This window comes from Passer montanus, unplaced genomic scaffold (assembly GCF_014805655.1).
Source record: "Passer montanus isolate IOZ18808 unplaced genomic scaffold, ASM1480565v1 scaffold15, whole genome shotgun sequence".
NCBI classification, from domain to species: Eukaryota; Metazoa; Chordata; class Aves; order Passeriformes; family Passeridae; genus Passer; species Passer montanus.
Window position 1 is genome coordinate 2078902 of NW_024362051.1, and position 144179 is coordinate 2223080.

The 144179-nt window shown below is 37.4% G+C and overlaps 1 long non-coding RNA gene across 1 annotated transcript; it reads right to left on the minus strand.

The window, feature by feature from the left end:
• Positions 1-18785: 18785 nt before the first annotated feature.
• LOC120498710 lies at positions 18786-78453 on the minus strand. Its single transcript, XR_005626714.1, has 4 exons — positions 78399-78453; positions 78277-78284; positions 19674-19728; positions 18786-19089 (listed from the first exon to the last, which is right to left on the minus strand). It is a non-coding gene; the product is annotated as an uncharacterized LOC120498710 (long non-coding RNA).
• Positions 78454-144179: the final 65726 nt, after the last annotated feature.

A 144179-nucleotide genomic window follows, 5' to 3' on the forward strand; every position in this document is an offset into this window, starting at 1 on the left:
CTGGTAAAGGAGACCTGTCCACGGTGTGAAGTGCTCAGAATGGAGCACAGTTCTCTGAGGAAATTCTTCATTTTCTCAAAGAATGATGGATGTGTACAAAGGTACTTGAAGAGTTAATACAAGCAGCCCTAACTGCACCTGGTAGATGACTATGAGGAGGTGGTTAATATGAGGTTTTTGTTTCTTTTTAAAATTCCTTTTTCTTGGCAAGAGATTTCTTAAACAGCTGTTTTTTAGCATTTTAAAACCAATAATTTCTATATATTTGTTTTAAAATTAATATAGTTTTAGCTGAACAAAATATTTCTTACAAGATAATTTCTGGCTCAATCATTGTTCAAGTATTTTCTGCCTTTCTAGACTCCCTATCCCTGCCTGTGCTGCAGAGTGACAGTGTGGGAACCAGCTTAATCTCAGCTCCATGGAGGGGAAGCAAAGCAGAGTTGGAAATAAATGAAATTTCTAGCTGTGCAAGAGGTATGTTGGCCTACTCATGCTTATCATACAAATAAAATTTTGCTTGGACAAAAAGACAGACAGCTAAGAGAAAAGTAGGGAGAGATTAAAAAAAAAAAAGTCCATTAAGAGGAATGTGCTGAGATCCTGGGCGTGGAGCCAAACCCAAAGCATCCTGCAGCACGGAGCCCAGCTCACCTAGGAACAGTGAGAAAGGGAATAATCTCCACAAATGCAGTCACTGGCAAAAGATCAAACTCCTGTGTGAAGAAACTCTGCCTTCAAGGTACAGAACTGGAATGGTGTAAGAAACCAAAACTACAGGTCATCTGAAATATCATAGGAGCTCTTCCCAAGAATAATGACAGGATCATTTTCCATGCATCTCACAGGAGCTCAGCTTGCACTGAATGAGCTGTCATAGCCAAACATCATCATTTCAGTTGCAGTTTCATGTCTAAAAACGGTGTTTGTACAACCTTTGTGGAAGATCTGAGCCTTCACAAATGATAGAGGGAAAGGGACAGGTGAGACATCCATGGATGTCTGCCTCCTGCTCCCCTGCTGCCCTCCTGCTGAAGGGATCCCAGAGCCTGAGAGCAGAGGAACAACCCCTGGGTGAGGAGCAGCCTCTGCCTGCCCAGGCACCCACAGGGACATGTGGCCTGACCTAATCCCACCCACCAGCACATGGCTGCTTCAGTCCCCTGCACCTTCAAGTTTACACCAAAATCACTGGAAAACATTGCCATAAGCAGAAGGTACTAGAGGAAAGAGATGCTAAGTCCTGGATTTTAGTCTCAAGAGAATGTGCTCATCCTAACAGCCAAACCACCCAGCTTCACATGAGTGTCCCGACTATTTTACCTATTTTACATTTGTATGTCAATGTATGGGATAGAAATAAATATTTTTTCCCCAGACCACTGATTTGACTGTTGGAAAATAAGTAACTACTAATATGACATAAACCTGATTCATTAAACCTTTTTATGAGTCGATTTCAAGAATCCCTTTCCAAGTGATTTGAAAGTAAGTAAACATTTCTTTGGCAAAGTTTGTTTCCATAAGTCCAAAACACCAAAAAAAAGGAAAAAAAAAATAAAAAAAAAAGTGTTCAGAGACCTTAAGGAGAGTTTTCCAACTGTGAAGTCAAGTACTTTTCATTAAAATAGTATCTGGAGCAAAGTTAAATAATACTTCTGGGGTTAAATGCTGCAGTTACTAAGCAGAGCAACCAGGAAAAAAGCCAAGTTTGGCTGATTTCCCCAAATGCATCACTCTGACCATCTGTGAGAGAGGTAATGTTCTCTTAAGAGAAGAAACAATTATCGAAAAATAGGTTGTGAGATTGTCTTGATACTTATTTTGTTGTTGTTCAATTAACTCTTCATTTATAGTCTTCCCAAAGCACAAAACCCCCTCTGATGAACACTGCTGGTTCTGTTAAAACATGGATTTTTGTTTTCTGATGGGAGCACATATGCAATGCAATAGGTGAAGCTCCTCTAACAGATTATGGTTATATGTTGTGCATCTTTTTACCCCACAGTGTTTTGTCAGCTTTGTAACCAGAGCCCTGCAAGTTTTTAACAAGCAGAGAAGTGCACACCCTTCCATATTATCCATGTCTGTGTGCAGAGCCATGCGTGCCTGCAGCTGCCTCATTTGTGCAAACTGCAAAAGGAAATTCTCCTTCAGAAAAAACCCTCAAAACCCAAGGAGCTGCTGATTGTCCATCTGTAAACCTGGGCTTGCATCTCCTGGAAGCTGTTGCAGAAACCAGAAGCACACCTACTGATGTCAAGCAAAATGTCCATTGTGTTGTTATTATGGCATCTAGAAAGGCTGATTTCAGTGACTCTTTGCATTATTTCTAGGGTCATAAATCACTGATCCTGAATGGCAGAGCCTTATTACTTCCCAACTGCTCTCATCTGCTGGGGAGCCCACAGGGACGCGTCACATCCCTCAAGCAGCCCTAATTTGCAAGGATCACTGAATAGACTCCTAGTTGGCCTTGCTATTGAGCACAGAGCTGCAGAAATTCACCACTGAGGCTCCATCCTCTCACAAGTCATTCAATCATTAACACAAAAAAGATGTTAAAAGAATTTTGAGCAAATCATACAATCTTTTTGGCTTCTCAGCTCAGGTCTGAGATTCTTGCTGCATGTGATCTCATTAATGCAGATAGCATTTTCAGGGGCAAGCCAGAAATAATTTTCTAACATTTTTTCAAAAAAAGTCCAAAACACGGTGGCTTTAAAAATTCTCAAAGCTGCACAAGCTTATCTGTCTCCACTCAGGCACACTTCTGTTGCCCTTTAGCACCACACACAATGTTATGATTAGTTTATCTCTCTACACATACTACAGCATAGTTACTCTAAAATAACTTCAGAAAAAAAGAAAATACTTATTCAAATATATTTTTGCTATGATGCAGAATGCTACAAAGAGAGCAAGGACTAGAGAAATAAGCACATGAATCTAAGCGTTATTTCTAATACAGACAGCAGAAGATACAATTGCACGGCCTGAGGCTCAAATATTATTATCCTCTGAGATACAGACATTAAAAGTAATTGCCAGGAAAATTGTTCTTCATCAATTACTTAAAATACATTGGAGTTGAACAGTCCTTGCTATTTCTTCTAGGGAAACTACAAAGGGAAAAGATATTTGTAAAGCATCTTTTCTTTTTCCTGCTCTTGTTCAGGATTAGGGGTTTTTTGGATACTCATCGATAAATTACAATTTGAACCCCGACATTTTTTTAGATTGTTTTCAAACACATTCTTTGCTTTCCCTTTAGCTTTATCCCTGTGTTGTACTACAAATGATCAGAAATAACCAACCTTATTCATATTTTAGGTGCAAAAATATAATTTAAATGATAGTACATAATTACAAAAAAATTACTATGTGTTGAAGTTTTGATATGTATCATATTTGAATTCCACCAGGTGAATTCTGAGCCGTGAATTCCAAAAATTTACATTATTGTGCATGGAAAGGCTTGTCAGACGTGATGTAGTCACTAATCACTGAATTCATTGATAGAAGTTAGTTATAATGACTGCAGGGAAATGAGATTAACTTGTTGGATGTATATAAAAGTACTCTAAAAACTCTGGTTAAGTATCTCCTTTATGATGTATTCCCTGAATGAAATGGGAAGATATTTAATTCCCTTTACCCACTGCAATCTTTTCCTTTTATTACCAATTATTTACACATATCTCTAACTGCCAAGAAATCTGAGAAAATAATTTGGACATTAAAACCAATACAGAGTTTGGGAATAACAAATAGCTTCCAACTAGGGATAGGTCAATTAATTTGTTTTGAGGAAAAAAAAAACAACCTCCCACTGAAATTTGAAATCAAATCATGTAATGTCCAGGATTCAAAATTTATATTAAGTCAGGAAAAAATAAAGAAAAAAAGGTTTTTATTCATATTAGAAAAAACCACTTTCTTTCTTTTTTTGGGCACACTTGAACTGCAGTCTCTTGAGACACTTGCCTGACCCAATGCCGAACAACTGCCAAGACAGTGACACAGAACTGCGTGGATAAAAGGGATTGAACATAAAAAGACTGACTCAAAACAACCATGAAATGGAAGCATTTTGGCTTTTACTGTCATAAAATAACTCTTATTTCATAGAGCACCTCAAGAGATGGTGACAGGGAGGGAAGCAGGGCAGCAGCTAACATGGATTTGTGCCCCCACCTCCCCAGCAGTGAGGAGCAGCACAGGTGGTGGCAGTGCCCGACACAGCAGTTATAACTTGGGCAGTTATAAATGCCAAGGCTTCAGCAAAACCAAAGTAAAAGGAATTAAGGGGAACTTCCAGGTCAAAAAAACCCCCCTGGACCTCCCCTTTCCCTCCCCTGCCAGGTTCCTGTAGAATTATTGTTGGGGTTTTTTCTGCCTTCCTTCCCTCCTCTGTTATTCAGGGTATTCTGCAGATAAAAATTTAATATTCATTATATTTTTACTTTACCATTATATAAATTGTGAGGAAGCTGTTAGAGAAAGCTTCACTGTAACTTGAAATGCATTTTCCCAGAAAGCTTTGCTCACATGTACAGATTCCTTTATTACTTCCAGTTTGTGCTACCTCTGATTTTGCCTACTGCATCTCAATTTCTTTCCTATTCTACTAGATTATGATATTCCATACATTACACCCATAATGAGGCTATGTAGGACTGTATAAAGCTCTTTTGATGAGAACTGGTCTATAACCAACACAATAGATGACTTGATCTTCTCACAGTTTTTACCCATTTCTTTATTTGCATAGTTTTACACAGAAAATTTCAGCTGTTATCAATATTTTTATTATAAACTTATAATAAAAATCTGTCAGTCTCCTTGAACACATTTTGTAATATTTTCTTCTTGTATTTATTCTGCAAATTCATAAGCTGCATGTTTCCCTCTGCAGTGGCATGAAGCTGGCATTTTTAACCAGAGTGGGATTAAATTTTCTGTGTGATCATAAAGCATGAAAGCTTTACCACACAAGACAGTCCCCTGTGACCTCAGCTACAGAAATGGAATAACTTTAAGCATGCTCTTCCCAAGAATCCTCTCTCTGTTCCCCTTCAGGTCCCTTCTCTTTTAGTTTTATTAATAATGCCAACTACTTTAAACATTGCTGGATCATTATTTGGTTCTCTGAATGTTGATGATGTTGCAAAGGTAACAGAAAAAAAATCAAAGCAACCCTAAAAATTCAGAAGTTTGATTTGAACCACTGTAGGCACAAGAAAAGGAGCTTTAAAGTCAAATCACAGCGAAGAAGAGTTTCTTTAGAAAAAGAGAAACATTAACCTTGTATTATTTCTCACACCACTCAACTCATACAAAAAGTATGGAAAAAGTATAAATATTTTCTCATCTACATTGCTATCACTATTTCTCTGTGCCTAGCATTTCAGTTTTATTTTATCTTTGAAATCAGAGGTACTAAACCACCTTTTCCATCTTCTGAATCCCAGACCTAGAATTTATGCCCCAACTTATCATCTCATTTCATTTATTACAAGCTAAACTATGGTCCCCATTCTCTCGCAACACCCACTGTGCTCCAGACATCCATTTCTCTTGGAACTCTCCCATCTTCCCTAATTATTTTGCTGAAGGAAGGTAACATTTCATTGCTTCTCAAACTCTAAAATAATAATCTCAGAGGATACAGCCCAGCATTAGAGAAAAAAAAGAGTAAGTGGCTGACTTTTTTTTTTGCAAAAACCTGGAATTCCACTTACTGTAAAATAATAACTAATTCTGGTTTGTAAGAGAAAAAATACAAGCAGCATCTCCTACCTGCAGCTCTTTCAGTCTCACCACTCTAAAAAGGTGAAGAATCTCAGCATGTGGTGTGGGCATAAATATGAGACCACAAACCAGCAAAGTCCTGTCTTTTCCACAGCCACCCTCCTCTCCACAATCATCTGTCACCTACTCCCATAATTAAATTCTTAGACAAGGAACAGAAGTGGATGGGATTGCACACCACAGTCTTGGTATGCTGCACTTAACACTTGCTACTAAAAACACAGCTGAGCAGCACAAAGGGAACCAACTTCTTTTTGGGTGAAACACAAATATTCAGTTTTTAAAAGTGGAGGGAAGGAAGGAAGGAGGGATGGGAAATGCTATTGAGTGTTTCTGTGGCTCTTCAACAATTAAAAGCTTACCACAGGAACTTACACATGTGTTAAGTAATAATAGACTAAGCATGTCCAATATTCTCAGCAGAGCAGATTTTGATCATATGCAAAACTTGGAGGAAAATGTGCTATGAACACATGACTCCTTCCATGCAGAGTGTGTGATGATGAGCTGTGGTTTGTGTGGATTCCCGGGTTATTTTTGCTTCATATTTTCCCCATGTGAGAAAGTGCTATTTAAAATTACTACCTGCTTGTATGGAGTTCGTGGCTCTACGACAGAAAAAAAATAATTAAAAAGTAGAAAGAATTAGGCTCCAAATGGGGATCTATTGGTAAAATTATGTCTATTGGTAAGGATCTCAATAAGCAATCTACCAATCAAACCAAGTAACAGAAGTATTAGGGGTGCTAAGTAATTAGGCATGAGAGTGCAATAATTTTTTTATTGTTTGTAATGTCCCAGGTGTGTCCTCTGGGTGCCTGTAGAACATTCCAGCAGTGTTCTCCTGAAAGCAGCAGAGCCCTACCCATGCAGGCAGTTTCAGGTGCCCAGCTGCCCCCCTCCTGCAGTGGGACAAGCACTGCCCCACCAGAACCCAGTGGGCAGGCACAGACCAAGTCACAAACGAGCACAAGAGAAGTTAAAGGAGTGAGAGCTATCAAAAGATAAACATGTGATAATTATTTTATTGCTTCCATCCTGTCAGAACACATTTGGTTTTATATATCCATAAAGCAGGCTTCTGCCCTCAGAACAGCTCTGTTGTGAGAGATTAGTATCTGTCAACTAAATTTTAAAGCGTGCTGTGGTTTAAGCTGGCAGGCAGACAGAGCACCACAGAGCCTTTCACTCCCTCCCCGCAGTGAGAAGGGAGAGAGAACCAGAAAAAAGGCAAAATTTGTGGGTCAAGATAAAGACAGTTTAATAGGACAGAAAAGAAAGGGAAAACAGCAACAATGATAAAAGAAAATACAATCCAAATGATGCACAATGGGATTGCTCATCACCCTCTGAACATGCCCTGATCAGTGGGCCACCACCCCTGGCCAGCTCTCCCCAGTTTTACTGCTCAGCAGGACACTGTGGAAGATGTGTGGAACATCCCTGGGGTGAGCTGAGGTCAGCTGCCTCAGCTGTGTCCCCTCCCAGCTCCCTGTGCTGCTCCCTGGCAGGGCAGCAGGAGAAGCAGAGGAATCCCTGACTGCCCAGCAGCAGCTCCAGCACCCCTGTGTTATCAGTGATTCTCACAGAAACCCAGAGCACAGCCCTGCACCAGCTACCAGCAGGGAAACTGACCCTATCCAGGCTGAGCAGAGCAATGAATAGCCAATAAACCTTGTTTTGAAATAATTACAAATCAATTACTATCATTTTGAAACTATCAGATACAAACAATGGCAAGCACAAAGGCTTTTAGCAACTTGTTTACCACAGTCAAAAGATCTCAGAGAAGCAAGTCCAACATCTCTGTAAGAACATGACAAGAGATAAGAACATGCATTGTGCATTACTTTTCCCCTTGTTTTAATTGTCACTTTAATGCAAATACTCCACATATCAACCAGTGTGCTGAATTATCGGTGTGATAATATATTCAAATATTTGACATTTACATTAATTGGAGATAATGAAGAAAATATTTTTTGTTGTTCATTGGATGAGACTAAATGGGCTGGAAATTCAAATGAATAAAACATCATTACAACATCCACTGTACACCTGTTCACAGCTCTATTAACAGCTTGATATTTTTATTACGTGCATGCACAGCAATACAAGGACAAATGACCATTTTCACACTCACAGCATAGAAGTAAGCACCCAGAGGTTTAAGTGTGAGGTCACTTAAACCACAGAGCTCTGACAAGTGCTTAACTCGACCCAAAATGCTTCCACTTAGTCTTGACTTCTAATTTTATAAATTATTTACAGTTTAGTAGGTGCAAAGCTAGTGGAAAATGCCTTCTCTGGCAGCTTGATTGACAGGATAATTATACTGTGGTTTTGTTTTTAGCACTGTTATGCAGAATCATAATGCTATAAAAAAAAATATGAATGTTATGAGCTTTTAACTTTGACAAGGTCATGCTGAAGCCTACCAAACAGATGTCATGAAAAGCCACTGCTGTCATTAGCCAGGTCCTGTAAGTACTTCCGCACCTCCCCAGTTGTATTTTAGTATGACTAAATATTTTTTTGGGTATAAATTTTAAGATTGAACTGTTAAAACCAAAACAATCAGAAAAAGCAATACAGATTTTATTTTTTCTCATTAGTATTATTTCTTTTGAGGACATGCCTAGAAAACACTAGCAACAGGTTACATCCCTCTGTGAGGCTCTGTATTTCAGTCAGTTAATGCCTAGCAGGAATTTCTATAGACTTTCAGCTGCAAAACAGCACAATTTAATAGAAATGAGACAGCCCTACAGAATTTACCTTTTAAAATACATTTGCTCTATGGTTTATGAGGATTCCTGATTACTACAGACTTTAGTGAGAGAAATGAATGAGTGCATTTGGATGAGTTAAATCACACTGCAGCCTTGTGTCCATGTCTTTTTTCATCCCTGTTGCTATTCACCCCTGCCAGCAACAACCTTGATTAGCATTTAAACACTCAGATGATTGGTTAAAATATTGAATAAGAAGTTGTAACAAACCTGGCAGAAATTAACATCACCTGAGGCCCAAACCACCCTGAACTGTGAAGAAATAGTGTATACCTAACACTCTGGGAGCCAACTAATCTTTTGAAGAACAGGTTGAACTTAGTCTTTAAGGTATTAAGAAGTGAACAGATTGAAATTCCATGTCTATAAAGAGAGAATTCCAATAGTGGAATGAAGATGTTATAAAGACATAAAGAACAAGGTCTCAGAGCATGGTAAAGAAAAATGGCTGCAGGTATTAGGTGACAATGCACATTTCCTTGCTTTTTTTGATATTGCAACTTCGACTCATGCTGCAGTTCAGGAGAGGACAGCAATGATGCCCATACACTGTTGCCCTTTTTGTATGGTTCTGGATGTATGCTCACAAACAACTGCAGTAACATCTGAGTAAAACCAAATATTCTGCACAGAAACTCACTGCTTTAATGAACAACCAAAAGAGCAGGAGCCTCACAAAGATGCAACACAAAACTGTGCTGAGGCAACCAGGGTCACTCTTTATTTGTCCATGGCCATTTGTGCTCAGATATTTCTCTTTGTTACACAAGATTATAATTTCCTATCTTGACTGGTGCTTTCACAGAAGCTTGGTATCTATTCTGAGGCTGTTAGTTTTCTTCTCTTTATTTATTCCTTCCCTTCCCTTGCTCCTTTACATATCTGCCCACATGCATTATAGATAAAACCATGCTCATAACAAAGCCTCTAAAAGAATATCATGTCAGGAGTGTTAGTGAAAAAGAGAAACAAATAGATTCTACTTTAAGATATGTTATTTCTCATTATGTCCAAACAGTTCTTCCTATCCTCTCCTCCTCATCAGCCTAAGCACTATTTTATCTTCCAGAAACACTGCAGGCAAAGTACATGAATGAATACACAAGTGATATGGGTAGAACTCAGTTATCAATTTGGGCTTCACTCTTGTCTTGTTACAGACAAGGAGCTGTCTATAGCAGGCTCACATGAACAATGGCTCACTGGTGCTTCTCTTAAACCATTTACTGTAAGGTAAGGTGTTCTAAAAAGTGACCTCTTCTGTATCAGGCACACAGAAGAGCCCTATTTCTACTCTGCTGTGACGGGAGATCCCATGTTTCAGTCTCATACTGCAGCCTGTTAAAGGTAAATATGACCAATCACATGGAGGCTTCCAAAACTGCTCCATGACTGTTTGGCTTCATCTGCTTTGACAAAGAAGCCAACTCCAGCAGTAAACATAAAAGAGGTCTCAGACAGCAGATATACAGTGCCTATATGTAGTATTTTCAGGAAGAAAATATTTTTTAAAATAGTTGTGATAAATTCAGAAGGCACAATAATGGGCAGAAATATTACTTCTCATCTTGAAAGAAAACATGGAAGACAATGAGGCTAATACATGAAAATAAATGTTACTTGCTACAGTAAATAAATTATTGTAAATATTTTGATAATCATGAAGAAGAAAGGTGCATACTATGTTGTTGTTATTAAATATTGTATTTAAGGCAGTCTTGAATAAAACCCTTGCTCAGCCCTTTTTCTTTGCTAGTTGTCAAGAAAAGATCAAAGTGAGGCAGTCACCTTTACTTGGAATAGTATACACGTTCCTTCATTTGAAATACACAGTTTAGTGATTAATTTAATGCAGTTATGGAAGGATATGTTTTCTCCCAACATAGTTCGTTCTTTAGAAGCCTTTCCAGCAAATGCCAGAAAAATGCAAAACTGCAATGATTTTATCCTTGATCCCAGGTTTAACCTCAAAGAGAGTTTGAACAAGCTCTTCTTCCTTTATTGGTGCACCTACATTACATTACTAGTAGTATCTCTATGAACGAAACCTGATGAAAAATAAAGGATGCTTTTGCTTTCTTGTGTAGGCAGATATTGTACAGAAACCATGTGTGGCCTACAGGCTTTACAAAAGATGCATACAAGTCAGTTTAGGGGGCTGTGTTCTGTGTTCCATAGCAGCAGACGCCATATGACTCAAACCACATTTATATATGCCCATAAGCTATGTCTCTGTTCCTGCTGGAATAAGCTGCATCCCAAATGCTCTCCCTGGCTGAAACCAGGGAAGCATATAGGCACAATTTATGTCTTGGCAGTACCAATCCTGATAACTCAAATAACTACAGTTACAATGATAAATTCAGGAGTTTGTAAATCAATATATTTTCATTTACGTCTATGACCTTCCTGCTCCTACCAACAGGGATGATTATAATGGAGTTTTTTCCCCAAACTGATTAGATCACCCCTTATCTGAGAACATCAAGCTGCTTTGCCAAGGCACACTCAGACTAACATAGACCAGTCTGAAGCTGAAAAGACTTCAACCAAATGGCTTCAGCCTATGCAACAAAACTCCAGATCCAATGCAAGATAAGCTTTGCATTAAGATGGAAATATAGCACTCATGGACAGAGAAAACAACTCCTGCCTAGCATTGCTATAGTGACTGATGGATTCTAAAACTGTTTTATATATTATTTAAATTTGAAGGAATTTGGTGTAAATGTTCAGAATCATAAGTGCTGCTCTGGCTGTCCATATGTAGACCATGCTTTGCTGACAAAGGCTTTAAGCAGAATGGGAATGCAAAGATGAATGCAGAAAACTTAAAACTATTTCTTTGCTTTCCTTCATTATTTCTCATATAATAAGATGCCTTTATTTTTTTTCTCCATGCAAGATGTAGGTCAATATAACGGTACCAAAAAAAACCCTCAACTTTTAAATTTGCCACATTTTATACAGTGGAAGAAACCCCTACCATTTCCATCTGCCTGACTGTTGATGCAATGCCTTAAATCTTGTCCAAACTGAGAAACAGGCCTTATTTTCCTTCAGTATGAGTTGCTTTTAACTGAGAGAAAATGAACCCTGTGTATCACAATAGAACTGAAGGTCAGGAGGTTATTCAGCTTGCTGTGGCAGGTTGATCTAAATCACAACTGCCTGCTCAGCACTGCTCACACAACAGGAAGAAGTGGAAGGGAGGTTGCACAAAGCCAGTATCAGGTTACTTCTGTCTCTGTCTTTGAAATAATTTTCCTACCCCTACAGCTTTATTTCCTTTATGGTTTTAACAAACTGAACTGCCAAGGGAAGAACGAAATAAAAAAATGCTAAGGAAGGGCTTAGGTGTTTGCCAGTAGGTGTATGGAGGACATTCCCTTATTCCAAATAATAGTCTAATTGAAAATGGCTTCCTGAGGCATTCTAATTTTCTAGCTAACATAACATTTTAGCCCACAATCATTTTAATCTGGTAAGCATCATTAGGGAGGGGAGTGACTGTGCTCTCCTCCTCCCACAAAGCCACAGGGTTCTGTTTTCCCTTGAGGTGGAAGGGCTCTTGTAGCCACACAGCGAGGTAGGAAACGTATCCAGCCAAAAATCACAGCAGCAGCAAGCAGTTCTGTTTGGGCTGGATCAGTTCACAGACTTGGGTTGTCATGTGGCTGCGTGTGAATTCCTGTAGCACAAACACAGGTTGGGAACATATGGCCTGCAGTGGATGCTGCTGAACTGAGCTGATAATGGAATGGTGTGAGGTACCTCTCCTGAGACAGGCACAGGTTGGAAACTGAGCATCCTTTCACTGGCCTGGACTGAAGGCATGGAGGCAAGGGCAACAGAATCACTCTACTAGTTAACTCATTTTAACAAAATGAATGATTCCCATCCCATTCCCAAGTCGTCAAACAAGTAAGTATGACTACATTAAAAACATAAATTGGAGTGGTGAGGATTGCTCTGGTTTGAAAAGTGAAAGGTCCCGTGGTCACGGCTGCACTGAAGGACAGCAGCGTGTCCTAATGCTGCTCCTAAAGGCCACACCATCAACCACCCACCAGGTAGGAAATGGTGTTTTTACAGCACATTTCCTATCAATGGCTGCTCTGAAGTTTCACCTCTAAGGTAAGATGGTGTAATTTACATGTGGAGTAGCAGACAGATCCAGAGCCATCTATTTGCAGTATTTTACAGAGCAATAGTAGAACAATTTTTAATGAACTATGGCCTAAATTGAGAAAGGGGGAAAAAGGTCAATAAACAGAATGAAAATCTCCTAATTTGATCCATTTGCTGACAACAAACACAGATTGGGCAAAGTACCAGACAACTCTAACAGAGCTAGCAAGGTTAATGGAGCTGCTGCTGTAACATATTGTAGATCTCGTAGTGTCAGTGGCGATAGTGGTAATGTTGTAAACACAGTTTGTTTTCCATCTGGTGCGTGGTACATGCCCTTGATAAAAGGGTGCTGCATTATGCATTTCTGTTCTCCTAAATTTATTTACTCCAAAAAATGTATAATGATATTAATAGCCATATACAAAGACAGAACTTCTGCTTAAAAAAAAAATTGTTGTAAAAAATTTCCCTAATGAGGTTAAGGACAACATCAAATCAAAAATGTTGTCATAATAAGTATGGGATTCCTTTCCTCCCTTCAAAAAAAACCCAGTTCAAATATTTCTCCAGTTGAATGCCTTCAAAGTAGTTGATGTGAATGCTGCATAGGACTGGAATGAAATATAATAATATTTTATATTTGAATTAATCACCAACACTTTAGAAAATATAATACACAATTTTGAAGCTATTAATTAAAACTATAAAATATCTATGTTCCAAAGCAAATTAAAATCAATGGAAAGTCTTATTTTCATTGCAAGTGATACATGATCAAACCTTGAGAGATCACTAATATGAAAATAAAGTGCCTTTCAGTAGCAGTTCATGCTAACATGCAATAGTTGTGAATCTCAGATTGAACTTCATCCTGTAGTCTTCTGGATACACATTGTTGAGCACATACTTTTACTTCTCTTAATCAATGTTTTTTACTAATATCCTTGTTGAAGTCTTGATCTGAAATATAATCACCTGTTCATCAAAATATTTACAAGAGCAAATGTGGAGCCTTGAAGGCTCCTGTTTGAATTGTGCAGGGTATCTATGGTTACAATTTGTTGTGGATGGTGAGAAGCAGGAACATGTTCTGTGCAGGAGAGAGAAGTGCAACCAGACAGAATGTAAGGCAGCCTCAAGGAGGCAATACATTGTCTAGAGAAATTCTGTGTATTGGGGGAGCAAGCTGATTAGAGGGAATAAACCAAAAGGGAGGGAAATGGCATGTAAATGTTCCTGTGCTGGAATTAAGTAGATATCAAATATCTATTGATATTTGATATCTGGCCAAGGAGATATTTGAACTGGCCAAGGAGATAAGCACGGCACGGTGCTTTGCCATTCCCCCATGATCCAGTCTGTGACCCTGGGTGTCTGAAATGACATCTTGTCATTTCATGACATCTTGTCCAGCCTTGGCCCCTGGTGCCAGCACTGACACTGGATCAGGTGCTGCTGCAGAGGAATGTTTGTCACTGGAGGAACAGCTCAGTGAGTTACTCATGGCTGCTGTGCATCACCAACAACGAACAAAAAGGGCTGAAATTTGCTGTACAAGTGTTTGCTTGAAGCCTACCCTGTACAGCAGCATTGAGTATACAACTCATGTAAACACCTGCTCAGCCACCAAGCTCCAAGAATTAGTTTGGATCTTACTTTCCAGAGCAAACAATGAGATTAACAGTGTGAAGATTAATTCAATATAAACAAGGTGCTGCAGCCTATGTTACCTCAAAGGCTGCAGTACAGAATCAAAATGGATGTAGTTTCATTGCCGAGGTATAAATTGAGTTTTAAGAGTTGATTTTTCACACTGAAAGAATAACAACACAAGTCCATCCACTGGCATCATGGAGAAAAACAGTTTGTATCATTAAATATTCTCTTCTAAGAATGACAGTTGTTTGTTTTTGCCAAAATAGAGATTTGGTGACAACTTGCTTTGTTTCAGAAAAATGGAACCTGAAATTCCCCCATCCCTTCCATGCATTTTGTTATGTAATAGCAGTAAAATCCTAAATTTTCCAATTCAGCATTTTACATTTCGCTTATTTTAAGCACCCTTAGGGAAACAGAACTGAAAGAAAAACTAGTTTCAGAAAGTGAACATCAGTCTTACTAGCCTACTTTTCCCAGTGGAGTAGAAGAAAAATATAAGTGTGAAATGACATATATACAAAAAAGTGAGCACAGTTGGAAAGAAAGGGAGAGTTAGAAAAGAAAGAACTGACGTTAAGTTCTCAAATATACCCATATTGAATTGTCAAAAAAGTGAAAACAGATTGAATGAAACTGGAGATGAAACATGTTTGTATTCTCTCAGACTTTCTGAGATTGCACTAACAGAACTAGAAAAAAGTTTTTAAAAATTCAGTTCCATTGGACTGTATTTCCTTTGTTTTGTTCACGTTTGGAGGAGAAAATTTCAAATACAGCCTAGCTGGCTGTTCACTACATTTCTTGCCAGACACAAAGTATTAGCACTGTTTTGAAAATGCTTGTGAGAGAAGAATTCTTTTGAGAGAAACCATGTCCTTAACAGGAGAATCTGGATCTCAAGACCAAACTCTAAAAGTAACATTTACATTTTTAAGGACTATGCTACATAGGCTTATTTAGCTGACAGACTGAGTTTACCAGTATTTGTTACTCATTAAAAAAAAAAGAAAATATTCCATTTTGACTGTTAGACCTAATGTAAAAAGTGATTTTCTAATAAGAGGCTGGAATAGGAAGAGAATTTCTTAAGAGTAGGCTACTCAGTGTTGCTGAAAACAAGCACCCCACATCCCCTTTCTATAAAAATTATTTAGATTATAGAAAATAATATGGATGCAAATACAGTGTCCAAATGATAGCATAGTTTCAATCAAACTATTTCCAAGGAAATCACACTATTAATCTCCCAGAGCTATCAGATGTACAGAAGACATGGTTGGGTTATACAGGCACCAAATTCTGTGGCTGTTGTTATGCAGTGATTACACTACAAGAGCCAGAAGTCACCAGTGATGATTAGGAGGATATGGCACTGGAGCTATTTAAGCAACTAAGATAAATACCCTCATTGGAATAGGTTACTGTTCACACACACAATATGCATTAGCTTTTGACCTGATGAGTGTGTAGTTTCAAATAGTTAAGACAGAAGGCATAAAGGAGAAGATGTATTATTATCACATAGCAAAATGACACTTACTCAGTTACAGGACCCCGACAAGCACAGGAGACAAACCCATGTTACCTGAATTCATTAGTCCTTTTACTTATTATGTTTCTCTAAACACATGATTACACTAAATTACTCCACTTTTCTCCAGCTCCTTGTCATGATGAGCTATCATGCCCTTGTCATGCAGGATGTGGTTGGCTAGGATACCATCCTTTTTCCTTAAAGCCAATTTTCCTTTCTGTCCTCCATTCCCCACTCTGGCTTTTACACAGAAAAACTAACTTCTAGCAGTTTTTGTGTTTACAGCTATTGAAAAAAAAATTCATGATATGACAGAATTATTTTTTTAAGTTGAGAATGCATGGTAAGTTGTTTAAATTAGAACTGTCAAATATTCCTGTGCACTTGAAGTCTCTAAATCTGAAGTTTATAAGCTTGACCATTAGTTGAAAACTGGAAATTATTTTTCCATGCATTTATTACTGTGATGCAGGACACCACACAATCTAACCATTCCACCCACATTCATCACAAGAGTTACCTGGGATGTGGGTTGCACATTTAATTTCAATTTAGGTTTAATTTTAATTAAGGTTTAATTTTATACCTTGTTCAGGTTACTCTAATACATATTTTAACCTGCAATATTCTTTGCTTTCTGTATACAATTTTATCACCACCATTTATAAAAACTTTACTGATCTACATTGGGAATAATTCAGCTGTAAACATCTGGGAATCTTGTATTTAAAAATCCTTGATGACAGGACGCCTCAGGAGTTTGGTGGATCTTACCAACTAATTATTAAAAGAAATAAATTGTAGATTAGTAATAGATGCATTTTGCCATTGAATATACTGAAAAAATCTGCAACACAATAAGAGCTGTTTACAAAATAAGATTTATATTTATATAAGTTATTGTATTACTTTTTCTTCCTTTAATTTTAAATGAAGTCTTTGACTGTTCCTTTAGACTACAGTAACTTTTAAGGCAGATAATTGCTAGAAACTTAGATAATTCCCAGAATGTTTCTTTTTTAGGTTTCTACTTTTCAGAAAATAAAGTGATAGCAAGTATTTTTTATTATACATGTATATACATTTCTTTTTCCCATGTTAATCTTTGATTCATGGATCAACAGAAGAGTTACTTAATGAAAAAACTATTTCAAATAAGAGCTGTCACAAACCTGTTTGACTCATATTAACCTTATTTATTCCTGACATAGATAATGTCAGGGCTTGATTTTCCAGCAGTCCTAATAATCTTAAAGATAACTCTGAAATTTACTTGCTATCTTTCCTGTGATGACCTTGAATAGTATAAATGGTTCTGCACATTTTCTGGATTACAAGCTTTTCCCTGCTAGGCACCAATGTGTAGTTTGTAATCATTGCCTTATGTATTTCTTTTTAGGTTCACAGTTCTCGAAGCTTTGTGCTGCTCATGGATTTCTTCAGACAAAGAATTTATAGCAACATCAGAAAGACAACACTAAATCCCTTTTTATGCAAATGTAATAAAATATAATATCAGACATTCAAACATATTTAAACAAAAATATCAGACATACAAATGTATTTAAACATAAATATCAGGCATACAAATGTCCAAAGTGCAAGTAAAATTCAAAGGGCTAAAGTAGTATCTGAACTGTACCTTTTTATTCCTGCTTACAAACAGTAAATGCAAGGATTCCTAGAAACCTCAAGCCACCCTTATGACACTGACTTACTTTAAGAGATGACTGATTGGGTGAAATTGCACCTAATGACATCTGCAGTGGCACTTAGTGCCACTCACTAAAGGAAAATCACCCTTTATAACCATATGCACTGCTGGTTAAAGATAAAACTAAAATTTTATCTTACAGGAAGGTGAATCATAGAAGCTTGTGAACTAACATTTATACCATAATTTTAAATTTATTCTAAGTCATGGGTAAGTTCTCTGGATTTTGCTGCCTTGAGCATTTTCAGAAGCAGCTCCCCCGCAGGCTCAAAAAAGTACCCAAAAAGTACCCAAAAATGTACCTAAGGCTGCTGTTCCTGTGCCATTCCTCCTTGCTTTACCAATTCCAGCTGCAGAACTGCACAGCAACATCACACTCAAACCTGCTCCTTCAGCAAAAATGTTCTCATGCTTTCTGAAGGACAGGGTTGTCTTGGCAAGAGACGGGGGAGCCATTTGGGGTTTTAGTGGTGTTTTGTTTCCTTCCTCTGACTGGGTTACTGCACACTTGCAATTGCCAGTGTAAGTAGGAAGGAGGAGTATGGGGTCAGAGGTGAGGAAATCAAAGCTGACACTCTGGCTGCAGCACAGACCCAGAATGGTCCAAGCTGACCTTGAAACTGCACCTTATACCATCTTGGAGAAGATATTAATGCATTCCTTTCCATAGTAATTTGTGCAGGTTGTCCTTTTAATTAATTTCTGGATATGATAGATTGTGCTTTCAAGAGCTATCACACTACCATATTAAATTTTAGAATCATTAGAAAAAGAAATTTGAAAAAAAAAAAGAGCAAAAATATGAACTTCAAAGGTTAGGCATAGAATAAGAACCATAGGAAATAACAGTCCCACACACCTTGGAGTTTCAAACAAGCTGTTTTCCAAAGGTAAAGAAAGGTCATCATGTTCTGACCTGATTAGAACCATAGGAAATAATAGTCCCACACACCTTGGAGTTTCGAGTTTCAAACAAGCTGTTTTCCAAAGGTAAAGAAAGGTCATCATGTTCTGACCTCAACAGTTATTTATCTGTTTCCTCATATTCCAGAAGTATATGTTCTAACCATCAGAGTGTAAAGTGGCCCATTAATTTACTTTTTTCTTATTAACAAATATTACATATTTTGTACAAACAGCAATCTATCAAACACTAGGGTGCACCCATCTCACCTTGTAACAAAGGGTCAAAAAGCTGCTTCTAGATGATAGGAGAATAACTTTTTAAAGCTTATTCTGCCTACCTGAAGTAAGGATTTAAAGCCAAATCTGTCATAACTCAGCATTCCCAGAATATTCTGCAATAGAACTGCTTCTTCCATCTGTTGTGGGAATTCAGAGGGGTTGCATCTGCTCTGCTTTGTCCAAAGCATTTCATTTGGAACAGAAATGAGCAACACTCCTCCAGTCTGTGTGCTGACTTCAGAGCAATTAGGCAGCACCTAAAGGGAGGTGCAAGAGGTAGGGATTTGCCCAGCAGCCTGGATGTCCACTCTCAATCCGGTTACTGAGAAATACTCTTAAATGAGTGACATTTACAAACAAGGAGCTACTGGATCTCTTGGCTGGCAAGGATGTCTTTTGTGCCAGAGGAACATTCATAGTCTCATCCAATAAATTTAAATTGAAAGTGCCCTTAAATTCCATTATTTTATTTTTTTAATTAGGTTTCACCCAATATTTGGAAAAAATCAATAGTGCTACATCCTTATACTTGTTGATCCCCTTCTAAACCCATGTGTCAGACTGTTATTACTGAGTGCAAGTGCCCCCTTCTGCAAAGGCTGAACCTCATAATCCATTTTGCATTTAAATCCAATCTCCACACAGAGGAAAAAAAATGTCCCAACAAAACGCACCAAGAATCCTCATGTCTTTATGGGCACTGAGGCATCCCAGAGGTTTTATGCTGAGCAGCTGAAATAACTTTTATGGAACTGTTTAGATCAAACCAAGGAAGTATAACCATTCCAAACATGTTTTCCTTCACTACTCTGTGTTGAAAAGTAAATTACTTACTACTTACCAGTGTCTCCATCTGCTCTTCTCAAGACTGGTGACTATTCACTCATTCAGTAATCCTAAAAAGAAGAAAGCAGGAATGCTTATTTTAGGTGCCAATGTCAGGTTTAGGTTGATGCATCCCAAATTCAGCATTTTCCACAAGCATTTAAATATGACATAGTAAAAAAAAAATAAAATAAAAAAAATTGAACAATACTTTACAACTTGATAAAGGTTTTCCCAAAATCAAGATCATTGCAATATATTTGAACATTTCTATGTGAGACAATATCTGTTTCTGCCATCCTCTTCATTATCTCTTCAGTCTCTAAGCATGGATTGACCTGGATGCCTTTTCTTATGGTGCCAATGCTTCACAAATTACAAACATTCAAAGTGTTTTGTTTCCAAAACTCCTAACAAGGGAAATAAGAGTTCTGGGAATTCAACAATCAAAGGATAATGACTGTATGGAATCAAAATATTCTTATCCTGGTTTCCTCTGGTGTTTTCTTCACCAATCTGGAAGATTCAGCTCCTGCCTATATCAGAGTCTTTGACATTTACAGCCAAAAAACCTTAATTTGAAGAAAAAAAATCTTCTCAGAATGCATCCTACAATGAAAAAAAATATTTATGCAACTTTGTAGAACAGTCCAAAACACTTTGTTTGCACCAAAATCTTAAATATATATATAAGATACTCTCTTATATGATTATTTTGCGAGTCATTAATTTAAAAACATATTTTCCTTCATCATAACATTTTGTTGGAGATTTAAAGCCTAGGTTCATTTACAGAAGCATCATAAGGATCTTAATCTAGCTGGGACATAGTCTGTGCTGAGTGCTGTCTCTTCTAGCTATGATGAGAGAACATCTTGGGTGAGTTGTGGATGATCTCAGTGATCCCCACAAGTGGAAAGCTGTCAGGAACTTCTTTCAGTATAACAAGGATTTGACAAAGCCACTTTTACTTCCTACAGAAATGTAACATAGCAATAACAAAGACCAGCACTTAAGGAGTAACATGAATTTGTACACAATACTGTGTTCAGAGGCAATTAAGAGTTTCATTTACAGCAGCTTGTTACCAAAGTAGTGCCAGCAGTGTTTATTAATTAAAGGTGTTTTTTCATCCTTGGCTCCTTTGTGAAGAAAGTGAGAATTAGTCTACTGTTTCTGGGGAATTACAGTTTTCTAATCATTTAAAAAATGAGGGTGACTAGTTGTGCCACCTATTTGCCCTGCAAACATTCTGTCTCTTATACATGCCAGGAATTATGACAGCTCTGTTTCACACTGCCTATACATTACTTTAAATATTGCTGCTGCACAGAATCGAAGTGATTTTGTCCATCAACCAAAATCTGTGCTGGCGTTCTTTTAAAAAAGCTCTGCTCTTGGCTTTCAGAAGAACATGTTGTTTCATTCCCCTAAAGAAGCTCAGAACATCAAGGAAAATAACATCAAGTGATAGTGGGTTCAAACATATTTCTAATCTTTACAACCCTTCAGTACTTACATTAAAAAAGTGAGGCATAATTTATTTCTGATGAAACAGAGTTGCTCAGCTTTCTGCTAATAGGATCCTCAGGGCAAAAGGGGTAGGGAAAGCCTGATAAAAGTAGAGAGCTTCATTTTACTGTTTTGGTTTTTTTTTTCCCTCGTCTGGAAACAATAAATTAATAATAGTGTTTACTCTGATTATCGTTGATTTAGGATAAATTGTTCTCATTTAGAAAATGGGGAAATGAAATTCAGTGCCCAAGGGACAGAGAATGTAAATCTATGCCAAAGGCTACAACTGAAGACACATTTAGAGATCCATTCTGAGTTCCTGGATTCATTCCAATCATTGCTGATAGTAGGGAGGTTGATGTTCCAGTGCCGTTTACCAGTTTAATGATGCAAGCTGCCACTCCTTTCTCCTCCTCTCTCTTTTCTTCCCTTTCTGCTCTCCTCCTGTCCCTCATAAAACTTATTTACTTTTTTATTAATCCTTGAAGGGCCAGTAGCTTTCAGGCTTTTGGAAAAGCCAGTACAATTTTTCTCAGAGATACACACCTATGTTTTAATACTTTTAATTGATCCAAAATTATTCTTCTGCCAGCCAACCCTTATCCAATGTAGGAATTGAGCAGGAAAATGTGAGAACCTTTCAGTGGCATACCGTAGTACTAAAGAAGTACTTCTCAGGAAAAGCATCATGAAAGCAACAGAAACACCATTATACATCCAAAAAGACAGCTTGGACAAAGTGTGCTGTTAAAGGTATTTTCATTTCCTTTAAGTGCTGTGGTATCATCATACTTCTCATACCTAAAAACAAGGAAAAAGGGTCCATAACACAGTACTGGAGGTGATGACAGACAGCAAAAGCTTCAGGCTAGTGCTGCATTTCCTGCTATGGAAAGCATCACTGTTTATTGCCACTCATTAAAATTTAATTTTATAGAGCATCTATAAAAGGTCATTTTAAAAATGGGAGTATTATAGCTGATATTACTGACTTGTTAGAACTTTCAGAACACAAATCCTCAGTCTTGTTGCTTTCAATTATTAAAGATAAGGCATAAATCTGATTAATTCAGCTCTTTTTAATAAAAAGTAGTTTATTATTTTGCTATGTATCTAGCCCAATCATTTGCTTTGAGTTCTCCTGATAAATACCTTTGTCTTGAAAATTGTATCACTACACTGATGCATTCATTACCTCATATTGAATTTACCATATTCTAGGATGGCATACCCCTTAATGTTTTAGTCACTTATCCTAGGTGCTGCTTTTAATATTTACACACCATGCATGGAAGCAACAATATCTGCAAATATCAAACTAATTTAGAAAACAAAAACTGCATACCTAGAATAGTACCCAAAGTATTCAGTAAGAATATCCCAATGGCATATTCATTATTTTCATCTTTATTCAGTGCAATTTGATGCTGCTTAAAATCCATTCCAACAAATCTTGGTGCCAAAATGGGCTTAGCACAAGTGTGCAGGCTACCACTACTTCCCTCACAGGCTGTCAATGGAACTTCGAGATACAGCTGACCCATTTCTTTCAAGGAAAACTGAATTAAAAGTGCATAGGTGGCCAGTTTTAACCTTTAAAACCATGAGTTTAAACCTGAAACTCAATTTCTGTACTGCTAGTTTAAAGACACATTTGTAACCTGTTCTGACACTTTCTCCTTGTTGGGACAAAGACTGTGCTGACTTTGAATGTTATCCATGGCTTTTGTTGTCCTTGATTAGGGGTTTCAAATGATCTAATAATGACACAGGGATGAGCTTGATGTACTTTTTAATAGCTCTGTTTCTACTCATAGCACTGCTCTTTTGAATGATTTTTGTTTTCAAATTTGGATGTAACACAATTATGCAGGTACTGGCTGCTACCTTACCCAAATAAGTACTTCTAGCTATGCTGCTGGACTGGAGAGTGGCAGCCAGGAAACACTTGGTTTTCACAGTGGGAAAAATGGAAAAAAGCCAGAGCAAGCAAGACATACCAGTGTCAAAGACTAGCCCCAAAGACTGTAGAACCTAACCTATACCTCCTATTTCTTGTCCCCTCAGTTGCATACACTGCCACAGGAATGTTCTTTGAAATATTTAAAGATCAGTTTCTCAACATTTCTGGATGAATTTGCAAATACACAAATAAAAGTTTACTCTTTAGTGTCTTACTGGTACTAGATTCCATCAGGTAGATTGAAGATCACTTTCCAAAACTAAATGGCTTAAGATGTGACTTCATCTCTTTCTCAGCCTCACCATCATTTACATTTCAGAAGGAAACAGTAATATTACAAAGATTAAAAGAAAAACAAAGAAAACTGCAAAGAGACAAGCCCTACTGTCAAATGAAGACTTCTTTCTAGGATATTTAAGTTGGACATTTACAAACAAATAATAAATCAACACCATACATGGAAACTAAAGAATGTAAGGATTGCAGGGCATAGATTTCATCTTCTCTTTACTATTATGAATATATTTACAGAACACTGTTTAAACACATCTTGAAGCAGAGATATCTATAACAGATGTGTGTTCCCAACTACTAGTCTCAGACAGACCTGCTTACTCTCATCTCCATCCACCCTTTCTTTTTAAGCTTTCCCAAAGTTTTAGACACATACTTCTGCATTATTCATTGTTGAGCTTTAGGCAGGACCTCAGAGTTTCAAGTCTTGTACAGGTCTAAATCCAGCAGAAATTAAGGATTCATCTATCCTAGACCTCTTGGAATACCAATCCAATCAACATGGAATATCAATCCCTTCAACATGGGCTCAGCCAGAGCCCAAACAAGTGGGTGTTTTAACCACACAAGCCCAGTGTTTTAACAGTCAACTCTTTCTTTTAATGCACAACCGGAGAGAATTAAAGCCTAGTTGCAATTGGCACATGGATACAGGGCACGTGATGCCTTGACTGAATGATTTGTTTAGACTGACCAGATTCAAACTCCAGATGTCAAACTGCACTCAGAGAATGAGCTAATAGATAGAGAACACCTTCAATCCTTGGTTAGAAAGGTTTTCCAGACTGCTAGATATAATGCAAGATTCAGTGAGATGTGTGATTGCACTTCTGCTCCTTGGACTGCTTCTATATTTGATACTGAAATTACAATGGACTTGTTCTGAAGGGAATGCTTGAATCAGGCATATCAAATATAGCCACCTGCTACTATTAAATAGCATTTGTAGTTTGCCCACTGTGATATCATCTTGTAAGTAAAGTTCAAAACCTATGAGAAAACCTGCTCTAATAAGAAATCCATTTCAACAGAAACACCAGGTTACATTAAAAAAAGGATTGGGTTCTTAATACCTTTTTAAGTAGCTTCAGCTAAACTGCAGGGAAACATCCACATACCTTTAGCTATCCAACTGCACCGGAAAAAGAGTAAACTTTAAAAATCACAAACATTTTCCAGTATACTTGATTGGATTTTGTCATTCCGGTAACAAGCAACAGCCCCTTCATGTAATCCATCACCAAAATTAGAAACGACCCCTAAAATTTGTAGCAGAAACAGATGTAAACCTTAATTCTAGAAACAACTGAGAAACAACACTTTCCCTGAAACATTCTGGTTTTTAGTCTGTCATTCTAAACAAAAATCAGGAGAGTGTAACTCAGAGAATCAGACGTTTTTGATTTGCTCCAGAGTGAGATCTCTATCTGCACAGTGCCATCAGCACATTCACACAGCAGCATGATCAATGTATTTGACTCTAAACCCATGGCCTCTATAAGGCCTCCAATGTTCTTTAATGGCACTTGCTTTCTGCTGGTAATAATTCCTTGACAGGATCAGCTTCATGGTAAGATGTGCAAAGCTTCAAAAGGCTCTGAAAAAACAATTTCCACAATAGCTTCTCTACTCAAGGAGGAAGTAGTAAAGCTGCCTGCAAGCTGACATTCCTGGAGTTTTTGTTCACACCATTTTCTGATGACCTTACATATTATTTTTGTAAAAGCTTTTACATAAGTATTTTAAAAAGACTTTTTTAACCAGGGCAGCTGGTTAGGGAGAGCACAGGAATAGGAAGCAATAACATAACAGGAAAGAAAATATCCTTTCAAATGCAGTTTGCAAACTCAACCTTGTTTGCTATATACTGCCTATTTTTTAAATAATGCACAAATCATCTCCAGTACCATGGAAATAATCAACACAGAATCAAAACCTGGAGCTTTGACTAGAGCACAAATCAAAAGCTGTTGGAATCCAACAGCTGGAGCCTGTCTCATTATTTCACTGCACTTTGATGTGCTTTTCAGCCAAGTATCTTAGAGATTTACTTACAGATATGTCTATCTACAAATTCTACATTGCTTACACATTATAGTTTCCAACAGAGATAAATACTCTGAGTTCTCATTTGAGAAAAAAAAAAGTCTTCTATTAAGCTCAAAATCCTGTAAATAGAGGAATTGAAAATCAGCTGCATCTAATAAAAAAATCAAGTTTGTTATTGACTTTGAGCTGGTAGTTTCCATTAGATTATCCATCATACTTTTATTATGTGATCAACTGCCTAATTAATTTCATACTCATGCATTTAGGCAGAAAGCTGTATGTTTCAATGGGCTTTGCTATAATCCTGCACCTGCGGCCTCAGAGATTTAGACAGCTCTCTATCATAAGTTTATACTGTGCCTGTAATCATGTCAGCTGGAGTATGGTTCCAACTATCCAGGCTGTTGAAATATAACAGTATTTAATTTTTGAGGCACTAGAAAATTTGCATCTGTGGTTATGTATCTTTGGACTTTAATCAGATGAAAGTCACTGAGAGATATTAAGAGAGTTAAATACAATATTTTGCTCAGACAATTTTAGTGGATGTATCAGACAGTGTTTTGATTTTCCTTGCTTATCTAGTAATATGAACAGATGCAATCTATGCTATTGTATAATGAATGTTGATTGCCGACAGTATTTGATTTTGCAACCATTCTGTAGTGATAATTAAAGATAACTTGATATCCTATACAGTGATAGTTAAAGATTGCTTTGTATGCATTATTGCATAAATAAATGTCACAGAGAGAATGAACAACTCTCTACAACTTTTTTATCTGGAATATATTTCAGGACAAAAAAAGGTCACAAATCTTAATAACACAGTAATCTTCATTGCTAAATTGGTGTTATTTATCCTTTATTTTCTTCTGGCTTATGGAATTTACACTATGCAAAGTTTTAGTGATTTAGGTTTCATTAGCTGTACCTTCCCCAAAAAGGACAAGAAATTCAATCTGATGTAAGCTATGCTATCACCCACTGATCACACCAGGCTTGCTGGATCACTGTGATTACAGTGAGCTTCTGATAGGGCCCACATGTAGTTGAGATTTAGATGTCTATTGCACCATTGGAAACCTGAGGAAGCAAAAATTTAAATGTACTACTTTCCTCTTATAAACTTCACCAAAATTCAGATATTTGTACCATTATAGTTCTGGCCAAAACTGCATGGACTTGGATGTTCAAACTAAACAATATAAAAAATGTGGTATAGGAGCCAAGTTGGAGTTGTCCTTTTCACATGAGTAGCTCAAGGAAAGCATGGATAGACCCAGCCAAAGAGACTAGTAATTGTATTTTATTTTATTTTCAGATTAGGAATAATGACTCTGTGGTTCTCCTGGGTTGTGGAAGGAATCTGCCCCAGCCCTGCAACCACTGTTCTGCTCACATCCAGCATGTTCAGGTTAGAGCATGTGTGAGATGATACAGAAATGCATCTTTATTCACTCAGGCATGCACAGGACCGGCACTGCATCCTCTGCACTCTGTGCCCAGGAAGGCAGAGAAGCAGAAACACTTTCCTTTTTACTGCCACAACCAAGCCCATCCTGAGCTTGTACAGCCTATTGCAGTAGCAGACACAGCCTCAGCCCCACGGACAACAAAATTATGCCTCCAACCCTGCAAACTGTGATGCCATATGGGTGAGTTTGCTTTGGAGCAAGGCAAGTCTGTGTATGAAAGCAGTGTTTGACTGCCATGGATTCTATATCCAGCACTAAGCAACTGATGTGCATCTCCAGTGTCAATATTACTTGATGATTTTTATCTCTAGTGTTTTATGTTTCACTTTTAATCATAATTCAACAGAGAAGACAGCAAGCTCCTTAGTTCACTGGTCAATATAGTTAGCAGGTGAACGCCTTATAAATGACAGATGTGCTTTCACTGCAGCAGCTCTTCCTGGCTTAGAAAGGATGTGTCAGGTGTTGAAACTTGCCAATTAAATGATCTTCATTCTTGATGTGAGCTGTAGTCATTGAGTACCTTGTGAGCTGAAATCTCCCTCCTCTCCTGCTCAGAATAACACCTATACATTCCCTTCTGGATCACTGATAATTTGAAGCTAATAATTATTTCTGGTTTTTGCTGAAGGATACCCGTGCCTCTGATGTATTTCCAGTGTGTCTTTGTGTATGTCAGAAAGCTATCAGCTCCCTGCGATCTAAGAAAGCATTTCTGCTGACATTTTTCTTACGACATTTCATTCCAATTTATAAAGTCACCTGTTGAGGAATTTTTATGATACCACCTACTTCCCATAGAGGCTACCACCTAAGCCTTGATTAGTTCACAGGAGATCAAACTCCCTAACAAGTTACTGTCAGTTGCAGTTTTTAAGACTAGAACTAGGTCAGGTTTATTACCTACATCAATTCTTTCATGTAGCACAGCTAAGACAAAAAAAGGATTTTAGAAAAAAAAATAAAGGAAAATAGGACTGAAAATCTAACTAAGAGATATAGAAATGCTTCTCATCTCAAAAGTGAAATGCCACAAATGATTTTTAAATTAGCAAACCCCCGAGGCTGAAGCCATATAGTCTCCAGCTTTGACTAAGAGACCTTACAATAGTGCAGGAGGTTTTGTTACAAACATAGCATATGAGCAGAATCATTTGCAATATGGAATCCCTTAGATATTCATTCAGCAAAGGCTGTGGAAATGATTTTTGTTCTGATGAAGATAGAAATAGATTTACACAATATTGATCTTCTCCAAGTCTTGGGATTGCTCTGTGTAGTTTTGGAAGAGGTACACTACAATAGAGGTAATAGAAAATGTAATTAAATATGATACAAACCAGCTTTTTATAAAGCTTTGACTTTCTCTTTACACTTCATGATAACCCATCTCTCTATGGAATCCCAGACACCTTTCTACAACTAACATCCATTTAGTGTTAAAACTCTATTTTGATGTTTTGGCGTTTCAGGTTCTGATCAAGAAATTCAAACAAACTGAGGGATAACATGTTAAAAAATCCAGGGCTTGTGATTAAGTTCCAAGGGTTTTTGTGGTTTTTATTTGTACTGCCCAAACAACCTATATTTGACCACTGTGTCCATGGCTAGGCATAGAAGCAATCAGACACAAAGAACCACACTTATTCTGCTTGTTTTAAATTTTGTTTCTTTTAGTAGCAGCATGAGTGGTGCTCACATTTTCAGACCATCAGCTATGCAGTGCTTAAGCAGAGAGCAGCTGAAAGCAGACAGATAAAACCTGCTTTTCCAAAAGCACTGACAAAATTATGGCTACAACATTTGTGGTTGTAAGGGAGAATTCTAACAAACAAAACACATACTACAATACAAAGTTGAAGTGAATTAATAAAGGAAGTTAAAGTTCTTAAGTAACCAGAAATTCCTGTTGTGGTGGTATAATAATCGTTATTAATCCTCTTGTTTGAGCCCAGTGACTTTGGGGTTAAGCCGTGGAACTAGATACAGATGGCTTTAAGATATACTTTGCAAGAACAGACATCCCAGGAGACAATATGACTTAAACACATTTTTGGGTCATGTCTCCTCTCCTGTACACTCCTTATTCCTGCCAGTACTAATTAATGTACATGATCAGACAAACATTGCCAGCAAGTGTGTGACAAGCAGCCTAAATGGGAATCCTTCCTAACAGGAATGAAACACACGGGAAGTGGGATGAGGTGTAGAAAAAAATACCATTACACTGATTTTGCCATCCATATAATGTCAAGTGAAAAGGCTATAAAAAGCAAGGAAGAGCCTTGTGAGTCAGAAGGCTCAGCTCAAACACAGAATGCACCTGCAAAGCCAGTTTACAACTCTGAAGGACTAAAGATATCCGTCAGTGTCCAATTCCAAACAAGCCAACAAAACCAGGTAAACAAACCTACAGAAAAATTATTCCCACAGGTCCTTTTCTTCAGCAGCTCCAGGCCTCCTATTGATCACCATCTCTTCCTCTTGTGAAACAGAGCAACACAAAAAGGAACAAAGCCCACCAGTATTTTTACTTGGTAACATTTGAGAACAGAAAAACATCTTTCTCTTCTAAAACCTGTTCTTAAATAAGCTGCCTGATTATGTTTCAACCCTTGCCAGCTTTTTCCATAAGTTCTTCACTTCAAGAGGATGGGTAACAACACATGCAATCTTCTAGTGAAACCTCTCTGAGGTGAAACATGATGTCCCCAACCACAACTAGTCAAGAGCTACCTTCTGAAAGAACGAATGCTCTCTTCTTGTTTTAGGGAAAAAAATCAAAAATGAAATGAAAAAAATATTGAAGATAGCAGATGTTGTGATGAGGCTGTTAGGTACCTTCACTGAGGAGGGCATCCCATACTTGGGAATCTCAATGGAATAAGGAAATGTGGTCCTCTAACACACAAAGGACAGTGTCAGATCACCTTAGGGAGTTCTCCTAACACTCCCATTCCCATGGTTGATTAGGACTGTATCTCACAAGAATGAGGTTTTGGGATTACCTGTCTGAAGACAGGAAGCTGTAGGGCCTAACCAGTGCATCCTGGACTTTTGTGACAGAAACCAGACCTAGTTGAAAGATACTGTGGTGATAAATGGCTGGAAACAAAAAAACAAGCCAACCAAGAAACCCAGGCAGACAGGAGGTCACCTACTTCTAAACACAGCACCCCAAGCAGAAGAAAAGCTCTAACTTCTTTTGTGTTAAGACAAGTTAGTTCCACTTTACCAAATGGAGGCAAAGTTTTTGCTTAGGGAAAAAAAACCCAAAAAAAAAATCAATCAATACTCTTAAACATGACAGGTCTACAAATAAGAGCAGAAAGCAGATGTTTAAAGAATAAAACCAATCGCAACAAAGAATTTGTTTTAAAAAGTAAATAAATATGACCATCCTGCTCCTATTCCAAAGAGGAAAAAAGAACTATAAAACCTTTTAAAAGTCCAAAGAAGTTTCTGAACCTACAGATCCTTTGCCCTCAGAATCCTTGCTTGTGATGTATCTCTACTATACTTTATATACACTGCATCTGTATTCACAGGGATGCATTGTTGTACACACACAGTTCCCAAACCTCTCCAGCTCCTATTTTTCACTGAAACATTGGGATCCAGCCTTGCCTGAGCCTGCAGCACTCCAGATGGGTCACAGAGCCTTGCCAGCAGCCCTGCTCAACATGGCAAGATAATTTTACAGTCTTCTGTTTAAACATTGTGCAGTGAATATGATTTCTGATTCAAAATAATAATGACATATGGCACAGCTTTAATAGCACTGCCATTTTGGATGGAATGGAAGGGTTTTTTTCTTTTTAATTTGCTTTATTAAAACACAATATCTGCATTAGCTACTAAGAACAGACAGCCAAGAGTAACGAGGATGACCTATTCAACATGGAAATTTTGTGCAAAGGCCTCCTGTGCAACTTGGCTAAATCATGTAACAGGCCAGGAGTTCAAAGGTCTGATGAAATGACAAAACATTAACAACTCGGTATCTCTTTAAATTTAAGAAGTGTGGTCCCAGGGTTTGCTTGACTCCCTTCCTTTATCTCTCTTTTTTTTCTTTATTTCTTTTTATTTCTATCAGAATACCTGATTGGGAATTAATCCTTGACAACCTTTGAAACCATTAAAATATTCAAGTTAATTTTCCTCCATCTTCCAAAATGTAACTGTACTTTGGGAAGGTATCATGCATTTGATTTGTATTCCCTTTACACAAACTCAATTATTGCACAAGTCCTTTTATCATTGAAAGAAGGGAAGGAATTCAAGAGCTTGAAAGAGCTGTAACACAGCAGATCAACACACTGGCAGTGAATGACAGTTTAAGACCCTCAATCCCACAGCTGAAATATGAAAATTATTTTTCAAATAGCATAACTGCATAACACAGAAATATCACTTCATTCCTACTCTGACAAGGAGGGCCTTCTCCAGTTGTACAACTTTGAACTTCATACGCACACTAAATTAGCTCAAGTTTCTTCTACTCCCACCATTAATGCCCTAGCATTCAAATTCTTTGCCTTTTCTTTGTCCAAGTCTTCCAAAATGGAGATTGTTCTAACACAGCTTTACCTAAAAACACAGAACAAAAAACCCCCAAACAACCTGAAAGCAGTAGGTAATCAGGAGTTGAATTCAAATTCAATTTTAAAAAACCCAGAAAGAATGTTGGAAGATTGATTGTTAGTGTTTAGGGGAAAAAAATCCCCACAACTGTTTTATGTCAGTTTTGGCTCTTTTTATATATCTGAATATTTGTTTATTCCTTTATGTCCCCAGCTACAGGCCCTCAACCAGCCACCACATATCTGGGTGCAATTAAACAGAGGAATCATTCCCCAGTATTATGTTAACAGAATTATCAACACCTAGCTGCATTTAGTGCATTTCCTTACAATCACATGGTATTTTAATTAAAAAAACAAGGGATATATGCATGTGGTTTAAAGGCTCCTTCAACAGAATTTGTTACTGCTACATGGGAACTAATGGAAATAATAGTATTTTTTTAATATTACAGTTTTAAAAGAAAAATAAAATCCTGTAGTTTAGATTATATGAGCATTAGGAAAAGCAAAGAAATCTTTTTAAACAGATATCAAAAAATATAGTCCATATTGCTGTCCCTCTCTTTCATTATGAGGAAAACGTCTCACCATTTTCAGTCTGCCTTAAGCCAGTCTTAGAATCCACACTCAGAAAAGAAAAAGGAAAAAGTGTTCTGCAATTCTCTCAACCACTCTGAGCTGCACATTGCAACCACCACACATCAATAAGCCTTGCTCAGGTGAGCATGAATGAAGTCTTGCACTCTTAAGAGTCGGAGACAGAACAGCAGAGATTCAGACCTCTACCTCTTTCAAGCCCACTCCATCACCTTCCCCATTAGAACCAGAACATGGAGAAAAGAGATGAGACAAAGCCCCCACCGTAGTCTGCAAGAACCTGTCTCACCTGAGAGCCTTCCTTCCCTAATAAAAGACTGCTTGGGTTTAAACTTCCTACTGGATCTGTACATCTGACCTCCACACCTCCCTAAAAACATCTCTCCAAGATTCCACTTATCTTTTAAAATCTGTGGGCTCTCTCCTATCTTGATCCTTTCTCTCTCTCCAGCTCTGAATGGTTGTAGAAAAACAGCTTCTCATAAATCCTCTGCTTTCTTTCCTGTCCACTACTGCATCAGTAATCTTTAACAATGCAGCTTAAGGAACAGCATCCACAAACTGTGGAACAATTTTCAATTCCAGCACAGTGCCATGAATGATCTTAAAAATAAGAAGAGATGGTGACCTATGAAGTAGAAATCTTTTGAAAATTGTGTTTTTCTGTTTTGCTTCCCTGCAACTTTACACTTGAATAGATTAGTCATTTAGCAGCATAACTGTAGTGTAAATCTGAATATTTCAAAATCTTGTTCTTAAGAATTGGTTTAATATATATTTTGGAAAATAGATATCTCTCTTGTGACTTGTCTGTGCAGTGTACTGTCCACTGAGCAATGTTTATAAGAAGGGAAATCCTTGGAAATGGTTTTGCTTTGTTTCCAGCCTGTAGCATGCCTTGTTTCTCAATTCTTCAGAGGGATGTAATGCAGCTGTAGTCTGGTGTTATTCTTCAAAAGCATTAAAGCATAAAATTACCATTTATTGCAAGGTGTAAAGCAAATTAAATAAGAGACAAAATGTATCTAATCTAAATAAAACTACTTTTTACTTCTAATATAACTTTATTTCTTTAAAGAGACTATGTTCAGGTTGCTGATGACTTAGGGAAAGAATAAAGCAGAACACCTAGAATAGTTTGCATCTACTTCTAACAGTTATCATCAATCAGAAAAATGATATTATATGTCTTTCAAATATAACATGAAATTACTGGAATCATTCCAACATCAAGATTAAACCTTGAACCGTATGTTCACAATGGAGAAATTAATTCATCAACTTTACTTCTGGATCCAGAAGCAGTCTTTTGCTCTGTTTAAAGGAAGACTGGGACAATAAAAGGAAGGATGGTTCTATAGGGAAAGTCTAGCACTCCTCGTCACTTCACCTGGCACAGAAGCTGTGTTTATAATGCAAAGACAAAGTCATAAAGGAGGAATAGACTACACTAGTCACTGGTAATATACAGTGATGAATGGAGACTGAAAGACAGCCTTCTATATTTACTGTACATTTAACAATGTGTAACAGCAAGATCACAGAGACAGAAACCTCTATTTTTCCTCAGTAAATAACCTATTCTTCATTTTACAACCCCATTTTCCCCCCTTTTTGTGTAAAACTCAAATTCCACTGTTTGTCCACATAACTTCTGGAAAGCAAACCTAATGTTCTACTTGCCCTTGAACATCTCTCTTTCCCACATTGAGAAACATTTAAGGAATATACTTCAGCTCTCCTTATAAACCCCATTTTCCCACCTTTTTGTGTAAAACTCAAATTCCATTGTTTGTCCACATAACTTCTGGAAAGCAAGCCTAATGTTCTACTTGCCCTTGAACACCTCTTTCCCACATTGAGAAACATTTAAGGAATATACTTCAGCTCTCCTTATAATGACCTCAAGGACAATCTAAATGCCACCAGGTCCAGGCACTGTCACCTGCACTCCATGGTTGTGACACTCTCCCACCAGGAAAGCAAAGGAGACAGTTTAAAGACAAACTCTAAAAGCAAGCATCAAAATGAGTTTAAAGGTGTTCCTGCATTCTTAATCTGGCAATATTGGAAAAATAAATTAGATATAGCCTGACACCCACTTAATTCTGTGAAAGAGGATAAGAGCAAAAATTGAAGGATCGCTTTGTAATGCACAGTTGTAAGAAACAATCCTCAGGATATCTGACACTGGAATATTAGAGATACGTATTTTCTTTTAAATCTGTCTTTTTTGACATACCCCTTCTTCCCACAGCATTCAATACAAGCACATCTCCAAACAAAAAATTCTCTGCAGAATGACATTGTTAATTACTTAGGTCATCAACAAGGAGTGAGCAAATCAGCCTGAGAAAAAAACATTTGCTTTCTTCCCTCTTAGTGTGAAATAAGGGTGGAATCAATAAGGGTGGTACAAAATGCATTGCTCACATGAAACTACTGGTTTAGAAGCACAGAAATCTTCCTAATAAATGAGCAGGTCATATAAGAACCCCAAAGCCTAAAAAGCAGGTCAGCCTGTGCTTTTCCATCTATAGTCCCCATTCCAATTACCTCTCATTCCTCTTCTCTTAACTTGCCCCTCTTCCCTCAACACACACCTCATTCAATATCCTGCTCCTTGTCTGCATTTGAATTAAACTGTTCCACCAGTTTTCTATTCTGCTTAGAGCCCAGGTGGACAAAATAACAACTGAAGGAGACATTTTTTCATTAGCTCAAGTGTTCATCAAAGAGAAGCCTTGAATAGCCAAGGGGAACAAACACAGTCACAACTGTGTTAAGGTTTAATTTACAAACCCAAAGCAACAAACAACACGCACTCAATCCCCTGCTTAACCAGTAAATTTAGGCTCTCTCAAATCCAGGCTCCTGTCTAAATTGTCTTAAAGATAATTTGGAAGCTCTAAGGCTCACAATCACACTGAATACAGTTGCAAGTCATATTAAGTGGTTAAGGTTTTTTCTGTATAACCAGAGATAAAGCAATGTGTGATCATTGTCCCTGGTGCAATATTCCTGGATTAATAAAACAGCAGGACTCACATGGTTTGCACATGAACAGTAGGACAAACTGATTCCATAAACTTTTCCAATCACACAATAGAGTAGTTGCTATGTATGCTCACTCCCACTTTTTAACTTCTTAAGTAGCTAAAAATCTTGTGTCAAATGCAAAGTGGAAATCTTCCACAATTCTTATTTTTTCAAGAGCATGGCCCCCAATGTGAAATTTGTCTAAGCAAGCAGAAAGCTTCAGGAAAATCTGCAATGTCCTTATTCTAAATTCCAAAAGCATGAATTAAATAACCTAATCTGACATTTTTACCTACTGGATAAAGGAGAACATTTTAAAATCCTTATGTGGTTTATTATGCATTGAAAGGTTAGCAAGAATTTTGGCATGCATCACTTATTAATTTCTGAAAGACTGAAGGACTTTACTACATGTCTGCAGTACTTAACACACTTGGGTTCTGGCAAGTGGAGAGCAGCTGGACATGAAAACCATGATTCCCTCACAGCTACTGCAAGAAAATTTTATTTCCAGTGAACAGTGGGAAGAGGATGAAAACTGCACAGAATCTGTAACAGGCACAACCACATTCAGCCAGCAACAGACACTGTGTCATACCAAATGCCCTTGGTAAAGAAACCTCCTTACAAGAAACTGGATATTAATTAGTTTAAACAATGATATATTCAGTGGTTAAGTTCTATATTTCAAAGGGTGTAGCTGCCTGGAGGCCACGACAATAATAGGTTTCCACTGGAAAATACCTGGTTCATCTAACATGCAGTTTTACAAGTGTGACTTTTTCTATGACTTTAAAACAATTTTTCATTTTCAGTTGCTTCATTTCAGTCCAGGTGTCCTGTATGAATACTCAGGCAGAGATTCTGCAAAAGGTCTGATAGAGTTTTTCAGTTTCTTTTACCTTTTGTTATTATTTCATTCTAATACTTCTTACTACAGTCACAACCAGGCATTGTACTAAAGTTTACTTTTCAGCATAACACAAAACTGACTGACATCAATGTTAATTTTGCTACTACATGAGTGAGAAACTTATATCTACTTCTGTGAACAAAAATTTTGCAACCAAAGCTCTTGAGTTATGCACTGTTAAACTAAGATTTAGTTAATGAAATAGTATGAATCATTCATTCCTTTTGTGATTGAATATCTAACACTGCAGTACAGTTTGCAACCAAGAGACCAGGGATCAATGTAACTAATTACAAATTTAAGCACTTGCATTATGGACCAGCAGCACTGAAATTAACAGAACTTGAATATAAACTTCCACAGGCACAGAATTAATCTACCAATTACCCTCTTTCTTTGAAAAGAATGACAATCTACAGGTTAGCACACCTGTAAAATGCCACAAAGTGCTGAATTCAGTTGCTTCTTCGACACAGATTTCTCACACAAATTGGACAAATCAGAAATCATAATTCTGATTTCAGAGGATTTGTTTCCTGAAAGACATGAAGGCATTTCATAACAATTTCTGATGCAAAGCCAAATGTACACAAATTAGTTTTATGCACAAAATGCAGGCTTCTAATCTTTATTTGTATTGCCTATGGTGATTAAGAATAAGAATGTCTTTGGTTTCAACCAGCAGACTGCACAGCACAGAGGACTCTGGCAACTGTCCAGTACTCCACTACAGTCAAGTAAGACTTTACATAGAGCAATGTCCCTTAAGAATATCTTAAAGATGACACTACTCAGTATAGCACTTGCTAAAAAGAAAATTTTAAATAGATCTAAATCTCTAGTGTACCTCTTGTTCTCTTGGAACAGGAACTATGCTTTTAATATATAACCATTTTCCCTTACTGAATTTCCACTGTATTAACCCAGAATTAAATATCAACACACATGTGCACATAGACATTAAAAAATTCCTCAAATTATCATGTAGCACATTTTCTGAATTAAGTTAAATACCTCACTATCTGTGTATTCACCAGAAAAGTATTTAAAAATATAAGCCTGAGGATAAATGGGAGGAAAAACCCAAAATACATTAAGTGATATATAATATGTATATCTGATATATTATATATTGGATATACAATCTGTAATTTGAGCAAAATATCCAATTACAATGCCACATCTCAATTAGTTTTGTGCAATGGGTAATAGTAAAGAGCATGATAATGGCCTGAAGCAATTTTTATACTTTACAGATAGGACTGATACTATGTCAGGACCTAGACTGTCAAATGTCACTTGCTCATGGTGTTTAACAAAGAGTTCTGTCACATGCAAACTCCACACAAGATGTTAATAATGATGTATTTCAATCTAGGAATGATATCAGAAAGGAAAATTTATGCACAATAATTCTTGTCTTTTCTTTCTGATCACATTCCATCTATGTATTCCATCACCTCACCAAGCAACTGGTGCCTTCACTATGCCTCAAGTGGCTTGGTTTTAACAGAACTGTTTAGAGAACTGCTCTTTTTTCCCCAGTGTGTGACACTTTCCTTGTCTAATTTATCCCACCTATGGGTGTCAATGCATTCATTTAAGAACAGAATAGAATAAAAGTATTTTAATTGGAACAACAATCATCTCAAACTGCCTGAGCTACTCAGGACTGACCAAGCTGAGGGTACTGTCCAAAAGCCTCTGCAACAATGGCAGGCCCGATTCTGTGAGCTGTTGAGATCCCTCTGCAAGGCAATTTCTCCCACAAGAGGCAACAGCACCTCATTGCCTATCAGCAGACTTGCTCATGGTGCATTCAACTCCTTCATGCCAGCATTGCCCTAGAACTGAGTCCTGGGGAACAATCCTGGTCTGGAATCAGAGCCACCCACTGCAGCTCCTCCAGCCCTGCCCTTCAGCCAACCCCTCACTCAGCTCATCCCACTTTCAGGCAACTTGTTCAGAAGGAAGCTCTGAAGGGCAGTACCACTAGCATTACTAAAATCCAGAAAAATTGCATTCCCTTTATCCAGTAGGCAGGTGACCTTAGCATTGATCAACACCAAAATAATTAAACAGGACTTTCCCTTTGTGAACCCCTGATAACTCTGCCTGTTGACAACATTACTCTTTAAATGCCTTTCAACAGCACTCAGTATAACCTTCTCCATAATTTTTCCAGGCACTGAAGTTAGACTAACAGATCTGTAGTCCCCTGGGTTCTTCCCTCACACCCTTTTCGTAAATTTGGATAACACTGGCAAGCTTTATTTCAAATTGAGTTGATATTGGTTTGCTAGCTTTTATGAAACTCTAACAACATCTGTGTACAACACAGGATTGAAATATAAATAAATACAGTTTTGAGAATAGGATACTACATATTATATAACATATACTGTATCATGTATATAAAGTTATTTTATATTTTAAAAAAATAGAGAAAAAGAAAATAACCTGTTTGTATTTTCTTAGAAGATCCTTCCTCTTCCCTAACCTTTTTTCATAGTTTCCAGTGTTTGGTCCTCACTGAAAGGTTGTGTATTAGCCAGAGCACGGCAGACAGGTAGGCAGATAAACACCTACTTGAGGCAACAATCAGATGAACAGCCAGGTATCTGTACAAAGCACGGGACTAAAGAAAGAAAATTAAGCCTGCATCTGATAGTTCTATTATTTCATATTGCCATTTTCCATTAACATTCACTCAGCAGATAAATGTATTTTTTTTCATGGCAAATGGTATAGGAGGGAGGGAAGAGTGCATTTTACTCAGAAAACAGCACAGCTTTTTCAAGTGTCAAGACACTTGCCATTCTTTTGCTTTACCTAAACTATTACAACTCACTCATTATTGAGAGGCCTATAAAATTGCAAAATACATTTTAACATTTCAGAAGACCCAGCCCTTCCCCAAACTCTCAATTTTCTCTCCTGTATCAGCAGTTTCACTGCCATGTCTGAGTGCTTGCTGACATGCCACCAGGCATCTCTTCCTGTTGACGATTCTGACCTTTATTAATTCAAATCTGTGCAATCTTCACCACTGATCTGTCAAAACTGACACCTTGTCACACTAAGATTTTGCAGGGAGCATTCTGAAATATTTCACAGGGCATTACATTGAATCTACCTGATATCCAGAGAGGAAATTAATATCTTTTAGATAGTTCTTTTATATTTCTCTGGCAGAATGGACATATATGTTGCAATTAATTTGCAAAACAGCTCAATAGTCCAAAAGACTACAGCCAATCCTAATAAGTGACCAACTGAATTACATTATTTTTATAAAATTGGTTTTAATAGCAGGGTTTTTTTCTGCTCAAAATGTATCCCTAATGATAAACAAATCTTAACATCTTGAAGTTGAACCTGGTACGGTTTGAGGCTCTTATTCATAGGTTCAGTATAAATGTACTTCACAGGAAATAAAACAGCAGGCAAACAGTATAGCCCTTTTGGCATGATCATTTGGAAAAGAACCAAGATTTAGAGAAACCATTGCCTAAAATATTCCACCCGCTGAACTATTTTAGAAGCAACAGTAACAATGGTCAGTTGTGGCTGCTTTAGCCAACTTCAAGACTGACACTCCATCAGGTCTTTGCACTAATTCCTATAACACATCAAACTGCTGCCATAAATATTCTTGTCTAGTTATAACATGGGGGTGGTATATTTTCATAACAACCTAAAGCCAGCTTAACAAAAAAGGGTAATATTTCTGAGCATGAACTACACAAGAAATGTTTTAAACAATATTGCTTACAGTATTTAAGTCTCTTAAAAGTTATTACTCCTACATTTTTAGTTCTGTATGGTGTGGAATAACCTCTGAAGGATGAATGCATATGAATACCCACTATAACTAAGGCAGACTGACTTTTTATCTGCTGTAACTACACTGAAACTAAGTGAAGGAGGAATTAAGCTTACTTGAGCTGAGAGAGAACCTGCAGTGCTTTATTGACAAGACAATTCCCTACCTGGAACACCGCAGCTGTACACAGTAATTCTTCTCAGTATGGGTGTACTCCTATTAATAAGAACATTCTGGGGAGTCCCATAGTGATTGCAGAAATGTGCAGGTTGGACTTTCTTCAATGACCTAGAACTTCTCAGCATCCTACAGTCTTTAACATCCTCTTGAGGAAAACATACCCTTTATTATACGATGCATTCAGAAATAATTCTTTTGTGCCAATACACAAGGGTTTTTGAAGTGTCAAGCACAGCTGGGAAACTAATGCTGTAGGGTGTTTATGTTTATCCAGAGGACATCCTCTCAAAGGTTCATTCCTGACAAAAATTTTATTGCATGGCTAGTGTGTTCTTATGGGCCTTCTCTAAAATCACCATTTTGTGTAAGACAAGGTTTTTATTTCCTGTCTCTAAAGAGATTAGGGCAAAGGAAAGCACAGACAAGTCAGAATTACAGACCAATTACAAACCACTCAGCTGTGCTTCAGCCCTGGGCAAACTGATAGAACAAATACACTAAAGTGACTATTTATAAGCACTTGCAGATTAACCATGAGATGAATAGCCACCAACACAATTTTCTTGAGAGCAAATCAGTTTGACAGCTCAGTCTAACTTCCTTCAACACAAACCTGGTAGCTAAAAGGAAAGCAGGAAATGTCACATCTTGAGTTTAGTAAACCTCTTAACAATATCTAGGCAGGTTGTCTTGCACCAGCTGAACAGACAGGTTGTGTGAAAACACTGCAAAAGCAGTGAAAAGCCCATTGGATAACCATTAGCCACATTTTGCATGTCCCTGTAATTATCACCTGTCTTCGATTGCAACAAAAATATTCCAGTTAAATGTTATTAAGGAGGTTTCAAATCAAGGAGACTACAAAACAAAACTACATTTCATAACGAGGTCAGGGTGCAAATGTGCAGGAGGACAGAATTTGTTTTTTAGGATTTCTGAGTCAATTTCTAAAATAGAAAATTAAAAAGGAGTGGTGAATTCACTTCCTAAAAGATACATTTAGGAAATTAGTTACATTTAGATTATTTACTCCTAGTCCAACTTCACTATCTTCTCAAGCCTTTTTAATATCAGTAAGAAAACATTGGTAGAAGTTTGAAAAAAATTAATGTGAGATGCAAACTAAATCCCGTAAATTGCAGGTCTCTTTTAAAGCTATTGCAAATTTGATGATAAAATGAAAATCCACATTAAGCACCCATTTTCTAAAATCACAATTCCCAATGAGACTGAAGAGTGTTTGCCACTTGCAAGGTATATTAACCAACTAAGGTAACCTCCAAATTAAACACCATAGTTTATCTTAAATGCCAATAAATACAGTGATCATAGCAAACATGACAATGTGCTGTGAACATTTACAACAAATTGGTATAATTCTTAATTCTGTTACCCAAGTAAATGTCAGTCTTAGGAATGCCAGTTAATTATCAAATTTTCTCGAATTGTGGTTCTAGCACTTGATACTGGCAGGATCAGATTGATAGCATGGCACTACACAGCATGAGAAGTCTGTAAATAAGCTGTTTTATCCCCAACAGCAGCACTTGGACTATACAAGAAGCAAAAATTTCTGTCATAAATCTTAAAAATATTGAAAAATACACTACAAATAACCAAAAAACTAGACAAGAATAAACTAGACTTTACAGCCAGAGCCATTAGGTAAATAGGATTTGCTACATCTGCTGGGAGAAAAAGTAAAAAATAAACAACAAACTTAGAGTACCAGCATTGCTGTACTACAGAACATGATCTATATTTCAATTATGATCATTCTAATATGTGATTATTCATCGTCCCAAGTAAGGGGAGACACATTTAAGGCTGTGTCAATCAGTGCATCTGCATTGACACCTCCATGAAAACACAGTGCATGTCTCATACACAATTTCCTTTGTGGTTAATTCATCAATAGCTCAGTTCCTGACTCAAAACAAGCCTCCTGGGCCAAAGAGGGCACTTTATGATGTGCTGCACACAGAATCAGGTCTGATATTTCACAGTGAGAAAATAGCAAATCATGAGCCTCAACTCTTCTGAGCCTGGCATAAAACACATGCAGTTCCATCAAGTGCAGTTGGCAGCCTGGGAAGTCTGAAGTTAAACACAGTTAAACACCTTCCCTAGTCCCTAGGATGAAGCCTTTTCCTTGATAATGTTTTGTTTTTAGACAAAGAATTTGCCTAGAGGACTGATCAAAGAAATGATCTGTTGGACAAGAAGATGAAACTGCATATCTCCCTTTCTGATATATTATTAAAAAGTATCACTGTACCACACACTTCATGTTTCTACTAAAGAATATAACTACTCAACCAGAGATTGTTGTTGGGCTTTTTCCTCCCTTTTTAGAACTGAAATGGGTGTTAGAGGGTCTTTCCTACCTGCCTTTGTTAAATGTGGCTAGCTTTGAAGCAAGTATCTCTGAAATGAGGCAGATGGTGTATCCTTTGAAGTACCAGCTCATTCAAAGCAGAAGCAAAAAAGGAGAAACAGCTCTATTGCTGTTACTTTATTATGCAATGCTCTTTTAATCTCATAGGGATGACCACTGAGAATCAGAAGATGAAATCATAATTCCTCCTGCCACTGCTTTGCAAAAAGAGAAATAGAGCTAGAAGGAATGGGTTCAGGCTTCTCAATACAGTGTATGGAAGAAAAGCCCCATTGTAATAATCCACTGTCTCACAGTGACAATATAAATGCCATAATGATTTTTAAATCATCAGGAACTACACAAGTTCCTGCATTCCAATCTAAAGAAAGATGGAACAGTAGAATCTGTTGAAAGGATCAATCTAAAGAGACCAGTATCTGTCTTCCAGCATCAAGACTGGGCCAGCAATATCACATATTTGACAGGTAAGTATAACCAGATCCAAAAGAAAGCAATATTTTGTTAAAGTGATGGGACAAGAAGAAATGGCCTCTAGTTGCACCAGGGGAGGTTTAGGTTGGATCTTAGGAAAAACTTCATTAAAAGGGTGGTCAGGCATTGGAACAGGCTGCACAGAAAAGTGATGGAGTCAGCCCCCCTGAAGGTGTTTAAAAGATGTGCAGATGTGGCACTTGGGGATGTGGTTTAGTGGTGACTTGGCAATGCTGACTTAGCAGCTGGGATAAATGATCTCAAACTTTTCTTCCACCTAAACAATTCCAGGTTACTCTGACTGAAAGATGCCAATCCAAGCAAAAAATGTGCACAGTGAATATCAGACTGCTTTTCAGAAAGACAAAGTGAGATTCTCCTAAGGACCAGTTTCCTCAAATACTGCAATAAAAAGGAAAGACACCTGAGGAAAAAACTCTTTTGGTGACAGCAGGTTCCATGAACTGAAAGTGGTGCCTGCTGGCAAAAAAAATGTTAGCTTGGAATCCCAGCAGGGAACACTGAAAAAGTTGCAGTGGCTAAAAGCTTTGGGGTTTGTAAACAAAAAGATATTTTACCAGCCAAATGGAGTTTCGTAAGTGCTCTCAGCTCTAATATAAAGAATAGTTTAAAAAGAGTAAACAGTGGATATATGCAGGTACCAAATGATTTTTTTTGTCGCTTTAATTAAACTGAATCTTATTGACTAATGAAGTTATTTAAAAACATCAGAGTAACATTCCAGCTATCATAAGCAACTGTTTTCGCCTCAAGTGACATGTTCAGTGCAGTAGATTTTATTACTTCCTCGTAAAGTTTACTCTGTCATTTCTGCAAGAGAGTTGTTTTTAGCTGACACATGAAATAGTAAAAAAATGTATACATGCAAAGCTTCAGACGAAATGAACAGTGACTCATCAGTCTGAAACTGCTCTTGTAGCAAGAGGAGTCAATGGAATAGGAATTGGCCAATAGTGCCTTTCCTTAGCAATAAAAATACTCCAGAGTTCTCAAGTTATATGCAAAACTGGCAGAAGTAGTACAGTGTGTGTCGCCTACATGTCAGACAGGAATTGCCTGGTAGGTAGGAAAATTATTTCCTACAAAATGTCACAGGCATCATTTGCATATCAACCAAAAATATTCAAACTACTGATAGTTTGAAAGAACACTGCTTTTTACTTACCAAAATAAGCACATGAAAAGCTACTTTTAGCTGTGCACCTGAATTAGGAAATTGGCTACTCTGTCTTCCAGTGAGGGACAGGCAGCACACAGACAACAGAGAGAGGGAAACACCAGACTAATTCTGTCCCCATAACTCATTTATTTACTACAGTATTTCACAGATTATCATCACCCTACAGTTATTTTGTCATGTTACCTCCCTGAAAAACTTAATGACTGATCTTCTGTCCAAGCTTTCATGAGGAAGCAACAGTACAACACAAGGAAGAATTAATTACAGAAAATGACACTGAGCTTCATTCTTTACAGTCATCTTTCTATCAAGCCATTTATCTTTGTATTTTCTAGGAACTCTGGGACTCTACAAAATTTACAGGGTAGATTTGTTTGGTTTTTTAAGCTACATGGAATTCCTTCTTGCAGTTCATATTTTTGCATAAATGTCAGCTTTTCCTCTATACAAAATTATTAAGTCATTAGACCCCCCCTATTTCCTTACCTGGGAAAAGAAATAAAAGTCCCACAACCAAAACCAAATCATAGACCAAACAAAAAAATTCTGAATCAAGACACTTAAATCAGGAAGACTTACCCAACAGTTTAGCTCAGATTTATTTTCAAAAGCTAGCTAATTCACAGAGATGAAGTGACTAAGAGAATGTTATATGCTATAAAATCCCCTGACTGCAATGTAAGCACAAAGAGATACAGTATTTTATCATAGCAATAAAGCCTGGTTTAAAGGTCGCCTTTCCCATCTGTAAGGAAAGAAATGCTTGAGTTTAAAAAGTCTCAAATTACTCTTTTTGTAATGGACATTTTTCTCTAAGTATTCCATGTCTTTATTCTTGAGACAGCGGATTTAGACATGTTTGGGGAGGGGTGCAAAGCATGTTTTGTTTTAGAGGGGTTTTTGTGGGGTTTTTTCCCCTGTTTAATTGTGGGGGTGTTGGATGTTGGGTTTATATTTCTGTGAGGTTTTGGCTTTTTGGTTGAATTTGGTGTTCTTTGGTTGTTTGGAGCTTTTGAGCAAAAGAGCTGTCCTCACATCTCTGTAAATCAATGGACTCAATGCACAGCCACTCCTAACAATGATTTTTCCAGCCCACATTCAAGCGGCTCTCAGCCCTCTGCCAGACTTCCACCACTACACCCATTTCTTTCCTGCACTGGGAAAGCCCAGACTGGACACCTGGCAACCCCAGATGTGCTCACAGGTGTCCTTCCCAGCCCTGCTGCTCACACAGCTTTGCCACAAAGGCAGACTGTTGAGTCTGGCTCAATTCACTGTCCACCAGGACACCTCCTCATGTCCTTGCCTGCAAAGCTGCTTTGGAGCCTGCTGGCCCCAGCTCGTGTGTGGTGTCACTCCACTCCAGATGCATTGTCTGCTTCAGAATTTCACAAGACTCCCTTCACACCATGTCTCCAGCTTGTTAAGAGTAGCAGCATTGCTTTGTAGTGAAACTATTTTCCTGGATTTAGTCTCACTCAGCCTAGCAGAGTACTCTGTCCATTCCCATCAGTCAAACTGCTAATAAAGATTTTTACCAGCACTGGCCCTACTACTGCAAGATGCTGCTGCTACCAACCAGCTGCCAACTCTGTATCCACAAGTTCTGCCAGTTTTCCACACACCTAGCAGTCCTTAACCCAAACCATACCTGTCCATCGTGGCTATGAGGATGCACCTTGTCAAAAGTCTTGGTGCAGCAGGAAAATTTAATAGGAGCAACTAGCCTCAGAAAGCTGCCAGGCTGACCAGGACAGTCAGGCCTTTTAGGACTGGTGGCTGCTCAGGTGGCCAGCACCTCCCCAGATCATCCTCCTTGGCCTTCTGAAAAGGGGAACATTTTCTTTTTCCCCCACACAGTTATTAGGGACCCACAGCAATCACCCTTCCTGTTGTCAAGAATCAGAAAATCAGGTATGCAAAACAACCTAAAAATCCCATCTTAAGGAAACTAATCTATTTGTATAACTCTACAATCTACAATCTCAGAATCCTCTTAGTGGATTCTCAGCCTCAAAAAGCATATATTCTTAGTTTTCCCAGTTTTTCCTCACTCAATCTACTTGCCAATTGTCAGTGATGCTTTTTTCTATGCTCCTCCTTTTTCTTCATTTACTGACAACTTGGTAAGCAGACAGAAATGCCAATTCAAGTAATTTCCAAGTCTGGAGCAAATCTTTGTGTATGCAATGAGGTTCCTCCAGGGTTCTGTTTTAAACAACAGTTTTAAAGAGCCACAAACTTCACTCTAAAATATTTCTAATCATTGTTGCTGCTTAATATAAACACCTGGCATTGAAGACATGCTTTCGGAGTATATTACCAGAGAGACAAAAACATTCTGCTGAAAAAGTGGTGAAAGTGTTCCTCAACTGTTCCTCGTTTAGTAACTTCTGTAATTCTTTGAACTGCTGAAATTCACTTTAATCAGACAAATAGAAAAATAACACATTTTAAACTAATGAGCTAAAGTACCTATTTGATACCTGCCAGGGAATAGTATTTATTTGTATTTGCTCCTTAGACACCCTCCCACCAAACAGCACTTTTATCACCTGCAGTCCTTTGCACACCAAGAGACTGAAGAGATGAATCAGCACCCAGTGTCACACCTTTCTTACAAATAGGAAGAGAAGCAGTCTGTCAGACACTCCTCTATGGCTTTATGAATCAAACCATGTGTGGCTTTATGAATCAAAGCTGACACCTGAAATTGCACCTAGAATTACAGAGAAAGACAAGGCAGTTGTCAGGCAAATGATTTAATACATTAACTGTAGCTCTCCCCATTCGACAGGCAGGCAAGCAGCTCCAGTGTGCAGATGTACACAATAAACTGCAACTTAACCACCTGCTTGAGGATGTTTAATCCAGAGCACAGATTACTCCATCATAATCAAAAATAAGTCCTAAACCCGCATCGTCTTAATAGGTGAAACAAATATAGCCAGGTTATACCATCCTACACCTTATTGACTGTTCTAAGCAAGCAAAGCATTGAGCTTCAGTTAACAACTGTGTGAAGCACTGCACAAACTCAGTTAAAGTTATACCCCGTACATTTCACACACAGAACTGCACCTTAAGAATGCTCTTCAGTCTCTCTGAGCTAACATGAGTGAGCTAACAGAAGAGCAGCACTGTATTGCTGACATGTGCCCACTGTGAATTGCTACAGTGAGCTCCATGCAGCTTTTTGGAGCCAGGGAAGAAGATAAAACACCTCAGCATACAAGTGATATTTAAAAACCCCCATGCAATACTCATTTCTCTTCAGCACTGTACAGATACCTGAGCAAAATATCAGCAGGCCAATTGTATAGTACAGTGCATCAATTGTATTAATACAGCAAGATCACAGCTGACTTCAGTAAGTTACTGGAAGGATGACACTGCCTTCCTTCTCCCATATATTATTATCCACAATGATGTGATCAACTGAGACTGAAAAGTGGAAAAAAAAATCCTTTCAGCTCTTTTTCAGTGAAAACATGCTTTGTCAAAGATGACGAACAACATGTACCTCATGTCTGATTAACAACACGTTTGTAATGTGAATTTAGGAAGCTGTGATATCTGTGACCTCCCACAGGTCATTTGTAACTATGTCTCCTATGAGTTATGAGCTCTTGCCATCCATGGACTAACTTCAATCTGGTGACAGTAATGAGACAAATATGTATTAGCTTCACGCCTCTGAAATTGTAATGCCCTGAGTGAATCCTTGACATTTACTATTTGCAATTTCCCCTCATGTAAAATGCAGTGTAAAAAACAACTGAAACGCATGAATGTGTTGGCAAGTAATTTCAACTTCATAGCAACTCATTAAAGTTAAAACATAGTCTTTTCCAAATCACTCAAGGAATAAAATTACCACATATAAAAGGGGATGCCATATCTAGTAATATCATGTTTTATGACCTTGACACCAATCTTTTGTCATGTATTCCTAGATTTGCTGCAAACACTTGAACAACTTTTTCACTTTGTGTTTATTTTGATCATCTTCCTGATGATCTTCACTTCTTTCGTTGGCCTTCACTGGGCCCACTCAACTTTCAGGATGACTCATTTCCTACATTTAGTGAAATTTGTCACATGCAGATGGCTGCAGGTGCTCTGTATTTTTAACTTATTGATAAAAATCAAGATAAATCCTCTATTAACTGAACCTTCCCAACCCCAAAGACACTGCATTTTTGTTACATAGAAACAATTCATCACAACACCCACTATACTATCTCAGAATTCCCTAACTGGGAGCAAAACATTTATTTACAGTGACTCTAAAAAAAAAAATCTTCACAGTCACTGGGTAAACAACCCTTATTTTAAAAATCCTTATATTATAATGTGTAGTTTAAAAAACAGAACTGGTATTTTGTCTGATGGACTCTAATGGATCCTGAAGAAATAACAGGTATCTTGTAAAGTATCTTTATATATAATTATGATGACTTGATGCTAAAATCAAACTGCATACACATAATATATCATCGATCTACAATTACATAGGAAATCTGTGTCCTATTCAAGGCCATCTATCAGTAATTATGGAATATTTCTCAGCTCACACTAAATAATATGAAATTTTTGATGTCTGCAAACATTTCCCAGTGCATTCCATTTGCAGTCCATTCCAGACTTAATTCCAGTCATAATTCAGGCATAATTTTGTACCTACCAGCAGGGAATACAAGATCACGGCTTCCTTATGAAATGTACTTCATGAAGTACAAGACTCTTTTCCCCAGTTTTAACTCTGTGAAAAAAACTACAGAGCTGGGATGTTTATTGTGTAAAACCACTGTATGATGCTTTGGGATGTTTATTGTGTAAAACCACTGTATGAAGCTTTCACATTACTTGATAATTTTGAAGATGTGAAGGGCCTGTACTTTTTAGATCAGTGCAGAGTGAATAAGGCCACTGAATGTTACAGACAAGCCCATGCCTATCCATTCCTCCTGCACACCAGTTCTTTCCAGGCAATAAATACAAGCCCAGAAGGAAAGTAGTAGTCTGAAGATTATGGGCTTTTGAAATTGGAAAGATTAGTCATAGATTTCTGTAAACACTCTGTTCTCCAAGTAAACATTGCAAAAGATTGCAAGATGACACACTACAGGCAAGTGGTGCTTAGGGCTAAAGTTACCAGGTCTGACTTAACAGAGTCATCACATATCAAAGTACACTAACGCCACAGAGAACAATTGATAATAAATCAGATGTCAAATCAGATGCCAAAAGAAATTAAAAGTTGAAATATGAAGAACAGTTTGACATGAATGCTCTGCAATTAGCAGCTAAATGATGTTTCGCACACTTCTGCAGGTAGAATTTTACAAGGCACTATTACCTGACATATATGACAATTAAGGGATTATTTGAGCCCTATTTAGGATCTTTCCTAATGTTTCAATCAGAGTTTGAAATTTTCTCTATGGAATGCTGATAATAATAGAGTAAGGGAAGTGTTTTATAAAGAAGCCTGTAAATCTCATTGCAGCAAACTGATAGATCACTACCCATCCTAACCAACAAACACAAGCTGGAGATTCACTGGACTATTCTGCACTTTTCCCCACAGTAGAATAATCATGCAGTCACAGTTTTCAAATTGAAATTTTGTGAAATTAGCCAAAACATAAAATCAACAACTTTCAAAATACTTCTCTGGAATTTGACATAAAAGACTCACAACTAAGCTGGTTGAGAAGTTCAACCTGTCCTGTCCACCTCCCCACAAAATGTACCTTTTCAGGGTGCTTAACCTACCTTAAAAGTGGTAACTAGAAATTCTACTCAATCAAACAAGAGAACACATTTTTCCTCCTAGTTAATTTGAATGACCAGCTAGTGTCTACTAAAATAAATATACATACAGTTCACTGTATTAAAGTTTGGAACATTTTGATTCATATAGGTAATTTAGTAATATTTTGCAAACAGCATTTTGATCCAGAAGTACTTAATTGCTGGAGCTTTCAGAGACAATTACTTCAAGATACTCTCCAGTTACCTTCACTGGGTTATTTTTAAAGCTGCTGTTACATTTGAAATGCAGTTTCTTCCTAGCACATAAATCAGTTTAACTATGCTGCAATTGCTTCTTTTTTTGGTGGAAGAGATAAACCTAATACAAAATGTCTCAATAGAAGAAGAAGAATATAGAAGAAGAAACTCCTGTTAGCTTTGATATTGATGGAGACAATTCCTGTTGCCACTGGTTTAACTGCTGCTGGCCATGGTCTCCTGGGCTCCCATGTGGACATAGCAGTGCCAAGAACAATAATGGAACAATCATAAAAAGAGGCTAGCCTATCAAATATAAGAAGCACCATTAGGATTTGCAATTGTATTACACTTTGTGCTGACATTCAAAACCCCAATCAGGGCACCGACTGGCGTTAAGTGTTTCAACCATACAGGACATCAGAACAAGGTACAGGGGAGTTCAGAAAAGGAAACCCTTGTTCAGCTTGGCAGCTACAGCTACGATGATAAAAACCAACATAACTCAACCATGGTTTTTTCCTTAATGTTTGTATATAAATAAATCTACTTGATATAATTATATATTTTGGGACAAGGAGCTAAAATGTGACTTGAATACTTAAGAGCAAACTGACATGCCATTTTCAGAAGGCAACCTGTCTCCAGGTACATAAACCATATAAATTTCTGTATTTATGATCTTCCACCAGATTTTTGCAACATTTGCTCCCTCTTATGTTACTTCATCTCTAATCCTTGTGTTCTTTACAGTCACTGAGAAGAAACTTCCAGTAGAAAACATGGCTGTGTCTTCCAAGTTTGCCTCAAATTTTTCTGCTTATTCTGCATATGCAATAATCACAGCTTCTTGCTAGATACATTACAATGATATTTTAATGGGAAGAACCAAAAGATTAACATTGTGGTAGTGCACAAAGAGACATATAGGTTTTCCTTAAGTTTATTCTTTTTGGAAAAAAATCCCATTTCAAGTAGGGATTAAGAAAATAATAGAAGACCTGGGAAACAATCAAAAGGAAAAAAATAGCTTTTATAATGACTAGAGTGTTCATATACACACAAATATTATAATTTATTATTTTCTGTAATTCTTATCAGAAAAAAATCCACTGAAGTATGAAAAGTGAAAAGTAGATATTTTCAGACTCAGAAGAAAAACTTCTGTGGAGTGATACAAGACCAAAGGCTTCTGAGTCACAGTGCCTGGTATCTAGGTAACCACAGATCCTGGCAACTGCCTTTTGTTTATTTATTTGTCTGATTAACAAGTAGATATTTGAGTGCCCTAATCCCCAAGACATCTCCCCACCTACCACTCCTAATTGACTGATTTGCTGCAGCCCACACTGGATGTGAATCTGAGGATAAACAGCAGTAACAAATACATTTACAGAACTCAAAATCTTCAATACATTGCATAACCTGGATTATGGACTGGAAACTCATTCAGTTATTATCATTAAGCAATCATTTGAAGACTTCAATGAAACTAATATTTTTTCTGATTTAAGTTGTATTTGGCTATTAGTCTAAAACTAGCATTTACTTTCTCTGAAGGACACTCACATCAGATCCAAAAATTCCTAGTTTCACAGCATTCTAAAATACTTATCTACTCATGCCTAGCAAATTTCATAATTTTTAATTCCCATCAGACTTTAAATTTGGAACTCTATCAGTATTTAACACAGCTTCTCAGGTGCTTTAAGCACATAAACCTGCAAAACAAAATGGTTTGCATATTATCTCAGATGTGGAGTTTTTCAAATGTCTGGAAATACGCTGTTACTAATATTCTACCATCAGCACTAAATGTTCATGTGGAGTAAGGCTGTACTTTTCTGTCTTTAATAACATTTTTCTGAAATAATTTACTGATTTCTACATAAAGTATGTTACTGAGAAGGTCTCAGAGCATGTGTGCCCTCTTTTACTTTAAGTGATTTTAGGCCTATCCTAAATTAGTCCTTAATTTGCTTTCATTCACTTCAGAGAAAAAAAAAACAACAAAAAACAAACAAAAAAAACCCCCAACGACCCACCATGCAACAATCTTTTTTAGTAGTTTTCATTTAGCTGTTTTGCCTGTGATTAAAACAACTGATTCAATTTTTTTTCCCCTATCATATCCTATTAAACAACTCAAGCAAGAAACCGGTCTTTTTCTCCAAAGACTTGGGAGCAAGAAAAGATTTTTCTGCAGCATGCAGCCTCCAGTGCAAAGGAGCTGTTTGTCCTTGCTACATGAAGGAAAACTGTATGAGAGAAATTTCCAATGTATAATACACAGTATGAAAATTAACCTTCTAGAACTTGTGAGTTTTCAGACCTCATGAATTATTACCTACTGCTTATAATAGTAATCTTGAGCCAATTTTACAGGGAAAGCTGGAGATGATTTTAGGGAAGCAGTGCCTGTGCAGGTTCATGAAGTTAGGACAGAGCATTGCTCTGATTTCTTGGCCAAATTCATCACTTAGCCTAGTTGCATAATGAGGCATTTTTAAAAAAAATTCTTGCATTTAAATCAAATTTATAAATTTAATTCCAAGTGTAACAAGTCCATAATTGCCTACAAGGGGTTTGAATCTAGCCCTGCCTCTCAACAGACCACCCCTTCCTGCCTTCATTACCATTGTACACCCATATAATGAGATCGCTTATCCATGCTTCCTTGCTCCATTTCCCTTACCTATTAAAAATGCAATTAACATCTTAAATAACTCATATATATGTATCTGTTGCTGTGCTTTATCCTCTGTACTTCCGTGCAATTGCAGGTTTTCCCTGGTGAGTCCCAGCCCCACCCAGCAGCATTTCTGCTTTATTCAGCATGAGATGAAATGATCTAACTTGTTCCAACCATTTCCTCATGGGAATATCACTTTATATCATACCACCCTGATGTTATTTTGGCAATCTCAGAAGCTTTGCATTCAGTATGCTGATCAACTCTTTGAACTATGAGCTCACTGTCTTCAAGGTGACAGACAGTACCTCTCTGGACATCAAATCCCCAAAGTTACTTGGAGAGTACTGATCACGTTTCCAGTTTTTAATCCATGTTAAAGATGTCTCTCTGACCTTTTTCTGCTCCTTCCAGTACCTCAGTATTGGATTTCCTATGTGGATTAACATAGATTTCTCTCCTAAAATCTACCTCCTAAAAAGGTAGCTGTAATCCTGTAAGGGCTGGTTTGTGTGCACTGCCCTGGAATTTGTCATCCTAGACTTCCTCATCTTCAATATTTTTTCCCTGAAGTAGGAGACACTGAACTCATCTGTTGTGTCCATTAGGAAAAATAAAAAAAAAAATAAATTGGAGATTCTCTTTCTGGTTCTATTCTGTAATCAACACCGCCAGTGCAAATTTTTAAAGCCTCTTAAACAAAGCAACATCTATATGCTTCAGATAGAAGATAAAACTGGAAAGGAATTCTAGGAATTCTAGAAATATTTGAGCACTGAAGTATCAATTGTTCAAAGGCAAGATAGATTTGTACAACAATTTTCTGTGGGAGATTTAGTCAGGATCTCTGAAAAACTTTGCCTCTTTCGGAGCACTGGCAGATGAAGATTTTACCTTGCCTATTTCAGATAGGTCTGGGGATAGAGCAATGCACAACTTCCCTTTACTATGCCTGCTGCCATGGCTAAATAAGCTCCAGGTAAGGTGTAGTTGAACAAATGAATCTCTCAGCTTCCTGAAAACACTATGAAATATCAGAGATGCTTAGGTAAAACACACACAAAAAAACGAAAACCAAAACAAAACCACCTCTATACACAAGACACATTCAAATGCAGTTTTTTTCAAGTAATTTATCCATGAACAAAAGCCAAGTGTGGATTTTCACAACAGTTCAGAACACTGAGTGCATACTGACTAGTAACCAAAGGCTATCCCTCAGAGTAAACTCTAAAGCAAATTTCAGAAGCAAACCAGGATTATTTTCAGACTGAGATTTCAACAAGAAATTGTTCTTGGAAAACAAGAAATCAGGAGTGCACTACAGGATGTACACTAGTGCACTTTGAAGATATACACAAATTGGAAAAGGGTCCTCCATGACTCACCAGATATGGCGGAACTTTTTGCATAACTTTTTAATCAGTAAAAGTTCCCTCTACCCACATCCCCATCTTGTCCTATCAGAGCCCACTTCCCATTTCTTCAGTTTAAAATGCTTTTGGTGTTTAAAAATAAAAATCATGTTACCTGTTGCCTAGCCTAAAACGTTACTATCATTTCACTTTGGCATAACTGTGCTGTATTTTACTTTACAGTAACAATCGATTCAACTTCTCATCCTCTTTCTTGCTTCTGACCTTAACAGTATAGTACCAAGAAGTTAAAAGAAAGCTTATGCCGTACCATATTCTGATTGCTATTTGACATGAAGGATGGGGAGAGCAAAAGAGGGCTGAGTTGTCATTTTTTAAAAATTATATAATGATTACTAATGTGACAACATCCCTCTATGCTAAGTTCTCCTTGCTAGTTTGTTCTATTGTACTAAAATTTCTTACACTAGTTAAATCAGTAACAGTAATCTACATAATCTTGTAAATTCACATAAATTAGATAGCAATTAGGTAGTAAGATAGTTCAGCACTTCCAAAAATTTCTCTGTAGTTAAAAACTGAAGTAAGTGAAACTCCACAGACAGTAGTCAGGATTTTCTTCACATTGTAAGCCAACCCATTGTCCCTGATATGTGGTACAAATTTAGTTCATTTCTTGTGCTTTGGACCCTTGTGATTTAGTATGTCAAAGGTCTCACACCCAAGCATGAACATTTTCATTCCTTGATTAAATATCTCAGTTTTGCTATTCAAACTCACACAGCAGTATGTAAACATCTTGGAAATACTTTTACTGGGGGGTGGGGGGGAAAAAAAAGAAAAGAAAAAAGAAAAAACAGCCCAACAAAAAAATCAAACTCAAAATCAAACCTTAAAATAGCACATTTCTTGCTGGATTTTAAAAGAAGTTAAACATTAATTCAATTGAAAGTAAAAAAAAACCCAATAAACCTCATCATAGTGTATTTAAAGCTATTAAACATGGATTTCCATTTATATATTCTTGGATATTAGCAAACTACTTAGTGGCTGGACATATCAGTACTTTATGCCTTTTGGACTCACTGAAATAACCAATATTAGCAAGACATGAATTGAATTTATTTTAACATTGGCAAACAGGAAAGCTAATTAGTGGCAACAATTTACTTCAGAACAGGATTCTTAGGATTTACTGGGTTATGACCTATAATTAAATGTATTCTATGTGTTTCTTCCACCAAGATAATTGATATAATGCATAAGGTTGGATGGTTTAGGGCCATTTCTTTCTTAAAATGCAATTAAAAATAAACCACACTGTCAAAGATAGAACATGTTGGACATTTTGAGGCTCAAAATCTTTATATCAGTGTTATGAGGTTAATAAAAACAAAAGAGATAAGAATGAGGCAATTTCTTTAAAGTGGCAATGAGGAAATCACACATTTCCATAGAATCCCATGGGATTGTAATGGAACCCAAATAAGCCTAAGAACATGGAGAATAATCAACTTGCACAACAGCACTTTTAAAACCCCACTCCTCAACTTAGTGTTTTCAGAAAGACCTGAGCACATCACCTGAAAAGATTGCACCATTCCAAGGGATTTTCGTTCAATCTTAAGAAATGTTATGTTTCCACTAAAAATGTTTTGGGAACAGACAAACTCTACAGAATATTAAATCACCAAAGAACACCATTTAAAATTATTCAATCTGTAGTCTTAATTACATAATTGAGAGCAATAAAAAAGGCCTTTTTTAAACTTGTATGCTAACAGCATACAAAGTTTTTTTTTTTAAAGCAGCAAAGAAAGTTTGTACATTTACTGAAGCTGTACGTTAACTAAAGGTTGTACATTTACTGTGACAGTCTCTAAAATGTGTTATTCCTGCCTTTTGAATCAGTATAAACTGGTTTAGGTTCTCTTCAACATGATTTGTTTAAAATACTAGTTCATGCTCCAATAACATTCAGCAGGCAATATTTCCACTATTTTCAGGAGCAACTACTGTGCTATTGAAAATAACTGCAACTGACAGAACAACATGTGAGACTTAACTAAACTTGAAATAAAACAGGAAATAAAAGAAAAAGTGGGAGTTGGGTTGAGAGGCAACAAAATGGATACAAATATTATAGGCAAGTATTTAAGCTGGAATGTGGCATAAAACATGACAAATGTTTTCATTTGATGCCCATGTGCTCTTCAAAGTTTTCAAGTGTTTCAAAACAGTAAAACACTAGGCACTTACAGAGTTATATATTCTAAATTTCCATTTTCAATCATTCATTATTTTCTTGGGATGGACTAAGTTTTCAAAGTCAAGTTAAGATTGGTATTAAGTAACCCAAAACAGGTTTTATAAAACAGACAAAAAGAAAAGCCTGACTTTAAACTGCTCACCAAAAGAAAATACACCTGCAACAGTTATGCAGGAAATCAAGAACTGCAGCATGAAATTCAGAGTTATAAAATACCATGAAGGTGGATGACACCAAAATTATTTGAAGACTACATCGTGTGAGAAAAACAGCACTCAAAAGTCAGTATTATCAGGCCTTATCATGAGCACACAAATAGATTTAATATGAAACTAATTTCAGAAGAGCATTCATTTACATTAGAGAAACATTGTAAAACTGATGTATTGTTCATACCAAAGTGGGCTTTTTTTTTTATGAAACCTCTTCATTAGAGGTAAAAGGACAGGAAGAGGTGCACTGCTGTGGTTGGTGAGTTGTCCCTGTAACTTGTCCTGTCCTGTGCAAGCAGCTCAGCCTCAGTTACCTCTGAGCAGAGCTGAGCACTGCCTGGGGCTGGCTTCATTCCAAGGCACACTGCCAAGGGCAGCCTGGAGAGAACCACCACACACAGACAGAACCTGAGGAGCATCCTTGGGTCCTGCAGCCCAGCAATAACTGGAGCTTCACCCTACCAAACACCTTAATCCTTGCATTTGGGCAGGAAGAGAGAACAACCATAAATATAAGAGACAAATGCAAATACAGTCTTGCTGCAATGGAATCCAGTTGCAAAGACAAAAGAGTGGGGACATTCTCGTCAATATCCATGCAGAGGATCCAGGCACAGACAAATCTCCAGCAATCAGCAACCTCCATCCATAATAACCTACCTGCCTTTGATCACATAACCCACTCATCTTCTCATTCATTAAACAGTTTTTCTTGATGGGTAATTAACTGCCAACTGACTGAGCTCAGCAAGGGCTTTGTTTGGGTTTTTGTTGTTTGGTTCTTTTGGTCCCCCCTCCGTCCCTAAAGGCAGAAGTCAATATTACCAGTTAATACTATTGCCCTCATGGATACAGCAAGCACAGCATTAGTACAGGCATCCTTTTGTCTTCTGCCTGCTCAATCTCTAAGAATGCCTTGAATTTATTACAGAGATTTTTTGAGTAATCAAACCATTATTTTATAGTGGGAAAGCATCCACAGTATTTAAAATGAGAGTAGCAAATTACTTGAGTTATTGTAAACCGTATAAAACTCTCAAACTCCTCTTGATTTAAATTTTAAAATAAAAATATACAAAACCCCCTAAATAAACACGTTCTATACCAATTATTTCTTGAGAAAAAAAATAGCAGATGAGTTGTCAGAGAGTACTGCAATGCTCTTCGCATGTAAATATTCTCTTTATGCATCAAACCACTCATCACCTCACTGACAAAGAAATAGTTACAGTTACCACAAAAATTTTCTAGTCATGAAGACCCTGATAATAAGTTAAGTGATAAATTTTCTATAAGAAATACATAAATAATGTTTTAACATGCAGCTATCAGATCTTCTCTTTATTTCATTACACTGGAAGGATGAACTAAATGAATGCTTTTATTTTGACAGAGAACCTCCTCATCCTCTCTCAGCTTTCTTCTCACTTGTGAAGACATCTTAGCCCCCCTCTGTCAACTTGAAAGCTCTTACTGTCACCAGCCAGAAAGAAAACACCTCACTGTGTATGAGGACTGTCGTGTGCCAATGGATTTGGCTGTCAAGCACTGAAAAGTACTGTCACTCAGTGTCAGAGGACTAACAAAGCAATTATCAAAAAACCCGCATTCATGAAGCTGAAGACATGCAGATTTAAATGAGACTCAGACAAATCTAGCTAGAATTTTCTCTCCAAACTAAAAAGGTGTGACTTTCATGCAGATCTCACTGAGCCTTGTTTTTTTATTATCCCTTACTTTAACAAAAGAACCCCCAGACCCACTGTTCATTATTTAAGACTAAGTATTTGAAATGCTGTTTCAGGGGAAATCCTTCTAAAACAGCAACAGAAAAACATCATTTTATTATTGCCCACTATAAGGGCCAGAAAAATTATCACTTTGAAGGCTGGTCATGGTGAAAAAATAGGTCTAAAGAAGCCAAATGCATGGAGGATGGTGAATTTAGAAAAAATTCAAATTGTGTACGAAATCAAGTCCAGATAGAAAAGCAGTTGTGTCAAACAAGGAAATGCAAAATAAAACCATCAAAACCACACAGAAAATTGCATCTACTGAGAATACAGTATTTAGTTATATGTAAGTAAACTAGTTTATAAATGCAGTATTTAGTTGCTCAAGAAAAGTGTTCCCAAGGAAGAGAATAAGACCCCTATTAAAGAAAAGCAGAGAACTGGAAAAAAGCAGCTGAACAACATTGACATTCATCTGTTCTAAGGAGCAGCAAAGGACAATCCTTTCACACATGTGATGGTACAAATTCTCAGCCTACCAGCATTGCCAATATGACATATTCTTGTGACATATTTCAGATTAAATAACCATTTCATACTCCAAAATACCTTTCTTAATTGGTCTCTCTGCACACTTTAAAACCTGCCCAAACAAATTGACTCACAGAGAGGGGGTTACTTTCTGACAGGTACGTCAGGTCAAAAGAAAGTTCTTAGCCTAAAAAAACAAACCACTATTTAATTGCATATTTCATAAAAAAAACCCAAACAAAAAAAAAACCCAAAAAACCCAACAAACCCCAAACCTTCACAGTTTAACATTTTTAGTTTTGATGTAGCTCTGAAAAAAAACCCAGAAGTGTTTGCACAGCTATGAATAGTGCACACTTTTTAGATCTGTGTGCATTTAATATTGCAAGGTAGAAACAGCAGAAGTGATGATTTTCTGGATGTTGGGAGGGCAATGGCTCTACTGAGTTCATGAAGATAACTCATGAAATAGAGTCATCCTTTTCAAAAGGAGGTTTTTCTTTCCTTGCTTGTATAACCTAGATATAGTAAGATTCCTTAGACTTTTTGAAATGCATTTAGGATTGTCTGCTCCCACTTTCTTATTCCATTTAATATTCTTGTTATCATTTTTAAATTGTTTGGAAGTCATCAGATATATATCCAATACATTTGAGAGAAACATCTAAAGTTTAAGTTGCTGCCAGGTGCTCAGTAAAGTTTTAAAATTTCACAAATTCCATCATGACGCATCAGGGTTTTACATTAACCTTGAAAGTATTAGTGCACCATGACAGGAAAAGCAGGTGACAGAGTCTGGACGCCGTTCAGTCAAATCAAACCCTAAAATGCAAAAAACACAGGTGGAAAAAGTGGTGTAAAATGTATCATATGATTTTGATAAATGAGATGTTGCACTGTCATTGGAATAACTACAAATCACCAGTCTACAGATATATTTAGGTGAGTAGTCTGTAGGATTTATGAGAAAAGACTAAAAAAGATACAAAAATACCTTCAAGATTTTTTTTCTTTTACCGTACTTAAAAAAATATCACTAGTCTTTGAAAATTAACTGTCTTTTAAGATATATCTAATTATATTTTTAGACTCAGGATTACATATACAAGATCCAATCTCTGTCAAAGATTCTGCCTCTTGTAAATTATGCTATGTTTGCAACATGTACTGGCAGAAGGGCTGCAGAAGGAGAGCTGGTGGCTGTGAATTTATGACATCTTCCAATATAGCCTATTTTTTATTGTCCATATCATCTTCTTTAACTCACTTTTCACTTACTGGTTTATAAGTTAGAATGGTTCAGTTTCAGGAAAAAACATGACAAACCACAGTTCTCTCCAGTGCCTCATGTATTGGTACATTGGCACAGGCACTAAGACAGCAGAAGTGGTCAGAGAAAGCTGAGGGGAACTCAATTGGGGAGAATCTAATTAAAAACAACAAAAAAAAAAAAAGAAAAAAAAGGGAAGCTTTTAGCTGAACTCAGTCACAAGCCAGCACAATCCAGAACTGCACAGATACACTTCTTTTCCAGAGCTTTCCTGAAATCCTGGCCAAGTTGGGGCTTGCCCAGCTTGTGTAATTTCCCAGCAGGCTGCATTTAAAAGTTATGTCACCCTCCAAGTTGTCTCTGGTGACAAATGTTTCCATAAATGCTAACAGACTTCAGTGCTACTTCTTGTTTTGCAAGAAGAAAATGTTCAGGTCATGAAAATGATTGCTCAGGGCCCTCTTGCAGATGGAGGGACAGCAGTGGCAAGGAGTTTAAAGGGACTCCATCAATTAAGTCTTCTTCAGATGCTTGATAACATGAAATCAGATTTGCCTTTTTCTTGAGTGTGAATGCCATTTACACACTAAAGGGCTGAATTATTACGCTCAAAAGAATCACTTCATTCTTTTACTTGAATATTTCAGAAATGTAATTTTGTTTTAAAAAATTGCTTTGCATTTTAACAGCCATAATTATATTTGGCAAAAATGTCCACAGGAAAGGTGTGTGCCCTTTTTAAGAAAAGCAATTATTCTGCTCCGGGTTAAATCATTTCACCTGCTGTGAAACATTCAAAATCTCTTTTGCTATTGAACACAGGTAGCTGCTTAATAGAAGGGTCATACAGGCATTCACAAAACACTACTTGCAAAACAGTCAAAAGTCTGCCAATGGTAGGTGCATTAATTTTTTTTTTTGTATAATTTAATTGCCAGTAGACTTGCAAATCTTTTTAGTGATAAGAGTTGGTGGGCACTCAGCTGCTAGAAAGTTCTGCAAAACCAATTTGTCTTAGAGGTCTTTAAAGAAATCATTCATGCTATTGTTAATAGGTTGATGAAAAAACCTCCAAGCACACAACTCTAACAGATGTAAATATATCTCCTTTATGATTAGTGATACCATTGCCACAGCACACACCTCATTTCTCTGCCTCTACCAGAAAATCTGTGCTTGCAGAGCACTTTGCATGGTTTTCCCTCACACAGATCTGCATCTCAAACCTGCCTTTCAAGGAAAGTGAAGGTTATGCAAACCTGCACTCAAACCGAGATCCTCTGCCAGGATGAATTCCCTGGGAATTCATAGATGGGAAATCTTTAGCCCTGATCTGCCTGCGAGCAAACACAGCTCAGGAGCAGGTCTAACAGCCAGGACAGTGACCTAACACTGTGGGAGAGAAGGTGCCCAGGTGGGTCCATTTCAGATGGCAATAGCTGAACCAGAAAGGTGAGAAACACAAGGCTGAGACCCTGAGCTCTGCAGACACTGGGTGGGCAGGGGACCACAGGCACAGGAGTCACAGGACATGGGGCACACACTGGAAATGGAGCACAGGCTGAAAATGAGCCACAGAAACCTCACCATAATCAGTGAAAGTAAAGCAGATCTGCAGCTTGACAAGAGTTGTTTAGGAGTAAAAAAAGACTAAAAAAGAATCTTTACCATATGTAACAACTGAAACACACAGCAATGGACAGCAGAAGGTACAATTCAATCACCTCCTGTGCAGTTTGGGTCTGTTGCTGGTTGTGCCCAGCACATTTTAAGGGTTAGGTTTGACACCCATTCCATAGCTCCAGTGAGAGCAGAGTGCAGCAGGGGTCAGTGACTTGGGGCAGTTTGTTTGGTGCAGCTGCTCTGAAGACCTGGCCTTGCTCACAGTTCCTCCAGGACTGGCTAAGTGACATTGGTGCAGCTTTCACTAACACAGCACAGCTCCCCTGCTGTTCAGAAGTGTTCTTATTTACTACTATGAACACAAATTCTCTCTTGTTACAAAACACCAGCTTGTCACACAGCAAAATTATACATGTAGAACAAGTTAGCAGAATTTAAAATATTTATGTTTTATCATCATGATAATGAAAATCATTGCTTAATTATATAATTAAATCACAATCAGGAAGTGTTTAAAGAAAGTATCATGATACACCAACTGGTTCATTTCATTCCTTTAGTTCAGTCACTTAAAGACTGTAGTAAAATGAATAGATAGGTGTTGGTTTAAAATAGCAATTAACTAGTTTGCACCAAAAAAGTTTAAAAGTTAGCATTATGTTAGCTTTGATAGTTGAAACTACTTTTTAGTCTTAAAAACAACTTCATAAAATACATAGGGTCTAGAAAGGCATTTCAAAGCCTTTTTAGGCAGTTTCAAAGCCTTCTCGTTAAGACAAATATTTTCTGTGTGTTTTATCCTAAGTGAATATAAGGTTGTCTACAGGAATGCATATTTTTCCATCCTGAAGTACTCATTAAAAGGAAAAATGATAATTTATGCTTTTTTATTCATACATAATAAACACATACATTTATTCAACAACAGGAATCCAAGGACCTTATTTCACAACCAGAAGTGTGGCCTTATTTGCTGTGCGAGGGGCATCCCTCATACTAATGCCAGCTTATCATAAAGATGGTACCAGCAGTGGATACAACAGCATTTACATCCCACTAAACTCTGCAGGAAAACGCTGTTAACAGCAAGGAAACTGGTAGCATTTAGCAGGTCATCACCTTAACAAAAGCAACAAAGAGGACAAGTCAACACCGTTTCGGAGAGTGAGCAGCTGCATGATGAATGCATTAGAGCTAGAGAGAGTGCTTCAATAAAAGCCATGTGGTGGCATTTATTTATTTAAACAGGCATGAAATAAACTTGTTTGTTTTTCAGAAACTTTCTGAAGTTATTTTTAGTAAAGTTATTTACTAAAAATATTACTAAAAATACTACTATATTTAGAGTACACCTATGGGTACTCTTTTTCTCGGGGAAAAAAATAGGGATATTGAAACCAAGAGAAGAATAAAAAAAAATTTCAAACCTAATTTGCAGAGCCTGTAAAAAGGGACAATCTGCAATAGCATAGAGCTGTGTTTCACTATAATTAAACTGACAGATATTAAAATTAATGTTAAATTGGTCTGATCCTGTTTAAAAAGACTCTATCCCCTGTTTTAAAAGACATGCAGGATTTACTACATGAGGTCACATGATGCTACTTCTAGATCAAAAGTCTACAGCTAAAGGCATTGACATGGACCAGAAGAGAAAATGATACAATTTGACAATGATTATCATCTAACTCTATCTGATTCACAATTACAAAAGTGAAACAGCCACATATCCTGCAAAATCAAACCAGAATAAATGTCAAGTCTTATTTCCTGAAAATCTGTGTACTTCTTTATCTGTTTCAAGCAAGGGACTAAAATACCAACATAAATAATTTCCACATCTCTGAGAGCATTTTCTTCTCCAGGCCATGCATCTCTAGATATTGGAGGGTTCTTTGGAAGTACTGAAATTAAAATGGCAGACATTTACACTATAACTATTCATTGTCCCTCCACATCCATATGTAATCTGTCCTGAAGGGGTGATCAATTCCCAGTCCTGGAATTTATATGAATGAACCAACAAAGAAACAAATGCAAGAGCTACCTGGCAAGTGAAAACAGACTTTGTGTCCAATGGGATTGATCTACACGTTCAGTGAAAGTAATGATTTCCCAAGGCTTTTTAGGGAAAACTACCTGAAATGAAGGAAAATACAAAGTATTCCAGAGAGATCCTCCTTTTTCATATTAGAAGCAAAAACTTGTATTAAATAATTAAATTTCCAACCACAGACAGGGAGATGCTGTACATCCAGATCAACACAAACGACCCACAAAGTAAATCAGTTCTCAAAACTATGGCCAAAACCCCTTCAAATTTGGGGAAAATAACTTGATAATGAAAGTTGTGACAGAATGTGCTCCAGCTATCTCAAAAGCTATGCCTTTGGGATCTACTTGCAAAAGGTTCAGATTAAAAAAGTTGATAGGATAACCCACTTAAAGAACAAATAAAAAAAACATCAAACAAAGGAAAAGCCAACAAAACCCCTCACACAGAACACCAAACAAACAAAACCCAGCAGCTGGAGAGGTAGCAAATTTGATCTAAGGATTATGAGGTATTTGCCTGAGTAACACCTCTTTTAGTTACAATCCATAGAGGGGAGACACAGCTGGGCAACTGATTACCTTTCTCTCCCATCTCTGCCCCTAAATGTATAATAAAAGAAAAAACTAAAATAAATGGGAAGAAGCCAGCAGTGAAGAAACAACAAAGAGCATCCAGAAACTAGCAGATATTGGCATCAGAGGAGTAGCACCATTCATGAGAAATTTCTGGGTATCAGTTTCTCAATTGCTACCAGCAGCTTTGCTAATCACTTGAAAACCTGCAGTCTTTCTGAAGCAGATAAACAATACACAATAAAACACAGTCCTATTCCATACATCTAAGCAAAAAACACCCTAGGAGGAAAAATGTCCATTAGAGAATCTCAATGACACCGATTTGGCAAAAATTCAATTAAAGAGAAAAGCTGTTAGCAGAGGATGGCTTGTGCTCACCAATTAACATGATTTTTGACAGTGTTACAGGATGATAATCAGTCTAATGGCTTTTATGGATTTCAATCTTCCAGACTGGCTTAAAATAATAATTCTGCCTTTAAATACAAGGGCCTTTGAGAGTCTTGTAACACAGCCATGCAGAACAACACTCGAGTTCTCATTCAGAGTTGCAGTATGGGTAACATGGACAAATATTCCATAAGCAACACAGAAAACCCACATCATATCCATGTGCTAGCTTGAGTTGCAAGAGCTGCTCAGAGTAACTACATTAATTACAGGGTCTCCCCCATGAGTGTTATCAAAATACCTAAGTTTTTTTACTCATTTCAAACACTTGAGCTACTCAATATTTTAGTTTCAGAAACTACAATTCATTTAGCTGTCACTATTTCATTTGGCATTTCTCTCACTTGAGCAGTATCAGAATCCCTTTCCCTCAGTTTTTTCCTCAGCTGCCTGGCAGATGGAGGTACCTAACAAACAGTTTGGTGGTTTTCAGCCCACTCTTCCTAAACAGCTGCAAACTGGGCATAGGTATTAACCCATCAGATTTTACAGATGTCATCTGCTAATGGCTGATTTTATCAAGGGCCTACTCTACAGTAGTTTCAAAAATAAAATCCTTTTGACTTACTCAAACACTTACCAGCATTTCTCACAGCACCGGACACTGACTGCAGGAGTCTTTTCTACAGCATCACAGTTCCTGCAGTAAGCAGCAATTCACTGTTTGGGGTATGCAGAGCTCAGAAAGCAGAACTGGAACCACCCATTCACATTCTGTGCAAACTGTCCCCAGTCTGAGCTCTTTAGCACTTTCCACAGACCCTGCCACCTGTGAGAACTTCTGTGGTAAGAATACTTGGTATTTATTATATTTGTTGTATTTATGTAGAGAAAGAGAAGCACAGCTCAGTCAGATTTTATGCCTGGGGATATTGTAGCAGCTGCACAGGTATAATTGCTTGTCAATGACAGGGCACAAGCAGGAGTCCAACCAAGTGCAGATTCAAGCATATCCTTTACATTGTTCCTTCCTATTACAAGGTGTGTCTGACAGGTGTTGGGAGTGTGAAAAGACAGTGAACATCAAATAATGAAACACTCATAACGTGTCAGTAGGTGAACGTGCCTACCTAAATAGACAGCACAAGAGAAACATGAAAAAAAACACTCAACCTCTAAAAGAGCCAGGAAGCAAGATGGAAAACAAAGAACACCACAACAACCTCCATTAACTACAGCAATCACAGACCGTGCACAGTCCAAAGCTCTCAATTTACAGTGTATTTTTGGTGCCTTAATGGACAGGAGTAGCCAACTATGACAATGAGAAATTGCTCCTTCCACAGGCTGCACTGAGAGAACATCTTCTGAAGATCAATGTTTTCAGGTGCAATAAGGTCCCATTAGGTCATGACCAAGAACCTCAAATACTCTGCAGGTCTTCCCTAAAACAAGCCAGATACTAACAGGCACCAAAACACCCATCTGACAGCATGATCTGAATACAACACAAAGCTGCTTTACAATATAGTTCTCCTGGATTCCAGCACAGCACTGGTTTCAACATGACTGACTTTAATTTACATTTTGGGAGTTATGCATCAATTATTTTACATGGTGACTTAAGTAATGTAATTTTCCTGCAGTGGTAGCTACACTCAAGAAATGCAAACTATGATGTAACTTGTATTTTTTGTTTCACTACCTGGCAATCTTGGTGGAAACAGTCTTATTTGTTTTTCTTAGCCTATAAATAAATCAAAATTACTTCTGTCTTGATGAGCAATAATCCTGAAAATTGTTTGCAAGAAAAAGCAAAAAAAGGAGCAATTTTAACCACTCATTTCTAGTCTGACATTTCAGCCAGAAGCACCTGTTCCCTTCAGGGAAGAGAACAGTCAGTAAAACAGGACAACCACCAATGTTATCCATGCTTTTATCCCTCTGTGACCAGCTGACTGGAAACACTAAGGTCATTTAAAGATTCCAATCGTGCTTTAGGAGAGAGAAAAATTAACTTCCTCAGTATGTGCATTTTCTGTAAGTGCAATATAATTTGAGCTGAAAATAACTAATGTGATTCCAAGACCACTTTTAGCAAAACAAAATCTTAAAAGCAGCAAGACAATAAATGAGTATTAGTTATAGTTTTGGCTGTACATTCAGAACTTAAGAAACAAAAAACCCTGAACTCTAATTCACATCAATTCCACATAACTCCAATATATGTCTTTTACCAGGCTTCTTTATTCATTTAAAGTACAAACTTCACACCTGATAGAAAAACAAACAAACCAACCATACAACAACAGTTCTGCTCAATTTACAGCTTGTTTCACATTGTGGGGAGAGACTACAATGTTCAAAAAACCCCAGCTTATTTACTGGGTATTAAAATGACACATTTTGAAAAATGTATAAGCACTAACTTCTTTTGATGTTTTTAAACACTGTCCTTGCCTTATATATTTCACATTTAAGAAGAGACAGCCTCAGTCACAGAAGTGCTACATTTTATTCACAGATTTGGTGTTTGTTGAACTGGGATAATGTATTACCAAGCTCTCTGAATCAAGTCCCAGTCTCCATTTTGCTGCATTTTTCAGAGGTCACAGAAAAGCCAAAAACACTTTATCAAGGAGTGGTGAAATCAAGCAGAAAAGTAAAAACTAAACTCAGACTGTTCACTTGTAATAATTTTTTAATTGTAATAAATCAGTTTAGGTTCTTTGTTTAATTACTTTTGACTGGCCTTGTGGCTGAAAGAATGGAAATTATTGCTAGGAGAAAAGACAGTGGCAGGAAAATAATGAGAAAGCTTCTGTAAACTGACATTTTTGGATCGGACCAAATTAGCAGAGACCTGTCCATTTTTCTGTTTTTTCCACTCTGCCTAAAATGAGTTGTGGAAAAAGACCACACCTCAGTGCACCTGAACTATTGATCTGCCAGGAAACAGATTCCAAGTTTCCCTTTCTTAGTGACACAGGAAATGCTCTTCTGAAAAAAGAGATCATCAGAAGGGAAACTACATGCAAAGCTGGATATGCTATAACACAATCATTAAATTTGTGTCAAAGATTGATGGGAGAAGTGAACAGGCAGCTCACTTGAGCTTCATAAAAGTGTAGCATCGACAAATGGGGATTAAAAACAAAACCAAACCACAACAGAACAAGGACAGCAAAAAATGACAAGCAGCAGACCCAGATGACTTAAAGAGGCCTTTGATAAACTAGGAATATTAGGGCCCTTCACCCTTTTCTGTCTCCCCAGCACTGCATAAGTCATCTTTGGGCAAATTATTTTAACATTCGGGTTTCACCTGATAGATCTTTTTCGCTTGTACAATCCATTTTGGAGGCATAACTTGTTTTCTTTGCTAAGATTTCATTTCCTCCCATCTCAGAACTTGATGAAATCTATTTCTTAGTTACTCATCTCCCAGTGAAAGCTGACAACAAGCATCAGACAAAATGTAGCTGTCCCATATGAGGTAATTCATTTCTGTCAAAGATTAGACATTTTTTTCCCTTAACATGAGATGACTGATACTGTTCTGCAAGATCCAAAGGGACAATTTAACCACTTAAGTGCCAAGAGATCCTAAGGATTGGCTTTTCTCCTCAAAGCATACAGTCCAATGATGAAAGCAGATGGAAGTCTCTAGAAGGTCTGGTAATTTCCTTTCTTTTGATTTGAGACTTTGCCTCATTAAATGTAGGCCAATCAAGTATTTTTCACTTGCTAAGTTCTACACAATAGCAATATTTTGAAATGACATATTTGAACACTTCTAACCAGTTAAAATGTATTTTCTCCTCTATACAGCACAGGGAGAAAACCTGGGGTATGTTAAACTTACTTATTACTATTCATGACCCTAATGGTAATGAATTCTTTTTAATTGAAATGCAGCTCTCACCTGATTTCCCATCAACTTTAAATCATAATCATCCATCAAAACTCAGGGAAACCCATGCCACTTGAGCTCATCATCCAATTCCCTAATAGTGAAAGAAGGGAGAGGAAAATGTGAGGTACAAACCCTGCTGCAGCACAGGCAGGTCAGTCCTGCTCAGCTTGGTACTCCTCCCTCCCATGGGACTGGGAACACAGAGAACCCCGGGCTCTGGAGGCCAGGGGGGCTTGGAGTGGGCTGACTCAGCTGCTGCACTTTAGTGATGCTCCAAATAATAGCAAACAGCAGATGAAGGAACAGAAACAACCCATCCCTGGTCCTTCAGGTTTTAGCTTTTATATTTTTCAGATTCTGTACTGCTTTAGTGTGCAGTTCTGAGCTTCATATTAGGGATGGTGAGCTCTCTTCACAGAGTAGGGAGACAAATAGGGGACCAAGGACAAATGATCCAAATCTCAGACCCAAGAGCATAAACATCATGGACTGAAGAGAGAAAAACAAGAAGGATGAGACTTAATCTAAAGCTATATTTGGACAATTAACTACAATATGAAAATGGACCAGAACTTATAGAAGTGTCAGAAGCCCTGATCATTCTTTTTTGAGACCATTTTGGGTCCATTTGGGGTGTAGCCCTGGCTGGGCTCTTGTGCTGTCCAAGGTGGATCTATTGAGGCCTTCCAATAAATCCCTACTTTATTCTTTAACTCCATCTAGTCTCTGTTCTAGGTCAGCCTTCTCAAGGCATCAGCCCAACCCAACCATCTCTGTGAAATGGCTAAAGGCCCTCAGGACCCTTCAGCAAAGGTCTGACAATGAAATTTGCTCGATCAGGCCACAGTCACAAGCACAGCATATTATTTAATTTCTGACACTTAATTGAAGCTTTTCCAGAGAGATACATGAAATAAATAGAAAGCAAAACGTTTTGGTGCTGGCATCTGATGTTTTCCTCAAGAAATAACTCTTGATGCCAAAAATACTTGGGAATCAGCGTTTGAAAGGTTAATTAGATTCTCCATAAGCATTTCAATTACAGGAATGAGAAATTAGCCCATTTAATACATATTTAATATGTATCCCAATGCATCCTATTTTTCCAGATTTTCTCTGTCACAAGATTTTTCTTTTGCAGACAGCAATTATTAATCACAACATCCTCTGACAAACAGTGTTTACACCTTAGATCACCTCTGGAGGCCAAAGGCTACTCCAACCAAGATCTTTACTTACAGTTGCTTATTTCTTCCATCAGCAACAGGAACCCTGCTCTGTTCACAGCACCACAGCAGTGAGCTGAGTGCTGTTTCCCACAACAAACCCTAAATCTGAATTCTGCACAATGAAGCTGTACTTGAAGACCCAAGATACCCTCTGAGTAGCCATGAATTATACACAGAGCTGCCCAACCTTGTTAACTGCACAGAAGTAGTCATGCAGAAATTCTGGGATATAGTGCACCCTCTAGATTTCATTCTAGTTTCAAATTACATGGAGCCAGATGTAGTTAAATAAGCATTTGTGAGATGAGAACAGTTTCATGTTTTGGAAGAACAATTTTCTTTCTGAAAGTGCGGTTTTATCAAGTTCAGAATATTTTGCAAGAATATCCTAATTGTTCCTTACTCTTGTTTAGAGAGTGTAACTAACAATGGTTCAGCGAGTTATAAATATTTAGTTTGAATTTCACTAATTCAATTTCGGTTCAAGTTCTATAAACAAAAAATATTAAGAGCACTTAGACTGTTTAACAAGTTACACTTCAAGTCAAATAAACAAGCCTGAAACATTAAAAATTGGTGACAGATGAATAAAAGGGAATGGAAGTAATTTTGAGAATAAATGCTGATACCATGTAACTGAACAGTCTGTGCTAGGGTTTGAGAGTTTTTTTTCCATATCCATAAAATTTATAATTTCGCCCCTGAACTCAATAAGGGCAGAAATCCACCTAATATATACCATTCCATGAGGAATGAAATGGGAGAAAAACTGATTTGTACCATGCTTTGTACAATATCTGCCTTCTCACTTCATGTCTTCTGGGGTCGTTTTTTTATGTATATGTAATTCTGAAAACATTGGATTAACACACAGGATGAATTTCCCTTAGACTGTTTTAAATGAAATCCAAGCAATTTACCAGTACTGAGCAGTGGCACTGTCTCTGTGTTCCACAGATCTCTAGCAGTGAGCCCAAATTAGTCTCATTCACAGAAGCAGTCAGAGTCCCTGAGTTTTCAGCGAAAGTAGGATTAGATCACTGCTAACAGGACCCTAGGAAACGTTTAAAAAAATTAAAAATTGCTATATTTGCAGCATTTTTATTTTTCAAAAGATCAGAAGCCGAGATAATTTTTAATTAAGAAAATAAAAATTGCTGATTTTTTTTTTTTGCCTCCACAAAGCTAGGAATTAATTCCACTTAAATGCTGTCTTAATGAATGGACAAACAACAGGTTCAATAAGAACTTCAGCAGGCACACACAATGTGCTCAAATAACAACCTCAAAGATCTGCTGTGACACCCAAGGTTTTACTAGTTGATAATTTATAAATTATCAAAGTACTTCTCAGAAATTGAAGTCTTTGAAATTGAAATAAAATTTTTATCTTAAATTCTACCTTTACAAGGTTTGGAAAATTTTGTTTTCTTTCTTGAAATAGGTTATATGTCATAATTGTAAATCCAAAACTACTCCGTTCTCTTTGTTCCCCCATCTCGTACTGTTAATCCTAATCAAAGCCACCAGTCTCATCTCTCTGAGCATTCAAAGGAAATATTTCTTAGTTTTCAGGATTTGTAACTTCAATTATTTTTGCAATTATTTGCTAAATTTAATTCCTGATCTTGTTCTATAATCCCAGTTACAATTTCTGATCAATTATTTGATGCAACTTCAAAATAACAAATCTTAAATTGCACCTCATGCAAGATTCTGATTTATGAGTGCTCTAAGGGTCAGCTGTTGGTAGGACTATCTCAGAAAAAAAACAGCAAATCTTCCCTTAGGATTCAAATCACTTGACAATTTTTGCACAACGATTTAATTAGAAAAATTAGCAAGGGAATACTTTGGACTACCGCAGTATTTTGCAAGTTTTCAGTTTCCTACCAGCAATACTTCCTGCTCCAGTCCTGAATGACAGCTCTGATTAAGTTATTGAGAGAAACAGTGGATCATCTCTTATGGGACCAAGATAAAGCTGCAGTCACCTCATAATTTGCAGATTGCAAAAGGCACGGAAAGTGCATAAAGGTCATTAAAATTAATCAAATATTAGCAATTTAATAAGACTGGATTCGATGGAGGAGAATGTGCATCCATTCTGGCTGAAGTTGCAGTTAAGCTGACTTTTAGTTTTATGTTCTTTTCTGGTCACTTTGCAATCTAAGCATATCAAATATTTTGATATAATTTTTGCTCCTGTAACAGATTTGAGAAATCACTTAACCGCTCAGAGGGGTGGTGGCTCACATCCAAACAGGTTTGAGAATAAGAAAAACTTGTTGCACAATGAGATGCCTTTGTTTCTTGAATTACTCTCCTTGTCCTAAAGGAGACTTTTGAGGTGAATTCTGAGTGAGCAGCAGAGCTGATAGAAACAAGAATCAGGAGTCAATGATAGAGGTGCAAGAGGCACAGGGCTTTCCTGACCAAATCTGTGTTAGAAGCTCTCATTCACAAAGAGCTTCACTGCAATTGCCACCTGCAAAAAAGCAATTTGGAAAAGACATTGCAAAGATAAGGTTAATGGAATTTTGCTAAAAGCAACTCCTAAGGGAGTCTCTGTTAAAAGAACCACTTTCCACTTTGGATCTTGGTTTATTTCAGTTATCAGTCTTACAAATTAAGGCAGGTTTCTGACAATATAAAGTGTATAAATAATATGCAGTCCTCCTTGAACTCTCACAAATTAGGCAGCAGTGAGATTCAGGTGAAAGACCTCAAAATAACACCATCCAAACTGCAGAATTTTTCTTCTCAAAGGAAACTCAAAAGTGAATAGGAACAGACTGGTTACAATAAAGTCAGAACAGAAGCTCTGTTGGCTTTCCCACACTATTCAACTTGAGAACTCTGTCTGATAAGGAAGGTACCAGCAGAAGAGCCATTGAGACCATAGAGCTAAAAATAACTGCACAAAAGTAAGAATTAATATGGAAACTAACGCAACCACAGTGAAATTACTAGAAATTAATATATTTGAAGGCAAACTAAGAAACAACAAATTACCTAACTCAGATGCTCATAGATAAGAAATTTTCTGAATTTTGTTCCTTTTGTTCTTGTATTTTAGCACAGGGCTTACAGAATACTTTTGCTGAGGGGAAAACTGAAAATACGTTAAACAAATAATTTGCTTAGGAAAAACCCCTCCATGGACAAGTGTGATGAAATTATTTTATTCTCTTGAACAGAATGGTCAAGGGAGATGGCATTTTCTAATTTTAAGACCTAAAATTGAAAACATGATGTAGTAGATGTGATTTAAGTTAGGGACAGCTGTGTTGAAGTTGTACAGTAGAAAATGTAATGGTATTACAGAAAGGATAGATTTAGACTTGTGGAATGAGGGTAAAAGCTTTTTGTACTGAGCAGTACTTTTTGTTTCTGATCCAAATAAGAGAATGCAAGTCGCTGATTCTGAAGTGCTCTCATAATCACACAGTACTGTATTTCAGCCCTCACATCAGAATGTCTGCAGACCTCAGTGACAATCCTTGTTTTTAGCTTTGTGTTAAATGCATTCATTTGCACAAAAGCAAGGCACTCATAATTCACCTGCAAGTCAGATACAAACCACAGAGCTCCTTTATAATCATACCACAGCCTGGCTGCTGTACATCCTAATCCCAACAGTTGTTGAAGAAACAGTTTTGCCTTCAAGATATTCATTCAAACCATTGTCATGTATTACAGGGACGCTCCTGTATTGTTGAGGAAGTATTAGAGAAGCCCTGCTGTGCCATTTGATCCTTGGCCTGAGCGGGGTCAGTGCCTGGCTGGCACCAGTATATGGAAAAGTCTGGGAATGTGTTAAGTCTGACAGTCACTGGGGTTTTTCCCCCCTCTTGGGAGCAAAGTAAATGTGGTTTATGAAAAGGAAATAATCCTAAAAGTTTTGCTCATGATAGATGTCTAAACTCCTATTTTATACAGTTGTTTCTACTATTGGATCTGCTTTGAAGGGTACAATGAAGAAACATATGGGCAAGCCCAGCTCTAAATAGCTTTTCCTTCCCTCTATACTTCATGTGTCTGCAGCCACACACAGACTGAGTGTTATAGAATAGATTAGATCCTGAAAAACAATGCTCCTCTTTCTATATATTGAGAAGGACCCTGATCTATTAATTTAGCAGTATAAGATATAATCGATGACCCAAAAGCTTTCTGTCATTCCTGTGAGTTACAGCTTGCCATTCCTTTAAATAATTGAGCAGGAAGACAAAAAATATTATTTCATCCATAATTCTATCTCTATTGATATGTGAACTATATAAAGATATCCCAATTCAGGCTCACTTGGAATTTAAAGTTGTATGTGCTGTTTGGCAACAAAGGAAACAGAATTTTTTCCTGGGCTGCCTGTGGTGGTTTTTTAGAACTTGAAGGAAAGCTCCATATGAACAGAACTGTAATGTTAGCCAACCTGCCAATCAAGACACTAATCCTCCACACATCTCTACCATCAGGAGACAGATACCTGGAAGCTGGTATGCAGGAGATAAAGGGGAAAGTTGGACAGGAACCAGAAAATGTTCAAAATAAAAATTAGATACATATGTCCAGATATATTTTCCTTTAAAGAAACCCTAATATGAATTTTATTAAAGAATTTTAACCTCCACAGATATACACAGGGCTGTATGCATGTACTCATGGTTGTTGGTTGCTTCCAAACACTCCCTGGAACACTATACCATCTTTACAGCATTTCCAGACAAAGAGGTCTTGAAAGTGGAAATAACTTCACTGGTTTAATTTTTAGTCACATCAATGACTGTGGAAGGTATATTTAACTATTTAAAGAAATAGACAATATTTTTATATTCAAGTCTTCACATCTGGCTACAATAAAAATGTGGCGAATTGGAGAAGCAACAAAACTGTATTATAATATCCACAGCTCACTATCATTGAATATTAAACATTGTGTTTTTATCCACTGCAAAAGAAAGAAATGTAAGGATCTCTACAACTCTGCTGTCCATTTCTACTATTTTCTAACACATTAGGTTCAAGCAGATAAATTACAATAATTTAAACAAATATTTTCTTTTCAGATCTTCTCTTCAGAGATTGTAAAAAATTCTTCAGGTAATTGTAAATGTCATTTCTACCCACAACTCTTGATCTGCAGCATGCACCCAGGCCATTCATAACAGTAATTTGAAACTCCAAGTTTAGCTGTTTTGACCACAAACATAAGCTACAAGAACTGTTCATGCTCAGTGATACACTGATTATCTTTTTTGACATTAGGCTTGTCTTAAAACTCTGTGTGAAGTTATGAATGAGAATTTTGGGTTTTGTGAATATTCTTGCAATACTTAAAATTGGCTGGCTCCCTAAGTGTTCCTGCCAGTAAAGTAATTTGCTGGAATACTGTTGGAAAGCAAATACAGAAGGGGTGTGAATACAGTCAAAGAGAATTCATTTGCAAATCAAATGGATGGTGGAAGAGGAGTTGCATTCAATGAATTCAACAAAGACACTGTCACAATAAATACAAGAACATTTGGCAAGGATAACCTTTGCAAGACTTGCTATCTGTGTTCTGCAAAGGTATCCATATGTGTGAAGTTCCCATCTCCATGCAGGATTCTGTCTATTCCAACAGATGCAGAACTGGCCTATGGAACAGCTTGCAGAGCCAGATCACTAGACTAGCATTAACATTTAAAGCTGGAACTGAAACAGCTTTTCTGAAGTCATTGTATAAATAACTAGCCCTTCTATATAGGAGGAGGAGAAGCTACATAATGCTTTATTCTTATTTTATAATTTATTTTTAAAAAATCCAAGTACTGCCATTATTATCACTACAGTGTGGGAAAGAAATTTAAAAAAAAATTAATTGTGCATTAGTAAGAACTAAGTACAGGAAATTTATATTTCAACTCTCCTATTCAGGAGAGCACAGAAAGATAGTCAGAAGCATTAAAAAAATAAACAACAAAAAACCCACAATAAACCCAGGAAACTATTATTTTCTCCTAAGATTCATGAAGAAACAGAAAACCAGCTCTGTTTACCTCACATTTCACACCAGTAGGTAAGTCCACTCCCCCAGTTATGGTCACTTGCCTCAGGACAAATTCCTTCTGCACAGAGATCACATCACGGCTCCCTGTCAGTAGCTGCTTGTAGCTGACTTGTCCTAAGCATTTACTGGTGTTGTGCAAAAAAAAAATTGACTTCATATTTCTGCAAAGGGCTGCCAAAATATTTATTCTGGCAGTAAAATACAGCAACTGGGCAAGGAGCTTCCTCCTGATCCTGTACTGCAATGGTATCAAAACCCTGACAGGAGATCTCAGGATTCACCAAAACAATAAAAGCCCATTTCTGTTCTCTGGTCTTCTGCAAGTGAAACCAGCAATGAAAGAATACAGCCACACTTCTCAAGTCTTATCCATACCCTTCCTGGCTATACTGTAACTGGCTAAACACGACAACTTGAGTTGAGGCTTGACTTGCGAATCAACAATTTGACACTGCATTTTTTTAATAAATATAATTACATTCACTTTCCATAAAAAAGTTTAAAAATAGAAGACTTCAAATTTGAAATCAAGCAAAACCATCCTTTGAAATATTTGTCCTGGCTAACCTAAGATTTTGATTTCATTAGATTTCAAAATAAAAAATTTTTAAACCATAAGTTCTCTGTAGGTCTGTTAATTTCTGATAGACCATAGTTAGTATTTGTAGAGACTTAGGAAAAACAAGTTAATTGCAAAGCTTGCCTGATACCTTAAAAAAAAAAAAAAAAAAGAAAGTCCAGGTTAGGCAATAATACTTGTGTGGGGTCCAGCTTCCAGCTGAGCTCCAGAAGATAGTATAGTCCTTACTCCCTTTTTCAGTGAGACTGCCCAAAGGAGGATTATGGCACACTTGGTCAGTTCTGAGTTTGAACCAGGTTCCAGAGATGAAAGCACATGAACTAATCTGTTGAGCTATGAAGTTCACTGCTGTGCTGGTTTATAAAAATCCTATTAGCAGTGTGACTGAGGGGTCAAAAGATAAGATAGCAGACAGCTGGAAATGATGGATCAGACAAATATTTTAGACAAGAAAGGTATTTCTTAGCCATGTTGTACTTAACCATGTACTATACAACCAGGAAGTACTGATGACTAAGGGGGAACAGATTCTTCTATTGCTTCAGAATTTTTAAGTTTTAAAGTGCTTTTGTGCTATCTGCTAGGCATCTTCTGTCACAATGACTTAACATTCATTTTGGCCTCAGCAAGACATTAGGTAAGAAATGCATATAGCATACATAATTAGCAAATTTGACCAAAATAAGCAATTTTTTTTATTTATAAAGGAAAAAATAAGGAATGGAGTAGTCTGAAAACCTATCAGAGGTACCAATAGTCTTGGTATGCTTAAATGTAGAGAGGTTAAGAGCATATATTAAGAGCATATAAAGACAGAACCAGAGAGAGCCACCTGAATTATTGAAATCAGTCCCCTTAGACAACAATGAAGACAAACAGTAAATACTCAGTCCAAAATGTTGCACAGACTGGCCCTCTGTAGCATTAATGCTTTGCAGCTCCACACCTTTCCTCATGCCTTATAACAATGTTCAAGTCAAGTTAAAAAACTACAGTTAAGATTATTTTACAGCATGGTAGGGGAAAAAAAAAAGGCAAGAACATCCCTGAAGTATTACAAAATGGGGCAAAATCCCAGATAATCATAGAAAATGTAGTAACCATCCAGATAGGAAGAAAACATTGCTCCCATTCCAATCTCTATGTGTTTTTATCAGTCTGACCTGACAAAACTTTCCTTCCTGATTTCAAGTATCTAAATCATTCCAACTTGAGATTTGAGTTTTACACACACCAACCAAAAACCAGATAGTGCACCTGGAGGTAAGAGGAGCACTGACATTCTGCCACCATAGCACTGCTGGAGATAAGGTTTAAATACAAGGACTGGGAAGCTGATAGAAAGTTGCCAGAAAGGGAAACACGTACATTGGATATTGAGGACAGACAGAAGGAGGGCCTAAAAGGTGGATCTTGGCTGACCTACACAGAAGAGTAAAAAATGTGCATGCTCATGAAATATACACATTTTTCAGATTCAGAAGTATTGCCAGTAATAACGTGCTCCCAAACACCCGGGGTTTCAGCACAAGGCCTTTGACATTGTTGCTATAAACACAACATCAGTGGGTGCTGTCACCTTACCACAAAAGCTCCATCTTTCCTCAGTGATTCCTCACACACAGCTCCTCACAGCACAACCAACAAATCCAGCTCTCTTCTCAACCAGCTAACCCACTCTTTTATAGCCCTCATCTTTATTGGACAGCCATCTCTCCTCAGTGATTCCTCACATGCAGCTCCTCACAGCACAGCCAAAACTCCAGCTCTCTTCTCAACCAGCTAATCCACTCTTTTATAGCCCTCATCTTTATTGGACACAGCTGCGGCCTATTAAGGGCAGGCCTGTTCTTAATCTTTGGTAATTAGTACAGCTGTAATTTTCAGGGGTGAGATTGCCTTTTTCACTGTCTGTATTCTCTTACATTCTATCCCCCACAAGTGGGGAGTGGGACACCCCTCTCCTCATTCCTTGTGTTTTGCACCAGAGAATAATACAATTGTTTCCCCCTCAAGGCTATGGGCACCTCAGCTGACTCATGTTCTGTGTTATATGCAGGGATGGAACCCCTGCTTCAAAGGGTGATAGTCTTAGAGAGGGGGAACAAGGCAATTTGCACCAATTTGCCCAGAAACCAAACTTACTGCACTGTGCAAAAGGCAAAAATACTAAAAAGAAGTGTAAGCTTTTTGGTTTTTTTTTGGGGGGGTTTGTTTTTGTGTTTTTGGGTTTTTTTTGTGTGTGTGTGTTTGTTTTTTTTTTTAATTGAAATTCAAGTGAAGAAAGTTTAATGGTGTATAATTTCATATTTTTTTTATTAATTCTAAGAAAATTAGCTAGAGTTTGGGATTTATGAATTGAAATTTAATGGAGGTTAAAAACTTAGATATAGATCGGTCCATTGCAAGATTAATAAAACCTGCCCATGAGTGACACACTTGCAAGAAAGACTATTATGACTTCAGGATAAACCAAGTAGTCCTGCAGAGCTCTTTTGTTAAAGATTTTTTAAGTAATGAAAATCACATATTTTATTATTCCTATTTAAAGCAGTAAAAAACCCCAAACCAAAACCACCCCTCAAACAACCCCAAAACCCTGCAGTACTTTGACCAACTCTAGTGGCTGTTACCACAGAAATTCCTAGTAGTAGTGAAAACACATAACCAACTTAGAATCATTACATGCCTTAGGTTAAAAGCAGATTTAAAGATCATCTTGCTCCACCCCTGCCATGGGCAGGGACACCTTCCACTACCCAGGTTGCTCCAAGTCCCCTTCAACCTGGTCCTGAACACTTCCAGGGATGGGGCAGCCACAACTTCTCAACACAAACTGTTTCAGTGTCTCACCACCCTCATTATAAAAGTTTTTTTTCTCCTATCTAATTTAAATGTAATGTATACTTTTGAATATTAGATAATTAGAGACTGTTCCATAAAGTAATGTATTTTTTTTTTCTTATGTGACCTGCTAAGAGTTTTTCTACAAGATATAGCAATAAAAATTAGGTTTTTTACTGTCAGATTTTATATGCTTCCACTTATTTCCTTTAACTACTAATAGTATTGCAGCAAACATGACTTCTTTCAGTGCCCATAGAGATTGAAAAACTCAGATTAACTCTGCATAATCCAAGAACAATTTAATTATTTTTATTTGCAGGAGGTGACAAACCATGTTATTGATGCTGGAATCACTGAAGGATTGCACTCAGGAAATTAGGCTTTTTCCCACCCCAGACAAAAGCACTGTTTTCTCAAACCATTAATTTAACTTCCCTCCTTAAAGTGCTTTTAAAGAATTGTAGTGTTACAGTGCACATAGAGTCACTTACCTGGAAAATGATTTCTATCTTTTAATAATTTCTCTCTTTTAATGCATATTTTGCCATCAAAGGTGGAGTAACACTTAGTCCTTGCTATAAAAGACTCAATATCATTTTGTGTGAGAAGCGCTGTGTGTTATATCAACCGCTCCAGAAAGAAAAGAATTTCCCACTCTTAGTGCACACCTATTTCCTTACACTGTGCCACCTATCCTTAGATATGCCTGTAGAAACATCTTATGTGTATCACTAACTATTTTTCAGTGCAAAGCTGTTCTTGCAATTTTTGTTTCATTCTCAGAAGCTGTCCTAGGTTCCATCTCCCCTTTCAACTCTTATGGGGCTTAAAAGAAATGATACAAGCCTGAGTGCTTAGTTAAGAAAGGTAATACCTGTCCTGTGTTTCCCTTCAAGCTGACAATGCACACGGGACAATTTGATGCTGTTTCCAAACAAAACCAGACAAATTATTATAAAAAAATACTGTACCTCAGCCATAATTTCTTCATGGGCTGTGACTACTTTAATTTGGACAAAGGCATTTCTCAATAATAGGATCATAACACTGCCTCTGGTAGAAAATCCTCTGCAGAACACTGGATACTGATGCTGTTTGGAAGGGGCACAATAAAGTCATCTGTCACCTGAAATACTCATTTGGGAACCCTTCTACGCTGTAAAATCCTGAAACATAGTGATATGAAACTGGAATGCTTTTTCCTCTTTAAATTACAAGTTTCAGTGAATGTAAAGGTCTAAATATCATGGCAAGCTCATGTGATGGAAAGTACAGCCAGTAGGTTTTGTGTAATGTTCTTGTTGTGATTCTATACTGATGATTTCAACTTATACTGCACTTAAAACAGGAGTGGTAGAAACTTTTCTGTTACCTCACAGTGAGATGCTGTAAATCAGTATCAGCTCTACTCCTTACAAAGCATCCTTGTGCTCTAGAAATTGGAAACTGGAATGCATGTCAGCACAGAGAGAAAGACTATTAAAAAAGAGCTCCTTTCCCCAAAACAGTCACCAGTTAGGAGCTGCAAGCCTGAGACAGACATCTTCAAAACCACAACAAAAACAACTTACTGGTCAGGGAAATAATCAAATATTAAGAATCTGAAAGTACAGGAAAAAAAATAGAAACAGTTGTAGCTACTCCTTTTTTTTTTTTTACTTTTTTTATAAAGTAAAAATGCCTTGTAGATATAGAAGACCAAAGTTAAATTATTAATTTTGCCAAATATCTCCCATATGTGTTATTCATATCAGGCACAGGACTGCTTCACATGGGCTATATGTTTAGGCACATTCTGAAGAATATATATAAAAATATGTGCACATTCTGACACATGTACATACACAGATCTTCTCCCTCCACTTTCATCTCCTTTCATCTATCTCCCTCGTCACAGATGCACACACACCTCTGCTGAAATGAAATAATTCTCACTGCTTGAGTTGGCTACAGTCTTAAGTTCAAACTAGTGATTTTTTTTTCTTCCATGTTCACATCTATATTTTTTCTCTACAGGATTTAAAGCCTGAGAAGCATGAAAGATAGAGTGAAAATAAATTTGAATTCTATATTACAAAAAAATGTGAATATCAAAAGATTCTTTCACAGCTGTGTGACTGCTGGCATTTGTAAAGAGTCAAAGAATCCTGGAATATAAAAAGGCAGAAACACAGTTGGTTTTTCAATCAAGTATACGGAGAAAAAGGAAAAGAAAAAATCTATAGGAACAGCAAGAGGGGCTAGGGGTGGGTGACAGGTAAAACCTATTTCCTTAATTTAAACAGTCATTTCTAGAATCACTTGAGCAGGAAGATGATATGAAAGATTGACATATTCAGTTCTATTCTTTAAACTGTGGTTTGCATTTTACCGGCAATATAAGGAAGAAGATGAAAGATGTCTTTCCTTATTCCTCACTTAATTGAAGTGCCTATTTAGAATGACATTTAATAAAAGATACAATTTTTGTGTGGTTATTATTTGTATTGCCAGAGCATCTAAGAACTCTAGTGATAAACCAGAACCTTGCTGTGATAGTGATTCAGGTATTGAGAAATGACTTTGTGTGACTCTGAGCATGTTCCATATTCTGCAATGCTAATGTGAGGAACAAGACAGGACTACTTCTTTAATCCCCCCAGTAAATTCCTGTCTGCTGTTCAAAAACTGTAGCAAAAATGATTCTTCATTGATAGAAAGTTTCTGGCTCAAGAGGAACAACAGCACACAAAGACTCAGTGAAAAACTGCTTAGTTTGCCCTACCAGCTACCTAATAATATCTTGTAGTCTCCTGGGAATAAATGCTCAAATTAATATCAAACAATTTGGGGCGCAAAAGGAAAACTTTTTCACAATGTTCTTCTGAAACATTTTAAAAGAGAAAGTTCTTAGTGAAGTAGAAGGGAAGCTACTCACAAAAGGGTGATGCCTGTGCTCAGTTTTATAATTTCTCATGGTTTGGTCCTTTTCCATTTCCTCACTTCCTCTAATCCTCAAGTCACCCTCACTCTTCATGGATTCACAGGCTCCCAGGCTGGCACCAGTTACAATAACTCATTGTCACTAAAGAAGTTCTGCTCTGCGGTTTTCCACAATACTTCCACTACTTAGATACAGAATTACCATAAATTGTAAAAATTTTGTATTTCTGCGTTTTTAGAGCCTGATGACACCCATTAGAAAAACTTCTCTTTTGGTTAATTCTTTTAATTGTAACAGGTTCTTCCAGCTTGACCAAGAATAAAAGGGGTAAAATAAAAAGACTGTTTGGATGACCTGTAATAGAGAGTAAGAAGATGCTTGTTGGTTTTAATAAATTCATCCTGAATAGAGCTAAGTATCGAGTTTGTTCTGTATCTTCACCAAATATGCATAAAAAAATCTGCAGACATTAACCACAAGTGAGTGGTTTTGCATATTACATGGTTAGATCTTGAAGGTTCCTTGCAACCCAAACCATTCTATTATTCTATGATTACAGTCACTGTCAGTAAAAAATATAAACCAAAAATCAGATATCTGTCATGCTGATAGCTAAAGAGCTGAATCTGAGAGCAAGATACAAAAAATTTTCTTTGCATGGCATCTAATGGACTGAACTATAGAAAAACCCCATGAATACTGAAGCTTTTCTAAAGATTTTTTTATATATTACAGACACCGTTGAAGGAAGATCTGTTCATTCAAAGCTTGCCAGAAACTTGTTAGAACTTTTTACTCGTTATTACTATATTGCAGTTCATTGGATATCACAATTTTTAAACAAATTAGTCATTTTTTTCTAATCTCTCCTATTTTTTGGCTCTTAAACTGATAAATATAAAAAGCCTGACAACTCTGTACTCAATTTTATCTTGTGGGGAAAAATTTCAAAAAATACCATTATGGATGCACATGCTTCAGATCTTTTGATTTTTTTCTTTAGATTTGCTTCAGCCTCCTCTCTCAAAGTGTTTCTAAGGCAGCAGAATATTGGTGGCTCACAAAAATGTCTTTTTATTTTCTTGTGTACATGTCATATAAAAATGTATCATATGGAAAGTGCATAGCTGCTAAAATATAAAGTTAAATGTCAATTGGAAGAGAGAGCATTTGATCTGCATCTTCTGTGGACAGTTTGCCCTTTGGATAAGCAGCTACTGTAATTATGAAAAACTGGAGAATGCTTTGCATGGACTTTGCTTTTTCCACATAGACCAGTATAATGTATTCCAGCTAAGTAAGCTGGGTTTGTCCCTAAAACTGAACAGAATAAATGCAGCTGAGCTATGGGGCAAGAGTGTCAGTGGAGGCTGAGCTCATCTATGGTGAAAGTGTCCTTTAAGCAGTTACCTCAGTTTTGTAAATAGGCTATTCCAAATATTAGATAAGTATAATTAGAACAGTTGGGTTTTGGAAACAATTTTAAGGCTTTTTAATCAGAACTACATCAATTGCAGTAGTGAATAAATTAATATATGCATATATGTCTCTTTATCATTATAATGAAAGCATCCAGCCCATCACTGGGGAATCCAGCAGTGTCCCCTTAAACTGGCCTGGCCAGCAATGAGAGTACCCATGTGCACTACCACAGGTTTTGTTTTATTTGTCCTGAGTTCTGTGTAGCACAGCTTGAAAAGATGCAAAACCCAAAGCTAACTAGGCAATGTACAGTAAATAAATACATATCTCTAATGAGCTGTGAAAGTAAAAGGTCAGAGGCTGAGTTTTTGACAACATCCTAAGGAACATATCCAGCTGTTGGAAACCCAGCCTTTGACATCACGCAGTCAACTGATTTTGAATTCTTGAAATAACATTTGAAAAAAATTGTAGACGCTTCTCATATGAAAAATAAAATACTATCACAAAAAAAAAAGGAGAAAAGGAAGTCTTTGCAGCACACCTTCAGAATTGTTTTTTATTTTTTCTTTTATATTCTATTCAGTTTTTATCAAAGTAGCTACATCAAACTAAGTTCCTCTCAGAGGGCAAATCGTTTGAAGCCAGTAATGCCAGAAAAGAACTCCCTTTTCAGAATTGCTTGCATTTTAGCTAACTGCCTTTTTCCCCTTGACCAGTTCTAAGTGCTAAACTCTTCAAACTTCCATTCAGCTTCAGAGAAAATAAAAAATATATTCTTTTCTTTGCAAAGATCTTAAAAATATATGAAATTACTCTATACTTCCATCACAATGTGTTGTCCTCAGTAAGTCTCTAGAAGAACATTAAAACACTGCCAAAATTCACATGGAGTTAATTTATCTCCCTTACACAGTAACAACTCAGGACAGGAAATGTAAAACTGATTTCTTCTCCCCTTCTCATATGAACTATGCTCTCAAGTGTGTAGCTGGGTGCCTTGTAAATCAAGTACCCAAATGTTGTGTTCCACACAGCAATAGGTATCTCAAGCTCAATATCTCTCTTTGTGGGATCACAAATTTAAAATCAATTTTAAACAGAAATGAAAAATGTACATTTGAATAAACCAAGCAGTCATATCACTTCGTAATTATATATAAAAACACAACTACAAATTAATCCTGAAGATTCATTTTGTCCACAGGAAAAAAGCAAACAAACACTACTCATCAGCAGCTCAGTGCTGTCAGCAGCCAGTGAGGGCTGCCTTCAGTGGCTCTGCTCTAAGTGTTTATTACCCTTGTCAGCACTGCTGGGCTCAGCCTGGCCCTGCAGCCCTTGCTCTGCCAGCAAGAGGGGCACAAACATTGGTACCTCAGACTCCTGAGTGCCTCATGGATAATGGACAGGCTGTCCAGGCAATGGTTCTGATTTTTATACCACATACTAATCATATTTACCCACACTTGAGAGCAACTGCAAGTAAAACGAACATTGCTTTAACACCAGGTTTTAAAGAGAAAATAGACCAAGGGGAATATTTATCTGTGTGCTTCAATGTTAGCTGTGTTTCATGACACAGTGTTTCTATGGTAAAGAACAGTGATACTGGTAAAGCTTTTTTATTCCCATTTAATCCACACTAAATTGCATATGTAACAGGCAGCAGTATTTTTGCCCCCACAAGGCTGACAGAAAGGCCTAGTAATTGTGCTATTCTAATACTGAGTAACTGATCTTTAGTGTTATCCCTTTTACTAGGGGATACATTTCATACAACTCCAGAAACAGCAATGCACTTATAAAAGCAGATGAATTAGCCCTCTGCAATTTTTCCTATTGTTATTTTTCTTCTATTGGTTAGAAACCATCTAACAAAAAAATTACTACAAGGCATAAAATATGAGCAGATTGCCATTCTAGCAACTGTTTATGTAACTTGTGAAATATTTATACTGAAGTCTTATCATTCTTCATTTTCACATATTTTGATTTTGTTCTTTCACTATAACAGAAAAAAAAATAAAGAACATGTCATGCTGTAAATTTGGATTGCTTTTTTCTTTCTTTAAAATTTAGACCCTTCTGACATTTTCAGGAAACTAGAATGTCAGTTAGACATAATCAGTAATTCATTTAAAGTAATTGCCTTTAAAATTGTCTAAGGTTTCTGTTATGTCTTTCAGTTAAACATGAACTGTAAATACTTTTAATATGATGTTTCAAACTGAGATTCAAGCTAACTGCTTTGCAAACTGTCTGCTGCTCTGCTACATCAAAGGATCATGAAACCTGACATTAAAATGCAACCACCTCTTGGTGAAACAGGGGAGCAACAACAACAGGTACAACACAAAAAGGAAGAATATTACTTAGAAAAAACTGCAGGGAAGATTTCTGTAGGCAAGGTGGTCTTGAAGAGAGGTTCAGAACAAAAGTAATCTGATGAAAGAGGTAACAGGAAAATGACTGGTTGGGCCTACGTGCCAGGAGGCCCTGAGGCAGGACCTTCAGGGAGCAGTGGACACGCAAGGCTAAAAAAGTTTGTTAGGTTGTGTTTTGCTGCTTTGTTTATAACATCTTAATGGATCCAAGGGAAAGAGCCTTGTGCAGCTGTAGCTTTGTGTGGACAAAGAGCTGTTTACATCTGGATACTTTGTTTAAATTTCTGAAAAAGTAATAAGAAAGAATCTTTGAAGTGGCAGCTAATCCTCCCTTGGAGTCTGGCAAGACCACTTTGAGTGTAATGGTGATCAGAGGTATAAATGAATGGAGACTACCACAAGTGTCATAACACTCAAAATTTCACCTTTTTCTTATCAAATGAATAATAAAAAAAAAAAATTCCTGAATTTAGGGGACAAGGCATACTCACGATCATTTCAGTCATATGCAGCTAAGTTGCCTCTTGTATTTAAGCTGTTCTCAAGGATTTATTACTTTAAAACAAATACTTTAAACCAAATACAAATCTCTTTAGGAAGAATAGTACTGAATGTAAAAAAAACTGAACTGCACAACTTCAATGATTAGCCCTCCAGTGATTGACATCTGAACATTTTAATTGCATAAATATTCCTCTATATCCAGTAGCACTTCTGTCCTGATTTAGGATAAATCTGGGAAGAAACTTCCAAAGGGGTCCTGCTAGAAAGCAGATTCAAGTGGCCCCTCCCCTAACTGGTTTGGGAAAAGATTTCCTTGGAGAAAAGTGGAAAAAACCTGTTTATTTAACAAGCAAAGTATTCACAAGCATAAAAAATTAATAATAGTAAACAATAAAACCTCTCACTGTTCTGAAGAGATGGCAAATTCAGAAAGTCCTTTTTGTCTCAGTCTCTTGTCAGTCCCTCCTGTCCTGGAAAATGCCTGACCCAGGCCCCAGTGTGCCACAGGTGTGAGCTCCCGGTGTTTTTCTGGGTTTTCAGTCCAGAGCCGGGCCAAGCAGCTCCAAGTAAAAGAAAAGCCACAGTCTGGAGAACTTCTCTGCCTCAGTAGCCCAAATTGATTTTCCCCTATGCTGCCAATTAGCCTCTTTCCACCTTTCCAGCCAGCCCCACAGAGCATTGGCTACTATCCACAAATCAGTTTAAAGGTAGAGCTTTGGCCACTTCTCTCTCTCAGCTATGTCCAGGGACAGCTGAACAGCCTTGAGCTCAGCAAGATGACTTGATCCACCTTCTCCTTCAGTAGCTTGTGCATCCTGTTTGTGGGCCTCCATACGGCTGCTTTCCACTTCCAGTTCATCCCTACGATGAGACAGGAACCATCAGTGAAAAGAGCACAGCGTGTTTCCTGTGCTGATAGATGGTTGGGTGGTGGAGCTTCTTCAGCACGTGTCACTTGTCCTTGTTCTTCTTCATCAGTGAGACCAAAGTTTTCACCCTCTGGCCAGTTTGTAATTATCTCCAAAATCCCAGGGCGATTCAAGTTTCCAATGCAGGTGTGCTGTGTGATAAGAGCAATCCACTTGCTCCCCATGGTGTTGGGTGGTGGGAACCTTTCCTTTAAACATCCACTCAGCACCGGTAGTCAGGGTGCCAGGAGGAGTTGTTCTTCTGTGCCAATCACCTCTGAGGAGGCTTGAACTCCTTCACAGGCAGCCAGGATTTCCTTCTCTGTTGGAGTGTGGTTAGATTCAGACCCTCTGTAGCTTCGACTCCAAAATCCCAGTGGTCGTCCTCGAGTCTCCCCAGGCACCTTCTGCCAAAGGCTCCAGGACAAACCATGGTTCCCAGCTGCAGAGTAGACCACATTCCTCAGCTCTGGTCCTGTTCTGACTGGGCCAAGGGCTACTGCCTGAGCAATCTCCTGCTTAATCTGGAAAAAGGCTTGTGGCTGCTCAGGGCCCCAGTGGAAAGTGTTCTTACGGGTGACCAGGTAGAGAGGGCTCATGATCTGACTGTACTCAGGAATGTGCATTCTCCAAAAACCTATGGTGCCAAGCTTGTGTTTCCTTCTTGCTGGTTGGTGGAGACATTGTGGTGATCTTGTTGATGACTTCAGTTGGAATCTGATGCTGTTGGTCTTGCCACTTTACTCCCAGGAACTGGATCTCTCAGGCAGGTCCCTTGACTTTGCTCTTTTTGATGCTCTTCTTAATACACGAAGTTTGGAATTGTGTGACTAATGCTGCCATTAGCTAGATTGAGGATTCCTGATTATTTGGGCTGTACACAAATTGCTTCGCAGCAGTTCAGTTGCAATGTTAATGCAGCGCGTGATCATTGAAATGCACAAGAGCAGCAAAATGCAAACGCAGACATTTGTTTTCCAGCCAATCTGATATAAGTGTAATTCATATCACTGTAATGAGGTCTGCTTACTTCCTGTCTTTTTTGAAGTCTCTACACCTTCTCAAGGGCAAAATTGTTTTCTAAATAGAGTGTTCCTGAATTCAGTCTCTTCTGTTGAAGTACTCCATCAGTGAGAACTAAAATAGCTCCTATTTACACATAGACACTGTCCTCATAATATTTGCATGTTGTCTGGAAGCCTGTAGCCTTCTAAATCTATAAACAGCTCACAAAGTCACACACTAATTTCTTAAGGATCAAGAAGTTCCTTAAAGTCAGAAAAAATATAAAATGCAATTACAAGCCAAGAAAAAAAAAAAAGAAGGTACAGAAGGTGACTATGTATGTGATAGAATAACAGATTCTGCTACTATTTCAGCTTACCTAGCCACATCTGCATTAATAGCAAAAGGAAGGACAGCACTGAGCATCCAGAATGTTTGCTGGGTAAAAATTAAACACCAAAAAACTTGGCCTCCTTCACCAGTCCCCCCAAAGCAATAAAAAAAGGAAACCAACATCCAAACAAACACCAAGCATCTCATCTTGTCAAAACAGGAGTGCTAAACTCATGAAATAAAAGCAATGAAAAGAAGCAAAAATAAGTAATTTCTGATGTTCTGGGTCTCTTATTTGTAAAGTTATCCATCCTAATGCTTTTACTGACAAGTGTTACTTGAGCTCATTGGCTGTGAACCACTGACATTTGGGGATCCCTTCTAAGTGCTTAGGAAACTGGGTGAGCAGCAGCCACAGTATTGAAAAGCTGAATATTTTCTTTAATATGCTGTAGCTTTATCTACAGCCTTAAAATCTGTCTGCTGGCTCTGTTTTTCTGTAAGGAAATAGGTAACACATGTGTGTGCATGTAGGCCATTGTGATGACTCAGAAATTTTTGGCTTTTTCAGGAAACTGTTTCTTACAAATCCTCCATTTTCACATGTCTGTTTTCATTCCATATTCACCAGATGTCACAACTTCACTTTTGTTCATGCATCACAAAACAGATTCAGTGCTGTTCTTTTCTGTAATCCTAAAACAGATTTAAGGATGACAGGTAGAAAAATAATTTTAGTAATCCTTTCATTACCTACCTTCTTGTCACCTCAGAAAGTGGTAAAGGAATGCTCTGCCTCAGCTAAACAGACCTTGGGAAATCTTTGATCCCTGCTTCTGATATATTGGTTTAATTGGTCCTATTTTGATCAAGCTAAATTAAGTCTCCTGCTCTTGAAGTAGAGTAACACTGAAACAGTTGCCTTAATTTCATTTTTGCTGTCTCAGGGCAACAGAAAAGCCCATGTAATCCATTCAGGAAGCACTGATTCACTTGTGATAGCTGGTGTAGCTGAAAGCACAAAAAACCCCTTCCCACTAAGAATTTGAACTCATTCAGCATGTGCTGGATATTCCAGATAAAAACTAAAACTAAGAAAAAACTATGCTCTACGTATCACTCCCCCCCCCCGATATATATACTAAATGTACACTATAACTACACGTTAAATATAGCCTATATATAAAATGTGAATGTGGCATTTCACATTTAATATTAAGCTTCAACTGTAAATGCAACACACAATATAGTCAAGAAACCTCCCTCCTTTGAGGCAAGTGATCCTTTTTGGAAATTCCCCAGAGTGACCTGCTCCAACACCCAGTTAACCATATCCATTTCTCCAGGAATCATCAAAAATAATGATTTTTTTTATTTATTTTGTTTTTAGAAGGGTCTTGCTTTGACCGGTATTTCCTTTGCATATCAAACATTCATTCTATCATAATCACTATTAATGAAAGGACCAGAAAGGAAGGACAGGCTTTGTTATCGTCTCACCTTAACAGAATTAGCAGGAAACAGATCAAAGGATGGCATATCCATTCCTGACCTTCCCTTTTGCCTCGTTTGCAGAATTTGGGAAGTATTTACTTATCTTTCCCCCTCTCTGCCCTTGCTCTCTGCACCCCAGGCATTTCTGGTATCAAGACAGCAGAGTGCTCCTCCATCCAGGTCTTGTCTTTTGACCCCTGCAGCAAAAACCTCCTTATTACTGCTCTGTGCTCTAAGGATTTATTTACTACATGCACTTGGCTCAGAATACTTTCAGATCTACTCCACAGTAGTATAAATAATTTCACAGCACAGAGACAAACCTGGGCTTTGCCCTAAGAACCCAGCCCCTCTCAAAGCCTTCTGCAGGTCCCCACACATATAAGTGAAGGGGTTTGGAGTTAGGAGTGTATGAATCTTCCTCTTCATTGAAATTGCCCTGTCAAGAACAGGAACTGCATAGGGTGAATTTTAACACATGAAGCCTAGATAATTTTTTTAATGGAAGATCATTTAATCCCTATTAAATCATAAAACAAGAAACCAGGATAATAATAGCTAAAGTAAGCACAAAGGAACAGAGAAAGAATAAGGCTCTATATTCTATTCATGTGCTTTAAGATAGACTACTAAAAGTAGGAGGAAGAACATTTCCAGGAAGATGGGTTTAGTTTGACAGTATATAAATAGCCCGAGCTGAGGATGTAACAATTGCTCTGTCTCTTCTAACACCTGGCAGGGCAGTAACTAGAACTGAGCTGACTATGGAACTGGAATATTTTGCAGCTTAGATTTCTTCAATAAGGCTAAGCCAGCTCAAAAGATTTCACTGTTGCTCTAACACACAAGCCTTTGATGTTTCCTCATCTTTACATCATAGAAGGAGCTCAAAGGGTTAATTAAAATTTAATGATATCGGCAGTACTTTGAAAAAGTTATGAACTTGGGTGAGATCAATCACTTTCTTGGACTGTCTGACTTCAAAGCAAACATTATGCAAAGGAAAAAAATTCTCTCATTCTGCATTGAATTCATAAGCAAGGATTTCCTCATTAGCGGTCTGTGCATGGAGGAGATTCCAAGTTCAGACTGGAAGAGGTGAGGTGCCAAAAAAATGGTTAATCAGAATTTCATGCCTTTGATGCTAGTCACATGTTGAATGAATGCATCACTGCAAACCAGGGGACACTTGAACAGTCCCAAAATAGGAAGTCAGGGATTAAGGCATGAGCAATCTTTTTTCCAAATTCACAACTTGTTTGCAGAGATTTAGCTAAAACCTCATTAACTTGTTTATTCACTCTTACTGACATTCAGCAAAATGTCAACTGAAATAACAAAAGTAAAGTTTTTAAAAATGCACACATCTCTAGTCTGCATTTGTAGTTTTATTTGTTTACTATCTACATTTTATTTGAGCTGACAGCTTTCACTTTCTGCAGTCTTATTCTGACCTGAAGGTATTACTGCATTTTCTAAGACAAATACACTTTAGATGACAAAATTATGAAAATCCCCTATAAGAGATCCGAGTTTACCAGTGACTAGTTAGATTTATCATGAAGATTAAGAAAAATTTACTTTAATGCAAGTGTTGACAGTAAAGCACCATTTCTGCTCAGAAAAGGCTGTGTAGGGAGCCTGATTCAGCTCCAGCCTTGTGCCTTCCTCTAATCCCAGCACCAACCTACTGTGCAAAGGAAATACACTCTGTGGCATGATTCCTCCTGGAGATTGATTTTATCACATATTTAATATTCTTCATAAGCAATCATTGGATGTATTCAATAGACCCATGTGTTCAAAGCTCTACAGTTCTCAATGTAATTATACACTTACCATGAGACATTTATTGCCTCACCCAGTGCCTAAAATATATGTCTGGCTTTTTAAACATATCCTTTCATTGAATGACTCCTGTTTGCAAATTCTATTTCTTTTAAAATGTCCTACTCTAGACATAACTATTCATAACCACCAGGTGTGATGCTGGGAACACAGCACAAGGACACAGTAAAACTGCTTTGTGCAGAAATGCATTGCTGGTGTACCCTGAAAGTTTCAGTGAGAGTGATACCTGTGAAATGTGTAACCAACTTCCTTAAAAGACTTTTTCAGACTGTTGTGATTGCAGGGCTTACACCATTTATAGGAAGGAAACCATGGGTTGGCAGTCCCTGTTAAAGATGTTCATCCATACCCTCTCATGGTGATGCCTGCTTTCATTCCAGCTCTTTACTAATGAGAAAACCCCAGCGTTGGTGGGATTTTTGGTGTTTGTGGTATTTTTTGTATGTTTGTTTGTTTGTTTGCTTTCTTCCAGCAGGCTGTTAATTCAATGTAATGGGGATTTGCCAAGTCACCCTGCAAATCCACATCTTCTGATGAATAACATGAAAAGGAAGTTGGAAAAACCAATATTTATGGTCTCAGCATTTCAGATGGCTTGTATAGGCACACAATGAGCTGATTTTGGTGGACTAGAGCCATCACTGTGAAGATGATACTTTCCATGGTATTGTGACAAATATTTCAATAAAATGGTGGATTTTGAGTTTATAGATTTCAGTTGAATTAGCTCTGTGGTAAAGAGTTTCCATTCAAAGTGCATTCAGCCTTTTTTAGGAATACAGATAAAAAGGCAGCAGTAGTATTTAAAGAAGCAAAGCAACAACAAATTGATCTTATTTTTGGCACTCCCTTACCCCTTTAATAGACAGAAATTCTATAAAATCTATTTCTGCTTTTGAGGTGGAAGATAATAACAGCTGTCATTTTTCAAGGGAAAAAATTACCTAAAAATGAGGTAGAGCTGTCTTTCTGTCTTCATCTTTTGTCTGATGTCAAACCCAGAAAAACAATACAACAAGGATGAGAAAAGGAACAAGACAGCAGCTCATCCTTTCAGACCTGTCTCTCATTTCCTGACAAACCTGTTGGGCAAAGACAGACAGACCACAAGGTCTCATCAGCTCCTCGAGGATGGCAAATCCATACTCAGGGCTGTTTGTAACAGGGCTTGTAACACTCCTGTCTGGTCAAAAGAGGGTATGGAATCAGTTTTGATCAGGTGAATCTGACTTTTTATTAAAAAAGGCATTAGAAGAGAAGATGCCAGGAAGGCAGATGTGTGAGATAGGAGAGGAAGAGGAGGCACTGAGGAAGGGTGACTGAAGCATCACACTCTCAGTGGTGCCTGGGCTCTATCTCAAGGTGGTGGAGGAGGACTCTTCTCTTCTGAAAAATGTCTGGGAGTCTCTTTGGCAATCCAGAGGTGTCACAAAACAGCTCTTAAATAAAACTCAGCCCCCTCAACCCTTTCAGGCCCCTGTTCCAACTGGAGGTGGGGATAGCCCACGTTTTTGGATGTGATCTCATTTGTCTTCAGATGCACATATAGAACGAAACATGTTTGGTTCAGAAAGTCAGGCTTTGATTTAACAGAAAGATATGAAATAGAGTTGCCTTTCATGCCAAACATCAGTGAAAATTGCATATGGCTGGTAGTTTACATTATTTGGGGGAAAAAAATTAATCTTATTCAGCTAAGCCATATATAAGTGTCCACATGTATAAACAGCACCAATCTTGTTCTTTTGACTTTATATACTTCTATATACTTCTTTCTTGTCTAGTGATTTTCCCCAGTCAGATGGCTAAAACACTGGCCAATCATAATTAGAGAAACAAAATCCACTTTTTTCCAAATTAACAACAAATATTTTATTCCTTTATATTGACTTTCTATTAATTTATATATAAATTTACAGTAGCCTTGCTTATCTTTAAAATTAGCAAAGTAATTAATATTAAAACTACATATTTTTCAATAAAGTTCAATGGAGTCACAATATATAAACACATAGAACTGTAAAACTGCTAAAATAGGTTAATCAAGGGCAGATCGTGGGACTACTACTCATTGTTCTTTTGACTTTATATACTTCTTTCTTGTCTAGTGATTTTCCCCAGTCAGATGGCTAAAACACTGACCAATCATAATTAAAGAGAAACCAAATCCACTTTTTTCCAAATACACAACAAATATTTTATTCCTTTATATTGACTTTCTATTAATTTATATATAAATTTACAGTAGCCTTGCTTATCTTTAAAATTAGCAAAGTAATTAATATTAAAACTACATATTTTTCAATAAAGTTCAATGGAGTCACAATATATAAACACATAGAACTGTAAAACTGCTAAAATAGGTTAATCAAGGGCAGATCGTGGGACTACTACTCCCTTTTGGTGTGTGATTTGTTTTTAGTTACTGGACTTTGAATTAGGGATGTCTCTTTATTTAAACTGCCATGCTGTACTAATCAAGGGCAGATCATGGGACTACTACTACCTTTTGGTGTGTGATTTTTTTTTTTAGTTACTGGACTTTGAATTAGGGATGTCTCTTTATTTAAACTGCCATACTGTACCTCAGGCAGCTCTGTTCCTTAGTATCATATTTGTTCATTTGAATTATTTCTGAAGTCTAGTCTGCCCTAGCCTGAAAATCACAGGTAATGCTGCCAAGTGCTATCAAGTTCTCTGAGCAGTTCTAAATAATGGGTACTCTGACTTCATTTAAGAAGTTAAAATAAAACATCAACCTGGTTTAGCTGTACCGTAGCAAATTTTGAATTCCAAGGAAGGATTTTCTGTGACACAAAAGTCTGTTACAAACTGTTTGCAATAAAAGTATTTTCACGATTAGGTATAAGTAAATGAGGAGTCCAAAGTGTACAAAATGACAATCAAATTATTTCCATTAGAGCTACTGCCTACAACTATTTCTGCTACTGATGGTTACATGTGACTAATGTACCAGAGACAGACAAAGCACTGACAGGGAGACAGAGCCACTGGGGAGAGGGAAGATGCAGATTAGGATGGCTGAATACTGCACTAACAATCCATGAGAAACTTCCAGCAACCACGAGAAACTTCCAGAGGGAATCCCACACTGCAAAGTTCTATTATACCAGGAAAGACCTTAATGGTTAATGTAAATTAGTTCTGACATTTGGGAGTTGAAAAGGAAGTCATGAGAGGAACAGTTCAGTCAGCTCTCAGACTGTGGGTCTTCTCAAAGACTCTGTGGAGCTGTGACAAACTTCTTTTACTTTTATAAAATGATCTCATGTCTGAGAAGACCCCGAGGAAGGTGTCAAGCAAAGAAACAAACCCTTTTTTGATGACAGACGATCACCTCTCTTAATAACAGCTTTTACTGTTCACTCCAAAGACTTTCAAGTTCTTTATTTTAAAAATATATAACATTGCTAAATGAAATACAAAGTGCCTTTGGCTGTTGTCACTGTACCTCTTTTTGTGCTTCATTTTTTCCCATAAAACCTCTATGCTGTAAAGGGGAAACCAGTTTAAAAAAAAATAAATTATTTTCTTTTCTCCTCATTCACAAAGAGGTATTGTAGGAAGACAAATGGGAGAATGAGAAAGGGGGAAGTATACACTGCATCCTTTAAAAAGCACATTTATTCTGCCCTAGCATGTGTTTCATTGCCTCTCAAGGGTGCAGTTTATCTGCTTTTCTACTTCTAAGTAGATACAGTGCCTGAATTATACCCCCTGAACTTCTCCTATTACATCACTACCACGCTGAACTCCAAAAGGATGACATGGATTCAAAGTGTTCAGATGTTGCAGTTCTGTTAAATACTTATTAAGCCACAAAATTTTTTTAGGTTCCAGGTTGGAGGCCTGTATTCCCTTAGTACATCTTAATAAGTCTGTTTAGTCTGTGGAGGGCATGAATTATTATTTCATCCTGTAGAAGCTGAAAATAGCGAGGGAAAAAAAAAAAGAATCTGCCCTTGGAAATAACAGGATTGCATTTTAGTGAGCTGTCATTTGTATTAGGAAATGTTGATCATTTGAAGCTTTCACTTGGGGGCCACTTCTGTGGTTGTTCTGTCTTCGAGACAGTACATTCAAACAATTCCTCCTCTTAACATTATGAGATAAAAGTGAGAGCAACAAGTGAGTTTTTATATGACTTTGTGGGAATATAGCTACAATCTGAATCCTGCTGTAATAGCAAACTTGTGCAAAATAATTAATTGTATTGAAACTGTCACATGAACTTAATAAATGGATGCTAAACTGCTATTTTTGGTTATTTTGACGTTTGTAACAGAGAATCTATCTCAGTTCTGTATGGATTTAAAAAAGAGGCACAATATATTACTAAGATTTTAGCCTGAATTTCAAATGGCAGAAAGCATGAAACACTTAAAATGCTGTGGTAGGTTGACCATTAATACAAGAAAAAGATATAGTTATAATTCAGTGCCTTTGATAGCATTGCTTTCTGCATCTTTAACTATAAAACTTAGTAATTTAATGTGTAATATGAACATAACTATTTCTGGGTTGATCCAAACCAGAAAATTGTAAAGAATTTTACATTTCTTGCCTTAAGACAGATTTTCAATAAAGTGTTTTGACTACATCCTTGCACTGAAGTAATTGGAGTTGCTGTGTTGTTGTAGCTATGATGATTTGAGTGCATAAAAAATTGCAGAAATAAATAATATCTTTCATTAGACAAAATGATTTCACTGGAAAAAAACAGACACATTTATTCATAACAGCCATTCTTCAGATCCTAAAGAGAAGAAAAATATGTGTTAGAAAAATAATCAATCTAATTAATAACCTAAACATGTGAGGGAAAGTGTGATGAACACCTTTGGAGCCAAGAGGGGTGACAATGCCAACATCCATTCTTTCAGAAATAAAGCTAACTTTTGTTTCAGCAAGTTATTTCTTAGATGATTGTTGCACTCTCTTACAATTATCTGCACCCATTATATTTAAGGGTTATCACATAATAAAGCTAAACACATTTTTTGGTTCCAAAAATTGCATTCTATATTATATCTCAAATTTTCAGCTGCCTGCAGCTTAATAGAAAAGCTAGAGCTTCAATGCCTGGTCATAGAGGGAGAAAATTCATCAATAGTAAAGAGATTGTACTTCAGCCCTCATAATACGAGTGTCAAGAACGAGCAGTGCATGGGGTTTTGAAAAGATCATTGCACAGATAGATAAAATTCTTTCTTTACAGATCACCAGGAGACCTAAGCATCAGTGAACCCAATTTTTGAAGCCTTCAGAGGGACTACACTGGTGGAGATACTGCAGTGAAAGTTCTTGGTAGTACAGCAGTAGCAGCATGCCATGCTGCCCGCACAGCCCTGGCTGGAATTATTCTTCTTCATAAGGCACACACATAATCATGAAGTGAAATCATTGCCGGTGGATGAAATAAAGTCTCGTGGGTAAAACTCAGTTCTGTTATTGTGCTCAGTGATTCCTTTGCCAGCACAGCCACTATAAACTTCTCACTATACTTATTTGCCTTTTTTGTCGTTTACACCTGGTCTAGGGTTCAGCTTTCACACAAAGTTATACATCTATTCATTTGTGAAATTAAGATTTAAATAAACAGGACACCTGTGGAATAAATACTTACTACCTTTAAAATGACTTCAACATATGCTTAAGTGCTATGCTGTTGGTTTTTTTATAACACCTGGATTTTCTCTTATCTGAAAGTGATATCAAAACATCTTTGCCTTTCCCATCTATGTATTTCCTTCAATATGCAAAATGTTTACATTTCCTCAAACTAAAAAACCCAGCAAAACAATAATAATTCATCCTGTATTGCCAGAATATTTCAACAGTCAAACCTCCAAAAATATAAATAAATGTTTTTAGCTTTCATCTTCTCATGCAGCAAAAACTGCAACCATATCTCGGCCGAGATCACAATGATGAATGAACGACACAGCTCTGTAATGAAAAAAACTTACATTTACAGGGCCTAAACTCTACCAACCTTCCTGGTCTTGTCTGAAGGTAGATACAGACTTCCAGGATTCCAGGGGGATTCAGACTCCATTAAACTTCATGATTTTGAAAACTGAATTTATCTAGCCATCTAAACTAACTGTTAATGCTCCACAGAAGCTGTGTGTGGTCCCAATATTCTAATGGCTTCTCTGAATGCACATTAAAGACTTGAACACCTTGATACGTCAATAGCTTTTTGACTAAACAATAAAATAAATTGGAAGAGAAATCCCTGTTAGTTTGTCATGAATTATTTAAGCAGAACTCCTACTAGTGCACAAGGTCAGCAGGGGGATAGCACATTCTCACAGTCGTGCTCTGTGCCATCTGCCAAGAACAGCTCTGTGTTGGTGCTGGGAGCAGATTGACAGAATGAGGTTAGCTGGGGCAGTCAATAAGACATAGCCAAAGCCTGGCATTCACTCACATCCCAGTAACATTAATGAACTGAGTGAACAGGAGTGCATCCACGCTGTCCTTCTGAACAGAGTGCCTTAACAGCCTTGAGAAAAGGACAGCCAACCTTGCTTTCCCAGTTGCACTTGTACAGCCATATGAAATGCAGAGGCAGGATGAGGAGAAGCATTTGGAAAAGCAGAGATATTCAAGATTTGTCTTTACTGGTAGATTTCTTCTTGCAAACCAAACCAAGAGAAAATGACAAATGTGCACTGAACACTGGGAGTTGAGTGTACTGTCTTTTCACCTGCTGTATAGCAAAGAAGCAGCCACAGCCCTGCAACAGAACTACTAGAGAGAGAAGAACAAAGATTCAGTAGTGCCTGTAACAGAAGCAAATCCAATTTTTGTTGTGTGTGCAACACCTCTATTTTATAAATAACAATGAGAACAAACCACTCTATTCTGAATCTCACAAACCCAAGGATTCACTTTCTCTGTAGTTCAACATGGAAGATTATTCCCTGAAATATGTCTGGCCACAAAACACCTGTGCTAATGGCAGAAACTTCTTTTGCTGCCTTTTCTCATCACCTCAACATGGTAATGAGAACAGAAAGCGTGTAAAGCTGTGAAGGTTAGTGGGATTGCTGGTTTCCATCAGATATGTGACCTGGTAATGAATGACTGACAGTCTCTCTGAAGAGAAATACATTACACAGGCAAGAACCTGGTCCTCAGATGGAAACTTGATGGCTGGTAAAAGACTTGTTAAGATTCACATCAGAATCAGGAATATCACTGCAACTGCTTCCATGACAACAAAATATAATGTCATAATGCATATTATGATTTCATGACAGGATGAAGCCTGTTTATCCAAGCAGCCTCTTCAGCACTGAACAGGATTGGAGAATAAGAGTTCACTTTGGGAACAAGAATACTAATAATAATTTTAAAAATATATTTTTCTTTGTTATAGAGATAAAAAAAGGCTTATTAAGTGCAGCTTATTTCCATCTCAACTATGATCAATACCTACAGTAAGAGTACCTATACATACCAGGTTTCAAAACAGTTGGACTCTTTGCTTCCATCAACTTTTTTGACCTTTCAACAGCGTATATTAATAATAAAATAGACTCTCTCCTCTTTCATGCACAATATAGCAGTGATTATGGGTGGCAAATCATTAAATCCATCTTGCCTTTTATTTCCAGCTTCTATGAGAACCATTCCCTGTTGCCTCTGTTCCAGCATTAGGATTCCACTGGTTTACACACAAACAACTAAGTTTTATACCACAGATCTGCACAGCATGCTTCTTTCCTGGCCTGCAGACACTCCATGCATTAATACACAAACATCTCATTTTTCTTTGCCTGAACTGAGTTTCTGTATTGAAGATGCTGCTCAGATACACATCCTGCTCACATAAATCCCATCAGTGTTGCACATAAGCATACTGGAATCCCCATGTTACATCCTGGTCCTTGGGAATGGTTTCTCTGGGAACCCACACCCTCAGGTGCCCTGCACAGATGGAAAGGAAATGGAAAGGAACCTCATCTCCGTGTTCTGGTGCAGGGAGTGAGGGAGAAACCAATGACTTGCATCAGGACTCAGCTCAAGTATTTGAGCAATAATCCAGAGGTCCTTTGCAAGTATATACAACACAATTTTACTGTACAGCCTGATGGAAATACAACAAAGCTGGCAGTAAATAGCTGGAAAAGTCCAATGGCTGACCAATATAATCCTTACTGGACTACTTAAATGCCATCTCCACGACCAGGATTGAGCAGCTGGAGTGGGTGAATTTTACAGGGCTGTCATGACTGGTACTGCTGGTACCCTGGCATGGCCACAAGCTATGAAAATTGTTTCTACTCAAAACCAGCTCAGCAGTCCCCCTCTCCATGCTCCAGTTGTCAACCTAATCCAACAAGAACAAAAGCAAAGTAAATAACGGGTAAAAGCATGTAAAATTAATTTCTTCATTCCTGCCAAGAAACAATTTGAAAAAAAAAGAAAAGTGTGCCCATCCTGGGAATGCATAAAGGTCCTCAGTGAAACAAATATCTAAATGGTCATACATTAAAGCAACCATGACAGGACAGTTATAAAGTCACTGCAATTCTGTTTTAAATGATTTTCTAATGTCAGGAACATTACAGATTCTTTGTGAAAGAAGCATATAAAACCTTAAGTCTTCTATTTTTCATATTTAGTTTAAGGATTTCACTTCAATCAGCTTTCTCTACTTCCTTTTTAGAACTATCTTTGGCTGAGTGGCTAAGACTGCCAGTGAATACATAACAGTAGTTAAGCAATAATTTTCCCCTAGGAGAAAATTACTTTTTGCATAGAATAAAAAGGAATTAAATTATTTGAGGCTCAAGAAATAAATTTCTCAACACAATGAATCTATTTCTTTATTATTTTTAGTGCAGAGAAATGCTTTTTTCCAAATTATGTGTAATATAATAAAGACTGCATGCATAATTTTTAACCTTTCCGAAATAACTATGTAAAAATTATAAAAACAGTCACAAGAACAATGTTCATGATATGCATGGCCTAATTACATGCTGAGAACATTTGTTCTGATTTTTTTTTACAGTCTGAAATTCACCTTTTTCGTTTTCAGAAGCCATAGAAATAGCACAGCACACTTTTCAGAATAATGCAGCTGTCATAATAGGAATATGCAAATCACGATTATTTAAGATGAACTTGATCTTATTCTCAAAGAGACTTTTATCAAATGTGACTCATATAGAAAGGTCTTATTAAAAGATAAGAAATATTATTCTCTCCTTTGATATATTACTCTCAAAATAATGCTACTGAATCAGACAACAATTACCTTACTTGTACCCAGAAGCAGTTTATTCCTACTAAGTCCTACACTTAGCTACAATTGCTTTCATATTTGCCAAAGGAAAATGTTAAAATATTAATAATCCAGTAACCTATTCCATGACAGTGAGTCACTGGTTTGAACTTTTGTTTCAGTCACACATACACGAAGAGCTAAACTTTAATATAAGCCCAGAAATGGGAGTAGATACATTATAAAGGTTGTAATATCAGGTCTTATTATTTCCTGCTACCACAAAATAACCAGTAGCACCAGCCACAACTGACTTTAGCAACACAAAAAAGAGGCATGTGTGTTTATATGTGTTTATGGGCAAAGAGCAACAACCCCAGTTTGGAGGTTTTTGGTGTTTCTGATCAAGATTTCCTTTTCCTTTCAAATGTCGTTACTGAAAGTGTTGTAAGTGTTGCGTACTTCTATGTGGTTGTGTTCCACTTATGAAAGAAAAGTTGATGTCTGAGAAAATTCTGGTTGGAATGGCAAAGAGCAACAACCCCAGTTTGGAGGTTTTTGGTGTTTCTGATCAAGATTTCCTTTTCCTTTCAAATGTCATTACTGAAAGTGTTGTAAGTGTTGCTCATTACATTCAACTCCCTCATAACAGCTCTGGGGACACAGACACCTTGGTGGTAAAACTGGCCATATTCCAGGAGATTCAGATCAATGCTCAGGCACCAGAGGAAAAACTCGTTAAAAGGACACACCTAATTGTTTTTTTATCAATCCTGATGACAGATGAAGTTTCACACATATAAGGCTCCAACATCTAAGCAGGTGCTGATCTTTCAAGGGAGTTGAACAGAAAACAAAAGCAACCCTTTTCTTTATGTCTGATTTTGAGGAGCTGAACACCCCACTCTGGCCATAATTTTAATTTTTACAAGGAGTTTTCATAACAAAAGGAGTGTAAAATCTCTTATCTGGATTCACTCTTAAGCCTAAAACAAATAAATAAACCACTCTTTCAATACATGCTAATCATCATACTTGACGAGAAAGCTCTTCTCAATTAAAAAAAAAAATTCTATTATGTAATTTCACTATTGCGTACAGAGCTATTTAGTTCCTGGTTAAATCCAAATGTATATTTAAAGAATGAAGTTAAAAACACAGCAATTTATTTATTTTTTAGTTTGGTTGGGTATTTTAAACTTAATATTTTAATACCCAGTAACACTAAAACTCAGTCAAATACTCTAAACAAGTACCTGGAAATATTTACTCAAATGCAAAATCCTAATTAGCTTTGGTAATTTTTTTAACTCTATTTCTTTTCACATAAAATTAGTGGGTTTGTATTTGGGTGTGTTGTTTTTGGTGGTGGTTTTTTTTTTTCCAAATACAAGTATCTTACTGGCAATAAAACACTCATGAAAATCACCAAAAATATGTTTTAATTTAAAGGTTTGAGTAGGAATTTTTAAGAAGCCATCTTGACTGCCAGCATCGCTGATGTATTTAAATCCAGTTCCTGTTTACAGTCACCTGCTCAGAGCACAAAATGTAGGAGACACAGAGAGATGGCAAGTGACAGGTATGGAATACTGAAAGAAGTAATTTGATTGAATTCAATTTGGAAATTGATTGAAATTCATTTGCATACGAAATATGTTTTGCAATTTGCTTGGCTGAGACTGTTTGCAGAGCTCAGTTTCCACCCAGTGCAGCTGAGGCTGGGGGTACCTGCAGGACAAGAGCTGGGGAGGGGCCCTGTCAGGAGCCCCTGCCCTGCCTGGGACCCTCTGTGACCCCTCCTTCCAGCATCCCATCCTCCCCTGAGGGCTCCTGCTCTGCCAGGGAGCTTCTCCTCCCACTTCTGTAGTGGTTCAAATGGTCTCAGGGCTGCAAAATGCTCAGCTGAGAAAACCCAGAAGGTTTTCTGTCAGACAAAACTCTTCTGTATTCACCAGATCTTTGATAGCTTAAACCAGGTGAAAAAGTACCCTAAGTGGGTAGGAACAATAAAACACAATAACTGAGTTCTTCTGTCCTGCTTCTCTTACTGGAATTGCTCTTTCCATGGCAAGTGATATCCTAACCCAAAGCAGCAGGGAATACACAGAGCTGGTTGTGGGAGGGCCCAGAGCCAGGTGCATTCAGTCTGTGCTTTTGTTCTGGGCCATGTTACCCCTGTATTAATCTTGGATTTACATCAGAACCATGAAAAGGTCACATTATGGCGAGATCTGAAAAGAAGTTTTTATTTCCAGTGTAAACCTAGGCTAACCAGTAAATGCCTCTTCTTAAAATTCTACTATTCCATTCATTCATTCTCAAATTACTTATTAATTTAGCTGATGATTTCCTGTGGCTAATCTTACAGACCTAAATCTGCTTCTGTCTTCATCCTTCAAAGAAGAATTTAAACCCCTCTAATGTAATTCAGAAGTTCAGATTCACTTTCACATATCCCTGTATCTTTTCTGCTTCAAGTCCATGTCCTGCATTTAAATGAACGATGATACAAAGAACTAATATTTCCTTGTGTAATTTAAATTTTCAGACTGAAGACTTAGAAAATAAAAATGAAAGACTCTGTTATTTAACTGTTTTCTTATGCAATAGCAGCTCTCCATTGTAAGTAGAAGGTTCTTTGCATTAAATCTCTTGCCTTTTTACTGGGGGTAGTTGCATGTCTGCAACATTCAAAAAAATTTACAAATGCCAAGCTGTTCATATTTGATAGAGAGCAATCGTGATTCAAGATTGCTTAAATTCATCATTGTTTTTCTCTAAGCATGAGGAATCTTAAATGGTATAAAGAGCTGTTCTATACCACCAGACATGAATTTCTTTGAATTGAATTAAACCCACTTCACCAATTTCAATATCAATGAATTGGGATATCTCCTACAGTAAAGAGAGTCAAAGAAGAGATACAGAATAAACTCACATATCCTTGCAACAATTATGATAATAAATTCATCTTGGCAGATAGGATGACTTTTTCCAAAGAATAATTGTCCCTTCCTGGTTGCCAAGATACAGAATTTTCACTCAGAGCATATCTTGAAAATTGGGAGCATTTGAATTTTTACAGTAATTTTAAGGTGGTCAAAGGGTAACGGTGAGTAGCTAAACAAAAATCATTTTGTTGAACACTTAACAGGACCTGAATCATCCAGGAGATATCATGCAATCTCCTGTAAATCCCAAATATAGAATTAATAGGTTAGTACAAGCACTTAAATCTCACTGATTCCACAATCCTTTCACCATACATTTTAAATGTGATTGCCAAGCAACAAAGACAGAAGGAAAAAAAAAATGTTTACCTCCAAAACATTATGCATTTTTTAATGATGGGATACAAGTGACAATTACCAACAAGCATCCCTCTTAAAGAAATTAACTAAATTAAATCCTCAATTCCAAAACCTTTGCAATAAATAAGAACTGTGAAGAAATACTTCAGCCAAGCCTTTACGAAGGTAAAGCTTCCAGTCCAGATTTTAGTGAGCAGCCTTGATAGAGTGATTTTACTTCTGAGTTATAGCACCCCTGGAAGACCATGCTGAGGCTGGAGAAATGGGGCAGCAGGAAAAGGCTGGAATATCCGGATCCCTCCCAACCATACACTGGAACTCTCTTCTATGAACTCTCATTCACATTTCCTTTTATCAAACAAACTACTTCCAGACTAAATAGCTGCTTTGACATCTGCACATCTGCAATGCAATGTGTGAACACTTAAAAAAAACTAATTTCTGACCACCTAATCCACTTTCCCTAATCCACTTAGAGCTCTGGTAGGGCAAAAATTTGATCAATTTGCTGTGACTTGAAGAGGTACACGATGCTGTCTGCTGTGTCCCTGCACTTGCACATGACAAACTGATGATACTAGATGGCACTGAGAATGAAATAATGCTGAGAATAAGCCAAAATTTTTCAATGCAGTATTTTTGCATGAAATCTGCATTATTGGAAGAAATCTTTTCAGGAATATAGTGCTGATGCAGCAGGGGAAAAAGTCCATTTTATTACATTTTATTAAATCAGTATTTTTAAATAGAGAATAGTGTTTATATATCAATAGCAATATATACTGTATTGCTTGTTTTGATATAGAAGTCTAACTTGTTTTGACATTACCAAATCTCTGAAATCAGATTACAGAATACCAAGTGAAAAGAACTTAACTATTCTATTACATATGACTTTTATGTTATAAAATCTTCAGAAAACCTGCATCAAGTGTTTGGTACATTTCTGAGTGACTAGTGGAGAATTTCTAACCTGTGTGTGCAGTTAAACATATTTTAGTCCCTCACTTGCACACAAATAGCCTGATCTGACATTCACATTTTGCTTCTTCACTGTTCTGCCCTGGTTTTAGCAAAAACCCCCCAGAGCTGGCTGGGACAAAAGTCACAGCAGCACAAGGGAACTTTGCAGATCGAGACCAAATAAACACCAGGCTGCTGATTGTTTCCTGTTCTGTGATGTTCTGCCATTAGAGGATGCTGAAGCAGCAGGTTGCTTTGAAATGTTTTTGTAAGATACAATTAACATATTAAAAATATACTTTTTAAGCCTATGGTTGCTGATAGTGATCCAACCTTATTATAGTCTTATTTCTTTCCTGCTCTCTTTCCCATATTTTTCCACACACAGTTGCCATGTGCTTGAATATTATTTCCTTATTATTGCAACAGTGGAGGAAATTGTAGGGATGATGGTCAAGGATGGGCTGAATTGCCTTTAAGGCTGTATTTTAGTACATTCACTGAAAGGAATGGTTAGCAACAGCTGCAAGCAGATACTCCTGTTTCAAACAGAAGAACTGTGTGTAAAACATGCTAGCAAAATGAAAGTCTCCTGAGTTTGCTATATGAAGGACACATTAGCTATATCCTTACAAAAAGAATAATTTTGGACACAGAGTGATTAAAAGTTCTGAATAAAAAAAAAATAAAATACGTTTTCTTTAATATTACTACAGTTTGGTTTTAATCATGGCATACCACAACTTTAAAACAGATTTTCCAGTTTATTCAGATTCACATGATTTGGTGCTCCTCCACAAGAACAGGGGTTGTTACCCCTGTACATAGAGCTGTACATGGTGTAGTTCATCTGGCACATACTCAAGCTCATGAATGGATGAAGCACATCCAATTAATGCTGAAGTTTCTTTGAAGTTCACACTGTCGGGAGAGCAGGAGTGTCTTATGCCAATTACTGCAGTGGATGGGACTGAAGGACTTCCCCCCTTGTACTATTCCAGCGAAGACAGAAGCTTTATACTTTCACAGGAATTAGTCTCACAGTGCTTAAAGACCAGAAGTACTCTTCCCAATCAGCAATTCAGCCCCTTGCTGCTGCAGACGTACACCTTATCAACACTTACATAAACATGTTTTGCTCCATTTTAAGTGTTATCTCCTATGCCAGTCAGAGAAGCTGTTACACATTTTAATACTATCCATAGTTACAACTGCTGATTTCCAGTAGAAATTTTCAAGGGGGACTTTTAATATTACTGTGGGAATGATATCCTTTAACATGGACAGCTCATCACATCTTCCAATTTTTATTTAGCTCCCACAGCAATGCAGCCTTGCTGGGCTGGGCTCCTGACATGAGGTTTACAGGCATTTTGTTCATCTGCCCCCTTATGAAGTCAGTCCAAAGCTCTCATCTTTGCTCTTTGACTGCTGGAAGTTCTTTCTCTGACTTAGCACTTATTTGAACCACAGAGTTTCATAAGGTTAGAGACCACTGTGTCAAGCAGCACAGGAAGGTGGGGGAAGAATTCACCCTGTGGCACTGGCCAGGTTTTATGTGATGAGGAAGATCTGCATGAAGATAACACTGCTGGCCAAAGCCCCCAGTTCTTCAACCCCAATGATCTTTTCTAAAGCAATATTCAGAAAGTGTTCAGCATTTGCCAGGGAAAAAAAGGCTAGGAGTAGTGAACAGAAAAATAGTCATAGAAGCAGAGAAAGAGAGAGGAGTTGGAAAATGGACAGATGAAGGGAAAAAAAACCCAGCAAAAGCAGTCGTGATTGCCTGACAGTTTGCTCCAGGCAATAACCAGTGTCTCCCCAGTCCCACAGTGTAGAGGTTATGGGATGGTAAAAGCTTGCTAAGTGTTATGTTATGCAGATGTGGTACTTCAACAATGAGCTCTTAATTTTTAGATAATAGTGGGTTTGCATGGTTTTTAAATCGGGAAGATTTCCAGAAGGATTTTTTTGGTATTATTCCTAATACATACTTTAACATTTCTGTTCCACAGCAACAAACATTAGCTGAATGTCATGAATATGGGGTTTTCATTTGGTTGGTTGAGTTTTTTAAATGTCAACAAGGGCTTGTCTGAACTTAAGACTGAATCAAACACCATTCAAGTTCTCAAGTGTGAAATAACAGCAATATCTGAAACACCTGTAGGTTTTTTGACTGACACCACTGAGCTAATACCACTGTCTTTGTCATGCACCCTACAGACTCCCAAATCTTATATACACGTCCACAGCATCCATCACTGATGACTCAACTGCTCTTTGCCCAGAACGTGCCACATTTACCAAGGCTTTCACAGCGCAGATCCTTGACCTTTCCTGTCACTACAACTGAAAAACCTAAATATTTGAAATCCCTTTTACTGTTTTTCTTCTGAGGAGCTACAAAACCTAAACGTGGAATTTATGCATTGCTTTTTACAAAGCCTTTCATCATGTATGATATCTTGTTACCTTAGATGTTGAATCTTCAGTAGGGGCTAATCTGTGGATGAGCTTTTTACAAGCCCCCTACTGTGGAAGTCAAATCAAAGTACCCTTATGAATATTCATGAGCAAAACAATGGTTACTTACTGTGCTGGGCGGCCCTGGAAGCCAGTCCAAATGGTTTTGATTTTGTGATTGAGATTCTTAATGGTCGTAATTATCCGTTGCAGCCATGCAGTACAGAACATGATGGGTAATGGAGATACTTAACCCCCCTCAAAAACCAACAAAAAACAGCAATCCTGAAGATTCTAATGCTCATGTTGTAGTTCCTACAGGGCAATTAGCCCCTACTAATGATGTTTATATTTATATGCAAATGTATAAAAAAGAATCTTAGCAGATACTTCATATTTATGCTCCTGGGATCTGACTATCCCATCTGTCTGCAGAAAATATTTCCCATTAGCTGTGTGTGTTGCTGATCTGGCAATAAAAAACTATTTAATATCTAGTAATTTATTTTTGATTTTATGTTTTTCCATTTCCTTCAGCTCTGTCATAAAAAAACCCTCTGCTTGAGAACACCAGAGTTACTTAGCACATCAGTAAAGATTTTAGTTACACTCTCAACAAGTAACGAGGCTTACATCTTGGTTTGAGTTTTAATAATTTTTTTCCCATGTACCACTACTCTTGAACTCAACACTAATAATAATTTGGTAGCCTAAATAAACCTTTTTGAGGCAGACCTTTTTAAAGCTCACTCTCTAGAGCTCTTTATTACATGCAAGCAAGAATGACAACCAAGCCAGCAACATCTATGTACAAAACGTCTTTTTAAATGAGGTGGCAGTTAGTCATTGAGAGCTGGTGTTCTGAGACCAGATGCAATGCAAACAATATTATATCATGGCAAGTATTTTATTTAGCTTTGCAGTAAGCTGTCAGTTAAGGCTCCTAGAAATCAACAAAAGACATCCTTAAAAGGTAAGAAATGGTTGTTTTACATTATAATGATAGAACATATTAAAATTCTGAGAGTTGCATATGCACAAGTTACTGAGAGAAATCTGCCAGGAATTAACTATGTAAATTAAAAGCCTGAGCCCAACATAAAATTTGGCTGATCAATGCTTTGAAGGCTTTAGATGAAAGTTATTCTGGCCAATAATCGCAGGAGCATAATCTGCACATCATTTCAGGTCAACTAATTTTTTTGGCAATACCCACATGTAAAGTAATTGACCTACTAATTTCAAGTTTTCCACTATCTTCAGAGACCTCCTGCATATCACAAGTTCCATAATCTGTTTGTGCTATTAAATCAACAGTCTATGCATTGCATCTTTAATGACATTCACTGTGTGAGGAAACTAAGGCAGGCAAAGCTAAGCCTGAGCCTTGCTCTTCTTCCTGCCTATCCTCCACCACCACAGCATAAAACACAGACTTCTGTTGGGCTGATTTTCCTCTGATTCATTCATATTTTAGGAAAACATTAGAGACCAGATGCCAGAATTCCTAAATAATAACAATAGAAGTACTACAAAATAGGTGGATGTCTCAGCAGTGGTTTAGCTACACTGCAATGGAACTGTCATGTTTTTCTGGTATGAATTCTTTATATACATGTCTGTTAATCACTAGAAGATGATTTGTTTCTATTTATTAGCCTGACTTTAGGAGCTTAGGAAAACCACTTGCCTTGCAGGTCTCTCATCCAATATCTGAACAATCAGAATGCATGACTAATTCTCATTAAGCTCAATGGCTTTAGCTGCAATTCCCCCACCTGTTCCCAAGTCTGAGATATTTATTAACTCTTCCAGCACAAGAATAGCTGTTTATTTTTTCTGTATTTTAAATGCTAAGTTGTAACATGTCAGACTGTTCAAATGCCATCCTTTGCCTCTTTCCCCTCTGCTCCCCGCCCATTGTTCTCCTCACACAGTAGAAGAAAAAAAAAAAAAAAAGAGAGAAAAATATTGAAGCAGAAAGATCTTTCATATGAATGCATCCCCTTTCAGAGAAGCCATGGTCTAATTTCCCCAATCAGACTTCTTAAAGACTTCACCTTCACCCTGAATATAGCTGTGACAAGTCAGTCAAGGTCCAGCGATTCCAATTAGAGAGGTTTTCTCACGAAGTTAAAGCATATTGCATTTCCTGACAATACTGTATTACAGCAAAATTATTGTGAAAGGGTTTATCTTTAAAGAGGGCAGTAGTAGCTACAATCACCTTATTCAGTGACTTAAAATTGTGACATAAAGTAATGGATAGCACAAAATATCTGCCAAGTACAATCTTTTTCTCCTATCAGTGTTCCACAAAGCAGAACAATCACTTTCATGTGGTTTTACTCTTAAAAAAGAAGAAAGTGGTGAATGGTAGCATAACTTCAGTAACAATTAGAATAATAATTGCCAACACTGTTTGCCATTCTATATCTAGTTTTGCCTTTTTTTTAAGTTGAAAGATCATAGTGATAAATTTTTAATTGATGAATCACCTACCACACATGACATTAGATCTCTAAAACTGGAAAGGAAAATTCAAATAGGAATATATCTCATAATTGGAGAGGAAGGATTAAGGAAACATTAACAAGCAGAAATTGTGTACACAATTATGTTCAGCATTCAGTTCCTTTACAGTACCATCTGCAGTCACTGGGTAACTTTCAAATGACAGGGTGATTAAAGGTACAGCAGCTTTAAGTCACAGAACACTGTGACTTTAAGTCACAGTTTATGCTGTGAGCAGTCACATGAGTATCAGATTGTTAATAACTGGGGAGGTGGCAGAAAGTGAATCAGTTCTAAGCCTGTGAAACTTTACTTAAAGAATAAGAAATTCACTCCACTTGACCTCAGGTGTAGAGTCCAGGTCTACATCATTGTCTCAAATGAAAAGTGACACTCCTTTAGAAAATATTCTCAATGTCACATACTACATAATTTTAGCCCAGTTATAAAATGTTATGGTGTTCCAATCTGGTAAAAGAAAATGTGCTGAATTCACTGGTATGATTAGTGCTTTGCTGATATTTAATTTAGAGGTAGATCAAAATTTTCAATTATATCAGGATATGAGTATGTGCATAAGCAGATATGCATATTATGAACTGTTTTCTCTATTGCTAAATAAGCAAAAAGCATTATTCTCTTAGGCTTTTAATTCCTGCATTTTCCTTACAAGCTTTTTTTTTTCCATAAAGCCAAATAGAGTAAAAATAAGGAGGCAAAAATCCATAACTAACATTCACAAATTGAAAATAAGAAATCCCAGAAAGTTTCTGTTTTGTGTTATTATATGTGCTAATTGTCACATCTTAACAATTCTTCAAAGCTTGACAACCCTGTATCCTCTATTTTCAGTGGTACTGTATATAATTTCCTCACACATTTTTAAAAGAGAAATACATGTCATAAGACATTTTTTTCTCTTATTAACACACTACCATTCACTGCTTTCTTTAAGCAACATGCTGGGAGCTAAAGGTGATCTTCTGAAGCCTGTGGATAAGGTGTGCTCATTGCAACGCAGTAATTGGAAGAGTATAAACAGACATGAGGAGAGGAAATGAAATATTTTCATTAACACAGGAGAAATGCACTGTTGAGTTTGAGATAAGAGTTTACCTGGTAATTATCTAAATTTGTTGTATCTGGATTAAGTTTTTTTTCCTTTTATTTTCAGTCTATATAACACATAATTTACCACAATATATTACATTACACCCAACCCAAAGTAAAGAGCATTCTTTGAGGTAATTTTCCTGTGTAAGAATATGTAATAATTGTTTAATAGGAATAATTGTGTGCCTAGTGTACATTTCTGGAGATATTACCTATTTGTTACCTTGTTTTAATGCTGAAATGTGCATGGTGTGACAGGTGAAGCAATGTTCTTTCTGGCAGCAACATTCACTTGCTCTTCAACAAGGCTTTCTGAGGAAGAAAAGCTTTACAGTCTTAAAAGCTGCCTTTATTTCAATTTCTCTTGTCTTCTAAAAGGGACACCTTCAGCAATATATAATAGTGGTGTTAAATTCCAGAAGGAGTAGATAATGCTAGCCCAACTGATTCATAGTTGTAGAGCTGCTATTCTGGACACCCATTACTAAAAAATAGACAACTTCATCACTTAAAATATCTGCATATTTAGTCAGGACAACTCTCCTGCCAGGACAAAATATTTGAAAGCGTCAGACTCAAGATGCAGACTGACATCTTCCAGCTTCATAGTCAGAAACAACTCTTTGAGTCACACCAAGTTGCTCCGATCTTTGTTCCTATTTGCTCATGAACTGAAGGAAAAAAACCAGTTTGTCTTGGCTTTGTAGTCACACTGTGCTTTTTCCTATGTAGGCCTAAATGTGTTTTACAAGGGTGGTTAAGCTTTATTAGCTGGATTTTACAGTTGGTCTAGCTAAGTAAAAAGATTTTAAGCAATTTCCACAAGGCAGTGTCATCTACTGGATTAAATATGTGTCATGTAACTCCCAAGTTCTGTTCCCAGCACTCTATCAGACTTCCTACATAACCTTTTTCAACTTAATTTTGCTTTTTTTCTTTCACCTTGATAATGGACTAATCCATTCCTCTTCTAGAGAAATAGAAGATATTGGTTAGAGAAAAGATTCACTCTGATTTGAGGTTTTCATCTCTTTCAGGAAAAGATGGGATGACACAGAATGATAGAAGCATTATTTTCTCACTATGATCCCTATACTTCAGATTTACTGAGAAAATTGCTTAGGAATTTATTAAAATCATTATAAACTATTCCACAAAACAATGTTAAAATATAGCATTGGTTATATATAACTGGATATACTTCAAGACTTAATTTGTGATGTGATCCAACAATTCAAGAACTTCGTCGATAATGTTCCTGCCTGATCCTAGGAATCTCTACAAGCCAAAGTAAAACAAACTCAAATTTATCAGAAATTATTTGTCATAAGAGGGAACTATCAGAAGAGCTTTGAAACTTGAGTCTAGGTACCTGCACACCCCTATAAAGGATGACTAGCATTACAACATCTGTAGAATATTTCAAGACAGCTGGATACCTATGACAAAATAAAAACTCAAAAATGCTGTTTTCATTTTGCAAAGATGGAAGAAAAAGCATGAACCCAATGTGGCACAGTCAGCAAGGCTAGCAGATGCACGACTGGAGGGCACTGGGTGCTGAGAGCAATGTAATGGTCAGAAATGACACAAAACAGAGCTGCCCTGCCCAGCACGGGCCATGGCATGGCTCAGCTCAGCTCCCTGCACTGGTGGAACAGTACCACAGCACCTCTGGAAACGCTGCTCTGGGTCAGCCTCCTTAGAGCAAGTGAAGACAGAATTAAATCACAATCTATAGACATCAGCCAGCTGTCACCTACTAGGCAAGTAGAAGACAATCTTCCCCATGAGATGCTGAAGAACTCTTTTCTTGACTAAAAGCCATTTCTCAACCATTCTCCCATTAATTTCCTTGTGTTAAAGTGGTTCTCTTGCAGAGTCTATAGTGTAGAACGTCTCAATTCCAATTAATATTAATTGTAAATTCAAAGAAAGCCTCTCCCTTTCCCATATTACTTCCATATATATATATAAATTATATAGACACTCGTATACTCATTATATATACTCCTATGTTACTCATATTAGTCATATAAAAGCCAATTCAATAATTAAGACACACTAACTTTTTCACCAACAGGTTTTTTTTGTCATAGCTCACTACTCGCATAAAGGTTTGAAAAAGTAATTAAAGCCACTATATGCTAATTGGTACTCTGACACCCAGGTGCCAGGTGGTAGCTACCTTTGAAATACTTGATTTTTTCAAGTTTAGTCATTGATTCTGTTCTATTTTTTCTCCCCTTGCAACTGCACCCCATAATCATGTTGTAGAACACAAAGCACTTATCTGGCTAAACTGAATCGTAAATGCTGGAGAAGGAGCAGTTATTTACTGCTCTCTACTCTACTAAGAGACATTGACAAAAAGCCCTTTATAATACACCTTACACCTGCAATCAAGATCCCACCTGGAGTGTTGCATCCAGCTCTGGGGTCCCCATGGTGACAAGAACATGGACCTTTGGAAATATGAAGATGATCAGAGGGATGGAGCACCTCTCCCATGGAGAAAAAATTGGGTTGTTGAGCCTGGAGAAGAGAAGGCTCCAGGGAGACCTTACTACAGCTTTCTGTACTGAGTCAGGGACAGACACTTTAGCACAGCCTGATACAACTGGAAAAGGGGTAATGTTTTTGGATAATAGAGGGATGATCTAGATTAAATGTTAGGAAGAAGGGTGGTAAAACACTGGCCCAGGTTTTAGCCTGAGAGGCTGTGGATGCCCCATCTCTGAAAATAGTCAGGTTGGATGGTGCACTCAGCAACGTGAGCCAGCTGAAGATTTCTCTGCTCATGGCAGGGAGGTTGGATGAGGTGACTTTTAAAAGGTCCCTTCCTACCCAAACTATTCTATACTTCTATGGATGCAACACAAAGCTGCATTCCTTTTATTTGCTTTGAAAATGTCCTCAGTGAAACTGTGAAGCTGCCAACTGCCCTTCCTGGAAAACTTATTTTGCTAATGCAATACAGCTGCATCTCTGTCAAAGTGACCCATATTACAATCTCTAACAAGTTCTTCTGTGTGTTGAGAGCTGGGTTTTGTCAGTCCTTTGTGTTACTTTCAGGCATTTTTAAGTGCTTTTTTCAGCCTTTGTGGTATGAACTGACTTAACTCTGTTTCTTTTAATAACCTATAAAGTGGCAAGAAAAAACAGGGAGAGGAGAAAAAATAAAAAGAGAGGAAGCTATTCCTCACACCTTTCATTTCTAATGGGAAACCATCAATGATGCTTGCACTGAGTATTTCTAGTGCTGTATGCAAAAAGTCACTGGTGACACTCTTCAGCACTCTGTGGGGTTCCTTTTCCATCTCTCTTTGCACACTGTGTAATCATTGTCTTTCTGAAAGAACATCTGCTGGTACCTCCACATCAAAAGCTGCTTATCCTCTTGTAGTTCTCTCATTTGAGAGTACCCCATATGATGTTGACAATCTATTTTTTAATGTCCTCTCTGATCTCTTTCCTCAAGGTCTCCCATAACTCATTGTGTTTGACCTGCTCCTCTCTTCTGTTGTAGGTTTCCTTTATCTGCCCTCTTCAATCATATGTGTTTTGTTTCATTTGAATGTGGCTTTTCTCTATAGCCTGTTACCCACAATTTCCTCTTTGCTTTAAGCATTGCTTTCTTTGATTTGTCACTCAAACTTTATGTTGCTTCAGCCAAAGCTTAAAATCTCATCTGGAACTGGAGACTGATTCTCTCATCATGGTGGAGACATGTTTTGTTGTTGTGAGGTTTGACAGTTTTTCTGCTGTGTAAGTCATTAAAATGTACACACTGCTGCACTTGCATCATAATCAAGATCTTGAAGGCAGTAAGCACTCTTTTTTTTTACTTCAAAAAAAGTCACAATCTATTAAATGCAAAACAGGTAATCTGTTCACATATTTGACATCAGTGACAGAAATAACTAATCCATTAACTGAATTATTTAGTTAAATGCTTTGATTTGTGCTGGTGTTTTCATTATTAAAAAGGATTAATAATCCGTTGATACTTTCATTTAACATAAGATTCTCTTGTCATTTATTATAATCCTATTTCTTCAGCAATTCATCCAGTAATTTTGATTTGCTTTGGGCTAGTTCTTTGCAATGTTCCTGTGATTTTCAGCAGAGTGGCAGACCTTCCTTTCCCATTTACAACAAAACTAAACTAGGACATCTGGCCATGTAGAAGGTGCTGCTCTGACCCTTCAGCATTTAACTATACTTAGTTGGCTCAAGGACAGGTCTGCACTAGCATCACAAACCAGACTTAGTGGATTGTATATTTGAATAATGAAGAAGTTATAGGTTGGTCTCTCTGCATCTCTCACAGGCAGAAATGTACCTTGGAAGACTTAGTTGAGGTTTATTGGTCACTAACAAGTATTTGTCCAAAACTATGGGTTTTTGTCTCAGTGCAAATAAATACTTAATCTAATTTACAGCCAATTTTTTTCACCTGACAACAAAGCTAAAATAAGTTGCAGTGCCACAATATTCACTTGGATTCCATCCAAAGTGGGAATGTCAGCATATGAGGAAGGCTACATATTTCTTCCCATTTTCATTTACTAATGAGTGCCTTGCTTAGATTGTATGAGAAATTTCATATGCTCTTTTAAAACTGAGATCTTATTACAACATCAGGAAAATCCCAGATACATTCTCAGAATCTCTAAACAACTCTAATAGGAATTTATTCTCAACAAATTTGTTTGGCAAACTGCTGTCAGGGAAGTTCACCTGCTGTTTCCAAATCACTTGTGCTTACAGCTATCTGCGAATCACCTGCCAGCCATCTGAATTTTCATGAGAGCTGACCTGCAGTGCAATTTCTCATCACACACATCTAATGATAACTCTATAGAAGTGAGAAAGAGTCCAAATTTAATTCCATTAGACACGTTGTCCTGTGGTTGCTTGCTGTCCCGCAGAGTTACACCATCAACACATGTTTTCTCACAATACCAAAAACCCCACCTGCAAACCCTCACAATCCATACAGCATATACCTGCTTTAAAACCATTAATAGTTAGGGAAAGAGTGATTTTAATGGAGGCCATAATGTTTCCTTGAATGCAAGCATTCCAACAAGCTACTCAAAAGCTGCTGAGCTGCCAACCATTTCAGTGTACAGTGTGTCTGCCTGGGATCATGTAAACATGAACCCAAACACATTCTCAGCGTTGTTAAGGGTCATGGCCTGTGACACTTGAATGAGAAAGCTATTTAGCACAGCTGTCACCATTGAAACATCCTTTTCACCTAGGATTCAGGCTAAATCCTAGTGAAGTCAAAGGAGTAGCTCAGGAATTCAGTAGGAATTTGATCTGCATGGTTAGAATTCATAAAGAAATATGCCTGATGCCTGAACAAAACTCTTTCCAGTTAGTCAAGCTGCCTTATGCCAACCTCCTATTCCCTCCACCATATAAAACAGTAGGGGAAGGAGTGTAGGGATAGGTTTCTTGCCTTTACTCAGCAAACAAACCCATACAAAAGGCATGAAGGGTAAAGCAAGGCTCCAAATGCTATTTTAGAACTCAGAAGAATGTTCTGTTATTCACAAGATTTCTCCCTTCTCCAGTGACACTCCACACCTGAGAGCTGAGAGAGCCTGCCTAAGTGAGCAGGCTTACTGCAACTCCTCAATAAATCTCCTCATTTTCCTCTCTCTAGCTTTACCAGGTAAATTGCACTCTCTGAGTGCTTTTACCTGAGTATATTTAGATATTTTGCAAAAAAAAATAGTGCAAAACCAGCTGTCTGCACTTCTGATTCAAGAAACGACTGATTAAATGTCTCTGTTCCCAGATGTGTCACATGCCTTTTAAATTAATTTGTTTGATCTCTCATTTTGCGTAGTGACTTTCTTCATAGAAAAAAGACATTTTCACTGGCTTTGGGAAGAAATAGTTCAGAGGTCAGTCCTTGTACATACAGGTAATATGATAGTTATAACTGTGAAATATCTCAAACTAGTAATAGAGAGTTGATTCACCTGGAAAAACAAAGCTCTTTTTTATTATTATTCAGCCCTCAGTATATAAAACAATACAATGCCCACAGTTTTTACTGAGACAAAGGTGGCAAGGCATTGCATATTTAGAAATGACACAGAACAGAGAAACAAAGGGAAATTGTGTGAATGTGAGAGGAAAAAGAAACCCAAACTTCTTTAAAGACTAGGAGAATAACCCCTCCCTCCATTTCTCATTTATTCATTACCCTCTGCCATAAGGAAAATGGGCAAAGCCATGATGATAAATACATGAACACAGTGTATGGGAGGGGAGCTACACCACAGAACTCACCTCCTCTCCCCATTACAGTCAAGGAAGAAAAGAAAAAAAGGTGGGGGAGAAGATAACTGTTAAAGACTGTGGCTGCTGCTATTCTCATTTTTATTAATTTCTTTGAAGCAATATCTACTTGTATGCCTATTACTTATGTTTTCTTACTCATTTATCCTTAGCTGTATGCCTTAATTTGCATGCTATATATTAAACTTAGGTATAAAATTAGTTTCTTTAAATATCTCAGTATAGGTATTTGTTTAATCGTAAATAATGCTGTAGAATTCCATTTGAACTTTTTTTTGCCTTCAAAAACACTCTTCAAATCAACCTAAAAAGGTATTGGCTATTATCTATTCCTAAGAAGGTAAATAATACAGCACTCAAGTTAAAAGACAAAAAAAATCAAACAAAAAACCCAAAGTAAACCACATCTCCATCCCCTTCTCCTCTTCCTCTCCTCCTTCAAAGCCCCAGACTCATACCAATTATTATCTATTATCTATTCCTAAGAAGGCAAATAATACAGCACTCAAGTTAAAAGTCAAAAAAAAAAAATCAAACAAAAAACCCAGAGCAAACCACATGTCCATCCCCTTCTCCTCTTCCTCTCCTCCTTCAAAGCCCCAGACTCATACCAAGGCAGTAAATCCACAATAACAGCTGGTGTTCCACACTGCTGGGTGGATGCAGGAACCCTGCCTGCCATGAATGTCAAATATCAATTAGGTCTGCACGGGAGTTGAGGACCATATGCTACAAGGTTCAGATTTGGCAATTTAAAACCACCACCTATGTATGAAATTAAATCCGTTCCTCTACGTCTTAACACTTAAAGTGAATGCCCACAACTGAGAAAGCATTGGATGAATCCCTAAACCCAGTCTGCTTCTGGCTTTTCTTTCACAGAAGGAACTGAGAAAAAAGAAAATCAGGGTTATAATTTTCATACAAAAGAAAGCAGAATAATAGAAAAGGAAACTCAAATCCTTTGACTGCATTTCCAATAGAGCTATTTCTTAATAATATCAACAGGAATAACTAAAATTATGCTCTATAGTATATACCCACAAAGGGATTCATATTTGTAATTAAATATCAAAACTATGAAAGAAATAAATTCCAAATAAAGATCACTAGGGAAGAAAAAGCAGGCCTTATGTGTTCCTGAAAATTGTCCTTCAAAATCTGTTATCACTGAGAGCAGAACTATGGAACAGCTTGTACAGACAGAGCCTCAGAGATGAACCTGCAACCCCCAAAATCTTGCTGGTGACACTGAGCACTTTTAAATGTAGCAGCATGTGGAAGTAGATCTGTGTTTGAAGGAAGCCAGGGCTGCAGTGTGGAACTTTGCCTGGAGCTGCTAAACAGCAAACATCCAGGTGTTCAGGATTAGGAAAAAATTATTCCCACTCAGCTGAAAGTGGGCAAGAGAGATGGACAAAAAAAAAAAGACAAGAATTTTGGGCTTGGTTTAGCTAACTGCATAAACTCAGAGGTAACATTTACAGTCTTTCTTCTGAAGCCAGCTATCTTTTCTTCTCCTTACCCTGAGCTGCTACATAGCAGCAGAGTCCATCTGCATTTCCAGGATACTGAGATTTAATTCCATCACTATTATTAGGTTTTCTGGTCCATACTTATTTTTTCTACTAGCAAGGTATAATATAATTTGAATTTTCATTTTAATTTTCACAATGGGCAACCGTATCACAAAGAAAAAGTATTTACTCTGAATACTTAGAGACAAGAGCTTAAACTATCCGTTCTTCAGGACAATTCTTATTCCTTGAGGGAGGTGAGGTAAACGAAGGACTATTTTCATGGGTCTTTTTAGCCAATATCTCTATTTATAGGTCTTCAGATTTGCTTTAAGAGATAAGTTTGTTTTCACCTAGGTTCATGTTTTATCTTCTATGCTTAGTCTTTTCTGACTAAGGATTTTTCTCTGTTTACATGTATGGAAGTATTTTCTCTGCCAGCCAATTGGAAAGATGTTAAAACCTACACTTCCATATGAAACCCAGTGGCAAACCCTATAAACCCTGACTCTCCAGTTAGGGTCCTTGTCCTTGCAAGCCTATTTTCTGTTAGTAAACCTGAACATGAAACCTCTGAATATGAATAACTGGCTGTGCCAGATCTTTCAAACTCGAAATGGTGAACTTGAAATTGTGTTTCTGGCAATCCCAGGAAGCTGCACGTGCACAGAGATGTCACTGCTGGAATGCACAGCTCCACTCTTGTACCCTTGGTTTGCAAACACTACTGAAGCACACAAGTTTCTGAATCTCAATGACTGAAATGCATGACAGCTGCTGATGAATGTTCTAAAAGATCCTGTCATTGATGGAGGCAATGTCTTCTCATGCCATAGACACAAAGTTTTGCTGATGAAAGGCTGAAGGAGGCTTTGAGGGCTTTAGGAATACATATGACAAAAGAGTCGAGATATGATTTAAAAGACTCTACAAAAATGCAATAATCCCAAATGGTGTCTTTCAGGGTTTCTGTATTTCACAATACGGCCAGATCCACTGCTGCTGTGTTGTTATCCATGAACATCCTTAGGTGCAGAGGTCAAGCCTCTTTCAGCTGAGCACAGATAAACCTTTGAGAATCTCCAAACCTTCAAGGAGATATAGTGGTCAATACAGGTAGGCCCTACTGGATAATCTGGACACATTTTTGGAGAAAACAGGAGCAGAAGAACAAAAGGACACATGGAATGGATGCTGTGGAGAGGAAGGATGGAGAATTATTATACTGAATGTAACAGTGTGTGTACAGGTAAGAGCAGTTTCTCTCCAGGTGTGCCTCCTTTGCTGTGGGTGTTAAGGGAAAAGGAAAGTATCACGTGCTTAATGCAAAGTGCTGTTTCCCATCACATCAAATGTGAAAACCTGTGAGCACACTAATGAAAACATTTTGTCATACATGTACTTGCAATCAATGTGTGCATGACTGTCTCTTAGAAACAGACTAAAGTAATGCAAGCACCAGCAAAGGGCGTTGCTTGGGAACAGGGACACTCATTCAGCATATCTTAATAGAAATTTGATTTTTTTCCCCAGAGTGGCACAGATATTTGACATTTGAGAAAACAAGCATGCACATTTATGCTAAAAAAAATGTTCTGTACTCTTAAAATATTGAAATACTATTTAATAAAACTTAAATACTAATTACCTAAATCAATCCAAAGCTTTATCACATTAAAAAATTGCTTTTTTAGACAGAAGAATAAATACCACTGGGTAATTATTAGGTAACTCTCTTCCCATTGGATGCTGCAACATAGAGAAACACCAACATGAATTTGAGGACTCTGAGAATAGCACAGCCTTTTGAAACAATAGCAGAGCATTTTGAAAAGGACACTTTGAATACTTTAAAGCACAACAGATTTCCATTTTCATTGCTGCAGGAATTTACAGTGTTCACAGTAGCACTTTCTCTGAATCTACAAGTTGTCATAACTCAATCACAAATACTATATCCAAGAGCAGGCATGAGGTGCATATGTTTATATTTACAGGGACAGTAAAGGACCCTTCAGGTACTCAACTACTGTTGGAAATTCCTCCTGGAGTGTAGGAACTTATCCATCAACAAATGGGTCGATTTCCTTCATCACACTTTGAACTACAGAATGCCTTATACTTACTGAAAGCATGTCCTGTACATGTAGCCTTACTTCTGACTCCGTCTTACAATGAATATCAGGAACTGCTCCAGTAAACTTAGAAAAATATCTATATACATGTTTATATCTGCCTTGACTTTGGCTGTTTTCCAGGTAGAAAACAAAGAAACAGCTTGGAGAAACAGCAGCAAGCCATCAGAAACCCTCCCATTTAATGAGAACTAAGACTACAAGAAACACCATCTCCCCATGTTTAACAACAAAGTAAAGTTTTTTAAATGCTCCTATTTTCAACAGCTTTCCAAGACTGACACAATGGAAACAGAATTTCTTTCATTAAAATAAATGATACTGTGAGGAAAAAGAAAAACAGGAAAGGATGAAAATGGACCCAAGAGTAGGCTGATAATATCAAGTTGGTTACCACCTTTCCATGATATTTCAGTACAGTTTTCATGGCTCTGCAGTCACTTCTATGACAAGGCTTAACTTCACCTTTGCATCATGGAAACAAAATATACTGTGAGTGACCCTCACTCTGATTACATTATTGAACTCAACACTGGTGATTACAAATGATGGTACTTTACAGGAAACAGAATATTTTGGAATTCTCTTTCAAAACCCCCACTGAGACCTCAGTGCAAGAAGAAATCTGCCTCTCATACTTAAGTACGCAACTTTCTGTCATGATAGCATCTCTCACTTTGTACTGAGCAAATTAAATCACTTGAGAATGCTACAAAAGACAGAAAACTTTAAACTAAATGCCATTCATAATGCTACACAGCAGAGAAAATGATGTGTTCCCTTTGATACAAGAAAACATATTTACAGCATTGCCTATTGTTAAGTAGAGGAAACTGTCAGATACGCTTCTGTCAGGATGGGGTCTCTTTTCCAGAGCTAGGATGTGCTGTTTAAACAATAGGACACACTTATACCAGGAATTTCATTTGATTATCTCTTTGTGTGTACTATATTAGCAGCTAAATGAAGTCCTACCTTGCTGTTTCTTCACAACCACCAGACACAGAGGGTATTACACAACTCTCTAAGCTGCTTTTGTTTCTTTAGTTAAAAAAAAAAAAACAACAAAACACTCAGACATCAAAACCCAAAAACAAGAATCCAAAACACCCTAAATATATATAGTCTGTGTATATATATATATGCACCTACCACTAAAGAAGACATACCATATGTCTATTACTAAATTGATATGCAAATGGGTTTGAGGTTTTTTTTTTTAAGACAAGCCCCCTCTTCCTTCAAGTTCCGTCTTTGGACTGTGTTTTTTTATATGAGCAAAATAATTTGAGTCATCTGGATCTAAGTGATAATTTCTCACTAGACCAACCACACAATTCTCACACATTTTTTTCCTGCTTCTTTGCACTGGTTGGGAATTTCTTTGCTGGGGGTCACTATAGTTATAAATCATTATCTGGAATTAACATAATGAATTAAATAATGACTTTTATTAACTTGACCAATATTAGGCTGCAGGTGAACAGCATCACCACTGAATCTAGCTCCATTAGCTGCATTAAACACAAATGGGAATCATGACCATCTGTGAGCTGGGATTGCAGTTCCTTTCTTTCAACAGCCCACAAATTTTAGCCTGCTATGACTGCCCACTTTTTTTGCCCAAACAATTCCAAATATTACATGGTCTGGGTGCCATCACTATATTAATTGGTCTTTCCCCAGAAGTGTTAGGATTTTCTATATATTGTGTTTGCTAGGAGCCTGTAGATGTCCAGAGCCTGTAAAATCCCCAAAATACGATTACCTGGTAAAGGCAGGCTCTGTATGGAGTGTTTCCTCCTTACATTTTTGTGAAGGTCGCTGTTGAGGGAGCTCAGACCCTCCAATTCCACCCAGCCGTGCCCTTCCATATTTATTTTAGCCAACAAGGGAACCAGAAGCAGTTTGGAGAGTCTTGACATTTTAGCTGAGTTTCATAAATACTTCGACCATATACTGTGTTCCTGACAGTGAGCATTGGGAAATAATTTCTTGGGAAAAAGTACACCTGAAGTCACAGATTCTAATGTTTACAGGAGAGAGTTATGCCTTTGGACATTCATATAGAAAAATTTAGTTATATATACTTAGAGGAGTTATGTATTTTAAGCAGCTGAACCTGTTCACTGACTGGAACTTTTTAGAGCAATACTTCTCTAGAAATAAATTCATAGTATTCCTTCATATCAAGTTGCCAAATTACGTATTTACTAAATCATGATGCAGATGTTTGTTTACTTCTGTAGTAGAGAAAAAAAAAGTGAGGCAAGAAAGTAGGGGACAGAAATTTCATGCAGAACCCATGGTCTTGCACAAAGGAGTTCAATTAAATATTGAAATTGGGGTCATTCAAATGTAAACATATGTTTTCCCCCATATGTTATTTTTCTATTAAAACTTTAAAGAGAATAAGAGTATACATGCTCACATATACTAGAAAAGATTGAATACAACAGAAGTACTGCTTAGTGATAGATGACAGATTAGTTAACTCAACCATATATCAATTTGGTGAAAACCAATTAAGAAAAACTCATTTACAGAATGTTTGTTCTTCATACATAAATAGTAATTTGATGCCAACTGTGTTATACTCAGAACATACTTGCAGACTACATTTTGCCACAATTTTTCAAGTTTCAATTTTGAAACTGAAAGTACAGTTACTGGAACATAATATAAAATGGACTTATATAATAAAACATTAGTACTGAGTCAGAATTCAAACACACTGTTCATTGAGTGAACAGGATTTTAGCTCTATTAACACTTAAAAATTTAAGCTGTTAAAGCCAGTGCTTGAAGAGAGAAAGCAACCTCATGAGAAAAATTTCTAAACCCAAATAATTTCTAACCGATGTACTAATATTGACCTTTCCCAACAATAACACTTTAGAACTTCTCAGCCCCATGATTCAGTTTTACCTTCCATAAATAATTACAATAGCCACTTCCATAAATAATTACAATAGTAGTGAGCCTGCTTCAAGTGCATGTGGGCCAGAGGTGAAAGCAGCTCCAAAATAAAGGACGTCTCTCACAATGAATGACAGTTAAAAAGTTTGCCCAAACGTTGTTTGGATTTCTAAGCCAGGTTAAAGCTTATCTTTTCTAGCTACATGCATATGTGCTGGGATTTGGCATGGATTGTATTTGTTTTAGTGGATCCTGGCCCTGAAAGGGTTTGCTTATAGCTTTTATTTATGCTCCTAAGTGTTACACGTGTACAGTGAGCAAGGAGCAAACAGCAGCACTAACATGACATGTACTTGCTGATTTTTCTCCAGGAATGATGGAAGTTCAGGTATATCACTCACCAAATCTGGCTACAGGGGAAATTTGCTAAAGGTACATTATGTTATATAGTTTTCTGTTTGTTTTTCATTATTTGTTTTTGTTGTTTGTTTGTTTCATTGAAAAAAAACCCACAAAAAATTCAAAAACAAACTGCTACCAAAACACCACATCCACTATAAAATATTCACAGGTCATACATATTGCATTTGGTGAATATTGCAGTCTGAACAGATCCATGGCTACATTTCAGATGATGAATATTCTAAGCATTGATACCTATTACATACCAATATGTACACACTAAAATAACAGAATATGTTTAAGGATAGGTGTGTCTGTGCTGTTTTCCAGAACTCTTCTAATGCTGAAGGCTAAACAGACACCAATCATGCTAGAAAGATCACCCCAGGGTGTGATAAGAAATCAACCTGTAATTTTCTCCCATAATTTTTTGTTAGAATTACAAAGACAGCAGAGAGAATAACCTTATTAGGTTTTCTGCATTGCTGTTAAGAATTTTTGGAGGTTCTCAGAGTTTCCCATTAAGTAGCCTAACAAATCAGTAAGATAAGGAGGAAGGAGGGGAAGTAGCCCTGTAAGGTCCTCTTTACATAAAAATATGTCACTGAAGAATATGAAGGAAATTTAAAAAAAAAAAGTTTGCTTGTATAACCATTATGTAACAGTCTCCACTTACTAAAAATATAACTACTTCAGGTCAGCATATTTCTTAATAATTAAGGGCCCTTACTGTAACTCATTAATGCATATATTTAAGCTTGTCTCAAAATAACTTCTCCTTTGCCATTCAAAATCAACAAGACTCTGAGCTTGCTTTCTTTACCCCAGAAAGGTCTGAAACAGCCAGTTACACACTCTTGTAAAGGGCAGATCCTTCAGGATACAAGATTATGGTCCTTCAAAGGCAGAAACTGAGCACTGAATCTGAGGCATCCCCAGCAATCCACGTGCTTTCAGCAATGGCTTGATGTTACCACACCATCATTTTGATATTCATGATGCTGCTTCTTTCCATAAGGGTTTGTTAAACTAAGTGCTAAACATGAAATCACTATAAATGTATCAACTATTCATGTATATATTTTCCAATGATTAATTAATGGGAATTGGTTTGTAAAGATATGCAGTAAATCAAATCCAGCTTTCAGGGCAATGGCAACCTGACAAGTTGTCTTTCACAAAACCTGAGACACTTTTCTGAAATGGCTTCAAAAGGTTGACATTAATCTTATCCCAAATGTATCAAAGCAATTTACAAATGAAAGTGTACAACTGCACCAAAGAGAATTTCAAAAACTAGGATGGAATGAAATACAAATCTTGCATTTCTAATTGCAGAGCTCAATTCTTGAAATTAGCTTTCCCTAAATAATTCCTTCTCTGAAACACAAATAATGAGTCTTCTGACAAAGTTGCTACAAGCTGATAGTAGGCAGGAGAAGAAAAAAAAAACTTATTTGGAAGAGTGAGAGATTGTACCTATTACTACTTTTTTAATTATTTGAGAGGTACTTATACATCAGAGCAGACCTAGTTATATAGCCCCAAGACATTTAAGAGCCTATTAAAAGTGTGTATTGTTAATTGCAACCTTCTTATTTATAAAGAACTTTAAACTATGGGTTTGTGCCTCAAATCCCTGTCTTCCCCTCCACAATCTAAGTAGCCAGGCAATTAGGCTAATAGTCAGGCTCCCTGGGGATAAAACCATCAGGAACTACCTATGCTCCTGTGGTACAGTATTACCATGTTTGAGATATGTTTGGTAATGAGAAAAATAAATACCAGAGGCATACGATTATTTCTGTAATGTAACTTGCATTTTTCTAAACCCCCTAATAAGTAGATTAATTTAGATCTCATAAAAAAGATAGAGATGTGCCACCGAGTTTAAAAATCAAAGACCGTGAAAGCAGTTTAATACAAGATTTTATCAGACACAATCAATATAAGCATCTGCAAACTGAATCTTATCATTCTTATTCATGCTTCCTTTCTGGCCACTTAGGATTCTCAATAACACAGAGAATGAGTCAGCACAAATTGGTTGAATTTTACCAGATGTTTTGTGGTGCTTGCTCTAAAACCAGGCTTTAGCATAAATTGGAGTAAAATGTAAAAACTAACACAAACAAAAAAATCCAATCCCAAATCACAAACATGTCCTTTCAAAAGGAAATTAATCACACCACCCATAATTATTAAGTAACTTATGAAAGAGTAGAATACTTTCAACTGCACCTAGTGAAACTTAATTCCACAATTTATGAAAATCAGGGATATTACTTAATTTTTAACCTATGTGTGTCCATGGATAATTCCAAGCAAAGTTGAAAGTCTGGTGACTCAGCGAGCAAGGCAAACCCAGGAAATTGTAAAATCAAGTATCAGCAGTGGATATTGAGCAGTTCTCAACTCTTAGCTTGTGAAAGCTGGTTTACAGAAGTCAAATTGTAACAATACAAAGTATTTCTCTTATAAATACACTCTGTTATGAAAGCAGTAGCAATCATAGTTTAAGTGGTGAGAGGAGTGCAGCACACTAGATTTTCTGCTATTAATGCCCTGTTTGTAGTTTAAGGCCCCCAAACCAATGCTCTGCACAATGTTCTGATATCAAAGCTGGTGCCTCCCCATACCCTGGCAGAGACCCCACAGTGCCATCATACAGCACACACCACAGAGATTCTAGGGGCAGAACAATCCAAATTTAACAGGGCTGCCTAAAAGTTTTCCTTACTCTGGTCCTTAGAAACAGAGATGCAACTGAATTTAAAGAGAACACATCACACAGCAGCACCCTGTATGCTTTTAAATACTAAACCTGTTCATAACTTTTGTTATTGTAAGCAGTTCCTTTCACCACTGAAACTGAGAATATAATTTGTAGGTAATAAAGTTTCACTTTGAGCCCACAATGAGAACACCATGTGGCAAGGGTTCAGCTATTAGTTTCATATTCATTTGAGGCCTATGAAATGCAGTTAATTCATTAAAATGCAATTATGCAATGCAAATTCAGAGAGAGTAAAATGTCTTCTTTTTAGTTCATTTCCATGTTAAATTAAAGATCTTAACCTCTCTACTATGCATCTCTTCATTGAAAAAAAAAATTAAAAAAAAATTAGACATTGAAGAATTCCTTTCTGCTGATTTAAAGACAACTCCTTACCTTTGATTTGAACTTATACTTCCTCTGGAAACCACACATCTAAGTCTTTTTGTCTTCCTAAGAATGATACTACCAGGAAGGATGAGAGTAGGGGAAAGTTTAACCATGTTTGTGGAGGAATAAACATCATAAATTATCATTGGGTATATCTACCCAGGCTCATAATTTTCATATGTAACCCCTGCATTTCTGTGCAAGTTCAGCATATCTAACCCATCCTGAAGGTTAAATTCCCCAGCTCCAGAACTGCCCCTCAGTGCCGGGCTCAGCTCTGGGGGTGCTCACACAGAGCCAAGGCACACATCCACACACAGCAGAACAGCCCTGCAGCAGGCAGGGCTCCACTTACTGCCTGCTGCACAAACCCCCTGGGCCACAGCCTCCTCCTGAGATAGTCCAGCCAGCTCACACACTACTCACTGCTCACAGGCTAGGGAACCCCAAAAACATCAAACTCCAGCAGTGCCTCCGCTGCTGCAGCAGGTCCAGGCTGCGCAGGGAACAGCCAGTCCTGCCACAGAAGCAATGCTCAAAATGTGGCAGCTCAGAGCTCTGCACACAGCCAAGCTTCAGCCTGCAGAAGCAGAGAAGACTGTGCTTGAATGAGTGTCAGACCCATCCCCAGCAATCCCTTACAATGATGCCTCAGGTTTTAGCTTTTCTATTTTGCAGATTCTGTGCTGCTTCAGTGTGTAGTTCTGAGCTTTACATTAGGGGATGGTGAGCTCTCTTCACAGAGCAGGGACCAAGGACCTCTAGCTGGTGACCAAGGACACATGATCCAAGTCTCAGACCCAAGAGCATAAATAACACCAGAATGAAAAGAGAAAAACAAGAAGGATGGGACTTCATAATCTAAAGCTATAATTGGATAGTTAACTCCAACATACTAATAGACCAGAACTTATAAAAGTGTAAGACCCTGTGACTGGTCATCTATTTTTTGACCATTTTAAGTTCATCTTGGGCATAGCCCTGGCTGGGCTCTTATACTACCAAAATATATCCATTAAAAACTAATAAATCCCTATTTTATTTTTTAACTCTGTCCAGTCTCTGTTCTAGGTCAGCCTTCACAAGGCATCATCACAAACATCCCTCATACAGCCTCAATGACCAGCTGCCTCCTTTTGGGGTGGCCACAATTAACAAGTCCTTTACAGCTGTATTCAAGAACTTTTTGGCATGGAAACAGGACTCTTTTAACAATGCCAACCATATATTCCAGTTAAGTGCTCGATTTCTTGCCTATCAATATGTGCTGTAGTACTAACAGTAAGACTACTTTTCTTTCCAGTGCAAATGTAACATCAGATGGAATTTAGTATTAGTTCAGTATTACTGAGTACTCAGTAAAAAGTATTTAGTTCCATTTCATTAGCAGACACTGAATAAGATTATAATTTTAGAAATATGATTGTAATAGCACATTCCAACATCATTCTGCTACATGGTTAACTCCAAAACCACACACAGTAACCTCCAAAATATGGTTTCAAATGTTAATACAAACCAGATACTTGCTAAAATAAAAAAAAAAAATCAAAAAAACCAAGTATACACACAAAAATATTTTTAAATTGTTTATTTTTTTGCTACATTTTCTATTTTCAGGTACATGCATAATTTATCACCACCAGCAGGCTCTTAAAAGTTAATTATGATATAGTAGTTATTCAAACTCCCTAAAAAGAATACGAACTAATTTCCCTGACAGTCTCAGCCAAACTTTGCTGGGTTTGGTCAGTGGACTACCAGGAGTACTTCCAATGAATATGCTGCTATTATTATTATTACTATTTGAGGCTTCTCTTCTGTGGATAAAAACTGCTGAGAAGTCCAAGTCTTTGCATCTGTTTCTGCTTAATCAGGTGTCAGTGTGGCCCTTGTGCTTCTGGTTTTGCCTGTGCTTCAGTGCAGTGACAGCTATTTTCAACAGGATGCTAAATCTAAATATTTGTATTAATGTTAACAAAACAACTTTGCCTGGGATGCTGAAGCATGGTAAGTGTGTGGCTGTAACTTGCATTGTGCAGAACACTGCACAGCTGGCAGTGTTTTGTAATCCAGGTAGATGTTCAGAGAATATGCAGTGTATGAATAGTCTTCCAATTTGGACATTCTTAATGAACCCTATATCCTGCTCCACAAATAAAACACACCAAAAGAACAGGAGAAAAAAACCCCCCTGAAATAAAGGAAGTTCTGGAATAAAAGAACAGTGTTGAGGAAATCAAAGTAAACCACTACTTTCTTTTTAACACACACACACACAAAATAAAACAAACAACAACAACAAAAACCCACAGAAACCATTCTAACAAAACTTTCAATTTGTTTCTGGATGGCAGTTAAAAATCCTGTCATTTGTGTTCCTATTTTAATCCTAAGCTTTTATCTCTGGGAGCAACACAGCACAAAGTATGGGTATGAGCTTATTAAAGTTCAAGTCATTGTTGAAAACAAATACCTGCTGAGCACAAGCTGGTGCAAGTGAGAACTCTATAAATTGTTTACAAAGAGTATCCATATTTGACTAAAAAAAAAAAAGACTGGAAATAAAACTGACTCTCAGTTTATTTTCAAATGTTTTAACTCTCTTTCCTAGGAAAAACTAGTTTGCAAAGTTGGCTGAGAATAGAGGTGCAACAGCCACATTTTCTCATATAAGTGAAGTTCCACAGTTGTGGAACTGGCAGTTGAAATTTCCTTCCAGTAACTCAAGTTATTTCTAGCTACAAACAAAACCAAAAGGAGGTTTGTCCCATTTCCATTGCCAATGTATCTGGCCTTCATTTGGGAGCAAGAGTCCATTAGGTTATCTGTGTTGTGGATTCCTTTCATATAAAAAATGTTTTAAGAGGCATTCTCATGTTTAAATAGTGCTTCTTTAGTTTACAGCACCCATTCTGGATTTATGTTCTCCTGAAAGTATTTCCTTTCTGTGTCAGTAAAATTTCTGCCAAATTTTAACTCTGTCACTCCTTCTTAACAAGGAAGAAGATCCTGTTTTTTGAGTACAGGACAAAGTTCAGAGTTGAGAGCTCATTTTGAACCTTCCCGGCACCCTCATATGTGGTAAACCACAAGCAATTTAATTTGGTGAGTGCTGATGTCAGAATTTTGGTGGAATGAGTTGCTTTTGTGGTCTGTGTGCAAACCATCCCTGGTTTCACTCTCTGGTTTGTGCTGCAGAGAAAATGCAGGATGTGTGGTAACTAAAGCAGACCAACTGTGCTGGGAAGGCACCTGAAGTGATGCTGTGATGCTGGCAGGTGTTCTGCCCACTGAGGAAACCCTCCACCAAATATCCTGTACCTTCCTTTTAGACCTGGATAAGCAAAATGCTTTGGCCTGCACTGAGCTGGCCCTTGTATGTGTGTGTGCTGCACTGGGCTGACCAGGATCAGTGATCTGATATTCCCAGTTTAGGTGTACATTTGGGTGATTACATTTCAAGGACAACAAATTTCAAATTATACTCATGGTTATACACATATTTCCAAATGGAGTAGAGGAGACGTGTAGTATGTGACTGTGAGGATATAGGCTATTTTAATGGTGAATGTATTTTAAAGTGAGCTATCTACAAATTATTCATGTTACTAAAAAGAGCATGAATTATTTCATCATTCCCTTCAGTTAACAAAGTCTTTAATGTGAAGTCAAACCTCTCTATTAAAAAGGCTTTTAAGCAGATCTCCACCTGGCTTTGTCCCACCTCCTGGACAGTAGTCTGGAGAGTTGAACAGAACTGGCATTTTTATGTAGTTTGTGACGATAGCCACTGTGTTTCTCCTGGCCGATTTGCAAGACTCTCTTATCATCATGAGCAGTGATAGGCTGTTTCAATTCCTTTTCTCTCTGAACCATCTTTATAATTTATTTTTGAAAAAGCAGGGAGCCATTTTGCTTTCAACCTTGCTATTTCCATTCTTTCTTGGCCAGTCTGCTGCTCACACCCCGCTGCAGCACTGCCAGTGCCCTTCCAAGATAACGAGCACAGCACTTCTGCATTGTGTCTTTTCCCAGACAGGGTGGATTTCCAATCCAGACAGAAAAGTATCTGGGTAGCAGCATGATGCTGCACTGCACCCACCACGCCACAAAGCAGACATCATCAGGCTATTTCAGGGTTCCAGTAGATAGGAATATTGAACTGCCTCTGCTGGGACGGCTCCAAATTACAGCTGAACCAATACCTCGAGGTATGCAGGGTTTTAATGTAGAACTCCAGTGTCAATCAATCATTCAGCATTAAAGATTAAGTACAACTAGAAAGATGAAAGTTAAATAAAAGCAATTGTAATGCATCACAATATTTTTTCGAATATTTTGGGTATTTTTAAACCAATGGACTTCATAGAAGTAAAACATGCACTTGTTGAAACAAAACAGGACAGACTGCAGAAGCCTCACCATACAATCTTTGCTTTCACTTGTTTATCTCAACATAACTTCAGTATAGTTTTTGCATGTTTATTTTTATAGCAGGACAACTATATGTATTTGCCAATAAAGAAATATTTTTAAATGCTTTTAAAAGCTTAATTAAGGAAGGACTATTTCCTTGAGAATCATGAAACTTTTTGGCATTGACCCCCTCAGTTTCTGTAAATCTCATATTTTGTTTATTATCATTATTTTAAACATTTGAACTTTTGTTTATAGCTTTTTAAAGACTAAAATATGGCTATCAAGTGTGACTCTAAGTAAAACAATAGCAGCTTAGCTAATGCTAGTCTCAGATGATAGAGCACTTGAATATGATATAAAAATAGATCCTTTTGGGGGATTTTGGACTTAGTTGTTTCTCATATATTATTAGTGAACCATGGTCAGGTCAGTGCAGTGGGGCTGTGCTAAGCAGCCAGGAGAAAAATAATTCCTATTTAAAAGCAAATTGGAGATGTCTTTGAAAAGGATATACACAAGTGATAAATTTTAAAGAAAAATCAAAATGGTTTAGTTAAAGAAACTTTAAAAATGCATTTTAAATTTGCCTCTTAAGCATTTGTGGGAATTGTGGTATGGTAGTACTATGTTGTAAGGGAAGCATATAAAAAGATTTCCAAACTTTCATTAAGATGAAAATTAGTAAAACACACACTTTTGTCTAGTTGCACCTCAGTATCAGTAAATTGGACTGTAGCAAGCATAACTCCCCTCTCTCTCTCTAAATACAAGTGCTTTCAAGCTGGAGAGAGAAGTCCTCTGCTACAACAGATTTCTTTTGAGTGATTTTGTACTTGGACTGCAAACTCTCTTAAGACAAAAAAAGTTTTCTAGAACACAGAAAAACTTAAATGTATTAAAACTCTTATTTTGAGCTTTTATATTAACTTCGAAAATCACTCAATGCTCAGAATATTTCAGATATAACACATAAGCCAAAAATCTCTCCACTAAATCAACTAGTCCAGGCAATAACATCAGTGATTGCTATTTGCTTATGACAACTACAGTCCCAATTGCTCTGCACTTCCACAGAGGATCCTTGATTTATTCACAGCTAATTTCTTAAATGTCACAACAGCTTTATGAAAGTCTGCAGCACCAAAGGAATGATGATATTTTTTCAAAAACCTCCAAAATGAAGAATATTAACCATTAATACCACTATGAAAAGAGGTTTCAAAATTACATATTCCAGCCACATCTGCCATACATCCTGTTAATACAGGTTACCTTTTTTTCCTCTTATGGAAATACTTTGAAATAAACAAGACACAACTAAGCAAAGAACTAATATGTCATCTCTGCAAGATATTACATCTGGGTGTGTAAAATCTCGTGAGGCACCACCTTTCAAATGTGTAAAACTGCAATGTATGTAGGGGTGGAGACATGATGTGTGTGTCAACAAAGAGGTCAAAGAACCTTGGGTAATGATCTCCCACTCTTCAAACATCATGGAGGTGATAAAGTTCAGGTCAGGTTTAGATTAACACACCAGAGATCCCATGGAAAAATGAATCCCAGCAGGAGGGACAGTCTGGCAGGCTGACACTTATGATTGCCACTCAGGAAAATGACAAACCCACCTGCCTGAATGTCCCCATGCTCCTGTCTCTGCTCAGCCTTTCTGCTGCCTTTTGTTCAGAGCTCACCCTTGAGGACAGACAATGAGGGATACAGGGAGTTGGGTGGCTCAGCAAGTCCCAGGTGAGCAGGGAGAACAGGCAGCTTCATAAACAAGGTTATTTTGTCCATTTAGGGATTCGGATCATGGGTAGGATCATGAGTGGCTCTGAAAGCCAAAGCTGAAGAGTCAAATTCAAGTTGAGCAAAATATATCCCAAGACAGATTTTTTTCCCCCCCGTTAGAATTTTTATTATTCTAAAGGTCATTTCACAACTACATAACTAATGAGAAATGATATATTCCTTGAGTCATTTGGGATCTGCCACAGAGCATTTGACCAAAGGTGTGCAGCTACTGAACTATGACATTCCAGGGAAATGAGGGGCAGCAGTTGCAGCTCATATAAAATCTCATGTGGCAGTTCATATTTGCCAATATCTCTTTCAGGCTGAAATGATGTGATTTCCTCCCTGGTGGTTTCACAAGTAGCTTTCATCAAAAGTTTGTTTAAATCTGGCATGGCAAAGGTTTGCAGCAACACTCTTGCCAAGACACAGAGGTTTCCTTTATGAGACCATATATGTTTTAGTTTTCCCTGGATATTAATATGAAGCCTAAGTTAGTATTTCTGAGCTTATTTCTCCAGAAACTCAGAAAGAATGAAAAGAGGGCACACATCATGATTTGCCAGCTAATGTACACATCTCTGATCATGTGCTCCCTCTGGTCATTTTTGAGTACTTTGCCACTTAAAAATACACATATTCAAAATAAAACAAACCCCACAGAAGCTAGAATATTCCATTCTGCTGTGTCATATAAATAGTCAATTAAATGCACTCTGTCAGTTCAGCATGTTGAACATTTGTAATTTAACACTTATCTGTTTAAAAACTATTCTGTGCCAAAATCAGCAGTAGTTTAAAATTGGTACTATAAGTTGTTTCCTGCCATATTAGAAAAAATACTGCTTTCTACTCCTACTCTCTGTTCAAATTGACCTTCAGTGACTCTTTTCTTCTATTTCTCTGCTAAAATTTTTCATCTGTTTTAATACACTTTGTTTAAGGATTTGAAACTATAAAGGCTTCTTTTGATTCTACTTTGGTGTTGGGTTTTTTGTCTGTAGCGTGGAAGTCTTATCATGTTGGAAACCTTTTCAAAGAAACATGCACAACACTACCTGCAGAATCTCACCCCATCCTTGTGCTGATGGAAAGAAGGTAAGAATTCTGGATTAAAAATCACCCTGTGCTCAGGCCCTGAGATTCCCCCTGCAGCAAATATCAGTAGAAGGATCCTTGCTGATCCTTGCAGCTCCCATGGCCTGTGCTGAGGAATGGGGCAAGGTTGCTTGGTTGAATATTTGTTGTTCATTCAATACCCTTTTGTCACCATTTTGGTGAATTTCCCCCTCTCATACGATACTAAAATAACAGCAAAACTAAAAAAAAGTTCTGCTTATGCTTACCAGGCAGGTTTCATCCAAATTTTACAGTTATAATTAAAAACTACATTTTCATTAAGGAAATTATGAATTGCAATAAAGTGCAAGGAACATGCAAAATGAATAATTAACATTGTATAGACTTCAGCATCTTAATGAAGATTAAATAATACATATATTCAAACTGGATTAGCACATCCACTGAAAGCTGTTATGTGCTCAGTAGGGGAGTCTATGCACTCACAAAATAATGTTTTATGAGGAGTATTCTAGCAACATTAAGCATAAGGTTGTCATATATAAAATGATTAACATTTTATATAAAAGAAGCTGTAATTCCAGTGAATGAAGTCATTTCATCTCCCTGCTGCTACTACCTTTAGGAATATACTGTAAATGAAAAGTGGCTCAATGTGAAGTCTAGTTAAATAGAATATGAATCCTCTTTTTCAAAGTTAATGAGACTTGGAAACCCACATTTAAAAAAAATGTTGTGATTTTAAATCACAAATTTCATTAAGATTTGAATACAGCACCTACATTCTTGTTTTATTAAGACTCCCACTTCCTTAGCTATGCAGGACAGGATGTCACCTTGTTTGTCCTGATCTTTGTGTGCAGCCTGTCCACCACTTACAGCTTCTTCTTTATAATGGGGAGGATTGCTTAAGAGATCCTGCATTAACAGAAGGCAGGTGAACAATGAATCTGCAAAAATTCTCAGACAGAACAGCACAGGGAAAAGTAACTCCTTGGCTACTGATTATGAAGTCATTTTGTCAAGGCTGAGTACGTACAGATTGCTGGGGTATTGCCTCTCAGCAGTAAAATGTCCATCTGCAGAAGGGGTGCTGACAAGTTGCCAGCTGCTCCAAGATGACAGATCAGAGGAGGAATGGACTGTAATTTCCTCCTGAAGAGGACAGATGATGGCAAGGTTAAATCGCGCCTAGGTAGGGAAGTGACAGGAATGTCAGATGTAGATAAGGCAATCTATGTATTGGTATTTACTGTTTTCAATCTGTTTCATCTAAAGAAGTAGCTATTCACCAGGGAACGCTGATTTCAAACTGGGAAACTCAGGTCAAACGTGGTGGACAAAAGATTATAAGTGCTCAATGCCAATCCATTTTGACTAAAGAGATTTTGGTTGTAAAGCCACAGAAAGGGGGATAACTCATTTTACACCACAAGTTACTGAACTCTCAGGCAGGCCTTGCCCCCTGCCATTGACAGGAGCAGCTGTGGGGCTGGGGCAGGTTCTGCAGGAGGAGATCAAGCAGCTCAAGATCGAGCCCTGCTCCAGCAGACAAGTGATTCTTCAGACAAAAGCTGCAGTCACTCCTCTCCTATCACTGTTATCCTGCACCAGGGAGGGGCTGGCTGGGATCCTTGTTGAGCCCCTGCCCAAACACAATTTTCACTCTTGTCACTGCCTTCACCTTAACCTCTGTGGGCCTGACACAGCCAGGGCTCCCCTGTGCTCTTCATGGACAAGGAACCAACTCTTTGTGGCCTGCATCTGACTATATTTTCTTTTAAATGGAGAAAGTATTGAAAACTTTTGATAATATTAAGAATATTCAAATAAAACTTTTTCTTCTTTTTCCCCATGAACATGAAATGGAAATTATTTTCCATTTCTGTTCTGAATTTACAGCAGTGCCTCTAAAACATTTTTGGAAAACGTGCTTAACCACATGAGAGGATCCAGTTCCTGAGGAGCTGTTCTCTCATTTACATGCAGTTGGATTTCCCAGAAACAGAGTTTTCGGTCCTCCAGTAAAATAAATCTTTTTTCTTATGTTAGTAAAGGAAGTATATGCAAACATAAACTAGCAGATCATAAGCTGGATTGTGCAGTCCCAATTTTTAAAATATATTTTTGAGCTAGTAAAATCTTGGCAAGATGCATGTTGCTACTGTCAACAGAAAAAAATCAGCTTTTTGGCTGCCATACTTGCTGGAACACCTGTATTAGTAAATAAGGGGGAATAAGGCACAGACTCAAGAATCAGCTGGTTTACAGGTTTTAGTAAGTCTCATTAAAAAAAGAAAACAAACAAAAAAACCCCCCAAAAACCTAAAAAACAAAACCAAAAAACCAAAAAATAAACCCCTGTTTATGATGTGGACAAGTGTTGTTTTACTGCTTTATGTTGCATTTATCTGCCTTCCCATCGATGAGTGATCTCCATGTCTGCCCCTGGGCAGGGATTCATACAGCTGCAAACAAACAAAAAAACCCCCCAGAAACCAAAACGAAACCCCTGTTTATGATGTGGACAACTGTTGTTTTACTGCTTCATGTTGCATTTATCTGCAGGGCCTGCTGGCCCCTGCCTTCCCACTGATGAGTGATCTCCATGTCTGCCCCTGGGCAGGGATTCATACAGCTGGAATGTTGTCTGGGATGCAGGCCCCTAATACTATATGAAAAATCAAAGTATTTTCATGCTGAGGCAGGCCAGGCTCAGAATGGTCTTTGGGATGGAGAGAGGAGGCAGGGGCAGGGATGGGGTGCCAGGTGAATCTTTTAATTCTGGGAAAGCCAGGAGCTGCTGCTGGCACACAGGCAGGAAACCTGGACCTAATGAAACCTGTCACAGCAGCGTGGGGTGATGGTTCCTGGCTGGTCCCTGAGCAGCCACACATGGGGTTTGTGGTGGGAGCAGCCACTGGACTCCCCTGGCTGGGAGCAGGGCGAGGGGGGACACCAGGATCTGTTTGGGATGCTGAAAGCCCTGTGCCTCCTCCTTTCACCTGAGCCCACAAGCACTGAAATTCAGTGGGAAACAGGCTGACTTCTGGGTCATTTTATGTGGTCTTGTGTCATACCTGCTTTTAATTTTAAAGACTGATTTCAATTGTTTAAAGCAGCAGGGTAACTTTGGGATTACAAGGAAAGCACAGGTGCTTTATCATGTGAAATATTCATACAGATACAACTAGATTAACCTTATAGATTGCATGATTTTGAGAAATTGTCCTCCAGGTGCAAGCCTGGAATGAAAGAAAATGACAAAGTGGAGCTCATGTCTCAGGAGCCAAGCACTCTGAGTCTCAGACTGGGCTCATGATATATCAAACATCTCCTGGAGCCAAGGAGTGTCTTTTCAGCTCACAGAAAAAGCAGAGTATGCCAAACAGCTTGGTGATTCTTGTAGTATTTTTTCCACTGGGAATACCCTATGAGCCCTAAGGTATCCAGAAGGAATTTGGAGAACTGCTGAGCCCTGCCTATGGATGAGCGCAGCCTGCATGCCCTGTAACACTGCAGTGCTCGTGTGCAGCTCTGCCATGGCCACCAAAGGTGAAAATGCACCAGGCTACCAAAGGTACAAATGAACTGAAAGAATTTGCACCTGGGGCTTTCTTACAGACATGGATACTGGAGCCCAGAAACACTTGGATGGAAAGGAGCCCACTGGACAGACAGTTTAGCCACCCAGGAAAAGATGATTTGACAAGAATGAGCAGCAGCCCCCATCCCACCCATTACAGAGCACACCATGAGCACTGCTCTTCAACAGGCTCGTGATCCTATGGCACAAATGTAAGGGAAAAGTGAGTTAAAGGCAGTCATAGACTTCCTTGTCCTTAAAACAGCTGAGAGTTTGTCAAGAGAAAAATGTGCAGGTTATTCATGTAATTGCTCTCAAGCTACAGAAAAAGGCAAATTTTATTTCCTACCCATCCCAAATCCAGTTTGACATGGGAAAAATTTTCTTCTGGGAAACAATTCTAGTGACCATTTTAATCCTGAGAAAAAGAAAGGTTTATGAATTAATCACTTATGAGATTTCTTAGTATCTCTAGGCATGTTAGTGCATCCCTTCATCATCTCTTTCTAGCCATGTTAAGTCTCCAAGCTGAACCTTTCAAGCACAGATTTAATTAATGTCAATATCAATTCAGTACCTGCAACAATCAACAAATGACACCTGAGAGTCTCAGCATCTCTGTCTTGAGGATACTAGTGCATGGAACACACAAGGAAAAAGGTCACAAGTTTTAGTTTTACTAATTCATTAATTTTATAGTTCCATTATATTACACTTCACGCTCCACATTGTCTAGAAGTGTTTTAGTACTTCCCTTTTGGCTAGAGCTTAGAAATTGTTTTTCTGTTTTTTAATCTATGTTTATTATTGATAAATTTGAATATTCACAATATTGTACCACTAATATCCTACTAATAATTAATTTATCTTATCTCATTACCTTCAGACACAGACTTGATCAGGATCCAATGCCACCCTCAGAATACTTGCAGTTTAAAATTTACTCAATCAATTTCCCTAAAAAACCACAAAGCCCAAAATCCAAAACATAAAATCACCAAAAAAATCTGGGACCCCCTTGCTTTAATTATAAAAAAGCTTGGAAACCCTGCAAGTGCTCTGACAGCTAAGTGCAACCTGGTAGCACTGCATACTTTAAGTTGACATAAGTTGCCTCTAGTGCTTCACTGAACTTTGAAAACCACTTGTTGAACCCTTGTGTCCAGAGTCTGCAGAACTCCATTTCCAAATAACTCATTCCACCATGAATTGTAATCAGAAGAAATTTGTGTAAGGTGGCATTTTTCAGCCTTTCAGACATGTAGGTCAATCAGCCTTATGATTAATATTCTTGCCTAATCATGCTAAAGAGCATTAAATTTTAATTGAAAATTGGATGAGAGTTCAGAGAAGCAAAATCTCTATTGACAAGAAGGCACAGTTTCCAATCTGTTGCTACAATTTCTGCCCTTGTGCCCAGCTTTAAAATATTTTATACACATATTTGTGGCTTTAGCATTCGACAGATGCAAACACTGACAGTGAAGCAAGACTGGGTGCAGGTAAAGTGATGTGGAACAATTACCTAAGCAAAGGACTTACAAGAAAGATGGAGAGGGACTCATTACAAGGGTGTGCAGTGACAGGACAAGGGGCATGGGCTTCAAACTGAGAGTGGGAGTATATTAGATAATAGGAAAAAAAAAATCCTACCTTGTGAGGGTGGGAGGCCCTGGCTCAGGTTGCCCAGACAAGCTGTGGCTGCTCCTGGATTCCTGGAAGTGCTCAAGGCCAGGCTGGATGGAGTTTGGAGAAACCTGGTCAATTGGAAGCTGTCCCTGCCCATGGTTGGAATTAGATGATTTTTTAGGTCCCTTCCAGCCCAAACCATTCCATGATTCTATAACTTTATTTTGAAAAGTCCCCAACCAAATACTTTTATTTACACCTACTAGGCCCATAATCAACAAGCAAGCATATAGATTAATATGACACCACCTCACAGAGTTTGATTATACAAAAAGCTCAGGTATATATTTCAAATTCATACAGCACTTACATCTCATGTAGATGCATCTGAGTTAGTTATAAATGAGCTTAGCAAGGGTCATTGCAGATGCATTGCTACAGAAAACTGGGAAGAATTGCTGCCTGCTTATTTATATGGGGTTCTGGATGGTTTTAAAAATCTATGCCAATGGAAGACACATAGAGAAATGTTCTTGGATATTTTCTTATGCCAATGGCATGTTCTTCATTGTTTGAATACTCTGCCAGTGCATCATCTCTTGAAAATAAATATTCAGATTGTATAGCATTGGAAACAATGATAAACAGGCATGTCAACTAATTAATGTCACTTTCACTGGTGAGGTAAAGGCAGCTTAATTAGGAAGCTAATGTACTTCTTCACCTTGAAGATTATGATTCTCTAGTATTATCCTCAAATTAAAAGTTCATATAAATTACCATCAGCTCAGCTCCTCCTCATTGTACTTCAAATTGTCCTAAAGTGTTCCCTTGGGTCTATTTGTGTGGGAAACTATTGACATTATTCTTATTTTTATTTTGCAATAAACCAGCATGGCTGGAAATAGGTTAAAAGAATAAAGAAACTATGATGAAAGCAGGCAACTGAAAATTTCAGGATAAAGGAATAAAGACCTGAGGAGAAAATATCGAGCTGGTACTGAAAACGTAAAGTGCTATAATAAACATTTATGAACATTTTATGTCTGCCTTCAACTATGGGCAACTATTTATAACAGATGCTTATTTGCTGTGAACAACAGAAAATACCATTTGACAATTCTGCGCTATTGGTAATTTACTTTTAGCTTATGATTAATTAGGCTATACCCAAGGGCACTTCATAAAGAGAAAGAAAAGTTGAAAAGACCTCTTACGAGTGCTTCCAGGACTATATACACTAGCTTTGATCCCATCTGAATGTGTAAAAGATGAAAAATCTTTAAAAACAGATTTCATTAGTCCAGACCTGAGTTCTTCAGGTGCCAAGTTCATAAGGCTGATTTGCTTCCAGTGCCAGAAAATAATGCCAGAAAATAGCCATTCCACATAGTCAAAAGATGCAAAGATTTTGTGTCTGTCTGCCAAAAAGTTGCACATATGGGCCACTGCACATTATCACTAGAAGTGAGTAATACCTGATAATGGAAGGACCAGAAATTGCAGTGGGACTATGTCAGGTGGGGTTTTTGCTGAAGAACTGTAATCACCAAAAGTCTTCTTATAGACTAATGACAGGCTTTTGAACCTAGACTAACTTTGTCATAATCAGGGCTGGAACAGGTTACATTTTACCCATCATGTAATTATATTCTGTACAAGACAAAGCTGAATGAGAAATGAGCCACTTGTTAACTGTGTCATGTGTACAGGGAGCATGAACCTCCCCCTTCTGTGGCTTGGAAATTCTGCTGCTGATCCTGCTGGGGACCAGCAGAAATGCACATTTTGGGCACTGCAGAAATCAGTGTCCCTTGAGGTGGGTTATAACTCCTGGGAATAAGGTGCAGTGTTATACAATTCACTGAGTTGTGGAACACTGCCAATTTTCATGAGGAGATGCCTGAGGTCCCTGGGTGTGAATCAATTGCCCTTTGAGGGGTGAGTGTCCTTGGCAGCACAGAGGTAACTTGTGGTCACTGTGGTGACACTGGCCACCTGTAATGACTGTGAGAGGTGCACCAAGCTCGTTCTGCTTGGGAGAACCCCAAACCTGCCACAGGTGCAGTCATGATGTGCCACAGACACTGAGGGAGAAGTCACCTCAGCAGTTTGGTGTCATGACTTCTAGCAAGTACAAGGGCTTGGGACTGAAGAGTATCTCGTTTCAAATGTTTACAGTCAGTGATGGAGCTGCTGTTTGCACTTCAACTCATCAATGAAACTAAATCTTATTTATATGATTTAATAATTAGATGCATTTAATTATTAATGTAAATATAATACCAGGAAAATATAAATAATTAATGATATACTTATAAATAATTTCTGTTAGTGAAATAGATTGAGAAAATGATTTGTTCTTAATAGTAGACTTATAAATATTTAAAATCAAGTCCCAACAATGTAGTTTACAGACACTGAGAACCTTAATGCCATTAAGCCACTTATACAGTGTCAGATATAGTTATTAAATTTGAAGATAAACAAATGATTTGCTGGACTTAAGCTTTTATTTACTGGCAGGAAATTATTTTAAATGTGACTTTTGACATTGTTTTATAAAGAAGACTGTTTTATAAATAAGATGTAATTGATTTCTTAAAAAAAACCCCTTTCCTTGAATCAGAGTGTTTGAACACAGATGAACCAGGCAATGCTTGAAGCCATAGCAACTGATTTTGAGTTTATGTTTGGCAGCTGATATGACATGCAACTGAAGTCTGAAACTGGATCTTTATGTTTAGCTAAGCTGCAATTAGTGTGATGTAAACTGGGGGAAAACGTGACTTTTTGGTGTATGATCATCCCCAGCCACCTAAGGTAAATGTCACCTGCATAAATTATGACATCCTTGGGACTTCTCTGATTTACTCTTACTTGTAATGGTGATAGAGCTCATTCTGACATCCACCATCATTTATACCCAGGGATGCATTTGACTTTCTGACTTCAAATTGACTTAAGTGGAAAAATAAATCAGAACCCCTATAGTAAAGAACACAAAAAGCTGTTGGGGTCAGGATCTCCCAGTGAGTCCAAACCACTGCAAAGCAGTTGTGAACCAGACCTACTTACAGCCAAAACCAGTTCTATTCTTGCTGCATCTTTAGGGTTTCATAACAGAAATACATTATTTTAGAGAAAAAGTTTACCAGAGAAAATAAATTCTCTTCAAAAGAATTTTCCAATAATTTTTAATTG